Source organism: Mytilus galloprovincialis, chromosome 6 (assembly GCF_965363235.1).
Source record: "Mytilus galloprovincialis chromosome 6, xbMytGall1.hap1.1, whole genome shotgun sequence".
NCBI classification, from domain to species: domain Eukaryota; kingdom Metazoa; phylum Mollusca; class Bivalvia; order Mytilida; family Mytilidae; genus Mytilus; species Mytilus galloprovincialis.
Window position 1 is genome coordinate 1,391,996 of NC_134843.1, and position 110,985 is coordinate 1,502,980.

General features: G+C 32.3%; 3 protein-coding genes across 6 annotated transcripts; 1 reads left to right on the forward strand and 2 right to left on the reverse strand.

The window, feature by feature from the left end:
* Positions 1–41,381: 41,381 nt before the first annotated feature.
* On the reverse strand, positions 41,382–55,325 carry LOC143078670 (bolA-like protein 3). Its single transcript, XM_076253548.1, has 5 exons — positions 55,246–55,325; positions 55,037–55,083; positions 51,112–51,250; positions 50,412–50,500; positions 41,382–41,721 (listed from the first exon to the last, which is right to left on the reverse strand). Exons 2-5 carry the CDS (start codon positions 55,061–55,063, stop codon positions 41,659–41,661), a joined length of 318 nt encoding a protein of 105 aa, XP_076109663.1. The 5' UTR covers positions 55,064–55,083; positions 55,246–55,325; the 3' UTR covers positions 41,382–41,658.
* Positions 55,288–82,760, forward strand: LOC143078669 (2,4-dienoyl-CoA reductase [(3E)-enoyl-CoA-producing], mitochondrial-like). 2 transcript variants are annotated; one of them, XM_076253546.1, is made up of 8 exons: positions 55,288–55,430; positions 60,154–60,350; positions 60,997–61,054; positions 63,319–63,553; positions 78,268–78,367; positions 80,523–80,595; positions 81,364–81,510; positions 82,304–82,760. In XM_076253546.1, exons 1-8 carry the CDS (start codon positions 55,353–55,355, stop codon positions 82,424–82,426), a joined length of 1,011 nt encoding a protein of 336 aa, XP_076109661.1. In that variant the 5' UTR covers positions 55,288–55,352; the 3' UTR covers positions 82,427–82,760. The 2 variants fall into 2 exon arrangements, with proteins under 2 accessions (XP_076109661.1, XP_076109662.1); XM_076253547.1 differs by lacking the exon at positions 55,288–55,430 and adding an exon at positions 55,668–55,727.
* A 6,477-nt stretch (positions 82,761–89,237) lies between these two features.
* On the reverse strand, positions 89,238–101,057 carry LOC143078671 (uncharacterized). 3 transcript variants are annotated; one of them, XM_076253549.1, is made up of 3 exons: positions 100,947–101,057; positions 96,031–96,391; positions 89,238–94,862 (listed from the first exon to the last, which is right to left on the reverse strand). In XM_076253549.1, the coding sequence occupies exons 2-3, from the start codon at positions 96,313–96,315 to the stop codon at positions 93,354–93,356; spliced, it is 1,794 nt and encodes a 597-aa protein (XP_076109664.1). In that variant the 5' UTR covers positions 96,316–96,391; positions 100,947–101,057; the 3' UTR covers positions 89,238–93,353. The 3 variants fall into 3 exon arrangements, with proteins under 3 accessions (XP_076109664.1, XP_076109666.1, XP_076109667.1); XM_076253551.1 differs by lacking the exon at positions 100,947–101,057 and adding an exon at positions 100,704–100,846; XM_076253552.1 differs by lacking the exon at positions 100,947–101,057 and adding an exon at positions 100,529–100,648.
* Positions 101,058–110,985: the final 9,928 nt, after the last annotated feature.

Below are 110,985 nucleotides of genomic sequence, written 5' to 3' on the forward strand. Positions count from 1 at the left end.
TGAGGAAATAATGGGAAACCCATTAACTGATATTTATATCAATTAATATTCAAATATCATTCTTTTGATGATCTGAAGTTTGATTACTGTTGTACAAGTGTTTGAAGTAGAATAAACAAAAAGATATCTGCAGTGTTATCTCTATGGCAATATGGATATGTAAAAGTGGGACAAAAGGTACCAGAGTCTGACACAATCGACCTATGATAATTTGTTTACATTTTACATGATTCAATTAAGTACTGCCAGAAGTATTATATTACTCATTTTTGAAACAATTTGAAATACTCAATCAAACACGCTATTGGTTTATTGAGACTCGAGACCGCTTATAATATATGGTTGCATTGGAGATTTGCTTTTCGTAAAAAGCTTATCTGTACTAGCAAATTGCTAATTAAAAAAAACCAGATCATGTATGTCCGTCTACAATACTAAATAGTTACTATCTATTTAATAAATAAAATTGTCTGTATAGATTATATGCCTTGTTTAACATTAAATGCCTTAAATCTATTTCATGTGGATAATTAAACAAACTGAATGCACATTATCTTTATTAATGTCATTATAAGTTATGTCAGTATTGTATTTTGTATCTTCCTGTTTCTATTTGACGGCTAGATTTTGAATAGTTCGGCTATATTACAATAATTTTTGAAATATAATTGAAAATGGAAATGGAGAATGTGTCAAAGAGACAACAACCCGACCTTAGAACAGACAACAGCAGAATGCCACCAATATATCTGTAAAGCAGCGAGAAACTCCCGCACCCGGAGGCGTCCTTCAGCTAGCCCCTAAACAAATATATATACTAGTTCAGTGATAAAAAGTAAAATTACAAAAATACTGAACTAGAGAAAAATCAAATTGGAAAGTCCCAAATCACATGGCAAATCAAATGAAAAAACACATAAAAAACGAATAAACAACAACTGTCATATTCCTGACTTGGTACAGGCATTTTCAAATGTAGAAAATGGTGGATAAAACCTGGTTTTATAGCGCTAAACCTCTCATTTTGTACACAGTCTCATCAAATTCCGTTATATTTACAATGATGCGTGAACTAAACAGACATAATAAATAAAATAGTCAAAATATTGGTACAGCAGTCATCATCGTGCTACAATTTTAAAAGAAACAATTTCACGTGTCTGACGTCAGAAAATTTATACGTCACATATTTTTATCGTTCAATGTTTATACAAACAATTTTAAAATTTCACATGGGCAATGTTAGAATAAAGGTTTAAAAAATCAAAAGTATGTAAGAATTAATTTCAGAAATAGACCGAGACTTCAAATAGTTCAAAAGTTTTATAGAATTTATAAGAATCCACAAATTGTTCATTCCACTACGTCACTAAATAATTTTGACGTTTGTGGTTCCACGTATTTTCTAATTTATAATAGGAATATAACATACATATAATATACAAAAAAACACCAGCAAAAATGAAAGATAATACAAACACATTGACGGGATGTATAAGTTCCAAGCCACGTTAAATGGATATCACATAAAACAATCCAACAGTAAAAGTAATATAAATAATAGAACAAAGACAAATGAAAGAACTATAAAACACGTTGTTAAGATGATAAACAACATCAGTACGCAGAATCTATACATCAAGACCATCGTGTATTATTTGTGAGGTTGATACGGAATATTTATCAACAAGGTCTTGGTACCTTCCGATGAACTTTTTTAGAAAAGGACGATAAGTTCTTTGACATACCCCTGGTTCATCAACTTTCTGCTCAGACACTGCTGACGTTTTACAAAGTCTGAGTAGGAGCTGCAAGCTCTTGAATATCAAATAAGTTGGGAAATGTATATCCCATATGCAGGTGAAGTTGGTATATTCCTACTAAGGGGCGGGGGGGGGATTTATAATTTTAAAATTAAAATCGTCTTGTTTGTCATAGATTCTGTTACTGAGATGACTGTGTAAGTCAAATTCGAGATATAAGTTTAAAAATGAGACGAAAAATGAAAATGAAAATAAAAAAAAGTCTAAAAGATAATAGGCGTCATACTAAACTCCAAAATATACACAAGAAACTAAAATTAAAACTCATACAAGACTCACAAAGACCAGAGGCTCTTGACTTTGGACAGGCGCAAAAATGTCGATTGGTTAAATATGTTTTTTGAGATCTCAACCCTCCCCTATACCTCTAGCCAATGTAGAAAAATAAACGCATAACAATACGCACAGTAAAATTCAGTTCAAGAGAAGTCCGATAACTTTATTAAGTAGTATAACAATTATTCCACTTTAAATCTAAATATATGACTGATATAACAATCAGGAACTGGCTGAGAGAGGGTAATTAGACGATAGATAACCGAACTATTATTACCAACATTGGCTTTACATGTTAAGTTTAGTTGCCTGTTCATCAAATATATTCTTCAAATACAAAACCATCCCCAAGTCCATTCTCAATTTTATTAGTGTTAAAAGAAAAATACATAAAAATTAGGTTGAAAATACTTAAATTACATTTTTACTATATTTGGCTTTTTCACTTCTAGTGTAATTAATGCGTCTTTTGTAGATAAACGCGTATTTTGCGTACTAAATTATAATACTGTTGTCTATGATGAGTTTATCTAAGGTACTAGTAGATACTAAAACCTAGTTCAAGTCTAACTTCAAAGACGATGTTTAATTTTCTTATTTTATGTAAATATGAATCAGTGACTATATATTTGGCTATGCGTAGAGTTGTCATTTGCAGTTCGAGAAAAGCTTAACTATGACTAATTCTAAAATATATTAAGTATAGGAGGAATGTTTGACCACAAATAAAAATAATTAATAAATAAGTTATCAAAAGTACCAGGATAATAATTTAATACGACATAAGACTCATTAGTGACGCTCAAATCGAAATATTTATTAAGCCAAACAAGTACAAAGTTAGAGCATTGAGGATTCAAAATTCCAAAAAGGTGTGCCAAATACGGCTAAGGTAATCTATGCCTGGGATAAGAAAATCCTTAGTTTTTCGAAACATTAAAAATTTTGGTGAACAGGAAATTTATAAAAATGACCACATTATTGATTTTCATGTCAACACCGAAGTGTTGACTACTGGACTGGTGATACCCTCAGGGACGAAACGTCCACGAGCAGTGACATCGACCCAGTGGTGTGAATATTCCTAACCCGAATAATGTCAGTCGTTATATTCCGCTGATCTCCGTCTAATCTCCGATTGCTACATTAACCTTGATAGGCTATAGGCCGCTAGAGGGCACAGAATTATTCGAGTTAGAATATCGTTAGTTTTTTGAAAACTTCAAAGTTTTGTAAACAGGAAGTTTATAAAAATGACCACATGATTGATATTCGTGTCAACACCGAATTGTTGACTAGTGGGCTGGTGATACCCTCGGGGACGAAACGTCCACCAGCAGTGGCATCGACCCAGTGGTTTAAATAGTTATCAAAAGTACCAGGATTATAGTTTAGTACGCCAGACGCGCGTTTCGTCTACATAAGACTCATCAGTGACGCTCTAATCGAAATATTTATTAAGCCAAACAAGTACAAAGTTAAAGAGCATTGATGATCCAAAATTCCAAAAAGTTGTTCCAAATACGGCTAAGGTAATCTATGTCTAGCATAAGAAAATCCTTAGTTTTTCGAAAAATTAAAAATTTTGGTGAACAGGAAATTTATAATTCATGTCAACACCGAAGTGTTGACTACTGGACTGGTGATACCCTCGGGGACGAAACGTCCACGAGCAGTGGCATCGACCCAGTGGTGTGAATATTCCTAACCCGAATAATGTCAGTCGTTATATTCCGCTGATCTCCGTCTAATCTCCGATTGCTACATTAACCTCCATAGGCTATAGGCCGCTAGAGGGCGCAGAATTATTCGAGTTAGAATATCGTTAGTTTTTTGAAAACTTCAAAGTTTTTTGTAAACAGGAAATTTATAAAAATGACCACATGATTGATATTCGTGTCAACACCGAAATGTTGACTACTGGGCTGGTGATACCCTCGGGGACGAAACGTCCACCAGCAGTGGCATCGACCCAGTGGTTTAAATAGTTATCAAAAGTACCAGGGTTATAATTTAGTACGACAGACGTGCGTTTTGTCTACATAAGACTCATCAGTGACGCTCAAATCGAAATATTTATTAAGCCAGACAAGTACAAAGTTGAAGAGCATTGAGGATCAAAAATTCCAAAAAGTTGTGCCAAATACGGCTAAGGTAATCTATGCCTGGAATAAGAAAATCCTTAGTTTTTCGAAAAATTCAAAGTTTTGTAAACAGGAAATTTATAAAAATTACCACATGATCGATATTCATGTCAACACATAAATTTTGACTACTAGGCTGGTGATACCCTCGGGGACGAAACGCCCACCAGCAGTGGCATCGACCCAGTGATTTAAATAGTTATCAAAAGTACCAGGATTATAATTTAGTACGCCAGACGTGCGTTTCGTCTACATAAGACTCATCAGTGACGCTCAAATCGAAATATTTATAAAGCCAAACAAGTACAAAGTTGAAGAGCATTGAGGATCCAAAATTCCAAAAAGTTGTGCCAAATACGGCTAAGGTAATCTATGCCTGGAATAAGAAAATCCTTAGTTTTTCGAAAACTTCAAAGTTTTGTAAACAGGAAATTTATAAAATCGACCATATGATTGATATTCATGTCAACACCGAAATTTTGAGTACTGGGTTGGTGATACCCTCGGGAACGAAACGTCCACCAGCAGTGGCATCGACCCAGTGGTTTAAATAGTTATCAAAAGTACCAGGATTATAATTTAGTACGCCAGACGCGCGTTTCGTCTACATAAGACTGATCACTGACGCTCAAATCGAAATATATGTATATATGTTATAAGCGTTTATATGTGTTACGATATTAATTAAGTGTTCCAAATAAACTGTTTGAACTGAAAAAATCCATATTGATTTGACTATCATTCAAATGAGAGGTTTGGGTAGCTATAAAATCCGGGTTAATGCATCATTTAATACAAACATGTAATATTTCAATGATGATGTCGTTTCGTGTATTAGCATTGTTCTTCTTTTTTTCGTAGGGTTGCTGCCTTATGCTATATGCATAAGATCTTCGTGTATGCATTGTTAAGTACAAAGAACTGCTTCAGCAAGGTTATGGGGGAGAACGATACAAATAACACACTTTACATGTTATATCATGAGTTTATGGATCGCTACGTAGATTGTCTTAAATAATTCCCCTACATATGTAATAAGTTACATTTTTATTCATTCATAAACTCACATGCCTATAGTAATGACTCTGCAGCTTTCAATAATCTAACAGAAGATGATTGTTTGTGTACACCAATTTGAAGCATACTTATTGCCTGGTAAAAAAAATGACATTATTTCTTGTCATCGGTACGGCAGATTTTTTTCAGGACATTATCTCCCCCTTTGGCGCATTTTCTTTTCTAGAGGAATCTGCTCTTTTCGGTCATATAGCAATAAGACTAAATAATTGACATATTGCCCTTTTAATATACCTAAGTAATTTCTAATACATATAATGAATCACTGTTGAATAATTATTAGATTGTTTCAGGGCAGTAAATAGCATGAACAAGGTTGTGGCAGTAGCCCAACATCATATATCAGCAAAAAAAGAAGTTCAGAAAATAACAATATTTCAATCCAAGGAAACTTCTGAGCAATGCATATCATTTAAAATGCAATGACTCTATTAAAGAATACTATTTAATAAAAACATACAAAAAATTAACGAAAAATGACTTACATAATGTAGTATTACTAAGTCACTATCTAAACCAATATAATTACACAGAGGGAAGTCAATATGAAGTGGATGAAAGACATAACGAGACAAGAGTAGGAGATATTTCAAAACATATAAAATCAGTTGTCATATTGGCAATTATATCACATCTCCTTCTTTGTATACTGATATATTCATCTTAAATGTGGAATAACTGAATCCAAGTTATGAAGCTATAAATCTGAAACTGTGCAAGTTGCACCAAAGCCTCAAAAAGTTGCTAACTTATGATTTAATTTATATTGAAAAACCACAAATTTCATTATTACATGCAGTTTACGTAGACCTCCAAATAGCGATTTGGATTGTGCTGCTGGCTTGCTGTCTCATTAAAGTTTATCCCAATGCAGTTTAAAATCAAGACAACAAATATCAAATGGATTTAAAAAAATGTTATGAGTAGGTGTTAGCTGTTTTCATAGTTTTAATTTTATTTCAACTGTGACTCTTCCATATTTGCTATCTTGCTATTTGTCTAGTCTGTTATGTAAAACAGGAAATATTGATCAGTTTTTTCCAGTCAAATGAACTAGTAAATAATTTCAGTATAATTCAACAACATACATGAATTCAGCTGAAGGATGCTTCCGGGTATGGGAGTTTCTCGCTACATTGAAGACCCATTGGTATTGACTAATTTCAATGTTTTCTCTATAACATATTTTTTCATGATAAGTATGAATAACCACCGTCCTGATACATTTTCCAACGTAATCAAGATCTCCAAGTTAGACATCAGCATATCTATCATATCAGTAGAGACTAGTCAACTAGGCTATGGTAATTATCCATACTTATATCATAAGGAACATGTAAACTATATTTCAAATCGATTGGACTTCAATTTCATCAAAAACTTCCTTGACCAAAAACTTTAAACTGAAAAGGGACAGACAATCTTACAAACAGACAAACAGACCAAAAAACATACCCCTCAACTATCGTAAGTGGGGCATAAAAATTTTAGGTTTTTTCCTTAGTCAAAAATATTGTACGTTCAAAGCACAAATAAAAATATTTAGTTTTTTGACACGATTAATCAGATAATTTTATTTTATTTTATACCATTACCTTATTGTAATGGAAATGGGGAAAAAGGAAAAATCTGAGCATTGCGAATAGTTTTGGTTTTTTTTCAAATTGGGAGTAGTATACTTTGTATTTGTAAAGAAAAAATATCCCCCCCCCCCCCCACACTTTCTTCAACTTAGTAAAAAGTAAAATCACAAAAATACTGAACTAAGAGGAAAATCCATTCGGAAAGTTCATAATCACGTGGCAAAATCAAATAACAAAACGCATCAAAAACGAATGGACAAGAACTGTCATATTCCTGACTTGGTACAGGCATTTTCAAATGTAGAAAATGGTGGATTAAACCTGGTTTTATAGCGCTAACCCTCTCACTTTGATGATAGTCTCATCAAATTCCGTTATATTTACATTGATGCGTTAACTTAACAGACACAATAAATAAAATAGTCAAAATATGGGTACATCAGTCATCATCGTATAACAATTTTAAAAGGAACAATTTAACAGAACACAAAAACATCTATCTACAAACACATTCATAGATTTGTGTGTCTGACGTCAGAAAATTTTATACGTCACATAGATTTGTCGTTCAATGTGCATACAAACAATTTTAAAATTTACATAAGCAATATTAGCATATAGGGTTTTAAAATCAAAAGTATGAAAGAATAAATTTTAGAAATAAACAGAGAGTGAAAATAGTCCAAAAGTTATATATAGAATAAATTGTTCAAATTAATTCAAAATTGATTTGAAAAAATATATTGAAGGCATTTTTCAGACAGGAGGGTTTTCTATACTAGGCTATTCTTGTAAATGAACATTGTTTAAATAAATTGAGAATGTGTTTTGGGGCCGCAAATACCTTGTCTGTAACAGCATGCACCAGTCAACTTCCGCAGATGCAGGATTAATTTCATTCAGGCCCTTTTGTAATTATAAGCATTTTGTATAAATTTCATAAAATTTAGTTGAAGCAAACAAGAGGAAGAGAATCAAACCAACAGATTAAGTAATTGTTTCATTTATAAAAGAACATAAGTCATGAACCGTAAAAGTGACGCCACTAAATTTTAAACATCATCTGTGTTTTGTGGTAATAAGCATTGTATACCTATTCGTTTTATAACATTTGTTTGAGGCAAACTAAAGTAAGAAAACGGAAACTCAGCATTTTTTTTATTTAACTTGTGCTGTAGATAAAGACTGCATGTTTTTCTATACCACATTGTTGTGTTACTGTTTCATTGAAATTGGATTCAGTGGTTGAATGGTCCTAAGTAAATAACTGCTCTATCACTATCCTGTCAACACAAAGGTTGTGAATTTCAAAGCACACATTAATCCTTTCAGTTTGACTACAATATTAATTGACTTGGCTTGTCAGTTTTACTATCTTGGATCTTGGTTCTTTACAGGCATTATTTTCTCACTCAACCAATAAAAACCGACTACTACGAAATAGTACATAATAATAAGGCTATGTGGAAAAAAATCATTATCATCGATTTCACCATGTTCCTTCATTTGAGGTGTGATGATATTGTATGACAGAGATTTATAAATAGAAGTAGATATTTCTATTTAATTCAATGCATTGATATGTGTTTCAATTTGTGTTTTATCATGGTGCGTGTCATGTTCAAGAATATTGGACATTTCCAAACGAGATAACCCAAGTTGTTTAAGATATTTTTATAAAAACTCTGAGTGTTTTAAATTGCTCACCGAGATATAATTTTATTATGACACATGATATCTCGTATGTATATTTAAGTTAAGTCTTTATAATTTTGGTAAATTGTCATAACCTCGGTTTGTAATGTATCTGTATTATGGTCCACTGTAAATATAACGGAATTTGATGAGACTGTCGTACAAAGTGAGAGGTTTAGCGCTATAAAACTAGGTTTAATCCACCATTTTCTACATTTAAAAATGCCTGTACCAAGTCAGAAATATGACAGTTCTTGTCCATTCGTTTTTTATGTGTTTTGATTTTACCATATGATTAAAGAATTTCCTCTGAGTTCAGTATTTTTGTGATTTTACTTTCTATTCCAATTTTTTTTTTTTTTTTTATCGTATATATCAAATTCATAAAAAAATATGTCATGTTGATATATTTTTCTGTATCAAATCTCTTAAAATTCGATAGAACTTTCAATAGCAGTTACCTCTTTTTATTTCTAAACATTGAAAGTGGGCAAAGCAGAAACTATTATAAATCTCAACCTTTCTATTATGTCGATCCATTTGTATACTGTACATACGACATCTGTCGAATGGAGGTTTGCAGTTTGCATTTCAAAATGCAGTTGACAACAGAAAATATTGATTCAAATTATTTTTTTCTTGATAATTAGATTGTTTCATTAATTTTCAATCTTATCTGCTATGGAAAAATTAACCTACGACGAAAAATGGATTTTTTAAGATTTTTTTTAAAGCATCACCACATAGTCAAAGGTACAATAACCACAATAGAAACATAGGGGGAAATGCAAAAAATATGAATATTATTTTCAAATGGCAATTGACAACAGTAAACGCTGACTTAAATTTTTTTTTGAAGAATCATATTTGGAAATCCTTCTAAAAGTTCACTTGCTATGAATTTTTTTATCACATTTAAAGTAAAAAGGATATATATTTAAAAACAAATATAACAGGCTATAACTATTTCCCGTTTACATCAATGAAAACATTTTACAAAATTTATCAATGACATAGCACGTGTACTGAAGAATGTAAAAAAATGTCCTTTATTGTTGTGTATGTCTGCTATTTTCAAGTTGACATGTTATGCATTACAACAAAATTATTCTTTAAATGAAATAATTTGCATGAAGACAATTTTGACTAACTTCGTTTGCTGATGAAGCTGTGTGATGTCACTTTTAGGTCTATACATTGACAAATCAAATAGAAATATCATCCCGGCAATATTCGTTTAAAAGCGACCAGTGTGCATTTGTCTAACTATACAAATCCTTATTTACACAAATATTATTAATTCCAAAAGATGAACTAGTGTCTTTTGTTTTTTTATTTTTACATAATTTGTTTTTCTCTCATAGAAAATTCTGATTAAACGGAAGCAAATTTTTGTTCTTCCCAAACCGGATTCGAACTCATTCTACAGAGATATCGTTGCACCAATCGTTTTATGTTTTCTCGGCGCACTAGATCACTCATCGTAACACAGTTTATGATAAATAAGGCTTGAAAATGAAATATTACAGTTCAGCTTAATAATCTATCTTAGAGGATCTTACAATTTTATGTAGGATGCAGTCATAGAAATAATTATATAATAAGTACGTCTAAACCTGTGATAACTATACCACAGATATTATCCACCAGATCAATAGTGTTATTCAGACGAATTATAGATTATATATAATGTGTTTTAAGTCTTGTATCGTCATTACTGGTGATCAAATCAATAAAATCTGTCGTAGAGTCGTCACTGTCCTTTTTTCTTCAATTTTGACATATTCGAATGAGGTATATCACCGATTAGGTACTTATCACAATAAAACTGGAAATATAGTAATAGTGTAGCATCTGCTTACCCTTTAGACAACCTTATATCACCCGTGGTGTAAAGAGAGGTTCTTCTTGCTCAGTTAAAATACATCAATACACTATATGATAGCGGTATGGGCTTTGCTCATCATTGAAGGCCGTACGGTGACCAATAGTTGTTAATGTCTGTGTCATTGTGATCTCTTGTGAAAAGTTGTCTCATTGGCAATCATACCACATCTTCTTTTATATATATATATATTACATTTTAGAGTATTAGAGACACTGAAAACACTGTTTTTCTGTATGTTTATTATAAATTTGTTTTTGTTAATCATATTCTTTCTTTAGTTTTATAAAAGTTTAAGGTGGTACCTAACACTACAGGGAGATGTTTTAAATCAGCAAAACGTTTTAATTACGTTGTGTTGGTAAGGGAATATTTAAGCTTTCCAATGATCAAAATTAGTGTTTGCCAAAATGCTATATGACCAGTGTAATTTTCTGATAAAATGGTCGGTTCAAATTTTTTGAAATTTTTATACTTTTGTCAAATGGTCAAAGTAAATACTTTGTCGAAATTTTATGAAAATTAAACGAGCCAGATTTATTTTAGTGAAAGTGTTGGGTACCACCTTAAGTTAAAAAAAATGTACTTGAATAGAAACATTTGCAATAATGATTTTAACAAGGAAAGCTAATTCATTAGTTACTGTTAATCAACGATGTAAACATCTCCATTGAAAATTATTGGTACAAAAAAAAAAACAATTACTACCCACCCAACGGTAGCAACCTGTCTTAATAACAGTGTGCTTCCATTCGTTTGATGTTTTTTTTTTGCAATTTAAAAAGGGACTTATCGTTTAACACCTTCCCCGGCCGATGTGTTACTATTTACTATTCTGTGTATATGTCATTCTATAATAGGAAGCTTAAACATATACTATAGTAAGTAATTTACATCTAAATAAAATTGATACATTGTGTTCAACAAACATTATGAAACCTTTTTCATGGTTCCGTCTAGAATACTTACCATCTCCAATAAATTAGAATAATCATCAATATGAATTATACGCTTTGTGTAAAAATGAATGGCTTAAATCTATTTTATATGGATAATTAAACAAACTCAAGGTACATCATATATATAAACGTTAACATAAGTCATGTCATTATCTTTTATATCTCCCTATTTCTATTTGACGGATTGATTTTGAACTTTATTTCCATATTTTTGTATGTATCTATGATATATAAAGGCAACAGTAGTATACCGCTGTTCAAAATTCAAAAATCGATAGAGAAAAGACAAATCCGGGTTACAAACTAAAACCGAGGGAAACGTATCAAATATAAGAGAACTACGACACAACAGAGACACAACACCGAAATGTAACACACACAGAAACGAACTATAATGTAACAATTACCATTTTTCTGACTTGGTACAGGGCATTTTATGAAAAAATAGTGGGTTGAACCTGGTAACTAATGTAATATAACAAGCAGTCAGGATTCTACTACGTCAAAATTATCTCCCAATTACGCCAGTTAATTTTCACAATTGTAGACATGGCATCTATTGTAGGGATAACACGCTACCGATTTAGCAACTTTGTACTTGTTTGGCTTTATAGATATTTTGATATGAGCGTCACTGATGAGTCTTTTGTAGACGAAACGCGCGTCTGGCGTAATAAATTATAATCCTGGTACCTCTGATAACTATTTACACCACCGGGTCGATAGTCGGTGTTGACATGAATATCAATAATGTGGTCATTTTTATAAATTTCCTGTTTACAAAACTTTGAAGTTTTCGAAAAACTGAGGATTTTCTTATCCCAGGCATACATTACCTTAGCCGTATTTGGCACAACGTTTTGGAATTTTGAATCCTCAATGCTCTTCAACTTCATACTTGTTTGGCTTTATAAATATTTCGATACGAGCGTCACTGATGAGTCTTATGTAGACGAAACGCGCGTCTGGCGTACTAGATTATAAACCTGGTACCTTTGATAACTATTAGCTCTTGAAACCCGATAAATTTATCCACATAGCACCATGCGAATCCTTATATGTCAGTTGTATTTTAAAAGACAAATGTATTTACTAGTTAATGAGCATCAGTTAATGATCTTTATACCACTGTCCCAGGTTAGGAGGAGGGTTGGCATCCCGCTAACATGTTTAACCCCGCCACATTATTTATGTATGTGTCTGTCCCAAGTCAGGAGCCTGTAATTCAGTGATAGTCGTTTGTTTATGTGTTTCATATTTGTTTTTCGTTCATTTTTTTACATAATTAAGGCCGTTAGTTTTCTCGTTTGAATTGTTTAACATTGTCTTATCGGGGCCTTTTATAGCTCACTTTGCGGTATGGGCTTTGCTCATTGTTGAAGGCTGTACGGTGACCTATAGTCGTTAATGTCTGTGTCATTTTGGTCTTTTGTGGATAGTTGTCTCACTGGCAATCATACCACATCTTCTTTTTTATATTGTCTGCATTGATTCAACTTAAAACTATTGTTTAATCGGTTGCCAGGTGGAATTTTTGAAAATTCATAAACATTTAAAAAAATTTTATTAAATATTTCGTGGAAGGGCAGACTAGATTTTTTTAGTGGTTGAAGACTATAAACCTTAGTTATCACACACAAATTTTTTTTCGAAGATATGCATTTTTATCATCCAACTTGAAATACTGTCGTCAAGTACTTTATAAGTAAAAAAAGTAGCTATTCGAACACACCTACACTGTTTTTATGATTCATTAGATAGGTATTTCACTTGAATCATATATTTCATCTTTTAGTACTTTCATTTTTTTATGTTAAAAAGTCAACCTGTAGTTTTGATATATCAAAATGATAGAATCTGAAACGAGATGATGTATCAAATATTCTTGCTTTGTACGTTTTGCAGACAAAATATCCAACTCGAACACACTCTAACATAAAAAGGTGCACTCGATTTTCTCTTTTCGATACACATGTTACCCCTTTTTTTCGAATTTTTTCTTGAGTAACATAATGGAAGAGTAGATACGAAAATTACTGAACTAATAGATTGATATGTTCTCTGTCCGTGGTAATTTGTTCAAAAAAATCGGAGGGTATGCATTTTCTACATCAAACTTGATAGATACCCATGTCGTCGACTTGATATCTAATTGTTCTTCTTAACTATGTTATTTCAAAATAGATAAATTGAAACCATAGGCACATAATGTTTTTAAAATAGAACACTTCGTCATGGAGAAGAAAATTGTCATTTTATTGGTTTCTATTAACTTTAAAATTTTCTGTTACTATAGTAAACATTACAGTAAGCATTTATCACCTTCTCTGACAAAGAGCTTTGATTCTTTTGTTCTTTTTCAACCGGGTTTCCACCTGATTCCATTTTAAATCTATTTCTATGACGAATATGACTATCGGGAGCTGGTTACAAGGAGATAATTAAAGGATAGATTACTAACCTTTTTTTGCCCAGACCAGCAATTTATGTTATGTGTCATCAAATATATTCCTTCAATAAACCTATAAACCTATAAACTATGTATACATAACTGTAAGCTCATTAAATGATTAACAGTCTAATGCCAATTGAACAGTTTTCTAAATCTAAGACTGAAAATATCATGATTTCATTTTAAACAAATTATATATAAAAAGATATCGCTACCATGTGCAATGTCATAAAGTACCCAACCTTAGTGAACAACAAAACGTGAAAAGAAAACCATAAACATCTTAAAGGAAAGGTTTAAATTACATAAGAAAACTTCGTACTCAGTTTGCTTTTTTTATTCTAGTGTCACTGATGAGTCTTTTGTAGATAAACACGCCTCTTGTGTACCCAATTATAGTACTGGTTACTATGATAAAGTTATCTAAGGTACTACCAGATACTAATAAAATTGAGAAAGGAAATGGGGAATGTGTCAAAGCGACAACAGTCCGACCATAGAGCAGACAACAGCCGAAGACCACCAATGGGTCTTCAATGTAGCGTGAAACTCCCGCACCGGTCATTCATGTCCAGAGCACGATGATTAATCAATATTGTAGACATTGCAATATCTACAATGTAAACACGATATTGTGTCAACATCGTATACATTGTTTCAACTCTTATATATTGTTTACATTGTTGACATCGTTAACATCGCGATGTATACAATGTTAACTGGATGTTGTGTCAACATCGTTTATATTGTTTGAACCCTTATATATATTGTTTACATCGTTGACATTGTTAACATTGTGATGTATACAATGTTAACACGATGCTGTATCAACATCGTTTACATTGTTTTAACTCTTATATATAGCGATGTATACGATGTGAACGATGTAAATACAAAGGTAAAGACTTGGTTCACATCATCTATACGATGTTGACGATGTTAAAACGATATTGTCAACATCACGATGTATACGATGTGAACGATGTAAACATAAAGGGATGGACTTAATATTCAACATAAACACGATGTTGACACGATACTGTTAACATCACGATGTATACGATGTGAACGATGTAAACACAAAGATTAAGATTTGGTTCACAACATATATACAATGTTGACAATATAAAAACGATATTGTCAACATCACGATGTATAGAATGTGAACTATGTAAACACAAACGTAAAGACTTGGTTCACAACATCTATACAATGTTTACAATGTAAAAACGATATTCTCAACATCACGATGTATACGATGTCAACGATGTAAACAGAAAGTTATAGAGTTGATATACAACATAATTACGATGTTGACACGACATTGTTAACACCACGAATATACGATGTGGACAATGTAAACGCAAAGGTACAGAACATAAAGATAGGATAAAATGTTAACACAATAACGACACTATAAAGTTGACATTGCGATGTTGATAATATCGAAAAAACATCGTGCACCGGACATACTTCGCACCGGTAGGTGTCCTTCAGCTGGCCTCTTAAAAAATATGTATACTAGTACAGTGATAATGGACGTCATACTAAACTCTGAATTATACACAAGAAACTAAAATTAAAAATCATACAAGACTAACAAAGGCCAGAGACTCCTGACTTGAGACAGGTGCAAAATTGCGGCGGGGTTAAACATGTTTATTAGATCTCAACCCTCCCCCTATACCTCTAGTCAATGTAGAAAAGTAAACGCATAACAATACGCACATTAAAATTCAGTTCAAGAGAAGTCCGAGTCCGATGACAGAAGATGTAACAAAAGAAAATAAATAAAATGACAATAATACATAAACAACAACAGACTACTAGCAGTTAATGTCTATGTATCCCGTCATATTTTGAACGACAAAATTATTTCATGTCTACCTGTGCGAATTTCAAACGCGCAATTTTACACCAGTACTCAAAACCCTCCATCCTTGATGGGTGCATTTTACATAGACAAATAAAATCGTATAATAAAAGCAAAATGAGGATGTTACTTTGATGTATGCTTTTTTGTGCTTCTTCGTTACATTTGTTGTTTTTATAATGATTAAGATGATAACACAATGTTGACTTCTGTACCCCTATTTTTGACATTTTTACCTATTGTGTCTGTTTGTTTTGTTCACGCATCGGTGACAATATAATGGAATTTGATGCGACTGTCGTACAAGTGAGAGGTTTAGGTAGCTATAAAACCAGGTTCAATCCACCATTTTCTACATTTGAAAATGCCTGTACCAAGTCAGGAATATGACAGTTCTTGTCCATTCATTTTTGATGCGTTTTGTTATTTGATTTTGCCATGTGATTATGGACTTTCCGAATTGATTTTCCTCTGAGTTCAGTATTTTTGTGATTTTACCTTTTAACTTACATGCCAGCTCCAGACTTCAAATAAACTGATTGAAAGATTATGTCTTCATCATATGAATATCAGGTACAATCCCTCTCGTTAGGGGTTTGGTATCATATTATCATAAAATATATGAGAAGAACATAACCCGTGTCATGCCAAACAACTGTTTTTCAAATAAATGTGTTTAGTTCCGATGCAAAGACCCTATAAGTGAATCAATATTAAAGCCAAAATATGCAATCTTTAATGACCTGACAACAGTATCGTAACTATATCCCTTCTTAATAAGTCTGTTTAAAGTTTTTTAAGCTTTTGAGGTGAATACTGACGTTTTTGTGCTTTGTAAAGAATATTACCATAAAAGATTGGATGTAAAATACATCAACGTATAAGATGTCTGCATTTTGAGTTATATTTACGAATTATTTCCTTATACCGATGATAAAATTTAGTAAATAATTTGACTAGTTTGAAAACCCTGGTGTAATAATTTTTCAGTAATACATAAATTTCTCTCGCTAAAATCTAATACGTTGTTACATACACAAGCTTATCGTACTAATTGAGATATATAAACACCATAAGATGGTGACAAGGGAACGTCACCATCTAAAAATGGATAATTAACGATAGGAAATGAAAAATCATCATAAATTTTTGTATTAAGCTTCCCGTTTATAATATACATATCAAGATCGAGGAAAGGGCAGTGGTAATTGTTAGTATTAGCCTTATTTAAAGTAAGTTCAACAGGATAAATTTCTTTAGTATCCATACTGAAGTCGTCATTATTGAGAGCCAATATATCATCCAAATATTTAAAAGTATTGTTAAATTTTTGTATCAAATGTTGTTTCGATTGGTCTTTGCTAATTTTAGTCATTAATTGTAATTTATAACAATACAAAAACAGGTCTGCAAGAAGTGGTGCACATTTAGTCCCCATTGGAATTCCAATAACTTGACGATATACGAAATCTCCAAAGCGAACAAAAATGTTATCAAGTAAAAATTCAAGCGCATATATAGTATCAAAGCATGTCCAATTGGCATACTTCTTTTGTTTATTGCTTCTTAAAAATGACCTAAAAGAGTTTGAACATATGTACTCGCATTCTGACTTTTTAAATTCCCATTTGATTAGGGATGTGAATTTTTTCTTAATAAGAATATGAGGAAAAGTGGTTTATAAGGTAGAAAAATCAAAACTTTGAACGGATCCCAATTCACCAATATATGCATGCAATTTATCAAGTACTTCCAACGAGTTTTTGACACTCCAAAAGTAATTAATTCCACTATTTTCAAAGGCCTTATTTGAACAATTATTTATCAGATTTTTTTAGTTGTACCAAGTGTACTAGTAAGTAGAATAGACAATTTAGTAGTTGAACAATAAACCTATATTTGTAGGGTTTTTTGTGTACATAGTTGGGACTTTCATTGTATTTTGTTCTGCTTGTAAAGAAGTAGCTTAAAGTTTGTGTTTGTTACAGATGTCGTTTTCTGAAAATGAAGTTAGTTTGACTGTTGGTGAATTCGTGATTTCCTTGACTAATATCTAGTTCAAGCCCAATTTCAAATGTCATGATTAATTATAATTCATTATATAACGGAAACATGAATAAATTTCCTCAAATCGTACAGTCGTCATTAGCTCCTTGTGCAAAGCTTAATATGAATGTGACCTACCGACTTAGACTTATTACCGGATTTGTTATCACATAAGCATCACGACGGGTGCCACATGCTGAGTAGGATCTGCTTACCTTTCCGGAGTACATGAGATCACCCCTAGTTTTTGGTCGGGTTCGTGTTGCTTATTCTTTAGTTTTCTATGTTGTGTCATATTTACCACTGTTTGTATGTTTGTCTGCTTGTCTTTGTCTTTTTTAGCCATGGGGATGTCAGTTTATTTTCGATTGATGAGTTTGACTGTCCCTCTGGTATCTTTCGTCCTTCTTTTAATATATTTGCCTTGTTCTTCTATTTTTACGTAGTGTTGCTTAAATAAGTCAATAGATCGTTACGTAGATTGCGTTAAATAATTTACCTAGATTTGTAACCAGTGCTATTTCTATTCTTTCATATACTACCATGCTTATTGTGGTAACAAATATATCATTTTAACCGATTTTACCATGTTCATCGATTTGTTATGTAATGTTATTGTATGAAATAGATTCATGCTTAGAAGCATACAGTACTATTTAATGTAATGAATTGATATATGGTTTAATTAGTGCTTTATCATAGTGCGTTTTCTGCTATTTTCTAGTTGACATGTTCTGAATGACAAGAAAATCGCTCATTAAATGAATGGATTTGCATCAGACACTTTTGAACTAACTTTAATTGCAGATCATACACGGTGATTTCACTTTTAGAACTATTCTTCGACAATTGAAATGGAAATTTTATCATGGCACTATGTTCAACAGTTAACAGTGTGCATTTGTTTTACTATCCAAATCCTTATTTACACATATGTAATGAGTTCCAAAAGGTAACTACTGTCTTTTATTTTTTATATTATTTATTTCCCTTTAAGTAAATTCGGATTGAAAGAATTTCCATTTATCAGATCTATGTAATAACAATGCGCAACGTTTTAACAAGTCCAAAAACAAAACTGTATACAAACGAACTCCAAGGTAATTCGAAAGTAAGGGAACTGCCTGAGATCATGCAACACAAAGCAATCTTCCTGATTGGTACACATATTCTTAAACAAGCAGTCTTTTTGTATTTTATGCCTGATATAAAACAGTGTGCTTGTTATAATGTATCTTTCACGGACTTTACGTTTGGGTTATTTCACTACCATAAGATGGGTAGATGGTATTTAACAGCTCAGAAATGAGAGTTTGACAATTTGATAGATGAAGTCATCACGTTTGTAATAGATTGACGGGAGTGATCGAATTTCTGTGTAAATATCGAGGAAAATATCAAGATATGAAGCAGAGCATTGAGTTTCGGTAGCATATGTAATCTGAAGTTTATTGGGATAAACGAGAAGCAAGCATATACTTACATGTGGTTATTGTGTAATAGGGCATCATTAATCAACTACATTTTAATTATTGTTTGGATGTTAACAAAATATTCCAGCATTTTCATGATATACTACTCAGTGTATTTGGTTTTTTATTTAAATGAGTGTGGATTTCGGAATGTGAGATTTCGCACGACTTGAAACAGAAAAATTGTATGTTTGTAGAAATTACTCTGTTTTGTACGTGATATTCCCATTGAACAAGGTAATAGCTTTGTAATGCGTAAAAATCAAAGATGTTGACATGTACAATTTTTCCATTGATATAGTAGCACTATTTTACGATTTTAATTTTACTATACGCTAAAATCGCATTCGAAATGTATATTTTAGATGTTAATAGTTACTTGAATTTATAAAAATCGATGTCTCATGTTATTATTCTAATTGAAATCATTGAGTGTTTTTCTTTTTTTTGTGTAAATTTTCACTTCGGGGATTTTAACTCCAGGATCGTCTTTGGTTTATTTGACACAAGTTCCTAGTATTTTATTTATTTTTTTTTTGTTATTTACATATTTTGTTTTTGCTTTCTATCAATTATTAATCTAAAATCAATTAGCGTTAGTGATGAGAGTCTTCTGTGCAAAATCAAAAGCCTGGTTTCGATGAAAACTTTTCACTTGACTAAAAAACTTAGTTGTCAAATCTAAGTGGAATCTAAAGATTATAGATTTATTAATTGATTAATTGTGTTTTATAGCAGCTTTTATCACTCTTTTGTATTCTATGCGGTCAGATGTTATTGGTGAAGGAAGCCAAAGTGTCCGAAGAGAACCATTGACCGTTTGATATATCAAAATATAAATGTTATGCCGCGATAAATGTTGTTGCATGCATGTTTTGTAAAACAAAAATCCGGATAGTCATCCAAGGATAGCATATAAAGAACAGAATTCGCAATCAGAGATTAGAACTACACATAAACTTTATTGATGACCTGATATTCATCCCAATTCTTATTTTTATACACTATGTTTACTGATTAATAGGGAGGGTGTTCATATTTAAAACAAAAAAAAAGAATCGTTTTAATTGTTAAACAAACTGATCTAGAATACCAGCCATGTTATTTTGCAAATGTCTGCAACTTCATTAAGATCGACTTTTGATTAATCATAGAGATCATTCAACTTTTATCCATTTGATTGGGGTTACTGGTCATAATAACGTTTCCAAAAGACCAAGTTCACTTTTTGCGCACTGACACGGGCAGGTACACATGGTACTTCTTTTCTTTATACTAAATTATCGCCCGGGATAGTCATGTATACTATGAGCTACTCTTAACTTAATTTTTCCAGAAAATTTAATTTTCTGTTAAGTTTATAATTGCAATAGAAGTTTCCAATGATTTCGTCTCCTCACATGCAATCAACTCATCATCGATACTAGGACTAAAGTTGTGTACGTCGGACGCGTTTTTTGTCTACAAAAGACTCATCCGCGACGCTCGAATTACAAATAAACAAAAAGTCCATTGCGAGTAACATACGAAAGTTGAAGAGCATTTCAACAGGATTTGCCAAATTAAGATAAGAAAATCTATTTCTGGGAAAGAAAATCCTTTGTATTTTGACAAATTCGACAATTTAACTCCAACACAACCACTAGATCAACATGTACAGTACAGCTTCCTTTCATTTCTTGTATTTATATGTATTGTTAAAAGTTTTTTATACGTTTTGTCAATTTGTGATACCACTGGAACTAGCAACTTGGGTGCATCTGATAGTTTTATTCTTTTGTATACTAATTACATGCGGATGACAAGAAGCAATTTATTTATCGTTGATTCGTTTATTCGAGTGAGTGCGTTGTCCAAGAGATGAAATAAATATAGAGAATAAGGTTAAAAGTGACTAGACAATACAAGCTTGTATGGTTTTAAATGTACGTAAGTTAAATGTAACCACGTATTGTCTTACATATCACGAACATATTCACATGACCGTATTATGATTTCACTTTAAGTAAAGAATCCTTTCAACAGATGGAATGTAATAGCGCTGAGGAAATTAGGGGTAATTTATTTTAAAACGCGGATTTTTTTTACCTACTTTATGTTATACTGGATGCTTCTTTTTCTCATTTTCTGTCATTAAAAACAAAACACATAAAAACGCACAATGATATATCAACTTTAAGTAAATTGCATTTTTTGCAATAGGTAAACTAAAGCAATTAACATTGTGTCTCATAAGTCAAATGTTTGGCTGGGCATTGATTGAATTTTAAAGATGTTACTTAACTTACTTGTATATATGTACTGTATCAATCGATGTGTGACACTCAAATAGAATATATATTTATTTATTTATTAAAAAATTGAGAGTAGTTCCAACATTTGACGCTTTCTTTCGATGTATAAATGTGTTGGTTTTTCATCTCTCTTTCAAATTCTCTTTGCTTTCTTTATATATAATCAATAATTTTAACATTGATTCTAATATCTAATTATAAATATTTTGATATGAGCGTACACATCCTGGTACCTTTGATAACTATCTGAAATCATGATAAGTTAAAGTTTCAATTGACCTACCCTTAGTTTCCTTTTAGTTGTTTTTTTCTTTCTCTTTCTTATGATATATTGCTTAAACATTGTCAATTTTCAGAAAACAGATTTGTAAATGTTTTTTTTTTTAAATTCTATTCACCTATTAGTTAAACATCAGTACCCAAGAATAATTATTTGCTTTTCCTTTCGGTTGAAGTCATACAGAAATTGCTCTAGGGTATTGTATACTTCATTAGCGTAGTTATTAAAAGTTCACCATTACAAGTAATCTATAAAAAAAAATATTATAGTAGGATTAAACTACTGTTTAATAGGTTAGTGATGTGTAAAATAGAAAATGTCTTTTAAGCGAAGTTTTTGAGTCAACGATACAGTATACATATATACTTATCATAGATACCAGGATTGAAATTATGTATTTGCGCAAGACGTGCGATTCATCTACAAAAGACTCATTGACGCTCGAATGAAAAAATGTTTAAAAGGCAAAATTAAGTACGAAGTTAAAGAACATTGAGGACCAACAATTCCTAAAAGTTTTGCCAAGTACAGCGAACTCAGGTAATCTATTCCATAGGTAGAAAAGTCTTCATATTTCAAAAGTTCAAAGCTTTGTAAACAGTAAAAACTATGAACATATCTATGATTACTCAGGAAATGTGTTTAAAAGTTTTTTTTTTGTTTTTTTTATAAGTTTTAGTCATAACATATACAATTTTAAATTGGCATTTTTTTATTGGATATTATTATATTATACAAATTTACAGTCGCAAATAAGGAATGAGCTGAAATTATCTTGCTGGAATACATTGATGTTTTATAAAAAAGAAATACATATCATACTTTCTTTTAAGATATATTCGGGGTTTTTTTCACGCATCGTTGTAAATATTACGGAATTTTATGAGACTGTCATACTACAAGTGAGAGATTTAGCGCCATAAAACCAGGTTCAATCGACCATTTTCTACCATTGAAAATGCCTGTACCAAGTCAGGAATATAACAGTTGTTGTCCATTCGTTTGATGTGTTTTATCATTTGATTGTGCCATGTGATTAGGGTCTTTCCGATTGAATTTTCCTCGGAGATCAGTATTTTTGTGACTTTTGTATCTTCTTGAATGACGGTATTTTTGTGACTTTTGTATCTTCTTGAATGACGGTAAGTTTAACCATTAACAAAAAAAAATGAAAACAACATGTTATAAATTTCCGGCTTCGGAAGTGTCAATGGACTTAAATACTATACTCTGATTAACCGATTGCTTCTTTGTATGCATACACCGTAACTACAACAGCTCTTGTTAAAACTTTAAAAATTAAAAGGAAATTTGTGACAAAAAAGAGTAAATAGACGTGCACAGGAACAGAAAGCGTTAATTGGCTCTGAAATAAATTAATAGACATAATATTTAACAACTGTTTAACAAAGTTTGATTAACACAAGTAAACGAAAAGTAATATATTTTGCAAAGTAATGTCGCTCTATCCACTCACATATTCCCCACGTACTGCATGACCACGTATGTATTGATTATTTATTGCATTCATGATCGTCAAAAATCGGCAAGAAAGCCTTTAAGAATTATTAAAGTAGCTTACTTTTTTATCAATCAATAAATGTAATATTTTGACAAATCGTTTGGCCTTCGTAATAAATGTAAAACAAAAACATCTATATTGGTCTTACTTTAGATTTATGCATGTATTGGTTCAATAATATCATATGATATAGAATCTGAAGTAAAAACAGCACCTACCTAAATAATTGCCATTTATTTAAATATCTTTATGAAACCAAGGTAAATCAACTAAAAATACCAAACTCCAGGGAAAATTCTAAACCGAAAGTACCTCTTCAAATTAAAAGCTCAAACACATCAAACAAATGAAAACAATTGTCATATTACTGGCTTGGTACGAGGGTCGTCAAGTTGGTTACTTATTCGTTACTTATTCCTTATTCGTTACCTTTTCGTTACTTATTCCTTATTCGTAACCTATTCGTTACTTATTCCTTATTCGTAACCTATTCGTTACTTATTCCTTGTTCGTTATCTATTCGTTAGTTATTCCTTATTCGTAACCTATTCGTTACTTAATCCTTATTCGTTATCTATTCGTTACTTATTCTTTATTCGTAACATATTCGTTACTTATTCCTTATTTCATATTCGTTATACTAATTCGATTTTAAATATCTTACCTCGTTTTTGATTCTATATATTGTTATCTCTGTTAATAGTTCTTAATTTGTTAAGGTAAAATTACCCTTTTATCACCTATATATACTTGTTTGTGCTCAACCGATCCTGCTACTTCAAATTCGATACTTACATTGCATTTGTTCCTTATTCGATTTTAATACGTTTTACCTTTTAACTGCTTTTGATTCGTATGTTTGATAGTGGTTCTTGGTTTCTAAGAGGTGAAATAACCCTATTACCTTGTGTATCCCGTTTCGGACCTAGAATAATACCTTGTTATCAATTCGTTCCTTATTCGCTAATGATACTAGTGTTATACGTTGAGCCTTAAAAAAAAAAGATTTTCTAAAAAAAATTCTCTGGTTGTAACTATGGGTTCTTAGAGGTGAAATTACCTCATTAACACGTATGTACCCGTTTTAGTGCTTGACTGACACCCTGTTACTTATCCGCTTATAATATGTTTGTTATACGTTCCACTTAGACACTATCACGAGTTGGGTGACCGTTATGGAATAAACGTTTCCTAGATAAAATCGGATATGTTCCTTACGTCGTTACTACAATACCTTTCATGAATGTGACCTACTGACTATTTACCAGATTGGTTATACCATGAGCAACCCGACGGGTGCCACATGAGGAGCAGGATCTGCTTACCCTTCCGGAGCACCTGAGTTTTTGGTGGGGTTCGTGTTGTTTTTTCTTTAGTTTACTATGTTGTGTCATGTGTACTATTGTTTGTTTGTTTGTCTTTTTTATTTTCAGCCATGGCGTTGTCAGTTTATTTTCTATTTATGAGTTTGACTGTCCCTCTGGTATCTTTCGTCCCTCTTTTAAAAAGAAATCTTTCCAATTATTATTCCATTATATTGTCACCGATGCGTGAACAAAACAAACAGACACAATAGGTAAAAATGTCAAAAATAGGGGTACAGCAGTCAACATTGTGTTATCATCTTAATCACTATAAAAACAACAAATGTTACGAAGAAGCACAAAAGGCATACATCAAATTTAACATCCTCATTTTGCTTATATTTTACGATTTAATTTATGTGGTGGAAATTCTAAAAAGTCTATCAATATCTTTTATGGGCCAGGAAATACTGCCGCGCCACCTCTGAGTACACACTGCACTATTTTAACAGTACAAGTTACCGTCGTATCACTTGTGATTGTCGTTATATAAAAATACAAAAATGTACGTCATTGTTTTTATCTAAGTGTTTTCTTCCATTAAATAATTTGATGTTAATAAAAAAAAAATAGGATTTCTGTCTGGTTAATTTATTTGCAACATGACTTCGGGGGTTCATTTTGACTGGCATTTGTAACTAAATAACTAAACTGATTTTGAAAATAAAAAGCATTATAAAATATGATTTTGTTGAATATGTCTTTGATGAAACTTAGCTGCAGAGTTATTTTTGTTACTATTATGTTATTATTATTGTATAATATGTCATGAATATACGTCATAAGAATCTGATCAAAGGAAAGTGATGCATATCATGATTTCATATCAATAGCATAAATGCAGCAATTCTTTTACGTCCATATATTCATGAGTGTTCCTTCCGGATTACCTGAGATCAATCCCCGTTTTTGATGGGGTTGGTGTGTATCAGTCTTTAGTTTTCTATATGTTATGTTTTGTGTACTATTGTTTTTATTTTGGTCTGTTCTTTGTTAGCCTTTGCATTGTCTGTTTATTCTCGACATTCGTTGCACGAGTTTGAATGTTCCTCTTGTGTTGTTTTTTTTTTTTAGCCCCTCTTTTACAGCACCGTTTCACCGTCACCATTACAAATTAGACGAAGTATCTCAACTAACTAATGACTTACTTACGCAGCAGACTTTATGTTATGTGTAAGATACCAGTAAGTCTTTAATTGTACAAATTGTGACCTTTTGATTGTGTATGAATCAGTATGGTGATGTATGCATAACAGGTAACGTTCACCTTGTCACTGAATCCGATCTAGCCCCTTTTTCAGTTTTTGCGATTCCCTCAAATTGTGTATGTTGCTTGGTTCGTTTCTTCCTAGTGGATTCACAGGCAGTTGTCTCAGAAAAAAAATCCTATAACCCTAATGTTATATACAGTTAAAAAGATTTTTTTTCTGAGACGAAGTGCATGTGAATGGATTTTTAAGATTTCAATATTAGTAAACTACTGTCGACTTTTTTTACATTATAAAGTTATACCACCTTTATTCCTAGTATTAATTAGTTTATATCTACAACTATGATGGTTTTTCTTTGAAATATAACTAATCAATCGCATTCAATGTGTATTCAAAAGTCAATCTTCTTCTTCTCTAAGTAAATTCCTCCGCAACGGAGCACCCGTGTCACACGGTATAAAAAAAATCCCTTATTTTTATTTATTGCTGTTTTAAAACATGTAGCAGACTGGATTAGAATATATACAATCCTTAAAAGATTATTGTTGTCCTAAAACCGTTTATTAATGTAAAAAAAACACTAAAATAAAAATATTTACACCTACTATTTTAATTACATTAAGCATATAATAATGTTAGTCAAAATATCTTAAAACGCACAGATTAAAAAGGGGTGAAATAGATTTACTGTTAAAAGGTAAAAGGGCATAGTTTATTTATTCATTTATTTCTTGACAGAAAAAATAAAAGGATTAATAAAAATATAGATTGTTATTTAATGGTCTGGGATTTATCATTACTATGTACACCACTAAAATTAAAATTAACTGTTATGTTACTGTACAGATCATGCAGAATTTATATCAGTATATTTCTACTTTACCAGTTGTTCTACGGTTAAAATAGAGGTTGATCATATGGAATCATGGAACTTTTATAAAATCTAAAATATTTGATCTGAAACATTACTAATTTAGGCTTTTTTTTAAAATCTAAAATATTGAATATTCCTTTTTTGTGTTACTTTGTCCATTTACGTTTACTCTTAAGCTTCCTTTTAAGATATATGTCTGATAATTAACTAACTTAATTTTTTTTTGGGGGGGGGGTAAAAATTAATAGTTATTTAGACATTGCACCCGGGGTCTTTTGCCTCAGACTGCTTTGATACTGCTATCCTTTTGTGTAATAATGTTCTTCCACAATGGAGGTCATAGCATAGTTTTCTGCTTATTCTTTCTATCTCTGTTGAAATTTCTTCGTTGAGAATTAGAATATTTTCCCGTACTTTGGTCGAGTCAACAATTACTTGTATTAATAGCTCTTTGTTTCCAGCAAAGTGTTCTTGCCAATTATTCTGGCCTATATTGCATATTATCGCTTGTTTCAGTGCAGGAAACACTTTTTGACGTTGCTCATTTAATGCTGGGCATCTTAGTATGAAATCCTTTAAGTCTTCCTGTTCTATTTGACAAAGCAGGCATTTTTTATCTTCACTATTTCCATTAAACCTTTGAACATGTTCTTGTAATAGGTATGTTCCTGTCAGTAACCTAGCTTTAATATTTGCCTTTTTGACCTCGTATGTTATTGGTGGTAATGTTCTCCATACGGGATGGACTTCATGTATCTTAAGCATTTGGATGTTACAATGTTTCAGTGTAGATTTTTCTTCCATTTCTTTTTGTAAGAGATTTGTCCATTTCTCAGCAATGCTCCTGTTAGTATCTTTTTTCCACTGAATTTTTGAGGGCAGATGTTCTTTGAATTCTGCTATTGATGGCAGATTGTAGAAATTCAGGATTTCTTGTGCTCTTGAAAAGAAGCTGTCAGCGTTCCCTGCATTTATGGTCATCTGTCGTTCCATTACATTTTTCAGTTTTGTGTTTTCTGATGCTAGTATGGAATACAAGAGACTCAACTGTCTTTTGTGTAACTCTGCCTCAATTGGAAGGGCTCCAATTAGCATGTGAACTGCTGCACTAGATGTCCTAATTGGCAATGCTTGGAAGCATCTGAGAGTTTTGAGGTGGAATTGCTTCAACTCCGACATTTGGGTGGCATTTAGTGATAGTACTTCTAATCCATATAGCAGTCTTGGGAGCACATAAGCTTGATATATCTTGTATGCTGTTATAGGGTTTAGCCCTTCTTGTCCATTTAGTCCAACAGGAATTAGAGTATATAGTGTCCGTCTGGCTACACTGATATGTTCTTGAATATTTAGTTTTGTTTCGTTCTTACTTGCTCTGATAATGCCAAGATGGGTTGTCTGTTGGTCTTCTTTTATTGGGTTTTCTCCCAGAGTTATAGGATGTTGTTGTTTGGTTGTTTTTATCCTCTCTGTTTTGATAAGTGTGCTCTTTTCTGGATGAATATTGTAGCGATGCTGACAGGAAAATTTGTTGGCAATATTTAGCATTGCCTGGATTTCTGTTTCATCTGTCGTCATTAAAACAATGTCATCAGCACATAATGGACTTCCACAGTAATCAAGACCTATATTTAGCCCTAAACCTCTTCTTTCTAGCTCTTCAGGTAGTTCATTTATATATAACTTGTATAAATGGGTTGATAAAACTCCCCCTTGTCTTACTCCTTGCTTTATTGAAAATTGCTTGCTTAGATGGCTGTTCCACTTAATTTTTGATGACATATTGGTATATAAATCTTGAACCACTCTCCAGATGTCTGGTGGTAGTTCATAGAATAGTTTTTCCATGAGAATCATGTGGTGGACCACATCAAATGCTTTCTGACTGTCAAGTGTAGCTAAGAACAGGTTCAGGTTTTGTTGCTTTGCATGGACTATGCCCTCTGAAACTATTAATGCTGCCATAATTGGAGATAGTCCTTGAGTGAATCCGAATTGTAGCTCGGATTGGTTATTGTTAAGATCTATCATTTTGTCAAGTAAGGCATATTCAAATACTTTCCCTAGGGCTGATGTAACAGTTATTCCCCTATAATTTGTTGGTAGGGTGGAGTCCTTTCCTTTTTTGTGTACCGGTGTCAAAATTCCTGTTTTGAACACTTTAGGTATTTCTCCTGTAAGCATTATGTTATTAAATAGAGACACTATATTTTGGCTTATGCTTTTACCTGCATAGATGAAATGTTCTGCTGTGAGTGAGTATTCATCTGCTGTTTTTCCTGGGTTGAGCTTGCCTACAGCTTTTATTATTTCCTCCTCACTAAATGTTGTAATGTTATAATGTGAACAAAATACACTTCTGGCGTATTAAAATTTTGAACTTGTTGCCTTTTGTTGGCTGTTGTTCGTGTGATTCTTTGTCAATTGTGTTCTCCAATTTATTTATATTGTAGTCCTGTGTTGTCATTTTGATGTTATATTTCACATGGCCATAAAAGTGCGAGGTTTGGCATGCCACAAAACCAGGTTCAACCCACCATTTTTTCCTTTAAAAATGCCCTGTACCAAGTCAGGAATATGGTCATTGTTATATTATAGTTCGTTTCTGTGTGTATTACATTATAACGTTGTGTCGTTTGTTTTCTCTTATTTTTGAGTGTAAATTCACATTGCGATAAGACGTGTCACGGTACTTGTCTATCCCAAATTCATGTATTTGGTTTTGATGTTATATATATTATTCTCGTGGGATTTTGTCTATGTGTGTTACATTTTAGTGTTATGTCGTTGTTCTCCTCTTATATTTAATGCGTTTCCCTCGGTTTTAGTTTGTTATCCCGATTTTGTTTTTTGTCCGTGGATTTATGAGTTTTGAACAGCGGTATACTACTGTTGCCTTTATTTACAGGTATCTATTTGATGTTTAATAATGTTGTTCATTAGCTCCAGCCTGTGCTTGCTATCCTCTAGGTATTCTTCGTCATAGTGCTCCTCATTTGATGGAACTGCTAGCTTTTCATAGTAGTCTGCAAATATACGCGACTGTTCTTCTGGATTCATGATTTCTTCTTCATTCTCATTCTTTATTACTTTGGAGTTTGCATCTTTGGATTCATGCTTGTTTCTCCTGATCAGTCTATGAAAGGCTTTTGAATCAGGTTTATTCATTAGCTTGTTATAAAAATTTTGTTTATCCATATGATCTTCTTTTCTTATTTGTTTCCTTAGCTCTCTTTTATGTTTTTTCATTTCTTGATATTCTGTATTTTCTTCATTCTTTGGTCTATCTTTTTGCTTCCATGCATAGAATGCTTTTTTGTTCTTTTCTATACATTCCTTTACTTTTGGTGAGGCTTTCCACTTTGGTCCTTTCAGGGCAACTATTTTCTTGACAACACTCATTTCAGTAGCTTCCTGTAAAATGTCTATGATATTAATTGCTTGTTGTTCTACATCAGTTTCGTTTTGCATTTCATTCTTCTTCCTTACTTGATCTACTTTTTGTTGGTAGTTTTCGATGTTTGTTTCTTCCCATTTCAGAATAGTTTTCTTTTTGCTTGTTGTGCTGTTAATCTTAGTTTTTCCCTTAACAATCAGGTTGGTTTTTGCCTTTACTGGTACATGTGCTGAACTGTTAAGTGGATTTTGGTCCATAATTGTTGAATCCAAAAGATTATTGCCTCTGATGTTTTCTAGGATGTAATCTATCTGCGAGGTTGAATTTCCATTATGGTGATAAAACGTAGGTTTGTGGGCATTTCTAACTGTATGCTTTAGCTGATGCTGACTGCAAAAGTTCTTTAGTAGTTTGTCATGGTTATTATTTCTACTTGGCATGAGTGTTCCATTTAAATCCCCCACTATGAACACATTGTGTGTTTGCTCATATTTATCAATCATTGACGTAATTTTATCAAGATGTTCTCTGTACTCTTTTTCTGATCCTGTTGCCATTGTTGGCATATAGTTGTTAACTAGTATGATTTTAACTGGTTCAGATTGAATTTCAGTGACTATTATTCTTTCTTCTTTTTCTAGCTTCCTGACCTTATGCGAGATTGATTGAGGCCATATGGTTATTACTCCCCCTTTCCCCCTTCTTCTTTGTATTTCCAAATCAATTAAATTATCATCAAAGCTCGAGATATGATAGTCGCAGTCTGGCAGAATTTCTTTTAGTGCTACGGATTCATATCCGTGTAACCAATGTTCTTGTAGGCATAGGATTGAGTTTGTTTTTAAAAGTTCATTCAAATATACCTTGTTGCCTTTGATTCCCTCAATGTTCATTGAGACAATATCTAGCATTGTCTCAGTAGTATTTCGGTCTCCTGTCCCAGTTCTTGGATGTCTGGTGGTTCCTTTGGTTGGCCTATTTTCCCTAAAAAATGCTGTTGTTTTTGCTTTTCTTCTTCTGTTGTATGTTGAGGAAGGTTCATTGAAGGATGGTCAACATTTTGATTATTAGGAACTGTTATTTCATTGTTAGGAGTTGCAGTAATTGTTGGTGTTTCTTTTAGGTTTTGTTCTTCATTTAGCAGAGATTCTGGATTTGTAAGTTGATCAATTGCTTGGGCCAGTTTACTTTCTATTTCGGCATGTCTAAGCGGACTTGAGCTAATTTCGGAGTTGGACTTCTCTTTTCTTTGCCCATTATCACTGTGTCTTCCCATTGATATTCTATTATGGTAGTAGTGATGACTATTTTGTTGATAGGGTGGTGGTGGAGCTCTCTACACTGGGTTGTAGTGTCTTGGATCAGTTTGAATGAATTGGTCTCGTCTTAAATGAGATTGGAGGTGACTATTTAAGTAAGATTGATTTTGTCCCTTAGTATAGGGATCATGTTGATGAGTTATGCCCTATTGCGACATTTTGGTGATGTTGTTGTTCAGAGTTATACCCTCTTGGATCATTTTGGAGATGCCGATTTTGTTCGTAGTTATACCCTCTTTGGTCTTTTTGTTGTTGTTGTAGATGTGGTCCAGAGTTAAATCTTTTCGGATGATTTTGGTGAGTTTGGCTTTGCCCTGAAATAAATGTATACCCTCTTTGATCACTTTGATGTTGTTTTTGGTTTTGTCCAGAGTTATACCCTCTTGGCTCTGTTTGATGTTGGATTTGTCCAGAGTTATACCCTCTTGGATCCATTTGATGTTGATTTTGGCTATAGATATACCTTCTTTGGTCATTTTGATGTAGGATTCGTCCATAGATATCCCCTCTTGGATCAATTTGGTGTTGGATTTGTCCAGAGTTATGCTCTCCTTGATCTATTTGATGTCTAAAATGTCCAGAGTTATATCTTTGGTCATTTTGATGAAACAATTGCTCAGAGATATACCCTCTTGGATCAGTTTGATGTTGGCTGTGTCCATAGTTATACACTCTGGGATCAGTTTGATGTTGATTTTGTCTCGAGTTATACCCTTGTGGATCTGTTTGCTGTTGGTTTTGTCCAGAGCCATACCATCTTGGATCATTTTGCCCAGAGTTATACCATCTTGGGTCATTTTGACGAAATTGACTTGGCCTCAATTCTTGATATATTCTAGATTGTTCCATGGCATGATGATGTTGTAACTGGTTGTAATTATCATTATGTATTTCTCCTCTATGTGAATGAGTGGGGTCTTTTTGAGACTGTATCATCATTTGGGTTGTGATGGATGTGTTAAGACACATGAATTGGACCATCTGACTTTCTAGCTGCTTTAGCCTCATTTCCATCATTTGACCCTGCATTTCTTGTCTTATCTGTTTTTCAAGCTCATCTCTTATTTGATCTATATTGCTTCTATTCGGATTACCTTGTTCTATATTTGGCTGCCTATTTATGTTATTGATGTTATCTGTTGACTGTCCATTATTTTGCATGATCTCCATGTTTTTCTTTAGTAAATCTATTGTTTTGTCTTGATTCTTAATACGCTGTTCTAATGAGCTTATGTAGGCTATCTGTTCTAGCTCAAATTTTCGGTTTTGTTGGTTTTTCATGCTGCTTTTTTTAACCGGTTGTTTCTGGTTCTGTTTATCTATATTTCTATTATTCTCATATGCATTTACACTAGCATTTTCTAATGGCTGTTTTGCTGAGGTTTGCTCCTCTATTTGGTTCCGAGATGGTCTATTCATAATATCTGATTCTCCCTCAGGATTGTTACTATCCATTTGAGTATGTTTCTGTTCAAGGCTTTCTGTTCTGTTTTGTTTTTCTAATGATATTATTATTTTCTGCCCTGTACAAGGCACTCTGAGTTCCCTCATCATTGTCTAGTTCTATAATTGGTAAGTCCAGGTTGGTTGTTTGTCGAGTTTCATTGTTTTCACTCTTATCTTCTATTACTATAGCATTTGTTGGTTGCTGTTGTAACTTTACAGATTTGGATGGTTGTTGATTAGAAGCTTGATGTTGATTGGAGTCTCTGTCAGATTTTGTGATTGTGCTCATAAAGAGAGCCTCGTCATTACATAGATCACAGATGTATGGTATGTCTGGATCAATCTTACGTATCTCCATTTCTGTAAGCTTTAGACAGGTGTAGTGGAACCATTCATTACATTCGTCACAGGCTATTGTGTTATTTTCTGATTCTTCTCTGCATATTGGGCATTTGTAGCAATTCTCATTCTGTTGGTCTTCATCTTTGTCAAGTTCATTATCTTGTGGTTTTGGGTTCTTGTCAATTTCTTTATTGCTTGGTTCTGTTTTGTCTTTATGGTTTATATACTCTATTTCTTCATTTTGGACATTACAAGCAGCTGTTATAGTTAGTTTCATAGTTTCAGACATACTTCTATTCAGCTCATCTAATGCAGGTTGTGTTTGCTGAATGAACTCTTGTATTGGCTTTAGTATGTTTTCTGTAAATATATTGATTTCAGAGCCATTAACTAGGATGGAATTATTCGTCCTGTATGAGTTTATAGTGCATTTTGATTGCTTTCCATAGGTTCCATCAGGCTTTTTTTTTGTATATCTTATAGATGTCTTCAACTTGCAGTCCCTTTTCTTCATGACTTTGGTGTCGTGTTGCATGGTATGCTTTATTAAAGGGGGTCGTAAATAGGTATGTCTTGAGTTTGGTTCTGAATACCTCATATGCTGCTGTGCTGAGTTCTATATACAGATTTCCAGCTTTAAGATTGACTTCTATGTGTTTTGACTTACATTTGTCTATCTTCTTGGACAGAGCATTTTGTCTATTAAGTTTATACCCTTTATTTTTTACTTCTATTTCATGGTTATCTGGCGATGGCGGTCGCAATACAGTGTTAGATCTTTCACTTCTACGTAATGTTTTTGAGACTTGTTTTTCGTCTTGTTCTGCCATGGCCATTTTGTTCTCTAAATTTAAGCTTTTTAAATCTAGGTTTTAAAATAGAATGTGACTACTAATGAGCTATATCCTTGCTATATTAGGACAATGGAAAGTTTTGGTTAGTCTTGATTGTAGATGAATGTTCTAAGTTCACTATGGTATTACCAAGGCAAGTAATAATCTTGCTTTTCAGATATTGGTGTACTTGATATAGGGAATTGTGGCCAGCAAGCTATATCCTTGCTATATAAGCACAATGGTAACTTTTGGGTACAGTCTTTATTGTAGGTGAATGTTCTAAGTTCACTATGGTGTTACAAAGGCAAGTAGTAATCTTGCTTTTCAGATATTGGTGTACTTGATATAGGAAATTGTGGCCAGCAAGCTATATCCTTGCTATGATAGCACAATGGTAAGTTTTGGTTACAGTCTTTATTGTCGGTGAATGTTCTAAGTTCACTATGGTATTACAAAGGCAAGTACTAATCTTGCTTTTCAGATATTGGTGTACTTGATATGGGAAATTGTGGCCAGCAAGCTATATCCTTGCTATATAAGCACAATGGTAACTTTTGGGTACAGTCTTTATTGTAGGTGAATGTTCTAAGTTCACTATGGTGTTACAAGGCAAGTAGTAATCTTGCTTTTCAGATATTGGTGTACTTGATATAGGAAATTGTGGCCAGCAAGCTATATCCTTGCTATGATAGCACAATGGTAAGTTTTGGTTACAAGCTTTATTGTTGGTGAATGTTCTAAGTTCACTATGGTATTACAAAGGCAAGTAATAATCTTGCTTTTCAGATATTGGTGTACTTGATATGGGAAATTGTGGCCAGCAAGCTATATCCTTGCTTTGTAAGCACAATGGTAAGTTTTGGATACAGTCTTTATTGTAGGTGAATGTTCTAAGTTCACTATGGTGTTACAAAGGCAAGTAATAATCTTGTTTTTCAGATATTGGTGTACTTGATATGGGGAATTGTGGCCAGCAAGCTATATCCTTGCTTTGTAAGCACAATGGTAAGTTTTGGATACAGTCTTTATTGTAGGTGAATGTTCTAAGTTCACTATGGTGTTACAAAGGCAAGTAATAATCTTGTTTATCGAATCTTGGTGTACTTGATATAGAAATTAAATAGATTGATTTTAAAGCTAGGTTCACTGACAGGTGTTCTTAGATATGGAGATATATTTGAAAAAGAGACAGTTGTTCTAAATGGTGTATATTATTAGCAAGCTTAAGCCTTGCTCGGGTTAAATCTGTTAATAGCAGAGTTAATCTAAATGATGTCTATTGTTAGCAAGCTTGAGCCTTGCTCGGGTTAAATCTGTTATTAGCAGAGTTGTTCTAAATGATGTATATTGTTAGCAAGCTTGAGCCTTGCTCGGGTTAAATCTGCTAATAGCAGAGTTGTTCTAAATGGTTTATATTGTTAGCAAGCTTGAGCCTTGCTCTGGTTAAATCTGTTAATAGGACAGTTGTTCTAAATGATGTCTATTGTTAGCAAGCTTGAGCCTTGCTCAGGTTAAATCTGTTAATAGCAGAGTTGTTCTAAATAGTGTATATTGTTAGCAAGCTTGAGCCTTGCTCGGTTTAAATCTGTTAATAGCAGAGTTGTACTAAATGATGTTTGTTGTTAGCAAGCTTGGGCCTTGCTCGGTTTAAATCTGTTTATACTAAATGATGTTTGTTGTTGGTTGTTAGCAAGCTTGAGCCTTGCTCGGTTTTAATCTTTAAATAACAGAGTTGTATAATTCTTTGGCAGATTCTTCTTAGCCAAAGTTTTGCCAATGTTGGACCCGGGTGTATTCCGTCTGTGTATACTTTATAGTCTACGTAGTATTTTGTTTGTTGTCTTTGATACTTTGTTTGACGTAAAACGTCGGATGAGAAGTTTGGTGAGGTGTAGCGATTCGGTTTGGTCTTGCCTGCTTTGTCTGATTCCGTTAGGTTGTTGTTTAAATCTACTTTACTTTGTTTTGTTGTAACTTTCAGGTTTTTGTTGTTGATGTTCCTGATAAGTGCATTTAGGTAGTAGATTTGTTGCTCTAGCCTAGCAGTTTGTTCCAAAGATCCTTCTGCAGGATTTGGGTGACCGTTTGCTTTGTTGTATGCTACAATACTGTAGGGCGGACACTCAAGTATTATGACTCTTGTATGTTTATAGCGTGCCTGGATTTGTGCTTTCCAGTCTGATAACCTGTTTGCTATTTCATCAATTTTACTGTGATATTTTGGGGTATCGTTGGTCAGCTGAATATACTTGTCGGTTTTTGTTGTAAGGTTACAAGTCCCAATCCATAAAAATACAATAGCTTTCTCCTTTTTTTTAATAGTTCTTTTCAATGTTGACCAGATAAAATTTGTATTGTCTATTTGTAACCCTGGATGAGAAATAATTGTAAGATCCAGAAATTTCTCTGTTGATATTTCTTGTTGGATGTATTTTCCTTTGCTATCGGAAATTAGAACAGCTTTTCTTTTATAAGTTTTATCTCTGGCATCACCCAAGTTTATTTTAAAACAGTTGCCTCTGATTTTAACGAGTGACATAGGTTTTATATTGTTGTACAACTGGTATTTACCAGGTGTCTTTAGCACGGGAAAAAATGGCGGACCCCGGGAGCGAAGTTTAAACAAAAATGAAAAACTAAATCCTTAAAAATATCAAAAATTACTATGATTTTTAAAGAAAAACTAAATAAATATTTAAGTGCACTATACAAGGTGTGACACGGATATAATACAATTGGGAATATATGGACTAAACACTGGAATAATCGAAAAATTCTCTCAGGATCTTTCAGACGTCTTCTTTCACTCAGCCTCGCTTTCAGCTTTTTCTTCCAATCAACAATCAACAATCAACAATCAACAAAACAATATTCTGAAAGTATAGATTCTAGGAACTGATGTTGTTTATTATCTTAATAACGTATTAAGTATGCTTTTATTTGTCTCTGTAAATTATTACTTTTACTGTTAGCCTATTTTTGGCAATATCCATTTGACGTTGCTCAGTACATATATACATCTCATCATTGTGTTATTGAGCTATGGTTTTTTTTTTTTTTTCTTGTCTTTCGTTTTTTGCTAATGTGTTTTGTCTGTATGACTTTTTGTTTATCTTTGTTGACATAAAATTGAGAATGGAAATTGGGAATGTGCCAAAGAGACAACAACCCGACCATAGAGCAGACAACAGCAGAAGGTCACCAACAGGTCTTCAATGCAACGAGAAATTCTCACACCCGGAGGCGTCCTTCAGCTGACCCCTAAACAAATATATACTGGTTCAGTGATAATGAACACCATACTAAACTCCAAATTGTTCACAAGAAACGAAAAGTTAAATAATACAAGACTAACAAAGGCCAGAGGCTCCTGACTTGGGACAGGCGCAAAAATGTGTTGGCATATTTTTGTAGTGATTAAGATTATCACACAATGTTGACTGCAGAACTCATATTTTTTTTACATTTTTACCTATTATATATGATTGTTTTGTTCACACATCATTGTCAAAGTAATGGTATTTTATGTGATTGTCATACAAGCGAGATTTAAATAGCTAAACAAGTTGCTTTCTTTAAAAAAAGAAATGCAATCGTAAACCCAAAATGCATGTTTGGTATTAAATATTAGATATTTTTTAAGAAAAGAGTTGGTTTCTAGGCTTAATGATTTTTGTGCTTATAAAAAAGAAATGCAATACGTGAAACTTAATAGCTGTTTTTATTGGAATTTGAGATACACAACAGCCTGTGTTTGATTTTGCTTTTTCCACCTGCCCACCTGTGCCCACTCTAGCTATAATCTCTTTTTTTTTTGTAAAAATATTGATTACAAATGCTTATCTGCTTTTTTCAAGTGATTGTACGTGCATGTTTTTTTAGATTAAACAAAAGGAACTACATGCCCACTCCTATGAGTGGGCAGAGTGGACAAGGTAGAATTTTTGCCCACCCGGTGCCCACTCCTTTGGTGGGCCGGTAGACAAAGCAGAATCAACCTGAGCTGTAGTGTATGTTCATAGTTATTTGAACAAGGAAAATTCACAATTATGAAAATTGTAAGGTGTTCCTTTTATATTTGAACATGTTCTTTCATTAACTTTTAAAAAGTGTCTTTTACATGGTATAGTTACATTAATGTTTTATGGTATGTATGTAAGATTGTTTAAAACAGGTATATTCATAAGCACATGTTTTAGTCAGAAGCATGTTGTTTGAATTGTTATAACAGTGTTTTTGGTACCCTTAGTAGGATGCAGTTCAAAGTGAGCCAAATATTGAAGGCTGTATTATAACCTGTTATTCCTTACTTTAACTACACTGTATCTTACTGGAGAGTTATCTTTGGTATCCCTACCACTTTAAAAACACATTTTCTCTCTGACATTTGATTATTTCATTAGAATAATCTAAATATTTAAATTGAACTGAAGTAGCCTTGTAGGTTTCTTATATTGACCTATCCTTCTTCTCTTATACTAGTCTAGTCATTTGGGTGCACTGTATAACCTACTGATCACTGAGATGGTTTGTATTGAAAGAAAAAGTGTAACCTGTAAATTTACATTTTTCCTAATTGTACCACATTGTGTCTTGAAAGGGAGTTGTGTCAATGACATCCATACCACATCTTCTGAATTCTAAAGCGAATCTGTTTTGAATGAAAAATTAATTGATTTCCAATATTGATTTTTTTTTAACTCAAACCAGTTGAATCTAGAGAAAGTAATCTCCAATTATATATGTCATTCAATGTCAAGTTTCTTGGTGTTTCTATGTTTGTTCAGTGTGAGCCAAGGCTATGTCCGTGTTGAACCCTTCAAGGACGTACATTGACCTATAATGGTTTATTTTTTTAAATTGTCATTAGAATGGAGAGTTTTCTCATTGGCACTCACACCACATCTTCCTATATATTTTAAGTGAAAGAAAAAGTAAATGCAAAAAACAAAGCAATTTAATACCAATAATTTTATTTTAAACAAACATGGCAAGTTTATTTAAGATAATACAAAAGCTCTGGTATAACAAAATAATAAAGATTCATATAGCCTTTCAAAATTAAGAATCTTTTGAAACTTTCAGACACATACAATGTATCAATTTATATGCAAAAATATTACTTGAACAAACTTTGATTTTGAAATTTGAAATTAATTGGAAAAGTGTTTAAGTAAGAAATTGGCTAAGATATTGATTTTTTTAACCGGTTAAGAAATCCTTTTCTCTGACAAATTAATCATAATTAAGCAATAAACTTGTATTCTAATAATCTTAAACACTTGTGTCCTTGGTATTATTATAAAGTGCACTATAAAGTACAAAATATTAACACTCAACAATTAAAGTAAGGTTCAATTATATATTTACACTTATTTTATCAATACTTTAACCTTAAAGATTAGGTATGTTTGAGCATTTTATAATTTTTATTTTTATATATTTCTAGGATTAAGTGCTTGTGCATAATAAAACGGACTTATCTTTCTCGAAATCCAACTCCAACCTCATCGTTGGTGAGCCGGGGACTAACACTAACGGAATGAGAACTTATACTTGTTAATAATTGAACAAATTATAATTAAATAAGTATTATCATCTGTATGTTACCTGGGTTTACCTGTCAAAAAAATGCGCGCAATTGTAATCAAAAGCTGCGCGCAAATGTAATGGTAATGCGCGCAAACGTAATGCATCGATCTGCATCTGTCATCACTCGGTATCTGAAAATAGACATTTGATATCTTATTGCTGACCCTATTAAGTCTACCGAAATTGCATGCATGATTAATTTTAAGATTTATGATTAAAGCGGCACTTTTAGGGTGCAATTGTTTCTAACTAAAGTTTTGAAAACGTTTTGAGGCGTTTTGTTGTTATTTTCTAACTGCTACAGAAGTAGAAACAGCGTTTAATAATTCTTTTCTGACCCTATTTGAACTTTCAATAATTCATGCTCATGTTGTTGAAAAACATACTTTTATAAACGTAGAAAAACTTAATCTTAAACAGGTTGAAGTTAGAAACAAATTAATGTTTGCATGTAATGTATTATCAAACGAAAAACGAAAATTTGCATAGTCAAGTGTAATTTTTTTAATATATTTTAGTTGTAGGTTTCCGTTTTATTTTATTTTTTCATATTCAATATCTATTTAATTACATTTTTAATAACCAAAATTTTTTATTAAAGTTGCAATAATTAATCACAAAAAATAACTGTAATTTAATCATATGCAAGAAAGACTTCCCTTTAATTTCAGTATAAAAAAATAAATAGCTTGCTTTTTACATCATGTACATCTTCCCTAAACTTAAAATCTAAAATAAAATGCTACTAATACTTTTTTTAAAGATTGTATTTTTAATTATTCTCGTTCAGAATATAAGTCGCATTGTTTACATGAAATCTTATCTAAACACAGCTGGTTTCAACGTTTGACTCTAATTAAAATACACGCATGTAGGTTAATATTAGCAGCCTGTAATCGTATGCAAGGAAATATTATATCATAATAAATTTCAGATCATACGTAAAATATCTCTATAGCAATTTAAGATGCTAATGCTTATTCAACAGATTAGTTAGCTATTGCGCATGTATTTGAAAGGTGGTCATAGAAGCTATTGCGCATGTATTTGAAAGGTGGTCATAGAAAGAACAGAAGTGTTCCGAATAACATCCGGTGTTCCGAAAGACTACAGATATCGTCCAATATATACTGCGTAAACCCTCAGGGGTTTACGCAAAAAATAGGTTTAATCTACAATTTTCTATATAAGAAAATGCCTGCACCAAGTCAGGAATATGACAGTTGTTATTCATATGATTGATGAGTTTGAGCTTTTGGTTTTGCCATTTGCTTTAATAGGTATTTTCCGTTTAAAATTTTCCTTGAAGTTCTGTAATTTAACTATTTTACTTTTGACCTCCTACTTTCTAAGAATAGTGATGGCAACATGATAGTCTGAGGTTTGAACAAAATGCTTAACAGCAGCAATGGTCAACAAGTCATACAAATGCTTATATGATGCTTGAAGCAAATGAGTTACATTTAAAAAGTAAAATCACAAAAATATTGAACTCAGAGGAAAATTCAAAACAGAAAGTCCCTATAATCAACTTGCAAAATCAAATGATAAAACACATCAAAAGAATGCACAAACATATATAAAGTCGTGGTGGTATTGAAGATACAAGCAACAGTACATTTTACATTCATACATTTTTTTATTTTCATGATATTGTGAGACAAAGAGAGTATTTATGGATTTGTATTGCTTTGAAACAGTCTGATGTAAAATTACAAAATGTAAGAATAAAATCAAAACGAAAAACAGCATCCATAAATACTTGTTAGTTTTGCTGGTGTTCCCAAAATACTTTTGAATTGCCATATATACATAGTAAATAGGACAATTCCATGTGTTTGTTTTTGATATATGGATTAATATAAATCTCTGAAGCATGATAAATCAAGGTCCATGTCAGCTGGGTACTCTTGTCACTACATTTAACCCATGCATATCTTTTATTTCTTCTTTTAGTGCCTGTAAAACAAAAGATTTTATTACTATCTTAATTATTTCAGTAGATCCTAATATGACGTGCTTCTTTCGCTTTGTAAACAACACTGTGATAAAATTATCGATATATCTATACTTAGCACGACTCGGAGATATACATAATGATGGCTGTTACAATATACTTCTCACGTAATCCAAATGTATTGGAACCTATTTGCAAAACCTTTGCCGATTTTATTGTTTCAAAAATTGCAATTAAAAAAAGAAAAATAAATTGTATTTTTATTGGGATGCATAATAAAAAGAAGCAATGCACAAGAGCTCGAAAAAATAAACAAAATAAAAATAAATTAAAATTAAAATTTACGCGAAAGTCTATTACTGATTTTGGCACATTTAAGTCATTTCAAAACATGACGTCATACAAATGAAAATGCTAGAGTTGAAAGTTTTCTGTTACGTGAGCCATCCAAATTCGTATAATATTGTATTCAAATTGATTTTTGAGGTAAGTTGTGTTTAATTTTCTATTGAATTGCATTATTCGCATATTACTGATTTCAGCAAGTCAACATGGCGGCTCCTTAGTTACGAAATGTCAACATTGGATTTGATGGTAGTTTACGAGAAAAACATGTAAATTAAAAATGGGAAATGTTGGATTTGAGAATTAAAAGAATCAAACAGATTTTTTTCTAGCAGTTATTCACCAAATAATCCATGTAAGCTATAGATTTATAGGGAATAAAAAGGAACAGCCATACACACAGCATACCTAGTCCTATAACATATGACCTCTGGGGCATTATTTACTATTTCTATTTACTGTTCTGATATTTTTTTTTACTATCAATGTGCCACCCGCATTAAAAAAAAAATGAAAATATCAGTATAAAAATGTTAAAAATTGAATAAGAATGCGAAGTCATATGTTATAGGACTAACAACATACCTTCTCTCGCTTCATTTTTTTGATGACCGTATTTGTCCTATTAGAATCGAAATAATTCATTGAAGACATATATTGTGATAATTATTAATTTTAATTATCCCTTGCTACACTCGGATAAAATCTGAATATCACGGCCCAGGCCATGTGTAAATTTCCAACAATCTATGGATCCGTGGATTATTTCTTAAATAGTACACTTTTTGCTACCTTCTTTAATATCAATTTCATTCATAAGAATAAAGAAAATTAAAGCATGAAAGTATTGACAATGACTCTTTCCAGATAATTGTATATCTCACAAAATCTCCAAAAAGACCTTTCTGAATAAAAGTGCCATGTGAAAATGCAAATTATACACTGATTCTAGATTATAAAAATAACTGCTTCTTACTTATCAAGAAAGGCAGGACTTTAAAAAAACCTAAAAGATTCAGAATTTCAATTAGACATATGACTGCTAGATATTGTCAATTATGATTCTTGTGCTTCACAGTAGTTTCATATATGTCTGAACCTTTTTTTTTAATGTTTCATTTTAGTTTATAAAAAATGTTTCTGTTACAAATCATGATGTATTGTTTTATGTGTACATGTTATGCTGTCCATTAAGGGCCCTTGATTGGAATAATAAATATTCTAATTCTTATTCTTATATATTCAATTACAAAGTCATCTCTAGATGAAATTCAATATCAATAAAATAGTATCATATTATTGTGTTGATTTTGCTTTAGTAAAAGTGTCCCATTATTTTGTAAATCAAAGAGTTTCGTAGCTCATGAGGGAAGCAGGTGGGTATTGTCTGCCATGATGTCATCATATTTTCTACAATAAATAACCAGATGCTCCGCAGGGCACAGCTTTATACGACAGCAGAGGTTGAACCCTGAACATTTGGGGCAAGTATGGACACAACATTCAAGCTGGATTCAGCTCTAAATTTGGATTGTGATTAAATAGTTGACACAGCATAGGTTTCGGACACAGAATGAATGTGGTCTAATGAACTTAAAATATTTTTTTTGCCTTTGAGCAATTCACTATGCTGTTGAATATTAATCCTCTCAAAAAAATGTTTGAAGAAATTTTCTTTTTATTTATGAAATCTGAATTGAGAAAAATTTAACCCCCCCACCCCCATTTTTTTTTTCACAACCCCCTTTCCCTTTTTCCAAAACTGATCTCAATTCAAATTTCTAATGGAGTTTGCAACAATAACTACTCATTTAAATACATCATAAAATATTAAAATGTAACAAAAGTTGCTTGTTATCACTGAATGGTAAAGATTTTTTTAATTTATCAGTTGGTAGTAAAAGTGAATATACATTGTATATTATATAAAACAATGATTCAAGTTGATTCAACTACTATTCTGGACAAAGAAAGATAACTCCAATCAATTGAAAATTTCTTGCTATTGCACAATATTGTGCAATTAGATATTTCTTGCTATTGCGCAATACTGTGCAATTGAAAATATTTGCTATTGCACAATACTGTGCAATTGAAGATTTCTTGCTATTGTGCAATACTGTGCAATTGAAAATTTCTTGCTATTGCACAATACTGTGCAATTGAAGATTTCTTGCTATTGCTGAATACTGTGCAATTGAAAATTTCTTGCTATTGCACAATACTTAATATAATAATTTTGGATCCTGATTTGAACCAACTTGAAAACTGGGCCCATAATCAAAAATCTAAGTACATGTTTTGATTCAGCATATCAAAAAAGGCCAAGAATTCAATTTTTGTTAAAATCAAACTTAGTTTAATTTTGGACCCTTTGGACTTTAATGTAGACCAATTTGAAAACGGGACTAAAAATTAAGAATCTACATACACAGTTAGATTTGGCATATCAAAGAACCCCAATTATTCAATTTTTGATGAAATCAAACAAAGTTTAATTTTGGACCCTTTGGACCTTAATGTAGACCAATTTGAAAACGGGACCAAAAATTAAGAATCTACATACATAGTTAGATTCGGCATATCAAAGAACCCCAATTATTCAATTTTTGATGAAATCAAACAAAGTTCAATTTTGGACCCTTTGGACCCCATATTCCTAAACTGTTGGGACCAAAACTCCCAAAATCAAACCCAACCTTCCTTTAGTGCTCATAAACCTTGTGTTTAAATTTCATAGATTTCTATTTACTTATACTAAAGTTATGGTGCGAAAACCAAGAATAATGCTTACTTGGGCCCCTTTTTGGCCCCTTATTCCTAAACTGTTCAGACCTCAACTCCCAAAATCAATCCCAACCTTCCTTTTGTGGTCATTAACCTTGTGTTTAAATTTCATTGATTTCTATTTACTTATACTAAAGTTATTGTGCGAAAACCAAGAATAATGCTTATTTGGGCCCTTTTTTGGCCCTTAATTCCTAAACTGTTTGAACTAAAACTCCCAAAATCAATCCCAACCTTCCTTTTGTGGTCATTAACCTTGTGTCAAAATTTCATAGATTTCTATTTACTTAAACTAAAGTTATAGTGCGAAAACCAAGAAAATGCTTATTTGGGCCCTTTTTGGCCCTTAATTCCTAAAATGTTGGGACCAAAACTCCCCCAATCAATCCCAACCTTCCTTTTGTGGTCATAAACCTTTTGTTAAAATTTCATAGATTTCTATTCACTTTTACTAAAGTTAGAGTGCGAAAACTAAAAGTATTCGGACGACGACGACGATGACGACGCAGACGATGACGCCAACGTCATACCAATATACGACCAAAAAATTTTCAATTTTTGCGGTCGTATAAAAAGGCACATGTGTTTTCCATTACAAAAAAAACCTTTCATATAATTTAATGGTTAAATCTAAATATGATTCTTTCAAAAAAAGCATAAACTTATTTCCGTTTAAAAAAATCCATCTGGTATTTCTATTGTAAGAAACTAATTATTGTTAATTGCAGGGGAAAAAACTATTATTAAACATTTCAGAATTGCTAAACATTTCAGAATTGCTAACATTTGTCAGAAAACGTAATGCCCATTAATGGGGCATAAAAACTGCAAATATTGTATTACAATACACAACCATGTGCTCCGCAGGGCGCAGCTTTATACGACCGCAGAGGTCGAACCCTGAACAGTTGGGGCAAGTATGGACAAAATATTCAAGCGTGATACAGCTCTGAATTTGGATTGTGATCAAATTTTTGACATTACATGGGGTTTTTTTTACACAAAACAAATGTCAAGATTTTACAAATCAATTAAAGATTTCTTCTTCAAACTTTTTAAATCTAAAATTAAGAAGTTGACACAGCTTAGGTTTCTGACACAGAATGAATGTGGTCTAATGAACTTAAAAGTTTTTTTTTTGCCTTTGAGCAATTCACTATGCTGTTGAATATTAATCCTCTCAAAAAAATGTTTGAAGAAATTTTCTTTTTATTTATGAAATCTGAAATGAGAAAAATTTAAACCCCCCCCCTTTTTTTCACATCCCCGTTTCCCTTTTTCCAAAACTGATATCAATTCAAATTTCTAATGGAGTTTGCAACAATAACTACTCTTTTAAATACATCATAAAATATTAAAATGTAAAATAAAGTGCTTGTTATCACTGAATGGTAAAGATTGGTTGGTAGTAAAAGTGAATATACATTTTTTATTGTATAAAACAATAAAAAAAACTTCATCAGCAACATTTTATATTGGCAAATTTCCAATGAAGTTATTTACATAAAGTTATTGGCAAATAAAAATAGAAAATGACATCATAGTCATGTCTGGCAAATGTCCAACATACATTATCTAAAAACATTTTAGATAAGATAAGGAAAAAAAGCTTCATCAGAAACATTTTATATTGGCAAATTTCCAATGAAGTTATTTACATAAAGTTATTGGCAAATAAAAATAGAAAATGACATCATAGTCATGTCTGGCAAATTTCCAACATATATTATCAACTACTATTCTATACAAAGAAAGATAACTCCAATTGAAAATTAATTGCTATTGCACAATATTGTGCAATTAGATATTTCTTGCTATTGTGCAATACTGTGCAATTGAAAATTTCTTGCTATTGCACAATACTTGATATGGAATCCTGATTTGGACCAACTTGAAAACTGGGCCCATAATCAAAAATCAAAGTACATATTTTGATAAAGCATATCAAATAAGCCCAAGAATTTAATTTTTGTTAAAATCAAACTTAGTTTAATTTTGGACCCTTTGGACCTTAATGTAGACCAATTTGAAAACTGGACCAAAAATTAAGAATCTACATACACAGTTAGATTTGACATATCAAAGAACCCATTTATTCAATTTTTGATGAAATCAAACAAAGTTTAATTTTGGACCCCCATTTGGACCAACTTGAAAACTAGGCCAATAATTAAAAATCTAAGTACATTTTTAAATTCAGCATATCAAAGAACCCCAAGGATTCAATTTTTGTTAAAATCAAACTAAAGTTTAATTTTGGACCCTTTGGACCTTAATGTAGACCAATTTGAAAACGGGACCAAAAATTAAGAATCTACATACATAGTTAGATTCGGCATATCAAAGAACCCCAATTATTCAATTTTTGATGAAATCACACAAAGTTCAATTTTGGACCCTTTGGGCCCCTTATTCCTAAACTGTTAGGACCAAAACTCCCAAAATCAAACCCAACCTTCCTTTTATGGTCATAAACCTTGTGTTTAAATTTCATAGATTTCTATTTACTTATACTAAAGTTATGGTGCAAAAACCAAAAATAATGCTTATTTGGGCCCCTTTTTGGCCCCTTATTCATAAACTGTTGTGACCTCAACTCCAAAAATCAATCCCAACCTTCCTTTTGTGGTCATAAACCTTGTGTTAAAATTTCATTGATTTCTATTTACTTATACTAAAGTTATTGTGCGAAAACCAAGAATAATGCTTATTTGGGCCCTTTTTTGGCCCTTAATTCCTAAACTGTTGGAACCAAAACTCCCAAAATCAATCCCAACCTTCCTTTTGTGGTCATAAACCTTGTGTCAAAATTTCATAGATTTCTATTCACTTAAACTAAAGTTATAGTGCGAAAACCAAGAAAATGCTTATTTGGGCCCTTTTTGGCCCCTAATTCCTAAAATGTTGGGACCAAAACTCCCAAAATCAATCCCAACCTTCCTTTTGTGGTCATAAACCTTGTGTTAAAATTTCATTGATTTCTATTCACTTTTACTAAAGTTAGAGAGTGCGAAAACTAAAAGTATTCGGACGACGACGACGACGCAGGACGACTACGCCAACGTGATAGCAATATACTACCAAAAAATTAAAATTTTTGCGGTCGTATAAAAACTCTATATAATTGTCCTAATGACACACCTGTAGCGGAGAAACATGTCAACACATTACAAGAGTGTACATGCTGAAGTGACTGACCTTCTTTTCTAACCATTAATTTTATGTTGATAGTCCTAAATATAAAAGTTTTCTACAACTATCACCTAAACCTAACAACATCAAAGAAAATGAGGTCAAGGTCAATAACATTTACCTAGATGTTCTCATCTTTATAGAGTTAAATTTTATACATATTGTTAAATATATGTTTTCATGTATTGGTTGTTTCTCCATATGAATGAAAAATCTGTCAAACAAAATGTAAAGGAAAGCCCAATCAATCAATTACAGCATTCAACAATGGACAGCTTATTGTTTTCTCCTGAATTATATAGACTGTAGCAATTAAATTTAAAAATTCTAATCTATCAAAGTAATAGTCTTCAATGTAAAATAATGCATTTCTATGGAATAAGCAATTTTTTTTGTATCTTTTATAATTCTTTTTGCATGATTGAATAACAATTAGATCGTAATTTAATTTTCTTGATTGAATTATCAACATCAATCAAATTTTCACACATTTTCAAAGTGACAACTTTTCCATTGATGAATGAAAAAGAAATACCTGGATGCCAGTTATAAGTGTATTAACCTAGCCTCAATTTCATTATATTACCATGATTATAGTTATGCTTTTACATTTCATGTTCCTACATTAAATATATAATGATTGATCTAAGTGAGCTAAACAACAATTTACAGTACCAATAATACTTTGTATCGAAACTAGTTTCTCATTATAACCCAAATTAGTTTCAGAAACAACTTTTACACAAATTAATTCAAGTAAATATACTTAATGGTCTGAATGTACTAAAAGGTTTTTATTTATCAAATATACTTAAGAGTCTCTACATACAAGTTATTTCAGCAAATGTACTAAATTGCTACATTATAAAAAAGAAGATGTGGTATGATTGCCAATGAGACAACTATCCACAAAAGACCAAAATGACACAGACATTAACAACTACAGGTCACTGTACGGCCTTCAACAGTGAGCAAAGCCCATACCGCATAGTCAGCTATAAAAGGCCCGGATAAGACAATGTAAAACAATTCAAACGAGAAAACTAACAGCCTTATTTATGTAAAAAAAACAGGCACATACATAAATAATGTGGCCGGTTAAACATGTTAGCGGGATCCCAACCCTCCCCCTAACCTTTGGACAGTGGTATAACAGTACAACATAAGAACGAACTTTAAAAATCAGTTGGACAAAAATACAAGTGGATTATATTACCAAAACTGGTTTCACTAAGACTTGCACCATAATAGTACTAAATTGCTACATTATATTACCAAAACTGGTTTCACTAAGACTTGCACCATAATAGCTTCAGCATTCTTATTTGATATTCAATGAAACAACTAGTACAAATCATATGTATCAATTATAAGAATAGATAGAACACCCTTTGGTCTTCAATACCGAAGCATAACCCATCAAGTACATCAAGCTATATAAGCCTATGTATAACAAAATGGGACAAAATTCAAAAGAAAAACCAATGGCTTCATACAGAATTATGCTAATCAAAGTGAGTGTAATCACAGAAGGGTAAAGATTGCGTTAATTTATCAGTTGAAAGTAAAATTAAATATTGAACTGTGAATAAAGCATTGGTTGTAGAACATTTTGTGGTTAATTCAACTACCATAATGGACAATGGGAGATAACTTAAATGTTTAAAGATGACTTTAACAATGACATCATTTATATTTTAAGAAGAGATATTAGATTCCTGCACCTTGCAAAAGTTATGTCATTTTCTTGACAGATGTAGCATTATTTTGTGACTTGAATATCTGAGCATATATATTACATTGATAAATTTTCTGGAAATGTTCATGGATAAGATGTATAGAATTTTATGATCAATGCACTATATCTTGTGTATCAAAAAGGTAGTGATAATCCTTGGAAGATTTAGGTATCAAGTCAGTAGCATAAGGTTTTGATAGCATTTCATGCAATCTTTACCCCAAAACAATCAACGAAAATCCATTTTGGAATACATCATACGACAACAATTACTGAATATATAAGAGGCTCCCAACTTGAGATTAAGAGAGATTGTGAAATTTTATGCAACTGTCATCATGGTCATACAAGTGAGAGGTTTAGCTTGCTATAAAAATTGGTTTAATCCACCATTTCCTACTTCAGAAAGTGCCTGTACCAAGTCAGGAATATGACAGTTCTTGTCTATTCGTTTGATGTGTCTGAGCTTTAGATTTTGCCATTTGATTAGGGATTTTCTGTTTTGAATTTTCCTTAGGGTTCAGTATTTTTGTGATTTTACTATTTTTGCGCCTGATTAACCCCTCAAATTAATGTTAGAATAGATACAAACTAGAGCTATACAAGGGTACTATAACAGATATTCATTACCTCTTTCACCATTCTGTGCTGATTCAATGTTCTCTGTCCAGAGAATTCTGCTGATTCTACATAAACTTTATACATGGACCCACATCCTCCTAAAATATAGGGGGAAAAAATACTATAGGGTTATTGCATGAATATTTGGGAATATTGTCCCGAGTAGAATTTTATATTGTACGAGCTTGCGAGTGCAATATATGTTCTACGAGGGACAATATTCCCCAATATTCATGCAATAACCCTTTTATTGTATAGCAATATAATATTTGAAAGTAAAAATTGGTTTAAACTAAGATTTTGTCGTTAATGAGGTCATGAATTTTGAAGATTTATTGCACTAGTGCAATATTAGAATTTATTGCACGCTAACTTTTGGTTACGTTCTGTGGGAAATATTATATTGCTATACAATAATATTTGATATCATACTGGTAATACAGAGTTTATTACAATTAGTTTTAACTAATTTCTATAACATTTTCTTTTTACCCTTTGTTATGCCTTATCAACATGATTGTTGCATAGCCTCTATACTATAGACACCAGCTGGTATGGGCTTTGCTCATTGTTGAAGGCAGTACGGTGACCTATAGTTGTTAATGTCTGTGTCATTTTGATCTCTTGTGGACAGTTGTCTCATTGGCAATCATACCACATCTTCTCTTTTATATTGTATAAAATCTTTAGGACAGAAAATAAATATTACCTGATATATCTAAAGCTTGTATGTCTGAAGCCTTGGGAAATTTCTCCTTGAGTACTTTAACAATTTTCTGTTCTCCTTCAGTTAAAGTGCTTGCCTCTGTACATCTATGTCGTAGTGTAGATCTACATAGAGTTGTCAACTATAACATAAATAGATGTAGATAGAGAGAGTTGGCAGATTCCAAATAACAAAGTTGAAAAGTTCCCAAAATTATGTTTAACAAAATCAACACCAATGAAGTTCTGTTTTGGAATACATGTTATACTTATATAAGTAAACACTTTTTGACAAAAAATAGATCTATTCACATTATATATAATTTTTTAAATAAAGAACACCTTAAAAAAATGTTGCTATCATAACAACAATGAACAAAATTGACAGACATTTTGACGGAAAATTCTTATGTTAGCAACACAAGGTTTGGATGTATATCTTGATTTAATATGAAAGGCAAATTGGAATAAAACATTTCTGAACATCTGCACCAGTAAAAAAGGAATTGGAATAACTTTTAAAAAGGATTATCTTGGAGTTGCTAACATAAGATTTGACAGACATGAACAATGCTGCTAACATAAGATTTGACAGACATGAACAATGCTGCTAACATAAGATTTGACAGAAATTAAGTTGTTGCTAACATAATATTTGGCGGACTTTTTTGTTGCTAACATAACATTTGACAGACTTTTTTGTTGCTAACATAATATTTGACGAACTAAATAGTGTTGCTAACATAAGATGTTGATGGACTTGTTGCTAACATAAATAAATTTGACGGACAATATATATTTGAGATTTTTAACCAACATTGGAGATCTTATCCTAGTTGAAAGTCATATTAAGAACTCCTGCAAAATACTGCTGCCTGAAATTTAAAAAGATTTCAACCCAGGACAGATAACTCTAATTTGTAGCACATCCAAATGTTGCTAACATAAAATGACAAGTTTGACAGAAATTATATGTTAGCAACAGATTTGATAAAACTATTGATTAAATAAAGTAAATTGAAAGATCCAAAATGTGTGTGTTTAATGTACATTATGAAATACAATTTTAACAGGCTTATATAAGTACCTACAATGATGTGGCAAGATTTTATGAACCTGTTGCTATCATAACATTTATTGACAGACAAGCATCTAATAAGTAAGGTATTTGAAATTGAAAAAAATATATATCAGATGTTTTTAACAAAAGAAAAGCAAAAGATTTGGAAACAGGGATGTTTGAATAATCGGACTACACTAATAAAAACCATTATACCAGTGTCAACTTAAAGCCTCGTAAAACATGAACCTTGTGAAAAAAATGGGAAGTAATTTCCGTCAAACATTTCACAATTTTCAACTTGTTTTGATCATTTCTACTTTTAATTGAAACAATCATATCCAATAATTAAGGTGTGCTTCCTTTATATAACATTACTATTCAATAAAACATTCACATATTATCATTCAAATAACAGTTAGTATTATTTTTCTTAATTTGTTCTTTTTGACGGAAATTTTCTTATCTTTTTGGAATCTGCCAGTTGTCAACTATAACATAAATAGATAAAGACCTACATATATATAGTTGTCAACTAAAACATAAATAGATGTAGATAGAGAGAGTTGTCAACTAAAACATATAGATGTAGAATAATAGATAGAGTTGCAAGGCCGTAACTACCATTGAGGCAAGTGAGGCAATTGCCTCACTAAAGTTTAGACACTGATTTTTTTATGGTAACTAAATACGAAACTGAACGGTCATTTGTTGTTCTGTCCCAACCTTAATTTCTATAAGTTGTCATTATTCCTTTTAAATTAGTTTTCCTTGACATAACTCAGCATCTCAACGGGTGATGTTTCTCGATTACATCTGAGACTACTATAACACATACATGTGTTATAATAGTAGTCTCAGATTACATTAACCTAGTAACGATAACCATCATGGATTATTGTAAAACAGGCTCTTGTAGAAAAAGGAAAAGCGATACTGAAGGTAAAGAAGGAATAGTTCTAGTAAACTAATGGTGTTTATAATCACAACAGGGGTTAAGAGTCTAAGTACTGAATATAACTTCATTGGAACTAATCCGAGAACTATAAATTGACTGACAAATCAAGTACTGGGCATCGCAAGGGGCATATTCTCCGGTTCACCAACATACTCGTTCTCTTACAGATAAACAAAATATACATAACATGAAACATGCATGGATTAGTTTTTATCAATGTTTCTTTAACCTTATACATTGAAAGAACATCCCGTGTTCCATTTTGACATTATTTAGATTTTGTCTCCTCTAAATCGGGACTTCGGAATTTCGTGTCATTATATTCGGGTTTCGGTATCGGACACCCTAAACCCTAAACCCCTAAATTTATTGATTCTTGAACTGAAAATATCTTACCACTGACTATTCCCAGAAATAATTTAAAATCACGGAACTATATGGAAACGGCAAAAACACCCGTTTTATTCCCCTGTACCCATATCATACAAGTCAACTAACTCTAGGTAGAATCATCTATACATGTATCTTATCTCATTCTATCCATGCATAGTTTGTTTACTCTTTGTCTGCATAAAAGCGAGTTTGAAACGTGTAACAACGACTGTATGATGGTGCTTACAGGAAAGCTTAATTCCTTTTTGCAAACAAAACTGTTACTACCGATGGTGCTTACAGGAAAGCTTAATTCCCCTTTGCAAACAAAACTGTTACTACCGATGCTGCTACCGAAATGCTGATTGAGAAGGAATCGGAAAAAGATGTCAATTATCATGATCATAGTGTTGATGATAGTGAGCTACCGCTAGAACAACAGAATCCCCTGAAACGACTGAAAACTTGGGAATAGGCATGTATGAGTGGCAAGAGATTGTGCTGTCTTCCCATGCTCAATGTTCATCGCGATAAGGATGTCAGCAGACCAAATATATTGAAACGATTTGAAGAAACCGGCCATAAAAAAATTGGCAAACTTTACTGAATCGATGTTTTTTTATGTTCTGGTGACACTCAAATTGATATTTGGATGTTTATCTGACTTATAAATTTAAATAAAGTTATAAAAAATTTGGTGTAAATGTCTTGAAAAATGAAAAATTTATATAAAAAGTGTCCAAACATAAAACATTGTCTAACTCTCTGGAAATGCCTAGAATGCAGGATTTTGCACCATTCATTCCGACATACCCTCCCAAAAATTTTCTTTGCCTCACTAAAATATTATGTCTAGTTACGGCCTTGGAGTTGTCAACTATAATATAAATAGATGTAGATAGAGAGAGTTGTCAACTATAACATAAATAGATGTAGATAGAGAGAGTTGTCAACTATAACATAAATACATAAAGACCTACATATATATAGTTGTCAACTAAAACATAAATACATAAAGACCTACATATATATAGTTGTCAACTATAACATAAATACATAAAGACCTACATATATATAGTTGTCAACTATAACATAAATACATAAAGACCTACATATATATAGTTGTCAACTATAACATAAATACATAAAGACCTACACATATATAGTTGTCAACTATAACATAAATAGATGTAGATATAGAGAATCAAATAAATGTAAACAACAGTCCATCACATGTATGTGTAATGAAAAATGAAATGTTTATTTTTTCTGAAATTTGTATACCCTCGAGCCTCCTTTAATAACAATCGTGTTGCGAATTAACCAAGTCCCGACTTAACTAGGTGCCGAAAAGTCTGCTAAGTGTCGATTGGACCAGGTGCCGATTTAACCAGGGGTCGAAGTGACTAGAATTCGTTATGAAACGTTCGAAATAGCATTGTGTCTGCTTCATGAGCACTTTATCTGGGTGTATCAAAGGTTTAATTTTTCTAAAGAACGTTTCTGGTAGGTTTCCTCCACTATTATAAGGGCTTTTACCTGTGTAAGACGAAATTTTCGAAACATTTCACTTTCACCTCTAAACAATACACCTTATCGCTATTCCCGGCTGACCCGTCCGCTTGAACTTTTGACGTCAACAACAATCACTTTTCCATTGTGGCGTCAGACATTTTGTTTTATGACGTCAAAATTTTACGGGAACCTGTGTGATTTCCAGCAATGGCGGACAAATAGCGATAAGGTGTATTGTTCCGAAAAGATTGACGGACTGGTACCTACTAAAAAATCCACTTCCCTTTGCTCTAAATGCACTTTCTGGTTTAAGGGCTAATTCGGAAATCCTTGGTGGAAAATGGCAGCGCCCAGTCGAAGTGCAAGATTTTGTTTAAATTTTAAACTTGACTCTGTATTATGGAACAAAGTATGCAAGGTATGAAAGTCTATTTTAACTCTTTGTAACAAATTATGTATGTTAGATTTTTTTTCATTAAAGCATTCACAGGGCTTTCATTGTCCCAGATTTTGACCCTTTTCGTCTGCTAAATTTATAATCGTATACTATTCTCAGATCTGCAGTGACATCACAACATGTAACTGACCAATCAATGATTAGAATTTGTGTAATGTAAACAATGTTGAGAGGTGATGCATTAAGAATCCTCTAGACTTTCCATAGACTTCAATGCAAATTAATTTAATTGATATCTATTGTTACCAGTTGAATATAGTAATTTTACTCTTTTAAATCCTTGGTTTAACCAATTTGACAAAAAAATCACATATACTATTCTATCTAGAGCCCTGTATGTTTACCAGGTTAGGTGGGTGGCTGAGAACCATCCACTAGACAATCGATTGTCGAAACACCAATCTAGAGATGTAATATGAGGCAGGCATTACCTTAGCTGCAGAACCGTAGCTCTTAGGTCCTTATGTTATTTTTTGACTATTTGCGGACCATAGATGGTCCATATGGTCCGCAAATAGTCAAAAAATAACATCAGCACCTAAGAGCTACGGTTCCGCAGCTAGCATTACCTGTGAATGGGGACGAAGTCTGTATTATTTTTTTTTTAATTCAAACATGTTGATAAAAGAAATGGAAATACCACAACGTTTCCGATATTGGTTCTGTTGTTAGGGATTTAGTTGTGACGTTATTTAAGTTAACTAACTAACTAACTAACTTACTAATTTTATTCAGTATAAAATCCAATATAAAAAAAAAAAAACACATGAACACATATACAAAACAACACAACAATAAAACATAACAGCCAACAATTTTTACACTTATAACAAGCAAGAGACAAAACTCACACTTCAATATTATGCAATTATATGATGTCATATTCAATGTAAACAAAGAAACAAACGCTGTTATCCAGGTAACGTTTTTTTCATATCAAACAATTATTAAAAATGATTGGGTAAGTAAGTAAGTAATTACTTTATTTAAAGAGGGTGACTCAATTAGCTTTTGCTAATCTACCTTGAGGCCTCACAAAGAACAAACAGTACAAATATTACAAAGCTTACAGTTTCTAACATATTATGTAAATGCACTATTCATACTAACTATAAACTGTCTGTAGAACAAGAGAAAAATAAATTCATATATATATATATATACATAACATACAAATCATTAGAATATTTGAGTAAATTAAGTTGTTATAAATCATTTATAGTTAAGAAATCAACACATTTTTGTTTAAAAGTGTCCAGGTTTTCACAACATTTTATTTCATTTGGTAGTTTATTCCAAAGTATTGATGAGCTATATGCAAAAGATTTTTTCATTGAATTTGTGTTCGGTCGTACAACAGCTAAATTATTATTTGGAGATGACCTTAGATTTCTACTGTGTAGGTTAACAATTGGACAACAGAGTTCCTTTAAGTAATCAGGTGCTTTATCGTTTAGAATTTTATGAACAAGAATAAGTTTATGATATGAAATTCTAGATTTGAAATTCAACCACTTTAAATAAATTTATACTAGGTGTTAGTATTGGTGCATCAAGTATAATCCTTGCAGCTCTTTTCTGCATTTTAAGAATTTGACAGGGGTGTTGAATTCCTTCGGACCAGGGCTCACACTACTTCAGAATTATAGGGAGAAGTGACTTCTCTTTTTGAAACTGATAGGGAGAAGTGGTGAGATTTGAAAGAGAAGTGCTCATTCGCGCGGTGCGCTACAATGTTTTGATTTTACAATAGTATAAAGGGCCATATGTAAATAATGTTCTTTTTTATATTGTTCAATTCATATCTGAGTAAAAAAAATACAATTAAAGTAACATTTGAAATTAAAAGTTGTTTAAAGTTTTACTACGGTTCTTGTGAGAAACTTATTCCAACTAAATATCTAGCACTAAAAAAAAAATTATTTTAAAAAATGTAAAGAAATTATAATATATCATTATTACAATTTAATTAAAAATTATCTTGTGTATGAAATTTAGTGTTTCTCATAAAAAAATATAAAAGTTATTAAGCTGGGCCATAATATATTGAAATTAGTATAATAGTCTCAGAGTTAAGCAACTTTAATCAATAGTTTGAAACAATCCATAAAAAATATAGGGAATTATATACACCAATCAATTAGATGTAACCAAAAGTCTCTTAATGTGTGTGGAATGCGTAATTTTTCCCTTTGGGATCAATATTCTTCTGTCAGCTGTCCGTCCGTGCGTCCGTAGTAATTATTGTTAAAGTACGGATTTCGGTCATAGCTGGTCCGGTGGGTTACACTAATGACTGGACCGAATGACAGGACCGAATGACAGGACCAAATGAAAAATGCTAATAACTTTTTCATTTCTCAAAAGATTGATCTGAAATTTGAAATATAATAAGATTTCATCATTTGATAAATAGATTTAAGAAAAAAATTAAAAAGTTTTGTAAGAAACTTTAGAAAATGTGACATGACCAACTTTGATAATGACAGGACCAACATCGAGAATGACAGGACCAAATAAAAATGCTAATAACTTTTTTGTTTTTCAAAGGAATTATTTCAGATTTGAAATATAAAATGGTATGTCATATTTTGAAACCAAAATGTTATAAAAAATATAGATTTATTTTCAAAAACTTTCGAAAACGTGACATGACAATCGCTGCTTGACAGGACCAACCTCGACAATGACTGGATCAGATGAAATTGCTAATTTCTCTTTTATTTCTCAAAATATTTTTCTGAAATTTGATATGTAATAAGATTTCATCATTTATCAAATAAATTTTAAAAAAAATACACAAAAAATATGTAAGAAACTTTAGAAAACGTGACATGACCAACTCTGATAATGACAGGACCAACTTCGACAATAACAGGACCAAATAAAAATGCTAATAACTTTTTTATTTTACAAAAGAATTATCTCAGATTTGAAAAATAAAATGATATGTCACATTTCGAAACATTTATGTTATAAAAAATAAAGATTTATTTTCAAAAACTTTCAATGTTTCATCAACTTGGTAAAAATTGAAAATGTCCGATGACGGAAGCGACTGAAAGCGAGTATCGTCAAGAACAGGGCGACTTGATTTCGCTTTTGGGGGTCGGGGAAAGCGAAGTGACGGTCGGGAAGGCGACTTCTTCGCCCAAGTCGCCTGGTAGCGTGAGCCCTGCCTTCCTATATTTGTTGATATGTTGATAAATATACATTTTATTCAAAGTCTCATGCAAACAAGACTGGAAACGGAAGTAGATCTGGAAAAACAAGTTAATGATTTTGAGTTCATTATTAGAATGAAAAGTTCGGGAAATTTTCCCGAAATTTTTGATTTTTTTTTTATTGATTTTTCTATTGTAATTGGGGACTTCTTCCACATATTATTGGGTAAACGGATAGAAAGTCATAGGACATAAAGTCACAAATTTGATAAGACAAAAAGTCACAGGACAAAAAAGTCACAAATAGTTTGTTGACAATTATTTGAATATATATAAGAGAAATAAATATCTTAAAATATTTACTTTTTAATACATATTATATTCATATTAAAGTTTAGGAAATGTGTCATTATACTTGAAAAATGAAGATTTATTTAATTTTAATCATGCAAAGGGCATATTTCTTGGCAACATGAAGCAATTTTTAAAAGTGCAAAGCCACATTGACATTTTGTTTTTTTAACAATTATTTGATCATCTTTGATATTTTTTGGATAAATTTTGTTTACAAAGTTGGTTTTAATATATACAATAGTTCAAGAAAAATACAAAAATATTTTTGTAGAAATAATATATATGTTTATTCAAAGAAAATATTCAGAAAAAATAAATTGTGACTTTTTGTCCTGTGACTTCTTGTCCGTGACTTTTTGTCTGTGACTTTTTGTCCTGTGACTTTCTGTCCTACATTCTATTATTGTCATTATGCCTTATAGTAAGTTAGCTGCCCCTTAGTCCAAATAATTAGGTGTCAAAGCAAAAATTTAAAATAGCCTTCCTAAAAGTCATAATTATTTGGACTAATTTTGCTGGTCCGAATAATTATGACGTCTTGAAATGCTACTGTCAACTGTGGATTCACTCTTATTTGTTGGAAACCAATTTTCGTGGATTTCGTCATTTGGCAAGAATTTTTACCAATATTCATCATGATGGTACCCCATTACCACCCTCTTGAGTGGAAGGAACAAATAACAAATGTATTCAACAAAGCCAGTTCCATGCTAGGCTTCCTTAGATATTCCTTCAAAATCCTTGGGAGAAACCTAAAACACTGCCCTAGGGAATGGCGTACAGCAGCATATATAGCACTTATCATGCTTTTAAGATCAATTATGGCATGTATGAAGTAGTGATCAATTATCTGGAACCCGTAGATGTAAAAGTAAAAAGACATCGATAAATTTTTTATCATTGGCGGATCCGGGGGGGGGGTTTAGGGGGTTGCCCCCCTTTTTTTGATGATCAATGCATTTGAATGGGAGCATATAGTTAGAACCCCTTTACTCTGGGTTGGGAATCCCCCCCTTTTTTAGATGGCTGGATCCGCCCCTGTATATATGCAGATAATGCTCCATCCATAGAAAAAAACACCAATTGATACAAATGTATAGTCAGTACAATTAACTATAGTCTGAATTAGAATTACAATTAGAATGAAGTTTTGTTTACTTTTTTAGACAAAGAGGTTCTCCACAACACCTGCCAGCCATGTTAAAGAGCATTCCAAAATGTTCCCTGCCCAGATGGGAAAGATGTTACCAGATGGAACTTTTGATGGGAAGATAGCCTTTATAACTGGTGGAGGAACAGGACTGGGGAAAGGCATGGCCACCATGTTGTCTAGACTAGGTGCTCAAGTGGTTATATCTAGCAGGTAGCATACATGTACATACATTTATAATGGTTTACTTTTACAAATTATGACTTGGTTGGAGAGTTGTCTCATTGCATATTTAAGTTTTTAAGTTAACATTGATTGTGGTTGGTATCAAAAGGTTTCAGCAGAATTTTATTTTGAAGGGGCTGTAAAAAGAAAAACAAATTTCGTTGTAGTTAGGGATGGATCTTATAACAGAACTATGATAAGAGAGAAGGGGAGACAACTCATAATTGAATGTTATAAATATAACTGTTTTGATGTCGTTTCAAAGAAAAGGGAATGGAGGAATAATAATTAGCTTTATTTTGCAAATAGGTAGGGTACATGGTCATAAATGTTTGCCTTCATATCTCCTCATACTGTTTTAACTTGGAAATGTAACGGATTAAAATCCAGTTAAGTTAGTTTGAGGTCATAAACTTGAAACTTTGTACACAAGCTCATTCTTAAGAGAACTGTATAAATATATGCCAAATCAAGATTTTGAAGTAGAATTAAAAGTTACTGTCTGCAGTGTGTGCATGGCATGCTTGTTTTGTCTAATAAAGGTTCATCTACACAAAAAAATATGTCACATGTAGTAGCAGTTAAATTTGTGAAAGCATTTAGTAACATTTTATAACATTACTATTTTGTTCAGGAAAATGGATGTATTAGAGAAGGCAGCATCAGAAATAACCTCAGAAACAGGAAACAAGGTACAAATATTGTTTGATACTAAGTGATAGACATTCTATTTAGGCACCATTTTCATTGGGTTGAGATGCCTATACAGTATGTTCAGATTCCAAATTTTATAATGTCATTCATTACACATACACAAAAAATGTTGTGTTTCTTTATTATACTTCTTTCTTTTTTCATTTATGTTGGAGAAACTTTATCTGCAATGATCATGAGGGACATACCATTTGGTACTGAACCTTTTACAGCTATTGATTTAACAGGTTTTCAGCTCACCTGGCCCAAAGTGCCAAGTGAGCTTTTCTCATCACTTGGCGTCCATTGTCCTTAATCATCGTTAACTTTTACAAAAATCTTCTCCTCTGAAACTACTGGGCCAAATTTAACCAAACTTAGCCACAATCATCATTGGGGTATATAGTTTTAAAAATGTGTCTGATGACCTGGCCAACCAACCAAGATGGCCGCCATGGCTATAAATAGAACATAGGGGTAAAATGTAGATTTTGGCTTATATCTCTGAAACCAAAGCATTTAGAGCAAATTTGTTTATCAGGTTAAGATCTATCTGTTTTGAAATTATCAAATGAATCGGACAACCCGTTGTTGGGTTGCTGCCCAGATTTGGTAATTTTAAGGAAATTTTGTCATTTTGGTTATTATCTTGAATATTATTGTACATAGAGATAAACTGTAAACAGCAATAATGTTCAGCAAAGTAAGATCTACAAAAAGTCAACATGACCAAAATGGTCAGTTGACCCCTTTAGGAGTTATTGCCCTTTATAGTCAATTTTTCGTAAATTTTTGTTATCTTGTACAAAAATCTTTTCTGAAACTACTAAGACAAATTTAACCAAACTTATCCACAATCATCATTAGGGTATGTAGTTTAAAAGATGTGTTCAATGACCCTGCCTGCGAACCAAGATGGCCGACATGGCTAAAAAATAGTACATAGGGTAAAATGCAGTTTTTGGCTAAAATCTCAGAAACCAAAGCATTTAAAGCAAATCTGATGAGGATACATTAGTTCGTTAGGTCAAAGTCTATCTGCCCTGAAATTTTTAGACCATTCAGGCAACCTGTTGTTGGGTTGCTGCCCTGGAATTGGTAATTTTCAGAAAATTTTGCAGCTTTTGGTTATTATCTTGAATATTATTATAGATAGAGATAAACTGTAAACAGCAATAATGTACAGCAAAGTAACACTTACAAATAAGTCAACATGATCAAAATGGTCAATTAACCCCTTAAGGAATTATTGCCCTTTATAGTCAATATTTAACAATTTTCATAATTTTTTTAATTTTGTAAATTTTTATTCTTTTATGATATGCAGATAGACCAAGGTAAACGACACAGGCTCTTTCATATTTTTTTTAATTTTGTAAATTTTTATTCTTTTATGATATGCACATAGACCAAGGTAAACGACACAGCTCTTTAGAGCCTCTAGTTTTGACATTATATCTGCTCAAAATTTAACAGTTGATTGTCCAGGTTATACTGAAGTCTTCAAAATAAGAGACATCATAGCCATCAAATCAGCTCAATACATATTTTACATTTGTTGTTGAGATTGATGTCCTTTAGTCATAAAACTTCCTCAAGAAAACATTTATACATGTACCTATGGCTGTAAATGTTAAAAAACCACTAGAATTAAAATCAAGTATTGATGACTTGAGATATGTGTTATATTTTGATGTTGCACCTTTTATCCTAGCATGTCCCCAAAATATGATTGTCATAAAATCTTTGTTCAATAGACCACTTATGAGTTAGTTTAATTTCTGTCAAAAACTTAGATTTTAGTGAACATCATAGGAACATTGTCACTAGCCTCCCATGTTGAGCCAGGGGTTGTAAAATATACACGAATCATTCAGCAAATTAAATTCTTATAATTTATAATTACACTTCTGTCATTAGGGAATTGTGTTTAAGTACCGTTGGAATACTCATTATTTCTAGTTTGTCTTATATAATGACAATCACAAATATGCTTGACAGGGTATCCCCTCTATCTGGTAAATAGCATCATAAGGTGCACATAATTGAAGAACTTTTCCAGTGAACGGGCGAAGGACATACATGTAACTTGAAAGTGTGAAATTAATTTTTTGCATGTTTTTTTCCCAGGTTTTACCTATAGCTGCTGATGTACAAGATCCTTTATCTATTAAATCTTTGTTTTTTCCCCTCTAATGTTTTACCTATAGCTGCTGATGTACGAGATCCTTTATCTATCAAATCTTTGTTTTTCCCCCCTAAGGTTTTGCCTATAGCTGCTGATGTACGAGATCCTTTATCTATTAAATCTGCCGTAGATGAATGTGTATCAGAGTTAGGATTACCACATGTCATTATCAACAATGCAGCAGGAAACTTTATCTCACCATCAGAGAAGTTATCAGCCAATGCCTGGAAAACAGTCGTTGATATAGTACTGAACGGATCAGCTTTGGTCTCATTAGAGATTGGTAAAAGGCTTATAGAGGCTGGTCAAGGTAATTATATGAAGCCTGGAAAACAGTCGTTGATATAGTCCTGAATGGATCAGCTTTGGTCTCATTAGAGATTGGTAAAAGGCTTATAGAGGCTGGTCAAGGTAATTATATGAAGCCTGGAAAACAGTCGTTGATATAGTCCTGAATGGATCAGCTTTGGTCTCATTAGAGATTGGTAAAAGGCTTATAGAGGCTGGTCAAGATAATTATAAATGGTAATCACAAACTGTTTGATCTAGTTTTTAATTGTTATAATAACTTTAGACACCAGCAGTTTCCTTGTTTCAGTATCGAATAACAATTATTCTAATGTCTACAGTTTATCTTCCCTTACCACAAAAGTAATCATTAGATTACATAGAAATTATTTTGTTTTGTTCAGCTGTTTGTTGAATTTGAAATTGTCTTGTGCAATCATAGATATGGCACAAAATGTGCACCCGAATATAGCTATCTTGTTTTGTTACCCCCATTGAAGCAATGGTTACATTGGTTACATTGGTTACACACATGGACCTTCAGTAAATGATATGCAATAGTGACTTTATCTGTTGCAAACTGTACATGCATGGCTGTCCATGGGGAATCCAGTAAAAATTTGTAACAAGCCTGGGAAAATCGGGTTACAATGGTTACATGCATGGGAAATCAGGTTACAATGGTACATACATGAAGAATAGGGTAACAATGTAACATGCATGGAGAAATCGGTTACAATGGTTACATGCATTGGGAAGTCATGTAACAATGGTTACATACATGGAAAAGTCAGGTTACAATGGTTACATGCATGGAGAATCAGGTTACAGTGGTTACACGCATGGAGAATCAGGTTACAATGGTTACATACATGGGAAAGTCAGGTTACAATGGTTACACGCATGGAGAATCGGGTTACAATGGTAACATACCTGGGAAAGTCAGGTTACAATGGTTACATACATGGGAAAGTCAGGTTACAATGGTTACATATGGGAAAGTCAGGTTTCAATGGTTACATGCATGGAGAATCAGGTTACAATGGTTACATACATGGGAAAGTCGGGTTACAATGGTTACATGCATGGAGAATCAGGACACAATGGTTACATACATGGGAAAGTGGTTACAATGGTTACATACATGGGAAAGTCATGTTACAATGGTTACATGCATGGAGAATCAGGTTACGATGGTTACACGCATGGAGAATCAGGTTACAATTGGTTACATACATGGGAAAGTCAGGTTACAATGGTTATATACATGGGAAAGTCAGGTTACAATGGTTACATGCATGGAGAATCAGGTTACAATGGTTACATACATGGGAAAGTCAGGTAACAATGGTTACATGCATGGAGAATCAGGTTACAATGGTTACATGCATGGAGAATCAGGTTACAATGGTTACATACATGGGAAAGTCAGGTTACAATGGTTACACACATGGAGAATCAGGTTACAATGGTTACATACCTGGAAAAGTCAGGTTACAATGGTTACATACATGGGAAAGTCAGGTTACAATGGTTACATATATGGGAAAGTCAGGTTACAATGGTTACATGCATGGAGAATCGGGTTACAATGGTTACATACATGGGAGTGTCGGGTTACAATGGTTACATGCATGGAGAATCAGGTTACAATGGTTACATACATGGGAAAGTCGGGTTACAATGGTTACATGCATGGAGAATCAGGACACAATGGTTACATACATGGGAAAGTGGTTACAATGGTTACATACATGGGAAAGTCATGTTACAATGGTTACATGCATGGAGAATCAGGTTACGATGGTTACACGCATGGAGAATCAGGTTACAATTGGTTACATACATGGGAAAGTCAGGTTACAATGGTTACATACATGGGAAAGTCAGGTTACAATGGTTACATGCATGGAGAATCAGGTTACAATGGTTACATACATGGGAAAGTCAGGTTACAATGGTTACATACATGGGAAAGTCAGGTTACAATGGTTACATACATGGGAAAGTCGGGTTACAATGGTTACATGCATGGAGAATCAGGTTACAATGGTTACATACATGGGAAAGTCGGGTTACAATGGTTACATACATGGGAAAGTCAGGTTACAATGGTTACACGCATGGAGAATCAGGTTACAATGGTTACACGCATGGAGAATCAGGTTACAATGGTTACATACATGGGAAAGTCAGGTTACAATGGTTACATACATGGGAAAGTCAGGTTACAATGGTTACATGCATGGAGAATCAGGTTACAATGGTTACATACATGAAGAATAGGGTAACAATGTAACATGCATGGAGAAATCGGTTACAATGGTTACATGCATTGGGAAGTCATGTAACAATGGTTACATACATGTACATGGGAAAGTCAGGTTACAATGGTTACATGCATGGAGAATCAGGTTACAATGGTTACACGCATGGAGAATCAGGTTACAATGGTTACATGAATGGAGAATCAGGTTACAATGGTTACATGCATGGGAAAGTCAGGTTACAATGGTTACATACATGGAAAATTTGGTTACAATGGTTACATACATGGAGAATTTGGTTACAATGGTTACATACATGGGGAATCAGGTTACAATGGTTACATACATGGAGAATTTGGTTATAATGGTTACATACATGGGGATTCAGGTTACAATGGTTACATACATGGAGAATTTGGTTACAATGGTTACATACATGGGGATTCAGGTTACAATGGTTACATACATGGAGAATGAGGGTTACAATGGAAACATGCATGGGGATTCAGGTTACAATGGTTACATACATGGAGAATTTGGTTACAATGGTTACATACATGGGGAATCAGGTTACAATGGTTACATACATACATGGAGAATTTGGTTACAATGGTTACATACATGGGGATTCAGGTTACAATGGTTACATACATGGAGAATTTGGTTACAATGGTTACATACATGGGGATTCAGGTTACAATGGTTACATACATGGAGAATGAGGGTTAAAATGGAAACATGCATGGGGATTCAGGTTACAATGGTTACATACATGGAGAATGAGGGTTACAATGGTTACATACATGGGGATTCAGGTTACAATGGTTACATACATGGGGATTCAGGTTACAATGGTTACATGTATGGGGAATCGGGTTACAATGGTTACATACATGGGAAAGTCAGGTTACAATGGTTACATGCATGGAGAATCAGGTTACAATGGTTACATACATGGGGAATCAGGTTACAATGGTTACATGCATTGGGAAGTCATGTAACAATGGTTACATACATGTACATGGGAAAGTCAGGTTACAATGGTTACATGCATGGAGAATCAGGTTACAATGGTTACACGCATGGAGAATCAGGTTACAATGGTTACATGAATGGAGAATCAGGTTACAATGGTTACATGCATGGGAAAGTCAGGTTACAATGGTTACATACATGGAAAATTTGGTTACAATGGTTACATACATGGAGAATTTGGTTACAATGGTTACATACATGGGGAATCAGGTTACAATGGTTACATACATGGAGAATTTGGTTACAATGGTTACATACATGGGGAATCAGGTTACAATGGTTACATACATACATGGAGAATTTGGTTACAATGGTTACATACATGGGGATTCAGGTTACAATGGTTACATACATGGAGAATTTGGTTACAATGGTTACATTCATGGGGATTCAGGTTACAATGGTTACATACATGGAGAATGAGGGTTAAAATGGAAACATGCATGGAGAATGAGGGTTAAAATGGAAACATGCATGGGGATTCAGGTTACAATGGTTACATACATGGAGAATGAGGGTTACAATGGTTACATACATGGGGATTCAGGTTACAATGGTTACATACATGGGGATTCAGGTTACAATGGTTACATGTATGGGGAATCGGGTTACAATGGTTACATACATGGGAAAGTCAGGTTACAATGGTTACATGCATGGAGAATCAGGTTACAATGGTTACATACATGGGAAAGTCGGGTTACAATGGTTACATACATGGGAAAGTCAGGTTACAATGGAACATGCATGGAGAATCAGGTTACAATGGTTACACGCATGGAGAATCAGGTTACAATGGTTACACGCATGGAGAATCAGGTTACAATGGTTACATGCATGGAGAATCAGGTTACAATGGTTACATGCATGGGAAAGTCAGGTTACAATGGTTACATACATGGAAAATTTGGTTACAATGGTTACATACATGGAGAATTTGGTTACAATGGTTACATACATGGGGAATCAGGTTACAATGGTTACATACATGGAGAATTTGGTTACAATGGTAACATACATGGGGATTCAGGTTACAATGGTTACATACATGGAGAATGAGGGTTACAATTGTTACATACATGGGGATTCAGGTTACAATGGTTACATACATGGAGAATTTGGTTACAATGGTTACATACATGGAGAATTTGGTTACAATGGTTACATACTTTAGTACATGGGGAATCAGGTTACAATGGTTACATACATGGAGAATTTGGTTACAATGGTTACATACATGGGGATTCAGGTTACAATGGTTACATACATGGAGAATGAGGGTTACAATGGTTACATACATGGAGATTCAGGTTACAATTGTTACATACATGGAGAATGAGGGTTACAATTGTTACATACATGGGGATTCAGGTTACAATGGTTACATACATGGAGAATTTGGTTACAATGGTTACATACTTTAGTACATGGGGAATCAGGTTACAATGGTTACATACATGGAGAATTTGGTTACAATGGTTACATACTTTAGTACATGGGGAATCAGGTTACAATGGTTACATACATGGAGAATTTGGTTACAATGGTTACATACTTTAGTACATGGGGATTCAGGTTACAATTGTTACATGCATGGAGAATTTGGTTACAATGGTTACATACATGGGGATTCAGGTTACAATGGTTACATACATGGAGAATTTGGTTACAATGGTTACATACATGGGGATGCAGGTTACAATGGTTACATACATGGAGAATTTGGTTACAATGGTTACATACTTTAGTACATGGGGAATCAGGTTACAATGGTTACATACATGGAGAATTTGGTTACAATGGTTACATACATGGGGATTCAGGTTACAATGGTTACATACATGGAGAATGAGGGTTACAATGGTTACATACATGGGGATTCAGGTTACAATTGTTACATACATGGAGAATGAGGGTTAGAATTGTTACATACATGGGGATTCAGGTTACAATGGTTACATACATGGAGAATACAGGTTACAGTGGTTAATTACATGGTGATTTGTTTATCTTTTGATGTGAACTTCCTTTGATATGAAATAAATTTTAGATTTTATGTTTCTGAGTTATGGGGTTAAATTATCATTAAAAAAAGAGGGATCTTCAAGTTTTCGAACAATAACTCAAGAATGCTATTATTGACTTGCAAGAACTTCTGCTGAATTGTTTATATCAGAGACATATAATATAGAATTATGTCTCAGATCATATCTGCATGAACTCCCTTTAGATTTTCATAAATTTTAGATTTTACGTTTATTGAGTTTCTTCAGGGTTAATTAACCGTGATAATAATTAAAAAAAGGATGATTTCCAAGATTTCGACAAAAACTCAAAAATGCTTTCAGCAGTTCTCACAAAACTTTGGTGAATTGTTTATCATCTATTGATGTAAGCTCCTTTTAGAATTGTTTTAATTTAAGATTTTACATATCTATTCATTGAAAAAAGGGGAATTTCCCAGTTTTAGGACAATAACTCAAAAGAATTTAAGGGTTCCATGGAACATAGTGTCTCGCCTACTTTATGAATGTAATTAATGTTTAGAGAACTTTAACAAGCAATTTTGTAGTGTCTGGACCATAACTTGTGTGTTATTGTATGGATCTCTCTGAAATTGTACCACAAGATTCCATATCACAATGGGAAGACTGGGTATGAGTTTGTCTCAACATACTATAAATGTGCTTTTCAAGGTCATAACTTAAAAGTCTGTTATTGTCCCGACATATTTTATACTTTATGATAAATCTGTTTGAAAAGTCTTATGCACGTACAATCTGAACTGACTTGGTGTCTTCTGTGAGTAAAATAAAAAAAAAAATTCTGCGACAGACCTCAGAGACTAAGTATAACACAGTAGTCTCAGGACCAACTTAGTCAAGTTGTTAAACTCTCTTAGTAGAAGGACTTTGTTAATGTTCATGTCAAGACCAATTACGGAATCACATTTAGCCTGGGAACATTCTTTTGAATAATTCAGTGTTTTATCTGAATTCATAAATGTTAATTGATTATGATGGTGTTTTTTTTGTGTTGACAATGATCATCCAAAAAAAATTAACAATATGCTGGTTATTAATCTTGAACAGTAAAAAAACCTGAAACAACATCTTCTACTCATTATTTTAGTCTAACTTTTTTTATATAATGCTATTCAATTTTTAAACTTGCCTTAAAATTAATGAATTAATAAACATCTTCCCCAATGTAACATTATATCAATTTGTTTATTACTTATAATTTAAACTCTGTTTATAACCTACAGTCCAAACTCTGTTTATTACATATTATTTAAACTCTGGGTATAACTTACAATCTTAACCTTGTTTATTACTTATAATTCAAACTCAGATTAATACCTAATTTATAAATGTTTACATGAACTTACATATTGTCTATTCTAGAGACATATAATATATGCATTATATATGTTTCTGTCATTTCATATTTCATATTTGCATGGCATATATCTATATACTTATTTGTTTCAAATGGAAAGTTGTAAATTTCTTCAACATGCATGACATGTTCAAATGTAAATCAAATAGGTTAGAAAAATAAATATAATTAATATCAAAATTATTGAATTAAAATTAGAGTGTGTCCTTGTATTCATGTACGTATTTATTGAAGAAAAAACTTTGTATTAAAATGAACCCTAAAAAAAGGTTAGTCCTAAAATAAAACCATTCCCTTTATACTGAAAGGTTTAAAGACATTATGATGAAATTTTAAATTTGTTTAACTTATATCAAAACTATAAATATGTTATACACATGTGAAATTCAACAAGAATAAACAGATTGTTGAAGAAGTGGTTGATAAGATAATCAATGTCTTTGCCTCTCTGTAATTGTTAATTTTTATAAGGATAGTGATCCGGCGGCGGCGGCGTTAGCTAAGTGCTTAAAAGCTTAATATTTTAGAAGGTGGAAGACCTGGAAGCGTCATACTTGGTATATAGATGCCTCATGTTAGGAAGTTTCCGTCAGTGACATGTCCAATGTTCTTGACCTCATTTTCATGGTTCAGTGGTTATAGTTAAGTTGTTGTGGTTTGGTCTGTATTACTTATGCTGTATGTATTAGGTCTACTATTTGGTGTATAGAATGATTGTATGGTGTACATGTCTAGCAGACAGGTGTCATCTGACCTTGACCTCATTTTCATGGCTCAGTGGTCAAAGTTAGTTTTTAATTGAGTTTTGGTATTTTTTTTCTAATGCTATATGCAATAGATTAACTAGATTTGGTGTATGAAATATTTTATGATTTATATGTCAGTAGCGCAGGTTTTATTTGACCTTGACCTTATTTTCACAGTTCATTGCTCAGTGTTAAGTTTTTGTGTTTTGGTCTGTTTTTCTTTAAATATAAGCAATAGGTCAACTATATTTGTTATATGGTAGAATTGTTAGCTGTAAGCTGAAAGTTAAGAAGACCGCATTAAATAATTTTAATTTATAGCATTATGAATGCAATCTCCTTTAAGAATGCAGGAAAGAAAGTCACAGGATTCTATTTTGGAAATTTTAGAAGAAACTGGGACTTCAGAGGCGGATTTAGAGGGGTTTTCAGGGGCCAGGGCCCCACTTTTCTGGGATAAAAATGGTTGATGATATAGGGAATCACTGATGCATGACTGGAGTGGGCCCATCTTAGGCAGTCAGTGGGCCCCACATATGAAAATGTCTGGATCCGACACTTTTAAACATAGCTGGTTAAACATGATGGGACTTGGGAATGTTTTGGTAGTAATTGGTGCTTACAAATACAGCAAAGGACTTGTCTTGTTGCACTAGAAACAAAGTTTTAAAACTAATTACCATAAATCAGTGTTTTAGAAGCACAGAGTGCATATATGAAAACATTTGAGAAAGATCTGAGAGTCCTTGTTCAAATTGCTCAATTGGTGAAGTTGAAGATGAGCTTTATTTTTTGTTAGAATGCCCTCGTTTTGATATTCAGAGGGAAGATTTTTTTTAAATACATTTCTCACAATTGTTATAATTTAAAAAATTTAAATAAATCTTATAAATTGTTATGGCTCTTACCCAAGAAAATTTAACTCTTATGGAAAAATTATATTTGTGACCGTTTTGAATTAAGGGGATCAGGTATACATATTGAATATAAGTCAAGTACTAGTAAACGATTTGAGAATGAATGCATATAATATAATTTCATTCTTTTAATTATTCACAATATATATGTGGTTTTGGTTCTGCTTCTGCCCAATGCTTATATATATACTAAATATATATTTACATTTGACTATTATTGTTGTTGTTACCAATTATGTAAATCAATTGTATCTGATTTTATGCCCTTTATGGGCCCTGTAATTTGGGAAATAAAAATATTCTATACTATTCTATTCTATTATATTGTATTCTATGATGTAAGAAAAGATAAGCATATAAAACCATAAATAAAAAGTTTGGTATTTACAGATATTATGACTTTGTAATTAAATTACTTTATAATCAGCACATTACACATGACTGATGACTTTGTGCAAATTGCAAATTATCATGTTCAATCAACCATATCAGAGACATAAATACACACTGACCATATCGAATAAACAATTGAAAATTTAATGGTCATGATGGTAGTTATTGACTTCACTGAATGGCTTGGGGTACAAATAAGGCATCCCCCTAAAGTAACATAAAATCCAAATTTGTTAGCATTTAATTGCAAGTTTTTTCCGTTCTCTAACATTAGTTTGCCTCAACCAAATGTTATGAAACTTATACACAATGCTTATTACCACAAAATACAGGCTTGGGCACAGGACATTTTAGCAAGAGAAAAAAAAGACTACTAGGGAATATTTTAGCGCCTACATAAGAGCCCATTTTAGCGTGTGATTACTCTGTTCTCCTGTATTTTGGATAGTCCATTTTAGCGAAAGCTGACCCTGGTTGAATAATACTAGCCTCACTATAACCATGAACAATAATTTATACTGGTTTAATGTTTAAGTTGTTTATATGTTCATCATGGAAATACAATAAGAGATGTATCGAATTCGCAGATTATCTCTTAGAAGAAACTGGGAAGAACTGAAGATTCTATATTCCCACTTAAGCTTTGGGCAGTGTAATTCAAAGCAACCAATTAATGGTCCAGAGTCTTTCCATGCCCATTATAATGAGCAATTTTATAGTTGTCACCCAGCTATTTATATTTTCCTTGATACTATTATTAAATTTCAAACAACAACATATTTAAAATTACAAAGTATACAGGAATGTGCACCACATTCTAGACATGATAAAGAGAAAGAACAGTTCTGTATGCAATTCTATGAATATTATTGTACAGGGAGTATATTCATGCAGAGCCCATTATGTACTTTCTCATAGGATATATAAATATCAGGGTAGAACAGACTTTTAACATTTGATTTAACCTTTTAGACTTTTAGTGCTGTATTTAATCTGGAATATAAATTACAGCCTAGAACAGACTTTTAACATTTGAATTAATCTTTTAGACTATTAGTGCTGTATTTTAATGGAGAAGATGTGTTTTATAGTGCTGTCTTGAGTCTATTCAAGTTTTTTATTGATCATACATTATTTATTAGAATTTCTCTAAAATGGTCATTGACATTTTTAATTTTCACTAAAATGGGTTAAACATCTGGTGCTTAAAAGGCTTCTTCTTTGGCGCTAAAACATCAGATTCCCTGTGCTGTGGTTTCATATATATGTTTTCAACCTGTATACATGGTATACATGTATTGGTCTTAGGACACATCTTAATTAGTCTTAAGAAAGTCTCCTAAGATAAGATATGTTTGAATTTTGGGGTCTTAGGATAGTTGTAACAGTTACGATGTCCCAAGTCAAAATAAAAACAACAAATGAGGCATAAACTAAATAATAAAAAAACTAAAACAATATTAAACTATTATAACAAATGAATTAAATAAACAAAGTATTCCTCAATTTTTGTTAAAGATTTAATTGTGTTAAATTATTTCAGTAAATTTCAAACAAATTTGATGAATAAGATACTTCTAGCTATCAACAAAGATTGTATATAAGTAATTAGTTTGAGTTTTGGGAATAATAAGGAATATTACTAGGACTTTGTCTGGGTGTTCTAGAACCAACCACATATCTTAATATATTGATCACATGGTTATTTAAACTTTACAAATTTCACGGACTTTTTGCCATCTGGTCAAAAGATTTAGTATATATTTTGTTTTGTTAAAAAAATATTTTTACTGTTTCATTTTATGTATTCTACTCATTTCGCTATCTATGTTATTTGTAAATTGATGTGTATTTGTCTCAGTAAACAAACAGAAAGTCACAGAACAAAATGTCACAGGACATAAAGTCACAAAGATAGGACAACAAGTCACATGACAAAAGGTCACAAATAATTTGTTGCCAATTGTTTGAATATGTAAGTGATGTATTCACTTTTTAATTCATATATTCATATTAAAGTTTAGGAAATGTGTCATTATACTTGAAAAATGATTATTTATTTAATAAAAATCATGCAAAGGATATATTTATTGGCACAATGAAGCCACTTTCACATTTTGTTTTTTTAACAATTATTTAATCATCTTTGATATTTTTTGGATAAATTTTGTTTAAAAGTTGGTTTATATACAATAGTTACAAAAAAAATACCAAAATATTTTTGTAGAAATAAGCGTTTTTTATTCAAAGAAAATAGCCAGAAAAAAATAATTGTGACTTTTTGTCCTGTCACTTATTGTCCGTGACTTTTTGTCCTGTGACTTTCTGTCCTACATTCGTTGTCGCTCCTGTTATGCAGGAAATCGGTGCCAGGAAATTTGCGTCTGAGTGTATTTTGAATAAACAGTTTAAACAGTACATAGATATTGCGGTGGAATATCAAATTTGTATAAATGCTCATTAATTTTTGTTATCGCTCATTATTTTTTTTTACCATATTGAAAAATTTTCTTAGCTCTCAGAATAAAGTGACTCTTAATTGCATTATGAAAAGAAACTAGTAAATGAAAAATTTTCTTGCTTTTTAAAACAATTGAAAATCAAGTATGTTATCGTCAGTTTGGCTAATATCTGCCAAAATTTGTCTTCAGAAAAAATAATTACACTTCTACCATGTCTATAGATTGTGACATTTTTATGGTCTATTAATAAAATCATTTTTTTTTTCTCTGTGTATTATATTGTCGAAACTGCTGGACTGGATATATACACATTGATAATGAAAATGTATTAAATTTTAAACATGCAAAGGATATATTTATTGGCAAAATGAACCAATTTAAGTACCAAGTCACTTTGGCATTTTTTTTCCATATAAACAATTATTTGATAATTATTAATCACATTTATTAAATACATTTTAATTACAAAGTTGCTTCATATATTAAACTTCGAGGCAAATAAAAAAAAAAATTTGAAGTGTTTTCTTATTTAAAGAAAAATAATCTCAAAACTGAATTGTGACTTTTTGTCCTGTGATTTTTTTGTCCTTGAAATTTTGAGCTGTGACTCTCTGTCCTACATTCATATAATCTTGTATACATTTGCCAAGAATATTTCACTTAAAACCAGACCTTTTAAATAAAGTTAATACATTGTAATAACTGCAGGGACTTGAATGAATTAGACTATTTAAAGATACTTGTCTAGTAGTCTCAGATATATATGACAATACAAAATATTATCAAATTTTGCTGTAATAAATATATGTGGAATATATTTATTCAATAGAGAAATAATGAATTGCCTAAATTATATTTAAAATAAGTCCTAAAGATATTATCTTAAACATTTGTTAAACAATGTTAAATGCAGATCTGTCTCTCTTAGTATAAACAATTTTGAATTTAGAAAATTGATTTTAGAAACACCTTTTCAATAGAAAAAGACAGGTATTGTGAAAGTTTGCATTATATATGAAGATGACATTCATTTAATCTTCAGTTGTCAAAAAGTACTTGTAAAAAATAACATAAATTGATAGAAGTTAAAAAAAAAAAATTTAACATCAAAACAAAGTCACAAGACATTTAAAAAAAAAATGTTATAAGGCTATATGTGTTTTATATGTCTCTGGTTCAACTAGTTGTATTATTTCATTTTATTTTTAGAATTTTTTGGTCATAATCACAGTAATTAAATTTGACAAACACATATTTTACCTGAGACACTTTACCTGTAGGTTATGTAATTTTAACACTTCAATGCAGTCATGATTTCCCTTTATCCTTGACTAGTTTTTGATTAATACCTTGTGTATTAATTAGCAACAGGGAGTATAATGATGGACACATAGGGCCATCATGGTGGACATAGTTTTATAGCCACCAATAAAAAGATAAAGTCACAAGTATTTTAACCATTGTAACCTGACTTCCAAATGAATGTAACCATTGTAACCTGATTCCCCAGGCATGTATGTAACCATTGTAACCTGATTCTCCATGCATGTAACCATTGTAATCCGACTTTCCCATGTATGTAACCATTGTAACCTGATTCTCCATGCATGTAACCATTGAAACCTGATTTTCCCATACATGTAACCATTGTAACCTATTTCTCAATGTATGTAACCATTGTAACCAAATTCTCCATGTATGTAACCATTGTAACCCGATTCCCCATGTATGTAACCATTGTAACCTGATTCTCCATGCATGTATTGACATTGTAAACTGATTTTCCCATACATGTAACCATTGTTACCTATTTCTCCATGCATGTAACCATTGTAACCAAATTCTCCATGTATGTAAACATTGTAACCCGATTCCCCAGGTATGTAACCATTGTAACCTGATTCTCCATGCATGTAACCATTGTAACCTGATTTTCCCATGCATGTAACCATTGAAACCTATTTCTCCATGCATGTAACCATTGTAACCTATTTCTCCATGCATGTAACCATTGTAACCAAATTCTCCATGTGTGTAACCATTGTAACCCGATTCCCCATGTATGTAACCATTGTAACCTGATTCTCCATGCATGTAACCATTGTAACCCTCATTCTCCATGTATGTAACCATTGTAACCTGATTTTCCCATACATGTAACCATTGTAACCTATTTCTCCATGCATGTAACCATTGTAACAAAATTCTCCATGTATGTAACCATTGTAACCTGACTTTCCCATGCATGTAACCATTGTAACCTGACTTTCCCATGTATGTAACCATCGTAACCTGATTCTCCATGTATGTAACCATTGTAACACGACTTCCCCATGCATGTAACCACTGTAACCTGATTCCCTTTACATGTAACCATTGTAACCTGATTATCCATGCATGTAACCATTGTAACCCTAAATCATTGTAACCTAAATAACTTATGTAACCTCACAGCCATGAATAATGGGGTTGCCATGGTAACAAGATGGCTAAAAGGGATTCTTGCATGTGTGTAACCAGTGTAACCAATGTAACCATTAGGTCAATGGAGGTTACAAATGTACCAGGATTTGAGAATTTCTGAATATGATGATTTATGATAGTTTGTATGAGTGTAACCAATGTAACCAATGTAACCATTATGTCAATGGGGGTTACAAAACAAGGTAACTGAATTATGGTGCACATTTTGTGCCTTATATGTGCAATCAAGGTCATATTTTAAAGATCAATGTCACAACAGATAGAAGCACCATTAGTTAATGGTACAAGAATCACATCTTTGTTTCCTTGCACTTACATTGTATATCCTCCCTGTAGTTAACTTGGTAAACTTGAATGCCACATAATACATAGATTAAAAATAGGAGGCACAGAATGTTGTTTTAAGGTCAAAGTAAAAAAGGTTTAGACTCCTGGCCCTCTTTTTATATTAATATGTTGGGTCCATATTCTTCAAACAATATTAAACCATGACTAGAAGGAGTGAGATGTCCTTGATATAAAAATAAAACTCCACCATACTACTATACAAATACAAATACAAATACAAATATTTTTATTGGCACAAACTCATTAAACAATAAATGGTTAAGACCTATGGCAGTACATACAACTATAATAATTGACATGGTAGAATGAAAGGTTCAATGATAACATATCATCATGACATGCTATAATAAAAAGTTACATATTGATGTATCATATAAGTTCACTATTTCTTATATTTAGACACTCTGATATGAAAGAGGAAGACAGGCTAAGTAATAATGCTGAGCTATAGGTCACATAGTCTATTTCGAAACTAGTAGTGAAGGTTATTACAATTTGCAAGCTACTCCTATCTATCCTGCTTCAGTTTTAATTACATCAAACTGAGCTGAAGGCAGATATGATTATTATTGTCCACAGTTTAAGTTGGTTGTAATGAGTAAAGTGTTTATTTTTAGGTGCTGCATTCCTTGCTATAACCACAATATATGCCACCAGTGGCTCTGGTTTTGTTTATTTTTAGGTGCTGCATTCCTTGCAATAACAACGATTTATGCCACCAGTGGTTCTGGTTTTGTAACACCAAGTGCCGCTGCAAAGGCTGGAGTAGAATGCTTGACAAAGTAAGAAAATTAAGAAAATGCAACCAATTATTTATGAGGTTAAACAACAAAATAGAATCATATTTAAAAGTCCTATGGATAAAACTACTGATTTTTTTTTTATAAGATTAAAAGATAACATGAGATGCAATCTAAACCATCTGGTACTGACTATCCATGAACATTTCCAGAAAGGAGTAGGGGCATTAAGGCCTGGTTTTTTCCCCAAGAAAATAAAATGTTTGTTAACTATTTCAAATTGACACATAGTGTTAAGAAATGCATAGGGTCAAGAAATATAAATGATAAACATAAAGATTTTTATCTGATGACGTCACAATTAAACCATAATATGTACTGCTTTCACAAAAACGATGAAAAATACAGAATTTATGCAGTTTTCTATCTTTATTTCCATTGTGGAAACATCCTGCGCAGCCAAGAAACAAAAAATTAATTTAACAGAAGCTTTGTTCTAACTATTGACATAATCTCACCAAATATAAAGTTGTTTCTTGGGTGCGCACATCCTTTTTTAATCTAAAATATACTTCAAATTTGATGAAAAACAAGGAAAATCACAAAATTTTGGAAAATATGCAAATTAAGTCATGATTTGTTGCCATGGTAACTTGTTCAATGACAAATTTGTTTTGTTTTTTCTGAATACCTTGTACCTTAGTCAAGTTTTCAGCAATTTAAGAATATGTATAACTTTTAAATTTGCAGTAATTTTGGGGCAAAATAAGGGTCTTATTGCCCCTACTCCTTTATCAATAAAATACTGGTATAAGCTGTTTGGTGTCTGGGCTTGTGGTATCATTCTAATATTTAAATAATTGATTGCCATGCATATCTTTTGTATCCAGCTGATGTGAAATTTATGCCACCAATCCTAAAATATAAGCTTCAGAACTCCTGTTTGGATTGCATACAGCAAAATCATAAAAGGTGTAGGAAAACACAATCTTGTACAATGTCCTGAGTAAATATGTGCATTCTCAATGTGTAAACATTAAGTCAGGTGTCAAACCAATAGAAAGCAAAATGATATAAATTTCCTAAATACCAGATGTACCGGTACTCTCTAATTGGAAACATAATAACACAGAAAGTAAATTTCCTAAATACCAGATGTACCGGTACACTCTAATTGGAAACATAATAACACAGAAAGTAAATTTCCTAAATACCAGATGTACCGGTACACTCTAATTGGAAACATAATAACACAGAAAGTAAATTTCCTAAATACCAGATGTACCCGTACACTCTAATTGGAAACATAATAACACAGAAAGTAAATTTCCTAAATACCAGATGTACCCGTACTCTCTAATTGGAAACATAATAACACAGAAAGTAAATTTCCTAAATACCAGATGTACCGGTACTCTCTAATTGGAAACATAATAACACAGAAAGTAAATTTCCTAAATACCAGATGTACCCGTACACTCTAATTGGAAACATAATAACACAGAAAGTAAATTTCCTAAATACCAGATGTACCCGTACACTCTAATTGGAAACATAATAACACAGAAAGTAAATTTCCTAAATACCAGATGTACCGGTACTCTCTAATTGGAAACATAATAACACAGAAAGTAAATTTCCTAAATACCAGATGTACCCGTACACTCTAATTGGAAACATAATAACACAGAAAGTAAATTTCCTAAATACCAGATGTACCGGTACACTCTAATTGGAAACATAATAACACAGAAAGTAAATTTCCTAAATACCAGATGTACCGGTACACTCTAATTGGAAACATAATAACACAGAAAGTAAATTTCCTAAATACCAGATGTACCCGTACACTCTAATTGGAAACATAATAACACAGAAAGTAAATTTCCTAAATACCAGATGTACCGGTACACTCTAATTGGAAACATAATAACACAGAAAGTAAATTTCCTAAATACCAGATGTACCGGTACACTCTAATTGGAAACATAATAACACAGAAAGTAAATTTCCTAAATACCAGATGTACCCGTACACTCTAATTGGAAACATAATAACACAGAAAGTAAATTTCCTAAATACCAGATGTACCGGTACACTCTAATTGGAAACATAATAACACAGAAAGAAATATAATAAATTTTACTTTCTACTTTTAACTGCTTACAACTCTAAATAACAAGAACATTTTTTGTAGGTCCCTAGCTGCAGAGTGGGGAAGATATGGGATAAGATTTAACTGTATAGCACCAGGACCAATAGAAACAAAGGTAATTTAATTGTATAACACCAGGACCAATAGAAACAAAGGTAAAACACAGATAAGATTTAACTGTATAACACCAGGACCAATAGAAACAAAGGTAAAACACAGATAAGATTTAACTGTATAGCACCAGGACCAATAGAAACAAAGGTAAAACACAGATAAGATTTAACTGTATAGCACCAGGACCAATAGAAACAAAGGTAATTTAATTGTATAACACCAGGACCAATAGAAACAAAGGTAAAACACAGATAAGATTTAACTGTATAACACTAGGACCAATAGAAACAAAGGTAAAACACAGATAAGATTTAACTGTATAGCACCAGGACCAATAGAAACAAAGGTAAAACACAGATAAGATTTAACTGTATAACACCAGGACCAATAGAAACAAAGGTAAAACACAGATAAGATTTAACTGTATAACACCAGGACCAATAGAAACAAAGGTAAAACACAGATAAGATTTAACTGTATAGCACCAGGACCAATAGAAACAAAGGTAAAACACAGATAAGATTTAACTGTATAGCACCAGGACTAATAGAAACAAAGGTAAAACATACATATTTCTTAGTGATTTAACTGTATAGCACCAGGACCAATAGAAACAAAGGTAAAACACAGATATTTATTAGTGATTTGTTTTTTTAAAGATCAACTGGTCAGATTTGTAATATACACAGATAATATGTAGAATTTATTTGGTTGCTGAAAGTTAATGAGGTTGCCAATAAATTTTAAAAGTCCATTTGATACATTACAGGGAGCTTTTGGAAGGTTAGACCCTACAGGACAATTTAAGGAGAAGTTATATGATGTTCTACCTGTAGGCAGATTAGGAGAGGTCCCTGAAATAGCCAATCTGGCAACATATATGGTCAGTGACTATGCTAGCTGGATGACAGGAGAGGTATGAGTACTGTATTCTATATACTTTTGCAGTTATTTCTAATCACAATATTGACACAAAGAAACATATTATAATTTACATGCTAAAATTTGAATTACCAATGGGTTTTCATATAAGTACAAAATGGAAAGGAATTCTGTGATGTTGAAACTTGATTGATAAAATAATACTTACAAATCTGACAACTTTCAAATACCATTATAATTTATTTAAAAGCAAAGTATATGAAAAAAAATATATCATTTATAATTAAAACCCTCTAACTTTCTTATTTTAAAATTTCTATGTTATTAGTACTTAACATTGGCAGGTTGTAAAGAAATATGAACATTTTTACAGAAAGAGGGGGAAATTATTGTGACAACTGAGGACAATTCACTTCATATTTTTAGTATATAAAAGATTTAAAAACTCAAGGAATGAGGAATTATTTAAACTAGGCAGCAAAATGTGTCAGAATTGCTAATATCATACATTTTGAGATCCCACTGCAATATGTACACAGTAATCAAAATCACAGGCACTTGTCTCAGAAAAAAAAATTCCTATATAGCTTAATATAACATATTGTAATATTAAGGTATATAGGAAATTTTTTTCTGAGACAAGTGCCTGTGATCAAAATAGATAAAGCTGTGTTTAAATCTGATTGTATTAGATTTACACTTAATGCACAATTCTCCATTTTCAGGTCTTTTAACTTTGTTTTATATTACGATGATCTGTAAATATGAGTGAAACTACTATAAAATTGCCATTTGCAAATAGTATAAGATTATCACTTCTTTTACAGGTCGTTAAATTTGATGGTGGAGAATATGTTAGTAGAGCTGGCGAGTTCAATGACCTAAAGGTCGTCACTAAAGAACAATGGGACATGCTAGAAGCCATGATCAGAAAGGCAAAGTCAGAATAATTATTAAAATAAGAATGTGACACTCTGTACTACTGATTCGGTTCATGCAAAAGAGCTGTGGAAGCTGAATAAACAACCATGCATGAAATATTTCAATTATAGAATTATTGAAGCATAAGAACACAATGAATGTAAAGATTGAATTATTTGTTTTGATTTGGAAGATCTTGTTTTCAAAAAACAAGAATATTTATTAAGTTAAAAACAATTATTTACGTATGACATGTTTGCCAAAGTGAAACCAGAACCTCATATAGAGAGAGGCCTGTGATATTTATAAATGTAGTTTTGTATATTTGAATTGATAATTTATATTAAAAATATTACAATGTTGTACCATGTCATTTAATCAAAAACAATCGTGAATCATTGCATTCATCCAATCCTAATCAAAATTATATCTGTTTGTCTGGGCATACATCTAATTTCTATCAAGGTTTTAATGTTCTGTAATGACTTCCAATCCTCATCAATCCAAAGATACCTGACGGTATCATAAACCCAATCATTAATATTATATAATTCTTGGTCAGGCTATATTGATCTTTCACCAAACACTAGTTCTTGGTCTACCACAACCGAATTTGTTAATGCTTGGTTGTTAACAAACTATAATATTGTATAATTCTTGGTCAGGCTATACACTTAACGAACATTGAACACCTAGGGTATTTTGGTCAGGTTTTTATATACCTTAAATCATCATTAAACATATAATACTTTGTTCATGTCATACACCAATCATCATCATTAAACATATAATACTTTGTTCATGTCATACACCAATCATCATCATTAAACATATAATACTTTGTTCATGTCATACACCAATCATCATCATTAAACATCAAAGGGTCAAGAAATGAACAAAGTGGGCAGTTAAAAATCAGAAGCACAATTAAAACAGAGAACACCATGACCAAAAAGCAAATAAATGATGCAAAACAGATAACAAAACTGAAGATCACCATAATGCTCAAGAAGGGTTAGCAATTCCTTCTCTGCTAGTAGCACCCATTGTTCTATTTATTGTGGTGATAAGTCTCATTTGGCTATGTCACAAACAATATGATCGTACTTAAATTCAATAACATTAAACCAAATCATAAAAGCTGTCATATAAGGATGACTTGATACAATAGCTTCCATTTGAACACTAACCCTCTATCAAAAAAATGTTAAAAGGAGAAGCAAGTCCTTGGATACATCAATTTAGAGGTATATACTTCTTATGCAGGCGCTTCTGGAATATAGCCACACAAAAAATAGAAAGTTCAAATTTGAAAATTATATCCTCTGAGTCCTCTCTTATTGTAACCTTAAATTTTATTCCAAGCATCATTGTTAATTCGTAAATATAAGATACGGAGCTGACTTACCTGTTATTTTATATTAGAAGTTTTTTGGGATAGATGCAGACAACACAGTCAGCAAACTTAGAGGCACACTTTGCTCCAATAGGACTGCCAAATAGCTGTTGAAAACATTTCGTTCATAGTAACAAATATTTTAACAAAAAAAATCTGTCATCTTTTTGATGTTAAGATCAGTGAACATTTACCTTACCCTTCCGGAGCACCTGAGATCACCCCTAGTTTTTGGTGGGGTTCGTGTTGTTTATTCTTTAGTTTTCTATGTTGTGTCATGTGTACTATTGTTTGTCTGTTTGTCTTTTTCGTTTTTAGCCATGGCGTTGTCAGTTTATTTTAGATTTATAAGTTTGACTGTCCCTTTGGTATCTTTCGTCCCTCTTTTGTTGAAGTAGAGTTAAATTTTATCTGAGTGAATTGCGATTATATATGTTCTTATGCATTAAAAAGAGGTTCCTTTAACAATTTCAGACCCATAATTACACTTTGTTTTTAGGGACACTTAAGTCATAATGGTACCCAGAACGTAGACATTGATTGTTGCCGATGAAGGTAAAGAAAAGCACTTTGGGCGCATGAAATTTATAACATATGTGTAACTGTTTTTATTTTCCAAGTGACATGTCAGCAACAATGTGTTTGTTATTGAAATAAGACAAGTGTTAAGATATAGAAGATGCGGTATAGTGCCAATGAGACAACTCTGCATCTAGGTCTCAATTTGTAAAAAGTAAACTATTGTAGGTCAAAGTACGACATTCAACACAGAGCGTTGGCTCACACCGAACAGCAAGCTATTAAAGGCCACAAAAATTAATAGTGTTAATAAAAGCAACAATAGTATATTTACTGCTGTTCGAGATTTATAAATCGATTGAGAAAAAAATAATCCGGGTTACATACTAAAACTGAGGGAAACGCATCAATATAAGAGGAGAAAAATGATACAACAAAAAACTCAACATTAAAATGTACAAGAGTCTTTCATTTTTGTTTAAATGGCCAGCTAAAGCAGGCTGCATTGAAGATCCATTGGTGACCTTCGGCTGTCGTATGCTCTTCGGTCGAGTTGTTGTCTTTTTGACACAATCCCCATTTCCAGTCTCAATTTTATAAGATTGTATGTACTCTTAAAGATCTTTGGAATTATTTAGTATCCACATCTGATTCACGCCAACTCTTGATTACGTTATTTCATCATAACTTTGGAACCCAGCTTTGGTCGTTGATAAATTGATGTTAATAATTTAAAAAGAGGTTTCTCAGAAGTCCCTGCAATACAACATTGTTTGTCAAGATGCTATGTAATTTAGGTACTAATATACATTACAGTGAACGGAGTTCAAGTTCTTCATCGTTGGTTGAAATTCCAAAGGAGCATTGCGTTATTATTGTTTAGAATTGCATCTTTAGTGAGTGTCGCTGTGGAATCTGTTGAGTTTCAAGTCAATTGTAAATACATGAATATTTTTCAACCAGTTGACATACAAACCAAATGACTTTGTAGATAACAAAAGTTGAAGGAATCGCATAATCTCTGAATGAAGCGATCGATCGAACAAAGTTCATAGGGTAACCATCTGGAGAATAGGACACAATTGGTATGAGAATATAACACACTTGACTGTTCCTCTGGTATCTTTCGACCCTCTTTTGGTATATTTACAATTCAGATACTAGTAACCATTCTTGTATCTTAAGATCTATGACTGCAAAACATGTCTTGAGCTAGCTGGAACACAGACTCATTGTATCCGTCAAGCATTATGTGATGTGACCAGAATACGTATGCAGTGTTAATTTCAATAAGTTTTCCTCATTTACCTGTTTGAGTAGTTCCTGTACTAATTCAGGAATATGAAAGCCATTCGTGTTTGTGCTTTTGATTTCGGATTTTCCGGTTTGAATTTATTTGGGATTCAAGTATTTTGTGATTTTACTTTTGTGTAACCTGCACACCACTAATAAGGAAGTTCGCTTGTCATGTTTTGGGATATTTGTCATCCGTGAAGCATTTTATGATGTGACCAGAATACGTATGGAGTATTGATTTCAACAAGTTTACCTCATTTATCAGTTGGAGTAGTTCCTGTTCCAATTCAGGAATATGACACTTATTATCCATTCGTTTGATGTGTATCAGCTTTTGATTATGACATTTGATTTAGGACTTTCCGATTTGAATTTATCTGGGAGTTCAGTATTTTTGTGATTTAAATAAACTCATCATAGATACCAGGACTAAATTTTGTATATACGCCAGACGCGCGTTTCGTCTACAAAAGACTCATCAGTGACGGTCGAATCCAAAAAAGTTAAAAAGACCAAATAAAGTACGAAGTTGAAGAGTATTAAGGACCAAAATTCCTAAAAGTTTTGCCAAATCCAGCTTTCAATTTTGTGTAAGATGTGTAACACCACTATTAATGAAGTTTATATAGTATCTATTGTTTCACATTTGTCATAGTGAGGCTTTAAATAACTTAATGCAAGAATATGGGTTTTACTCATTGTTGAAAGCCATAAACAACAAAAACAACGCATTATAATGTTTATACCTCCAAAGAACTCTTCTTTAACTCTTTTCTTCGGGACCGGTCAAAGCTAAATATTTGAAAGCCAAGGATGTGTAAGAATCAATATAGATGTGTATATACATCCTTTTCCTTTAAAGGAAGAAATGGTGCTCTTGTTCATAGTTATCTCATTTGCTATCATGGAGTATTTTAAAGACCCTGCAATACGAGGGTATAATGTTATTTAGATATCATGGAGTATTTTAGAGACCCTGCAATACGAGGGTATAATGATATTTAGATATCCATGGAGTATTTTAGAGACCCTGCAATACGAGGGTATAATGTTATTTAGATATCCATGGAGTATTTTAGAGACCCTGCAATACGAGGGTATAATGTTATGTAGATATCCATGGAGTATTTTAGAGACCCTGCAATACGAGGGTATAATGTTATTTAGATATCATGGAGTATTTTAGAGACCCTGCAATACGAGGGTATAATGTTATTTAGATATCATGGAGTATTTAAGAGACCCTGCTATACGAGGGTATAATGTTATTTAGATATCCATGGAGTATTTTAGAGACACTGCAATACGAGGGTATAATGTTATTTAGATATCCATGGAGTATTTTAGAGACCCTGCAATACGAGGGTATAATGTTATTTAGATATCCTGGAGTATTTTAGAGACCCTGCAATACGAGGGTATAATGTTATTTAGATATCCTGGAGTATTTTAGAGACCCTGCAATACGAGGGTATAATGTTATTTAGATATCATGGAGTATTTTATAGACCCTGCAATACGAGGGTATAATGTTATTTAGATATCCATGGAGTATTTTAGAGACCCTGCAATACGAGGGTATAATGTTATTTAGATATCCAATACAGCAAAGCAAGATCCAGTTATTCATCGTTGGTTGAAATTCCTGTCCAGGAACACTGTATTATAATTGCATCTTCGGTAAGTTGTGGGGTACATGCCAAATTTGAAAGTGAATTGCCAATACCCCGTTTCCTTTTCAACCAGTTGAGATACAAATAAAATGTATAATACAAAAGCTGAATGAACTCTAAATGAAGCAATCCCAATTGCATTAATATGGTAACCATCTTACCATTGAAATCAAGACAAAAGGTCCCAACAGAGAATAGGACACAATTGGTATATTTACAAATCAGATAACCATTCTTGCATTTTAAGAAATATGACCGTAGAACATGTCTTTAGCTAGTTGGAACAAGGACGCATTGCATCAGTTTAAGATCATGTGATTTGACCGTAATATAGGGCGAAAGATACCAGAAATTCACTTATAGATCGAAAATAAACTGACAATGCCATGGCTAAAAATAGAAAGACAAACAGACAAATAATAGTACAACAGACACAACATTGAAAACTAAAGACTAAGCAACACGATCCCCACCAAACACTGGGGGTAATCTCATGTGCTCCGGAAGGGTAAGCAGATCCTGCTCTACATCGTATTGCTCATCTTATTACAAACCCGGTAAATAGTCTAATTCGGTAGGTCACATTCGTGGTGAAAGGGGAAGTTGAATGTCGTTACGACGTAAGGAACATATCCGATATCATCTGTGAAACGGTTATTTCATAACGGTCAACCAACTCGAAATGGCGTCCGTAAAATTTACGAAGGGATTATTTCAACTTCACCATTTGGAACTCTTGGCTTAATAGCTTCCTTGTGAGCAGCAACCATCTATCGAGGAAATCATGATAGGAAGTACAAGCTCGGGAATATCGTATCAATTGGTACATGCATTTTCTACATTTGAACATGCCTGTACCAAGTCAAGAATATGACAGTTGTCCATTTGTTTGATGGGTTTTATCTTTTGATTTTGCCATTTAATAAGAGACTTTCCGTTTTGAATTTTCCTCAAGAGTTCAGTATTTTTGTGATTTTACTTTTTTGGAGATATATACTCCGCATGCAGGCGCTGCTGGAAAGTTGCTACATAGAAATGGAAAGTTCACAATTGGGAAGCTGAAATCATCTCTTTTGTCGTAAAGGATTGTTTTTAGCCGACCCTTATTGTCAATTTCTAGATGTAAGTCAAGATATGAGGCAGACTTAACTGTATCTGTTGTATCCTGTATCTCTATTTCGATGTGATAGATGCAATCAACAAAGTCACCAAATTTTGAATTATTTAGTGAGAGAACATCATCTGTATATTGGAAAGTAAAGTTAAAGGATATTGCTAACTTCTATCTTTCTTCCTAAGAAGTTCCTGTATGAAGGCAGCCTCATAATAAAACAGAAACAAGTTGGGAAGAAGAGTGACACAATTAGTTCCCATTGGAATGCTGACAGTCTGTTGAAAAATACGTCCTCAAAACATAACAAATATGTTGTCAATCAAGAAATCAAGCATTGATAATGTCAGTTTCAGAGAATTTTTTGTTTGAATCAGAGTAGGATTTATCCCTTCATAAGACAAGCTACTTGTTTCTACGTGCACCATTCCTTTTTATTAAACAAAGCAATACCAACTCTTTCAATTTGTGTTTTAGTTTGGAATGGGAAATACTTGTGTAAAATGTAGAAAAGTTAAATGTTTAAATACTATAACAAGATGAGAGAGTCTTAGATTGTATGTACTCTAAAACGTATGGAATGTTGATTTCAATCGCTTCTACTCATGATGATACATTCTGGGACTGATAGTCCAACAGCAGCTGTATTTGCCTGGAATGTGCCCAATAGTTGTTAACATTTATTTTAAAGAAACAAATAGTGCTCTTATTCATAATAGTCTCATTGACAATCATACCATATCTTCCTTATTTCTATATTTCCTGTAAAACATGTTGAATGAAATATCCAGCTGAACAGTATTTTTCCACAGACCTGACTGAAGTTAAATCAAAATAAAAACAAATTGTTGAGAATGTTTTACTTATTTTGTATCTTCTATAACTTTGTCATTCAAAATACATTTATCATATAACATTATAAATTCATTCCTTTAATAATAGCAAAATCATTTATAAAACATAAAACAAATAAGATGCTAATTTTTACCCTTGTCCTACACACTATTAGGTAATTATTCAATTTGCATTTAAAATCATGCATCAAAATGTTATACTTCTTTACTGGAAATTAATATGATAATTTAAATATTGAACCTGATATTGTTGAAAAGATGTGTTACTAAATATATGCATTTAGGGGCAAGAATTTTCTTATACACTTTCAGTTAAGCATTTTAAAAATATTATGTCAATAAAATAACTTTAAAACACAACATTAATGATTAAATCACAGAAAAAAATAAAAAAATTGAAAGTTTTATTTTATACCTTATACATGAACCTAAAACTGAAATGATATGTTATGATAAATGCTTCAACCAAATGTTTAGAAATAAAAGTGAAAATCAAGATAGCCATGAATAAATTATCATTATAAGTTGAAGTTCTTGTGTTTTAATTTTGTGTTTAATCTAAAATTGTAAATATTTTAACACAGTAAATAAAATAAATGCATGTAGAATTTAAAAGCTAAAAACATGATAGTTTACTATAATTTTACTTTCAAACTGATAGCTTCAACTTGTGTTACATGAATAAAGGGAGGAAACCCAATAAAACAATAAAACAGGAGGACATGAACAATATAGGAATCAGTGGTAGGATTGTTATTGAGATTATCCATTAAAGACAAAAGAAGTGACCATTTGCAGTCACTTAACAGCCTTAAAAAAAAGATTAAAGCATTGTGAAAATATTTTGATTTTACCAATTTGACATGTTTATGTAATTTTTGCCATAAATATTTTGGAATTAATGCATGTCTTTTAACTTGGTTACTATCTGGTTACCACTGCAATTCTTAGTGGGTCATTTATAGTATATCAAAAATATGTTAGGAAGTTTAAAATGTGTATCTCTATTTGAAACATTTCAATAAAGTTCAGTGACAAGCATGGCATTGCACAGAAACCTCAATTATTTTTTTACGATATGGCATGTAAGAAAGAGAATATCATACTTTCCAGTTGTTGTAAATCTCTGTAGTTAACAGTAGTGTAGGCCCACATTGAAAAGGAATGAGGTAGAATTGTTGGAACATGGATACACAAGTCACGAAGACAATATACAATATAGGGACTTCAACCTCACTGTAATGTTGGTCTTACAATTCAACCATGCCAATACACAAAACTTATTAGTGTGCAATCATGGAATCAGTTCACATGAGAATTTTGGAATAAACCATCACAGGTAAATGAATGAAAAGAATTATATGGATCTTCCTCACAATAAAAGTTTTTTAGATTTAAGTATATTTCAACATTAACTGCATTCATTAGTGTTTAAATCATATATAACATGCATGTAACATGTTAAGGCTTTATATCTAAAATGATTCCAAGTATCATTTTACAGAAAAGTGGCAAAAAAGTAGAAACTAGTTATAATAAAGTTTGATGAAGTCTTTAACTTTCCACATAAATACATTTAGTCTGTACACCAACGAATTAACAAAATCTTGACAGAATTTTGTTTATCATTTATTATCCAACTATTCATATCTTTGAAAATATATGAGGTGAACTTTGATATATATATATATATTTGATCATATTATATATTTGATTATACTGCATAGAATCTTTAATGAATAAATAAGCTGAAAATTTCCCCCCAAAAAATAAGATTATCAATTGTAAGAAGTGGATTTAAGGGCATGAATTGTCCTGCTATAAATAGTTTGTCTAGATGTTGCCTATCTTTTCTAAATGTAAAATCAAAGACATTTTCTTCCCAAAGCTCAAATTCTGTAAGAAAATATTCATTTAGTGGTTTACACGATCGGCTAACAAAAGAGATGTCTTTTTCCTTTCTCATCATAAAACAATAGATGGGTGGTTATCAAACTGAATTGTTCAACTTTTTGTTTGTGATTTTCATTTTTTATTTAATTTTTAAATCTGAAAATAATCCAATGTTTCTCCTAATTCGACCAAGATTTTAAATTTAATAAATCCCCCATGCACATTTGATTTGAAATTTTGCAGTTTCCAAAGATAATTATATTTAGGGATAGGAAATAGGACTAGTATTTATACTACATGTAGCTAATGACACCCAATAATTGTTTTTGGCAAGCAATACAATGTTTTAGGACTTACAGTGAATCAAATGATGGAGTGGGAGACAGGAAACAGACATTTCTTTGTTTGCCGATGTACACTGATGTAAGTGATTCCATACTTCCATTCTAGTTAATACACATGTACACATTGCTTTAAATTGGTATTTTAACAAATAATGCATTAGACAAATACACTGTTCATGTTTTTAACACTTTTCATAGCAGAAATAAACAAAAAATAGTCCTAGTAGAAACACAACCTTCTAATATGTATATATTTTTAAACAGCTGTTTCAATTTTTCACTTTAAATCCAAAACATTCAACAGGCTCTTAAACTGGAAAATAAACAGGTACATTTACGATTTTAATTTATGGTCATGGTTGAATAATCATGAATAATATTATTGATTTTAAAAACTTTGTAATGGTATCTTGTTGTTTTTTGTAATCCAGTTCCATTAATGGCATCTCATACATTGTGCTTTTACTATTACATGCAACAAACCATGACATTTCTAACATAAATACAAACAACCTTTGTGATTAATAAAAGAAAAATAACATATAATTAAATATACAGATGCTTAAAAAAATTACTGAAAAAATCTAACATTTTTGCAAGAAAAAAAACCTTGCAATGATACACCTATATACAAATAGTGTATACATCTCTTAATAAATATAAGCATGAATTGATAAGTTTGAGGAGTGTAGGACAAGTGTAAAGTTCAGTCTAGTTTGAGGACTAATCCATTAAATCTGACATTCTGACAAAAATCTCACACAGACATATATTGTCTACCACTAATTGAAAGTACTTGTTTCAGAAGATTCCAGTCTATCTATCACAGTATACTTTCACATGGATGATGGTGGGTGGTAAAGGCTTATTTTCGTGCAACATGTTTTGCCATTTTTATTTCACATGCAGCCAAGAAAAAGGTTCGTTATTCACTGTGTTTCGTGAAATCAGTTAAAAGATCAATTGCAAAAAAATTTTAATTGTTCATTCATCGTGAAATGGCAATTTAATTTCGCATTCTCCCGTGCAGATACCCCCTCTTTACGCCCCTCATGTATAGACAGGTGATAGTTGTACAAAAACACATTTCTAGAATCAAGCTTCAATCAAAAGAAAAGTTTTCGAGAGCAATGTATTTTAAGGTTCCAATACCAAAAGGACCTAATTATAAGACTACAAAATTGAGAATGGATATGGGGAATGTGTCAAAGACACACTGACTCGAACAAAGAGCAGAAAAAATATTATTGTTTTACTATCCAAACTTTTAGTATCACACTAGAACATGACATATACATGGGGATTAGAATCATAAAATTTATTTTCAGTGACAAAAACTATCAGCCAGGAGGATTGAAATTTGCATTAAATAACCAAAGGTCAAGGGCAATTTGAATTTCAGAGTCAAGTACTACTTGAGAAGTCAAAAGTCATTTTGTGTATAGAATGAAAGTCCTGGACTTTAGCAATTCAAAAATGAACAGTAACTCTTAGAAAAGACTTGTCTTACACTTCTGAACCACACTAATTTGAACCCAAATGACAGCTTACAATAACTGTTTATATAATCAAAGGAACCATAGCTTTTATCATTTAATGGACTAGTCCTAACATTAAGTATTTACTCATCTAAAATCTTCACACTAACAAAAAATATATAATTCAATTGTTTATAACTTCTAAATAAAACTATAAAATGATCATTAAAGGGCTGAGAAATTTTAAATTAAATCTATAGACTTTGTCAAAAAAAGTTAATATGTTTATAATCAGTCTAATTTCGCCGAAATATTGAAGATAAAATTATGAAATACGAAATTGTTTAAGCTGAAGAAATTTTCATTTGAACTAAAGTTCCTGAAGAACAATGCTACACAGGATTATCACAAGCTTCTGGGAGTTTGTTATCACATGCTGCGCAGGCATACGAATCTGCTTTATTTAGTAATGTACATCGAGGACATTGCTTTCCCCATCGGACATCTGGAGATTTGACGATATCCCTACTCTTAGAACACATGTAGCATGTATTGACAAATCTATTGTTTTTCATGGTACAGTGATCACAAATCCATGTCTCTTCATCTCCGAGGCTACACGACGGTATTCTTTCTTCTGGCTCCCTACGTGCAATAGGAGCAGAATGGCTACTGAAAGTAAATGGTTGACAATGCCCAGGGGATGAGAGCTTATCATTCACAACGGGTTTGGATATGCGTGAATAAACAGGTGCAGCAGTAGGGTTTTGTGGGGTATCAACAACAAAGTCTGTCTTTGTTATTGACCTTGAGGGTCGAATAACTCCAACAATGTCATCAGCTGTTAACTGTTCTACGATTTCAGGTTTAATATTTTCTTTTGGCGACCACTGATCAGGTGGAAAAGCTGAACTAACGGATTTATTTCTTGCCCTTAGAAGTTCTGCTTTCGTTGTTTGCTGTTGTCCTTGTGGAAAGGGAGAAGAAAATTGTGGTTTATGAACCGGTTGTGCCGCAGGCTCGTGCTGTGGCCATGAATACTGTGGTCGATGAAGGGGTGATTGTTCTGGGTGAGTTGGCCATGAAATCTGAGCATGTACAGCACTATGTGGATTTTTTTCCTTAATAACACGAGTACTTCGAGTTCTTATGGTATCCACATCGGCATATGGTAATTCTGATGGAACTCCAGATTCTATTCCAGAGTCACGATAGGGGCGACTCTCTTTACTTGAAGGAGTTTGAAGAATGTTTCCTCTTTGTCCATTGAAATACTTTTCTCCATATTTTTTTAATAAACCTTCATTTACAAATGACCATTCGTCAGATGGTCGAACAGATGGTTGTTTAGGTGTCTGGGACATTTCTTCTTTTTCTTCTTCAATTAATTGCAAGCTTGCCATCATATGATCTTCCAATGTGCCTTCTTTGAATTCACTATTTTGTATTTCTGGTCTAATATCACTCTCTACAACAGAAAGTGCTTGACCATGTTGTGTTCTCATTGGTGGTTGCCTTGGAGACAATTGATCAACGTAATCAATATTTTTTATTGTTTGATCTGGTGATGTAATAATGCAATCCTCCTTTTTTAAGTTGAACGATTTCCTCAAAACAGAATACATTTCTTCAACATCACCACAGTGTGTTGCACGTAAATTTGCTATGTCAGCTGCATTTATGGAGAACTTAGTTCTTATCTGCAGTTCATGAATAATAATGCATTCTACAGAAGCAATAAAACACTCAAATGCCAATGCTAAAAGCAAATCTTTGTTAATATTCTTACTTAATTTAAACTCATTTTTTATAGGATTTTCACTATATCCTGCGATTCGAAACAATTCTTCTACACCTGTAAGGTGAGACGCTATCTTTGTCTGAAAAAATCCACTGTATTTCTGAAAAGACATTAAAAATAAAACTACATGTACAATGATGTATAATTTAATTTTGGATGTAACATGTCTTCTGATTGGCTGACGTTATTTTGTTATCAGTCCATAGACTTAACATGCTTAATTTAGTCATGTGACCGTGACGTCATCAACGTTTTTTTTAATGGTTTTCTACGGTTTAAAATGGAATTTAGAATTAAATTATAAGAAATGACTGTAATATTTTTTCTGTCTATTCGAAATAACATAAAAAATGTGGTGCACACTGCTACGCACGTTATTCAGTGTGCACCAATTTCTTCATAGACAGAAAAAATATAACAGTCATTCCTTAAATATATAGAATGTAGCAAAAAGTTTAAAGATATTACACCATCATATTCACAGAAAGATTTGATATTACTGTGAAGTTTTCTCCTATCAGGAATTGTGTCGAAATAAAACATGTCCATTTACTCCATTATTTTATACAGAAATGATGTCTGTAATAATGCCTTTCAGTGACAGTCACAGACATTCTTGCCAGGTGAAATGGGTCAGATACATTCAAATTTACCACTGTTTGTTTTAATGTTTAGATCTCTAGTAATTTCAACATGTTTACATTATTATTTGCACCATTTACATTTTACAGTGAAAAAACTTGTGCATTGAATACATTGTACCAGTTGATTTTATTTTGATGATTACATTGCCTTTGTCTGTTACTTTTTTACCCAATTTTTCTCTGTTACATATTTGCATAGACGTGCCTGACGAAAAGCAAATTTACTGTACATAGCAATTACCATTATGGTAGGAAAAAGATGTGACTACATATATTTTTGACCCTAGATGTCTTTTTTACATGTTATTCTATTGTTGGGTTGATGCATTACCAATATATACCTTTTACTCTTTCAAGTCAAATTGAATATTCAATAAAGGCTTTACTTAAATAAGGCCTTAGTTTTCTCATTTGAAATGTTTTACATTGTCATTTCATGGCCTTTTATAGCTGACTATGCGGTTTGGGCTTTGCTAATTGTTGAAGGCTGTACGTTGACCTATAGTTGTTAATTTCTGTGCCATTTTGGTCTCTTGTGGAGAGTTGTCTCATTTGCAATCATACCACATCTTCTTTTTTTATACTTCCCAACTAATAAGAAGTATTATAATAACCCTAAATTACCTTAATTGTGTGGAATTCTGCTTTCCATGGGTTACTGGACACAAGACTGAAATAATACTCTAACTTCTCAAATGATTCACTGGCTTTAGATGATATAAAACTTTCTTGTTTCGCACTCTTCATAATGATACTTGGTATCTCTTTGACCTTGAACTTCTGTGAAGGTTGACATTTACAGACAAAATGTCGTAAATATTCTTTGACCGTAGTTAATTGATTACTGTTTTCCGAACTGTTACACTTGGTGAATTTATACAGTTCTTCAGCTTGAGTTCGATGATCCATACTGAAAGGTTAAAGGTCAGTGATACCACTGATAATACTGTACACCCTCCAACATTTTAACTTTTTCCTGACATCACTGTAAAATATAAGTCAATTAATCAAACACTAGAAATTACTTTGTTCTGAAGTGACAAATGTTTATATAATCGTTTTAAAGTGATTGCAAACTTTCACAGTTGCCATTCATTCCAGGTTAGATTTATTGATTGTTGGTTGGTTAAAGTCTCTCACAGTTGCCATTCATTCCAGGTTAGATTTATTGATTGTTGGTTGGTTAAAGTCTCGCAGCAATTCTAGTTCAGATAAAAAGTCATAAAGTGTTACATATTTCTTTTCTCGTTTGAATTGTTTTACATTGTCATTTCGGGTCCTTTTATAGCTGACTTTGTAGTATGGGCTTTGCTCATTGTTAAAGGCCGTATGGTGAACGATAGTTGTTAATTTCTGAGTCATTTTCGTCTCTTGTCGAGTTGTCTCATTGGCATTCATACCACATCTTCTTTTTTTATATTTACAATGTACATGATATAAATTAGTCTTTCTGTTTTTTTCAGTTTATTTATTATTAAGAAAATATTTGCTCATATCATTTTGGAGATTTACAATCCTATCTATGGTGGATATGGTTGTGTACTCCAAGAACCTAATCCAGTACATCATGCACCTTGTCCCAAGTTCTGTAACAGTAATAGTTGTACAGTTGTAATCAACTAGTATTAATCATTTGTTAATACATGTACTACTGACTACTGAGCATAACGAAACTTGCTAGTTCTCACTTAAACCATCTACATTTAGAATATTGAATGACATCTTTGATAGTTTATGTTCAACTTAAATTCGATTTTAAGGACTGAGGACAATTTTGAATAATTATAAAGACATTTGTCTATTGTTGAATACTTTGGTGAAATAAACCTTTCTCAACTAATTTTAATTCCAATGTAGAGTTGTCCCAGGTTAAAGAGACGGTTAAGAATTTACAACCCCAACCCCCCTTTCTGTACTGTTACTAACTGATTGTGGTTGTTTGCTGTCTGTTAAAAACAATAAACAATTGTAGGCCACCCTGATCCTTCAACAGGCCATCGACAGACCAACCAATGATTTCTTGCAACGATTTCAAAGGACGGTGTGAAATCTTTCTGCATGGTGGCGTTTGATTGGTGAATTGGTGACGATAGAAATGCACTGAATCAAAAGGAAGTTCAACAAATGACAAAATATGACGTACCAATTGTGTTGAAAAAATAGGTGGAAACAGAATTCAAAATGGCAGAGAAGGAAACTGATTTAGATATTATGGATGTCACGTTTTCTTCCAAAAGGACAAAAGATGCTAAAAAATTGCAGCCAGGTGTAATAAGTCTTGATACATGAAATTGCATTATCAAAAAAAATTCTGAAGTCATTTTGCTATAGCTTAAAAGCATAGAAATTTGATGAGCAATGAAAAAATAAGAATAAATAATTTTTGCAAAATCTTTTTTTTTATCTTTTTCATCATAGATTACTGCTAATGCAGCTGTAAAGGTACACGTAACCCCAAGCTCCAATTTGAATAATATGTAAGGAATCAGTATAGATGGACCCTGTTACCATGGTAACTATTTCGAACACGCCAACCAAAGGCAAGGCAGGGACATAGGGCATAACCACATAAGATAACATTCTTATATTGATAAGACATGGCTGCGTATTTATACATCCCTCACAACCAAATGAATGCACCACTTTGTCAAGGGTTTTACATAGTACGTATACAGGTTGGAAGAAGACCAAGCAATCTCATTAAAATACGATGAGATTGAAAACCAAGATGACAATTTTTCTATTCCACAGTGTCACCCATGTAGCTTAAGGCTGTATGATGACCTGTGATTGTTTGATTTCTTATACTTTTGTCTTTGGTGGATCTCATAAGTGTCTAAGGATGACGCAGGATCTGCTGATTTTTTGGTAAACATGACACGTGAAAGTCAAATTATTGTGCAGTGAAAAGGGGAAATGAAGTCTAGAGGGACAAGGAAAATTACATAAAATTGAGAATTGCTTACATACATCATTACATAGTGTATCCGGGATACAGGAATCTGACAAAACAGTAAGTGGGATCCGGGATTAGAACCCCCAAATGAGACCCCCATTAGTCTCATTGGCATTCACACCATATCACATTTAGGCCAATTAAAATTAATTGATAGATTTTCATCCCCGCCCGCCCCTCTGAAATTGTCCCGCCCTGATTTTTTATTTTGAAAAATTTACGATTTCCAGAATAATTTTTTTTTTTATCCGTTACCGGTAACCGTCGATAATTTCGTTTCATTCGAACTTCCTGATTCAAATTTCGGTTTTCATATTTCTTGTTTCGAGTACTTTAAAACGATTATGTTGACAAACTCTGCTGCTCAATGTTTACAATATCATCTACGAAGAATAGAGATAGATTACCAGAAGGGCATGAAATATTCAGGTTACGAGTAATACGTTGTGTCCAAGAACACAAACCGCGGTATGTCAAAAATTGGAAATTTCTGTCATTAGAAAACCGTGGATTTTTGAAATAAAACACTGACGTTGTGTCAGCAAATTTGGGCTCTGAAAGATTTCAAAAGTGCAAGAATCGTGAAACACATTGGTAGAAAAAACATAACTGGATTAAAGAAACTGACAAAAGCACGAACTTGTTAGATCGTATATTGAGTTCAAAAAGTCGGCAAACATATACATTGTGTTATAGAAAGCCCTTAGATATACCCATGGCTATTGGTTTTGTTTAAAAACACCAAATACCCTTAAAAGAGTCATTAAACAACTTCATGTTTTATAATTCACGCTTCAGTCTTGCATAGCTTGAGAATCTTAAAATCACAACCCTACTATTACCAACACTGTTTCAGTTCTCATTTCATTCATAATACTTGTGTTGCATACAATTGTAGTTGCATAATTTTATGGGGACTACAAACCATCGCTTAAAAAGTAGTCCAACTGAAAAGAGAATTTTTCAATGATTTTACCGTTTACTTGAAATAGGTTTCTAAAGTAGCAATTGCATGTAGAACAGTCGTTGCCAATCAGAGATATTTATTTCAGAATATGAAAAATTATGTACAATTCTTTATACATGTTTACACATGTACATCGTATAAGCTAATTATAAATTTGCATTTATTTAACCCCGCCACATTTTTTAGGTATGTGCCTGTCCCAAGTCAGGAGCCTGTAATTCAGTGGTTGTCGTTTGTTTATGTGTTGCATATTTGTTTTTCGTTCATTTTTTTTTATATCAATGAGGCCGTTAGTTTTCTCGTTTGAATTGTTTTACATTGTCTTATCGGGGCCTTTTATAGCTGACTATGCAGTATGGGCTTTGCTCATTGTTGAAGGCCGTACAGTGACCTATAGTTATTAATGTCTGTGTCATTTTGGTCTCTTGTGGACAGTTGTCTCATTGGCAATCATACCACATCTTCTTTTTTATATTCACGTCACAAGAAGGTTTCATATTAAATAAAATTTTAAAAAATAAAATCCTCCCACCCGCCCAATTTTTTTCAAAACTTTGGATGAAAATCTACTAATTAATTTTAGTTGGCCTTATCTATATATATATATAGATGAGCTCAATCATTTTTTCAATTATTTGCAGTAGAAAAAGATACAAATGCCAGTTCCATCAAAAAAGCTCATATACATGTATCATGTACATAGATAAATTTAAAAAAAAAAAGTAAGATCTACAACATATTACAAAGACCTTTAATTGTTATCACTCAATCAGTGATCATAGGAATGTGTATACAAAGTAACAATTATATACATGTCACATGAAAATAAAAATCCACACTGAAGGAAAGGAAACAATGATCTTTTCCAAAGGTTAATATTATTTGGAAAACAGGGTTTAGTGTAAAGAGTCGCTATAACAGGTGACTTTGTAACAATCATGTACATTTGTAATATACATTTTTTATATAAAAACAAGACCCTGGACAAGCACAGAAGTAATGACGAGATATGTGCAGGTATAACAGGTATATTGTATGGAATTTATAATCAAATTGGGACTTGTACTTACTACTCCACACAATATATATATGTATATATTTATATTATTTCAAAATTCCAATGATATGAATGAAAACACAAAATATTTTTTTATTAATTATAACTATGTTTACATATTATTTTATGAAATATTGGTTACCTTTTGTAGCTTTTTGCCACATCAACAGTTTTAAAAACTTGACACATATCAAGTGTTGGGTTCAATATACAGAGGAGTGCATAGCTTAACAATGATGAATCTTGTGAATTTTAGGTGTTTGAAAGGGATGGTGAATAAAATGTGATTGGTTTTGTTCTTTGGTCGATTCACCCACCTGATTTACAGTCTTGTGACTTTTATTCTCACTACACAAGGAAACATTTAACGGAAAACGTTAAAAAATGAAAGCAAATTTCAGGAAAAACCTTTATTTATTCGATTAACGAGTCCCCCACTGATACCTCGAAAATGGTTATCATGTGTGTTGAACATAAGCAGTTTACTTTGAAATTATGACTACTTGTAATTATTTAGAAGATATAGACTTTTTGTATACAGCATTTCGACCCTTATTTACCATGTTTACAACGAATTTCCTCCTCATTTGGAAAGTTTGTAGGAGATTTGGCTAGGAAAGTTTATCGGGAATTCCCCTGCCCGACTTCCTTTATCGGAATACTTCGGCATTTTTCCAGTCTTTTCGGAACCCTCTAAATCCGCGGGAAAAATTGTCTCCCTTTGTATGCTTTTATAAAATTATGTAAAACGAATTTAAAAAAAGATTATTTATTTAAAATTACATTCTCTAAGAGATTACTGTGATATACGAAGGTCTGGATTGAATTTACAGAATAGAAAATAATTAGCAAAGAGAGAAGAACGAAAGGAAGGATAAGAAAAGCGAAAATAAGGCAAAAATTTATGAAAAGAGAAAAAAGGGAATACTAGTGCAAAAACTATGATAAAAAAAAATTAGAGAAAATTAACTAAAATATGAGAAATGCAGAAATGAGTTCTTCGTCTTTTGGTACAGATGCAGATTTAGGGGGGGCAGAGGCGGATTTAGGGGGGGGCGGCAGGGGGCCAGGGCCCCCCTTTTGAGAAAAAAATTTGGTTGATTATATTGTGAATCACTGAAGCGTGACGGGAGTAGGTCCCCTCATAGGCAGCCAGTGGGCCCCCACTTATAAAAATTTCTAGATCCGCCACTGGGGGGGCAGGGGGACCGCCCCCCCTTTTTGGGGAAAAAATTTGGTTGCTTATATTGGGAATCACTGAAGCGTGACTAAAGTGGACCCCTCTTAGCCAGTCAGTGGGCCCCCACTTATGAAAATTTCTAAATCCGCCACTGTGGTATACACTATTCCATCGACATCCGATGATTACACACTGTTCGCTTCTTCTCTGTCTTGACCCATACCGAGACAAGCTAGCCTGACGGTATATAGCCAGTACAACTTGGTACATATATGTTTATATGGTCACATATCAAGACCATACGCTATATTGTATTCCCTCATGAATGAAAAATCAAGTGAACTACATCTATTTGAGTATCAAATTATTTTTTCAACAAACAATTAAAATAAACAGTTCAAAATATGTGTAAAATTAATTTTACTCTTCCGAAGTTGCATGAACCATATGTGGACCGAACCTTTTTCAGATAATTTGAACAAAATATTCATATTCTTATATTATTAATTTTAGATATATGTAGGTAATGGCGCCAGTGTGATGGTGATGCTGGGTATTACGAGGTTCTGCGCCAGGAAGTGCGTTGGTCGATTCACTGATGTACGGCGGATGGTCACATATAGTCTATATTTTCCTCGGAGTTCGGTATTTTTGTTATTTTACATTTTACACGTGACGGTTAATTTATGATTTTTAATTATCCAAGTCATTATAAGAGAAGATTTTTTTACCTAAAATTCTATATTTTCTCAAGCAAAAGCATCTACGTGATTTGTCTTACTCCTCATTTGCTCGCATTAATTTACAACACATTTTCGCTCATTGTGTTGCCTATTTATAAAGTAAATCACAATGTTACAATTATGACTGGAAATGCAATAAATATTTATCATGACTAATTTGATTGAAACGCCGGGAATTAAATATCTTCTTCTGTACGTCTAAGGTCAAGGATATTATTTATATAAGCAACAACCATTTTATAAGAGTTCCGTGAAAGGGACAAATGGAAATTTGTGTTAAATTTTTTTTTCGTTATTATTATTTTTCGAAACTGTTGCCGGCTACTGACATCCCGGCAATTGCTGAACAAAATTGTAACTGTAAATATAAAGAACTTATGAATTCACACGATCTGTGCGTCTCTCAAAGCGATATCCAGTCCGATTGAAAATAAAATTGTGTTATTTTCTATGACACCGCAGAAATATTTTATTACTCAGAGCTTCTGGGATGATTCTCATGTTCTAGGATTCAGCTGGATATTATTAAAAACTATATAGGTTCTTCTGTTCTTATGTTGTGCTGTTACATAAATGTCTCATGTTTGGGGATGTTTAAGATCTCAAAACTTGTTTTCTTTACGTGTCTATCCCAAGTCAGGAGTCTGTTGCTCATGCATTGGTAGCATTTGGTTCGTGCCTGTCATATTTGTTTTTCATAATTTGTTTTATTATGAATGAGGCCGTTAGTTTTCTCAATTAAATTGCTTCATATTTTTCATAAAGGGACCTGTTCAAACCGATTATATAATTTTGGTTTTTCTCAGTGGTGAAGGCTCTACGGTGGCCTGAACTTGCCTACTATCATGCAAGATTCAAGATTATATTAACCAATCATGGACCCTCAAGGGGCCATATACCCCAGATATATAACATTGCACAATGATTATCTTAGAAATGATACATCAGTAGTTCACTAATAATTGTCACGTGACTAAAAGCTGCAATATATAACATAATATCATCATGGAATATGACAGGGTTAAGGGTAGACATCAAAAGTTCAATGTAGGATAATTTACTGAGGATATTGATAATATAAACGAATATAAATGTTAATCTAAAGGAAAACAAATAATATTATAGCAATTCTTCCATGAAAATGTTGGTTTTGGTTATAAAAATGTTCTCCGTACATTTTGGATAATATAATTCAAAATTCACCAAAATCCGTCAAAATGATTTTTAAACCATCTGTCAATGCTCTTCAACTTCGTACTTTATTTGGCCTTTTTAAGTTTTTTTGGATTCGAGCATCACTGATGAGTCTTTTGTAGACGAAACGCGCGTCTGGCGTAAATACAAAATGCAATCCTGGTATCTATGATGATCTATGATGAGTTTATATATAATTTGATCAACTAAAAATTTGGCTCTACCTCGTTTCTTTCAATCAAGTTTTGATTATATTAAGGTTGTTATAAAGTAAATCAAAATTGTTATCATTGTGATCACTGAATACAATCCTGGATCATCCTAGTAAAAAGATGGATATCCCAATTTCTACTTGAAGATATTGGAAATCTTGACTTAATTTGGATGAATCAGAATTCCAGTTTCTTCAAGAAGGTATTGGAATTCCAATTTGTACCAGGCAGATTCCTTATCCTAATGAACTCCAATGTTCATTGTAACATACATAATTTTTTCAAACAGGGACCATATGTATATGTATATATATACGCTATTTATACTTCTATAAACTAAATGTAATTGCATTTTATAATTACTTCATATTTAAATTTAGATAAACCAGTATGTCATCTGTTTAAACAATATTGCTTAATCAAGTACATGTGTCATATCAGGAACATATATATTGTTAGATATACTGTTCCCAGAACATCTTGTATATACTTCAAACCAACCCGTGCATGTTTAATATTGAATATAAGAGAAAAACTACGATAATGATAAATTATATATATTGAATATTAAATATGTAAATACCTTCAATCATTATATGATCTTGACCAGACAGGCTTACGTTGCTCGTGAAAGAGTGTTAAATCTGATTTATTTTGTATAGTAAAGCTTATTGTTTAAAATGTCACATCCGTATTTCTTTGGTATTGTGTGCTAAGTTTAAGGAATTACATATAGTTAACCAGACTGAGTGCGGACAAATATACGATTTTAAGAGACGAGTGTTTTTTTTAATACATATATATATATATATTAACCTTTGGAAATTACATGACAAAAAAACTGGAAAAGATATATATTTGCAGACAATTCTTTCATATTTTGGACAAAATATGAATTCGATATTGAATAGATCCATGATTAAGAATTAATCTCCACGAATCCTCAAAAATTCACAATAAATGTCATCAATACCAGAACTTAGTATATCCTTTATATCAAGGAAGATAAAAATGTATTACAAGGACATTGACAAAAATCAATATTCTGATCTTCCGCCTTCTGGCCATCAATATAACACTTCACATCCCACATCTTCGGGATAAAAGGAACTAAAAAAATACCTACAAAACAATCTCGATATCTCGATTTAACAAACGTCGGAATCACACATCCCACATCTTCGGGATAAAAGGCTACAGAAACTAAAAAATATACCTACAAAGCAATCTCGACATCTTTAACAAACGCCGGAATCACACATTCCACATCTTCGGGATAAAAGTCTACAGGAACTAAAAAAAATACCTACATAATATACTCGACATCTTTAACAAACGCCGGACTCACACAACCCACATCTAATAAACGTCAAAACTTTTTCCATTGTAGAATTGGGAAATACTCAAACATGAAATTCGTCCGAAAAATATGAAAGAAAAAAATCGAGAAGCCATAAAATTTTATTCATAATAGTGTGAATAAAATTACAGATCGTAGCACAAATGACATCCGCACACATAAAAAAAAATCACACAACTTCTTTTCTCGGGCTATGAGGAACATTTGTAAAAAACATCGATAACTCGCATGTTTACTCCCTTTGGTTTAATGCGTATGATTTTTGTTAAATCCACATTACCTATATGATGTAGCTAGGTAGGTACTAAATGTATAATGAACTAAGAATGAATATTGTCACTATAAAAATATGATGAATATATAATGAGTGTTATACAGAATTGTTTAGTAATTTATAGAGCGTAGTTTTATATTGCCGGGTTAAGTTATTTTGAAATATGTTTTGGTAGGTTATCGAAGAAAATTCCAAATTTGATCGTAGAATTTGTTACGTAACTCCCTTCAATATCATTATTACTACCATGGTATGTTTAAGAGAGAATGCTAATTATGCATGCAGTTAACTTAATTAGTATATTAGATTCATCTCAAGTATGTTATTTAGATCTCTTTCTGAACCAAAAAATCCAAGATTTTCAACTGAAGATGAACAATGGAATACACTGGGGATATAACATAAATAGAGTCCATGTATCATGCGCCTTTTATAGCTGACTATGCGGTGTGGGCTTTGCTCATTGTTGGAGGCAGTATAGTGACCTAAAGTTGTTCATTTCTGTGCCATTTAGTCTCTTGTGGAGAGTTGTCTCATCGGCAATCATACCACATCTCCTTTTTTTATATTGTTTGATCGTCCCAATGTATTCGAATAAAACTAAGTAAGTGGATGTACGTCAACCATTTTTCTTTCAAATTTATATTTAAATGCAGAGGATAGTTATTACTAAACACTAGTTCACAAGAGCTAATTGGGAGCGGCATACATTACCTTTAACAGCACCAGTCCTCTTCGACCTATTTGTTAGGCCTTCAATTTCCAAATTTAGGTATATGGCCATTTTCAAAAATATAAACAAATTAAACTGTCAATTGTTCTTGAACAATTGAGAGGTCTTTCCTTTTGTAATGTAAAATACATGTTCCAACAGACGTAGAATGTATTGAAGAGGTCAAGGTCAACCTTAAAAAGCTCGAAAACACATTAAAAATCCTTTATATAAGGTTAAAAACACTAAATTCGCTATTTTGGACATGACCTTGACCTTTGACCTTTTGACCTTTGTCAAGGTCATTAGTCCCCAATGCCATTACTGAAGACCCCAAGGGTCTAGGACCTTTGGTTATATAGTAAAAGCTGATTTTGTCTTTTCAGAAACCTAAAACAGGGGTTATGCCCCTTATAGAAAGGTCAAATCTCTTTGGTCAAAATGTAACAAAGTTGCGCCATAATGACCCAAACATTTTCCACTATTTAAAACTTCTGTAATTATAATGGTTTCTGAGATTATCCCATAACAAGGTGTTAGGTCAAAGGTCAAGGTCAACATACAAATTTGACCTTGAGGTATTTTTTAAAGATACATGAATTGATGATGATTGGTGAAGATCCTAGGTGTCTAAGACTTACGGTTTCTGAGTTTTGGTGGCAAACCGACACCGGTTAATTTTGATAGGGGCATAACCCTACCAATGAGTCGTTGAATCTTTTCGATCCAAATGTAACGAAGAACCGGGGTCTGGTCCTGAACAAATTTCACCCTTCGTTTTTTTTCTACCTATTACGGTTACGGTGTTGGAACGATAACAAGGTTTTTTGGTTTCGGAGGGATTACTCCGAACCGACAAAATATTTCGACTCACAGGGTGAGTTCGGGATAGGTATTCATGAAACCAATACAAAGTTTGAACATGAAAGCGACTTGGTTTACGGTTACGGAGGGAAATTTTGTCAAAGTTTGGCGGAACAAGAAGAATAATAATCAGAAGAAATACAGTAAGGTCTTTCCTTATAGATAAAGGAAAGACCTTAATTATACTGTAAAAAAAGAAAAGTTGTCTTTCTTTGATTAAAATGAGAATAGTACTCTAAAAAACCTAAAAATATTGTAATAAAGCTTTTATAACATGCATTTGTTTGTTTGATAATATACGTTTCACGAGACAAAAATATTGTAATAAAGCTTTTATAACATGCATTTGTTTGTTTGATAATATACGTTTCACGAGACAAACGTATACATACAACAGTCCTGTGTTTGTTTTGACATTCTACCATTTTGGGGATTTTATTACATTATATATGTAGCATTTATTTTGATGAGCGGTATAGTCAGCTGGGAATACTATCTAAAATGCACTTTAGCAACTGAAGAATCATGAGAACTTCAAATTGTAGTTTATACTAGCTGGACCATTCTAGATGATATTATTTGTGTTCCATCTTTGGAAAACAGACATAATTCCCAGATTCAAATGGTTAGATATAACAAGCATGATAGATAAAAGAACATCAAACAGATATTGTTCAAACACTTACAATTAAAAATTTAAGAATAAAGTAAAGAGAAAAAAGCCTAAAAAGTTAAATAATATAGAAATGAGGATTTCATACACGTAAAAACATTAAGTGAATAACAACTCTAGCCAAGATGAAATCTACCTGCTGATGCTTATCAACTTAACAATTATTTCACCTGCCAGACAATATTATTGTGGTACTAATGTATAAATCAAGAAACTATTGTTCATTTGACTGGTAGATTGATGTAAAAAGCTGTGTATAAAAAGTCCTAAAATGGTGAGAGATTCGATGTCTTAAATAATCCAAGTACAGATAAAAAAATTGACTCTTGATAATACCGTTGTTTATGATCAAATATTTCATTGAATAAAATATTTAGCCATAGCTACTTAGTTATAAATGTTGTATAAAATCAGCTTACAAATACTTTATATTACCAAATAAAATCGGTCAAATGAATTTCTCCATCTCAAAAGGTAAGTACCTTTACTTTCACCAATTACTGAATTACTTTTAATAAATGTTGAGATACTACATAAAATAACATCTGATATGTATCTCTATTCGTCATTAATTATGCTTGATTTCAATAAACAGACTCTGACATCGTTGTCAGTATATCTAATATTGCTATTAACACTCTTGGGGTATCATTTTTTGTTGTTCATCCTGAGAAAATTGCATAAATCTGTTTGCATGTCAATGTATTTGCTATATTGTTTTGGTAAATGCAGTGATTCTGAACATTATCTTATGATATGTATTAGCACAGGAACAGACATACTGTTCCCAGATTAACAGTTGTACAAAATGTATTTGCTCAATCTTTTCTTATTATAGTTGTTGTTTTGACTTTTTCCACCATACAGTTCAAATTCTTGTATGTGTATATATGATCACTTTTTGGTCAATGCTTATCTTATTGAAACTCTTTTAGGAATTTTGGTCCTCAATGCTCTTCAACTTCGTACTTTATTTGGCCTTTTTTACTTTTTTGGATTCGAGCATCACTGATGAGTCTTTTCTAGATGAAACGCGCGTCTGGCGAAAATACAAAATTTAATCCTGGTATCTATGATGAGTTTATTTACAACCACTGGGTCGATGCCGCTGCTGGTGGAGTTTTAATTCCCCGAGGGTATTACCGGCCCACTGCAGTAGCACAGCACTTCTGTGCTGACATGAATTATCATTGATATGGTCATATTTATAAATTAACTGTTGACAACACTTTTGAATTTTTGAAATACTACCTCAGGAATAGATTACCTTAACTGTATTTGGCAAACCTTTAAGAAAATTTGGTCCTCAGTGCTCTTCAACTTCGTACTTTATTTGGCCTTTTTTTTACTTTTTTGGATTCGAGCGTCACTGATGAGTCTTCTGGCGCATTTACAAAACTTAATCCTGGTATCTATGATGAGTTTATTTGATGCCTCTTTTTTCGCATTGAGTTTGTATTTTTTATTCAGTTGACTTCATCTAAGGCCCCGGGCTTATAAAATGTGACGAAAACAGAGGAAGCAGGATAACAGAAGTCTGTACACTATATATTTGTATAAGCATAAAGGTCAATTACAGGATAAATGTAAATAATGCATACTATATCCCATTATCTTACGTATTATCTATAATTAATATCCATTATTAATTATTTTCGGTATTTTATCTTCTAATTAATTATCAATACAATACAACTCTTTTTACGATATCTTATTGATTGTTCGTTTTCTCCAATGAATTAGAACTTCTTAATAATCCTTTTCCCATATCTTTCGGATGAAATGTAAGTGACCAAGTCATACATTCTATCTGAAGTTCCGAACAGCATGTTAAAGCAGACACGTTAAGGTAAGCTTACGTTAACCGCGCTTTTCCAACTTACTCTTTTTTTTATTAAAATTTCAGTATTATTTTTTATCCGGTAGACATATAAATTTCAACTCGCGCACGATCGGCCTTGTTATTCATAACTATTCATAACTATGACAAGCTTGCAAAAGAGGGACAGTAAAACTCATAGATAGTAAATAAACTGACAACGCCATGGCTTAAAATGAAAGAAGACAGACAGACAAACAATAGTACACATGACACACCATAGAAAACTAAAGAATAAGCAACGCGAACCCCAACAGTAGGTTCCTCTGAAAATTTAAATTTTACTAACCGACCGCTTGGTTTTTTTTTCGGAATTTAACCTACTTTCTCACCCACTTCGATACCATACAATTAATTTGTGTTACCTAAAATTCAAGTGTTACCTAACATCAAAGTACTCATATTCGTCACACTAAATACATTCAGAGGCGGATGGGGTGCAGGGTGCCAGTGTCCTCCTTTTTCTGGAGAAAATTTGGTTAATTATATAAGGAATCACTGAACGTGACTGGAGCGGGTCCCTTCTAAGGCAGTAAGTGCACCCCCCCCCCCTTTCCCCCTCCTAAATCACTTATGGACATTTCTGGATTCGCAACTACATCTAAACGCAACATTTTATTATACAAAATTAACAAGCGAAATAAACAAGAAAAAGAGGACAGCATTTGTTTCTATCTGAAATTCTTGTTTTTGAAGTTTTGTCAGAGATTCGAAAACCTCTTAGTTTTATCCATGTTATGCCAATACAAGTTTTGCCCGCTGATTCATACTTTTGTTTTCATAATTTTATTAAATATAGTTTTATATGGAAATCTTAATGAATCCTTGTTATTTGTTCAAAGTTTTTGAAAGAATAATGTGCCATTAAAGTAGTATAATTTTATATAAGTCTTTTAGGCAGCTTATTGTTTTAAATTCAATTCAAATCAATATTTTGAAACAGGGGAGTGAGCACCCTTTAGATTATACATTTGGATTCAATCTTTCATTTTTGCGTTCTCGAAACGTTTAAATTCTAGAAAAGCACGATATCACGTACAATAATTTGATGGATATCTATTTTAATAAAAATGCTTTCCCTGTCTATTATTAAGCTTTTGGTTTTATTTCAGCAATGTTAGAGGTAAATGAATGTCGTTTAAACATGCCTATAATTTTTCTACGTTCTTTTTGCAATTATTGTCCTAACCTTGCATTGACATTTGTGTGTCTAAGTTAGTATCATATTTTATTAATAAATTTTATTATACTCTGTAGTAAATTGCAAAACACATAAAAAAGGAGATTGAACTGACAACTGGAATGAAATTAGAAATGATTTATAAATAAATCCTCTTAAATCATGTTTCACGGTATATTATACTATAATACCTATAGAAAGCGGATCATCTTAACGTTTAACGAGAATCTTCGATTAATTATTAAAATAAATGAATTCTACTCTGGAAAAAGGTCTTTAATTAGATTTTAATACACGTCGTAGTCATAAAAAATATATGAAGAAACGA

What these genes read in the sequence shown, in the direction of transcription:
- LOC143078671 (XM_076253549.1), bottom strand. Translation starts at nt 96,315, where the DNA reads ATGGATCATCGAACTCAAGCTGAAGAACTGTATAAATTCACCAAGTGT. An exon ending in CAGAATTCCACACAATTAAG is followed by an intron (nt 94,863 to 96,030) that starts GTAATTTAGGGT and finishes ATGTCTTTTCAG; the next exon opens with AAATACAGTGGATTTTTTCA.
- LOC143078670 (XM_076253548.1), bottom strand. Translation starts at nt 55,063, where the DNA reads ATGTTTCGAAAATTTCGTCTTACACAG. An exon ending in GAAAATTTCGTCTTACACAG is followed by an intron (nt 51,251 to 55,036) that starts GTAAAAGCCCTT and finishes TTTATGTTATAG; the next exon opens with TTGACAACTCTATGTAGATC. An exon ending in ACAAGCTTTAGATATATCAG is followed by an intron (nt 50,501 to 51,111) that starts GTAATATTTATT and finishes CCTATATTTTAG; the next exon opens with GAGGATGTGGGTCCATGTAT.
- LOC143078669 (XM_076253546.1), top strand. Translation starts at nt 55,353, where the DNA reads ATGGCAGCGCCCAGTCGAAGTGCAAGATTTTGTTTAAATTTTAAACTT. An exon ending in GGAGTAGAATGCTTGACAAA is followed by an intron (nt 78,368 to 80,522) that starts GTAAGAAAATTA and finishes CATTTTTTGTAG; the next exon opens with GTCCCTAGCTGCAGAGTGGG. An exon ending in CAGGACCAATAGAAACAAAG is followed by an intron (nt 80,596 to 81,363) that starts GTAATTTAATTG and finishes GATACATTACAG; the next exon opens with GGAGCTTTTGGAAGGTTAGA.